This window comes from Eschscholzia californica, unplaced genomic scaffold (genome assembly GCF_041429995.1).
Source record: "Eschscholzia californica isolate CP2 unplaced genomic scaffold, dmEscCali1.0.p SCAF_3, whole genome shotgun sequence".
Lineage (NCBI taxonomy): Eukaryota > Viridiplantae > Streptophyta > Magnoliopsida > Ranunculales > Papaveraceae > Eschscholzia > Eschscholzia californica.
The window spans coordinates 57,892,916-58,008,263 of record NW_028238420.1 but is presented as its reverse complement, the minus strand read 5'-3'; the positions used below and the strand labels follow the sequence as shown (position 1 = coordinate 58,008,263).

Genomic DNA, 115,348 nt, shown 5'->3' with positions numbered 1-115,348 from the left:
ACATACCCGGCTTAGTTGGTTGAGTGCTCGTAGAGTGCTCGTAGAGTGCTCGTAGAGTGCTCGAGTCAAGGTCATTGACCCAACTCAAACCATACCCCACCCGCTTATGGGTTTTTTGTCGTGTGCTTTTAGCTGTGGCCCTCCAAAGTAATAGTCTAAATAAGTAAGAGTAAAAGTCGTGACTATGACTACAAATGTACAAAGAACAACTATGGGTCACTAAAACTTTTTTATTTTCAAAAATGTCACATATTTCCATCTATAAAAACCCTAACTCACCTTCACCTACAAACACAAATACTTTTCTTAGTACTACTAAGTACTAACTATCTTTCAAGATGGCTTCTTCCATGGAATTAACTTCAACTATTCTATTTCTCTCACTAAACCTTCTCTTTTTCACTTTGGTCTCTTCAACATATGTTCCATGCCCACCTTCACCACCACCAAAGACTAAACATCATACTCCCCCTAGTCCTAAACATTCTACACCAAAAACCCCACCCTCAACTCCCCCTCCTATGCATTCTACACCAAAAACTCCACCCTCAAGTCCCCCTCCTGTGCATTCTACACCAAAGACTCCACCCTCAAGTCCCCCTCCTATGCATTCTACACCAAAAACCCCACCCTCAAGTCCCCCTCCTGTGCATTCTACACCAAAAACTCCACCCTCAAGTCCCCCTCCTATGCATTCTACACCAAAAACCCCACCCTCATGTCCCCCTCCTATGCCTTCTACACCACCAACCCCACCCTCAACTCCACCTCCTATGAGTTCTCCACCACCAACCCCACCCTCAACTCCACCTCCTATGAGTTCTCCACCTTCATCCAATTCTTGCCCTAGGGATACCCTAAAATTAGGTGCTTGTGCTAGTCTATTAAGTGATTTAGTACATCTAGTTATAGGAACACAATCTAATAGTCCTTGTTGTAGTCTCCTTAATGGTCTAACTGATCTTGATGCTGCTCTTTGTTTATGTACTGCTGTAAAAGCTAATGTACTTGGAATCAATCTCAATGTCCCAATTACCCTCAGTGTGATTCTTAATGCTTGTGACAAGAACACTCCATCTGGTTTCCAATGCACATAAGAGGTCATATAAGTGTATGATTTGGTTCTTTCGATCGATAAGTTTTTACTTTGAAGACTTTAGATATCATTAATTATGTGCGTAATATAATTATGTTCGTTCATGCTTTATATTTCTTATTTGATAGTAGTTTGATTTTTGTGTGTGTGTGTGTGGTTGGTTAAGGTTAGTTTGAGTACCATCTCAACAATATTCCTTAGTAATTGTTGTATTTTAAGCTTTCATTTTCCATTTTAAACGAAATAAGGAAATGTACTATGGAGGCTAAAGTAATGAATAAAATAAAGTTCCCATTTTGTTATTAAATATTGTAGTATTAGTTTGTATTCATGTATTTTTTTTTCTTTAGTAAATTTTGTGTCGGTCGGATTGAATATCTTTGAGAGAGAGAGAGAAGAAGAAGAGATTAGCCAACTAATATTATTTGATAAAGCATTTTGAGATTTTGAGATACTACTTTTGTGAGAATAGTCCCACATGGAGAATGGGTAACTAGCAACCAAGAATATAAAGTATAGGTCCTCTCCACTCATTGCCAATTGGTTTTGAGTTGGATGGTCACAAACTTAACATGGTATCAGAGCTAGGCCCACACGTGATAGGCTTAAAAGCCACACGTGCTCCACGTCACCCATAAAGAAAAAAAAACACGTGTTAGGCTCAAAAAACCCCACACATGAGGGGGCGTGTGAGAATAGTCTCACATGGGAGAATGGGTAACTAGCAACCAAGAACCTAAAGTATAGGTCCTCTCCATTCCAAACCAATTGGTTTTGAGTTGGATATCACAAACTTAACACTTTTCTCAAGCTAGCTTATTTTTTTTATTTTCCTTCATGTTATTCGTTCTTATTAACTTTAATTCTACGATACCTATTTTTAGATACACTTAGTTTTAGAAGATATCGAGGAAAATTTTGGTCAAAATACGAAGAAAAAAAAAGCAGACAATTAGAGGTCTTCAAGAGGATACTACCATAAATGAATTATCATCTTGAGGACCTCTAAACTAACTACCTTAATGTCATCGATCATTATAGTTCATATGGAGTCTCCATTAGAGATGGACTTTTAACAAAAACTCTTCATAATGTAACGAGCCACACAATATTCCTAAGATTGTGTCTACTATTGGAGATTCATTTGAGTTGTAGGAATCCATCCTTAACATTCATATAAAATTTCCGAAGTTGTATTGAAATACGAAACGGAGTTAGTGTGTATTTTCTTTTCTGAAAATACAAAATTGTATTAATAAATGGTGCCAAAATAGTAGTATGTAATATCGTGTTACAATATGCTCGCATAAAATTAAGAAACGAAATTACATGAAAAGTAAGGCATCCCAATTAAGAATGAAGTCGAAACTCCAGTGTTTCTCTTCCAATCTTTCATTTGTTGTTCATCCAAAGACGATAGTTTTGGTGAACTTATCAATTGGTGGGGCACTCCTGTTCGAAATCGAGTGAGACAATTATTCATTCCCGACCATACCGTCCAACTAACCGTTGTCAGGTCAACACTTGGTTGCTCAAGTGATTGATAGCGTCGACATAAACTCCAAACCCCTAGAGGTCCCAGATTCGATTTTTAGAGGAGGTGGAATTCATGGTTATTGAATTTGAGTTATTAAAGGTATAAATAACATAATAAGTTTGTCGAGCTTTAGGCTCTATGTTGTTCGGCTTTAGGTCTCTAACATTATTGGTTTAGCTTAGGCAGTTATCCTGCTTATCACATCTTGATTATGTATCAATTCCTTGTAATGACGTAGGTCGTAGTCGATTTCTAAAAAAAAGAAACTAGTCGTTGTCAAAGTACACAGTCGAGTAATATGTCTTTTAACTTCTTCACGGAGACCGTGACCCATATTCTAAAAAGTTGACCATTGATCGGTTAAAAGTTTGATATTATTTCAAGTGAAGTGAATATATTTCGAGAATATTATTTAGTCTAATCTTGACTAGAAATTACATTATATACATTGAAACATCTAAGTTTAAAGATCATGACTAGATATGTAAACACTAGTTTCCACATTTGTTTTTTTTTTTTTAATTCTAAAATAAAACTAAAATGGACTAAAAATTAAACTAGCACCAACACTCACATTATGAGACCTAATGCTGTAAACAATTACATGCACCATTGGTTATATACAATAACTAATGAACTCACTTTCTCTCTTAATCTCTTTAAATATATATTACCCATTTCTCTTCCTTTTGATGAGTTCCTTTCTAGTTCTTCAAGTAGTACAACTTAGGTTAAAACACCAACAAAGAATTCTTGACATCATAATTCATCTTCTCTAAGTTTGGTGTAACTGCAAATTGAATCATAGGTGGTGGTCCACAAGCCAACACCAATGAGTCGTCCGATGATGAGGGAATATGTTCTCTAAGAATCTCTTCTGTTATGAAACCAACACTATATTTCCATCCTTCTCTCAATGGTTTTTCGACGACATACCAAACCTTTAACCTATCTCCATACTTCTCAGCCCATGCATCAAGTTCTTCTCTTAATAAAATATCATCTTCGGTTCGGTTAGCATATACAACGTACATGTCGGTATCATCTTCGGGATCTTTCAATATTGCTTGCATTACTTGGTACATTGGGGTAATACCCGTTCCACCAGCGAGCATTCCGAGTCTTTTCGCAAACTTGTGTTTCCCTTGAACGGTGAAATTCCCTCGGCCCGTATATTCAATGTGCCCTAATGGACCTTTAACATCAAGAGATGAACCTAGAGTTAGAGACTCCAAGTATTGAGACATGATACCTCCATTGGGAAACCTAGGGTGCACTCCATTGAAGTAAATTTTGACTACTAGATCAAAATACCCAACTTCATCAATAGTACTAGTTGGAGTGTATGCCCTCATACAAAGCTTGTCATTGATAGTAGCACAGAGGAAGATATGTTTTCCAACAGGTAACCCAAGAACTTGTTCTGAAGAAGGTAACGCGAATCTGAATAGGCGAACGTCATGAGAAATCGAGGTTTTCATGATAAGTTTGCATTGAATTTTCTCGCGAGGGACTAAAGCTATAGGTCTAGAAATTGTTTCTTTGATTGGAGCAAGGTGGGTAAGGTTAGAAGAGCCATGAACCGAGTTATTTGGCGATGAAGATGAGTCAGATGTGTAACCAGTTGAGATAAGTTCACCTATCCTATAATCTTCAAGTAGATTCTTAGCTTTATCGGAATGAATTGCATCGAATTCTTCAGTACAATCTGTACCTGCATTGATGAGGATACTATCTGAACCACCAGGATGATCCTTCAAGAACCTAGTACAATCATAGACATGACCATGAACAACGATCCAAGCTGAGTCGGCCGAGCTGTGCTTTCTCACCTCAGATATGGAGTACATTTTTGAAGTTGTGATCATGAATGGTGTGGAGAGACTCTTCTTAAGTGTATTCGAAGTTTCGGCAGATTCAAGATGTTTTTGCTTAACCATCCATCCACCAGGTTGGTTTCCTGCTTGAGTTGGGTGTTCGAAAACGAGTCCTATTTCTCCTTTGTGTGGTTTGCATATGTTCGTTTTAACTCGGAACCAACAATTATTCATCATGCCCTGTCCATATACAATCTGTATATTAAGATTCATCCTCACAAAAAATTACATATTAAATTGAGATCATCTAGACCTTATTCATATGTACTTGGATAAGGGTGCAACTTGTATAAAAAAACCTAAAAAAAGACCATTTCGACTTTTAACTAATTAGACTAGTCGGATTCAGACGTGTCAGACTCAGACGAATAAGATTCAAACAATATTAAAAAAAAATAACTAAATATAAGAAAATCTTACCATGACATTCCAAATAAGTTTTTCAGGTTGAGTGCTGAGAGATTCATCCCAAGCTCTAACAGCAATCTCCTTGGCACCAAGCAAATCAAGGACTTCAACTTCAAGAGACCAGAAGCACCAACACCAGTATTTCCCATACTTGTTTGGCTTCTCTGGATGATCCAAGGTGCCTACTAGCCATGTCTCTCCACCATCTAAAGTCACTTCCACACGTGTCACCTTCTTACCTCCTCCTACAGAATAAAAAATTAGAAATTATTATTATTTTACCAATCTTTTCATTACATTACAGTTCATCAAAAAAAAAAAATCTTTTCATTACTATAAAAAGTTCTGCATTATGTCTAATTTGACCCTCAATCTGACCAACTCGAAACTTAAACCCCTATATTGGGCAGTCATAAACCGATATTTGTTCCATTATTAAACCCATATGTTAAGAGAGGTAGTATATAATTACTTATATGCGTTGAATAATGAAAATTCTATCACTCTGGACTGATTACTTATAATTACTAACATTGTCTACATGGTGCAGATTATGTTGGACATAAAGAGTCTGTAGGTGGTTTTTCAAGTCTACTGTCAAATTTCAGGACTCAACCCTGGACAGGCGGTGGAAACCAATTTTTCGTAGTCTTATAATACGCTCACATAACTAAATCTTCCATGACGTGATGGAAAGAACTACCTACTAAGTAATAAATAACAAACTAAGTACCTAAAAGAGAGTAATATATATTAAGGGGGGATGAAACCAATTTGAATAAAAAATAGTAGCATGTGATAGATTCAAGAAACTGAAATTGCAAGAGCCAATAGAAGGCAGTGGAGGACAAAGAAAGAAGGGGCAGTGTGGAAGAAAGAGACATATAACAACAAGTCTTTCTTCTTCTTGACCTTTGGGGTTGGTGGAGGTAAACTACACTACTTCCTAGAAATGAACAAAGGGTACCACCCTTGATTTCAGTTTTTTCTTATCTCTGTCAGAGAAAACGTTCATACTCCTTTTTTTCCTCAATTCTTTTTTCTGTTTTCATTATTAGAAACTGTCTCCTACCTTCCAACCACCACATAAACCCACTTTTTATCATATTTATCCTCCCTAGACATTTAAAATATGGGAAAAATATTTGTTGCATGCAGATTATTTTGCATATAATTTTATTTTTCTTGAATATTTATTATAAACTTATTAGTAAAAACTAAAATAACTTTTTTTTAAAAAAAATTGTATTAATAAGTACTATTAAAGACGGTATTTCAACAAAAAAAAAGAAAGAAAAAAAATGTACTATTAAAGATGGTATTATTTTTTAAATAAATTATTCGTAAAATTCGATTATCGTTATCTAATTTTTACTGAAATTTTAATACCACAACTAAAAATTAAAATATAATATCTTTTATCAACTACGTAAAAAGTTTATATGTTTGTTTTATAAATTGCTTCTCTTGTACCAAGTATTTGAATTATATTCAAATCTAATTGTCTACCAGCTTACCCACTAAAGTGATTCTTTTCTGTTGTCGAATTCCTAATCATCTATTTAATATTAATCTATTTAATATTACGAATGAATCTGTGGACGAAAAATTGAAATTTAAAAGTAAGTAAAAGATATGAGGGTCCACATTGGCCTTTTGTCTCCTTTGAAGTCTAATTCAAACCCACTAGTTAAAAAAGTTAGTGGTTTACCTATAACACACTTGGATCTAATGTGAAATATAATTTATTAAAATTATATTTTATTCTATTAAATACACAAAGTAAGAAAAGGTATTGTTTGATTAAGTATTGTTTTGAATGAAAAACAAAACTTTTTAGCTTGATTTAAAGCAATTTGTCTAAATACTTTCCTTAAACTCAAACGCTTTTACTTTGAAGACAAAGAAATGTTTCTTTTGACATATTAAAGAAACCGATTATTCAAGTTTTCGTTTTGAAATGGTACACTGAAAGGGACCCAAACCCTAAAAGAAAATCATTAGTTAACTTCTTACGTAATAATGCCTACCACACCTATCTTCTTCAACGATATTAAATATCTTCGTCAAAATATTAGTATTTGCTTTAAGTAGTGAAGTGTCAAGTGTGCAATTTATCGTTGTGTTTTTGTAGATAATCTTGCTTAAGTAGAATAGTTCTTTGAAAACTAAATTTCTCAAATACAGAACTATTTTAGCAAGAAAATTTGAGCACCACTAAATTTTGTAAATAACTAACAGTAATAATTGTAAAATTTTAATGAAGAAGGTGAAAATACAAGAAATGCCAAAAAGATTAATATATAATTTCAACAAAAAAAGAAAGCAACTTGCATAAACAGAATTGACTATTCCTGGAAAGATGTCAAAAGTAAACAAGAGTAAGGTCCACCAAAATTAATATACCTAAACTTTGTAATATATCATGTAATGTTCTTTGTATAATTGTGTGAAAAAACTAAAGATTATGGATCGAAAATACTCACCCGAATATGCATATCCTCTTAACGTGTACGGCCTTGTTGTAGTTGCACCATTGATAGGAAGAATCTCTTCATGACAAGGAGTTGTAATCACCGAGTTTATATTCAATTCGTTAATTACGTATTCTGGTTTATACCACCAACCTGTTCATACAATCCAACAAAAAAATAAATAAGATAATGGATAATAGATAGATACACAAAGTCAACATGTCATTTTATAAATCTTGTTATAACAATAAAATGACAATACGCAATCTGCAAATATGTACCTTCTGAGTTTGCTAGTTCAGCGTCTACATGAGAAGGTAAAACACGATTATCCATAAAATGGTAATGACATTGAGATTCTTGTGTAGTCACGAAGATTCTCTTCAACCATTTAACCATTCGACCACCAATAAAACCAGGAATAATCATTCGTACAGGATAACCATGATCTGGCGATAAAAGCTCGCCGTTTTGCATATAAGCTAATATAATGTCTCTTGATGGATCCATAGCTATCTCCTTCCTAATACTAGTACCATATTTAGATCCACCACCACCAGCCAAATCCTCAGCTCCTTCGAAACAAACGTTAAGGGCACCCTTATTTTTACTCATTACACCACAACGTTTAAGAATGTCACATAATTTAACACCCCTCCAAACTGAAGTTGATACACCACCACCCCCCCAATTAAACCCAATTGTCTGTTTAACCATATTTTGTTCTTTACGTCGGTTACCAGCACAAACAAGAGTAACAGGAAACTCACGAATCGGGAAATCGTTAACGAGTTGATCCATACTGAGTTTTAAAGGCCTTTTCACAAGTCCAGAAATCTCAACCGTCCAATCTTCCCATTTGCATTTAGGAACTGATCCATGGTTACGAACGTAGTGAAGTGGGACAGGTGTAATGAATCCATGGTGCATGAGTCGAGTCAGTGGTGCTTCCGAGTTGAATGGGTGTTTACCTGTTAAACGAATCATTGATGGATTTCTTTCTATCCAATTATCAGCCGTTAATTCATCTCTTGGATCCAAAATCGACGGTTCAATTTCGTTGTTGAGTTTAGCGAGTTGTTGTTTACTACACTGAGTTGACTCGTCATCACTCGACGAGTCATCATCATCTTCTTCTTCTTCTTTCTTTGTAGGATCAGGAGGAGGAGGAGGAGGAAGAGGGGTACGTTGTTGGTGGTTTAGTACTTCCAATGGGTGGTAAGTAAAACCACGACGAACAGGTGAGTCGGATCGGTGGTTCGTTTTTTTATAACCACGAACCACCGATGTTAGACTACCATTACCCGATTCCATTCGACTAAACTGCATTTTTTCAACAGATGCTGCCATTGAAATATCTACTTTGGAGGAGAGATTGGTTTGAGTTTCTCTCTCTCTCTCTCTCTCTCTACTTTCTCGGTTGAGAGAAATGGAAGGCCTGACTTCCGCTCTATATATAACCGTTATTAGTCATGAAAAAAGTGATAAAGATAGGTTTGATGGGTCCCGTTTTAACGGCTTACGTCATCCGTTACATATAAAATGTGAGGCCAAGTTGAGCCGGATGAGGCCACACAAAATATGATACAAATGGTTTTAATTTGGCTGTTTCATATTATTTGTTGGTCTTACGACACGAGTTGGTTGTCCCATTGAAGTTACAATATTTCATCAAGGAGTCGGATAATTAATTTTGACGGTTATAATAGTCTCCTGCAACATGTGTTATGTTGTTCACTACCCTTTGGTGCAGTGGTTGGATACTCCTCTTAAGTCCGTGAAGTCGTGCGATCGAGTCTCGGTGGAAGCGGGTTGTCATCAAAGGATTTATCCCGTGGTAACAAGATTTATCTCATGTAACAAGATTTATATAGTAAATATAATCTAATGAAATTTATCTTCATATGCATGTAACACTTTGGTTTGTACTGCTAGTAGACACTTGAAACTTGATTCGGGTGTATCAGAACCACTATGCTATATGCCATGTAGGTAGGACTTCGAATCTAAGTCTCAAGCGAGTTCTTGCTATATGCTTAACAATGAAAGTTAATGTCACTGTAGCCTTGCAGAGTATGTAGTTGCCGCTTTTTCTGTAAAATATTTAGGATTTTATGTAACACTATATTTTACTACGCAACTGTCAACAACATTATGATTTTTTTTAGTTTATTACTTCTTCCAAAGAGGTACATATATCTCCAATCATATCATCATGCTTTAGCCCTATATTTAGTTCGCTTCATGGCTTGTTAGCCGAAGAAATGATGATATTCATGAATGGGCTGTTAGTGAAAAACTGACTTTAGCGTTTACTGTAAGTCAATTACATTTTAATAGTGGAACAACAGTTAAAATACTGCTTTTTTTTTTTTTTGTTGAAAGAGTTAAAATACTGCTTTCTAAGTGAATGTCGAGCGATCAACAAAAAAAAAAGTGAATGTCGAGCTAAAATAACCTCTCTCCTATTAAGAAATTCCTGCATCATTAGGTGTTACATGATTAATTACATTTTATCGTAGCTTTTATGAGGATTCTCGATTTTGTTTTACTTATATAAAATGTGAAACTGGTATAAAATGTGATATTGGTACCCCATCAGAAGCTACAAACCAACTTCGACCCACTCGTTTCATAAAAATGATATCTGTGAGGCCCATCAATAAGTTGGTAGCTCATCAAGAAGGTAACGTCCATCGTAGGGCTGAATTATTTTCTTTATGTACAGTCCGAACTCTAAGGCCTGTGTTGAAGTCAGATTTGGAGGGGTATTTTCGTCAAAAATTACGCACGTGACCTACACGGTCCTCATATAACAGGTGTTTGACGAAAAAATAATCGATTCAAGAGTATAATTCTAATATCGCTAAATAAACTGGATGATGAATAACTAAATCTCCCTAAAATGTATCACCAAAAACCAATGCCTAATTACTTGGCAAAGAAGCTAACTTGTCTCCCAACCCATGTGAGATTGGGCATTGGTTTACAACAATTATAAGTTATAACCAATCTCTGTTGTTGAGAAAACAAACACAAAAAGGTCCAAGTGGTCCCATTTTTGGTGCAGTAAGTAAAAAAAAATTTGGAACCAATCTCTCTTCTTCTTCTCACTTTTCACTCTGGTGATGATACATTGGATCTAATCATTTAAATAAGGTTTTAAGTTTGCCAATCAAATTCAACAAAAGCTTTTGTTTTGTAAAACTAGGAACCACATAACCCTACCCTGTGTACTTTCTCATTGTCTGGCACGTGACTTAAATCAAACATTGATTCTTGACCATTGAATTCAAATATTATTTGTCCAAAATAATATCATATAATATCATAGGACAAAACCACCATCATTTCCAAAAAGTATGATGAGTGACCCGAAAACCTTGGCTACCCACAGTCTAACATGTCAAATGGAGAAGGTGTTTCGAAAATATGGACTGACCAATATATATAATCAATTTGAGCTAAAGTCGACTCGATATTCAAACCACATATCATTGTTATGCATAATATAACTTAAAACTAAATTTCATTTGGTTTTTCTGTCTGAAAAATAAAGCGTGATACTGAATAGCATTCAAATAAAACTAAACATTCATAGATTTAAACTTGTAAGTGGTGGTGTTAAAAGAATTGATTTATAAACCAAGTCTGTGGGTGAATATGATTTATAAACTACTCAATTCTTTTGTAAATTTTTAACTGTTTTACAAACATTATCTTGTCAAATAGATCCTTAACACCAAAGGATTAGGCTAATCGCCCTAATGACTTAGATAATATTAAGATAACATAAGGTGTAGATTGATTAAGGCAAAGTGATCATGAATGTAGCATTAGTTAAACCAAATGATATAGATTGTAGAAAGACCCTGATTTAGACATTTTTGGGGAGTTTGACAGAATTGACTAACCAAATAATGAAATGGTATTTAATGTTAACAAATACTAACAAACAACAATTTTTTGCACTAATAAAAACTAAGGCATTGTTAATGATCACCAAAATTATATAGGTAGAGTTTTAATTAGTTGTTAAAGACCCGAATAATATCTTTGTTTTCGTCACACAACTTTTATAACCGTTATAAGATATAAACAAATTTATTGTTTCAACTCGACTAGTATGTGTTTCTTGAAAAATAGGTGGTTGCTATATTTCTCGGCCATCATTTTGTCTAATCGAAACTTTTTGGTGAAAAGTGTCGTAGTTCTCTACCTTTTTTATTCTTTTTTTTTTTATATTTGGATCATTAAATTAAACTCACCAAGTTTTGTTTGGTCTATTTTTGTATTTTTGATGCGGTAATTGATGCAAATTTGTTAAAACAATTATAGTCCCCAAACTTTTTCACACTATACTCTATTATTTTTAGCACTGATTTCAATGGATTAGATCGTGCAAAGGTTTAGTTTAAAAACATTCAAATCGAGATCAGATCAATTCGAAAAAGAAACTCGAATCTTGGGTTTTGTATATTAAATTGATCGAACAAAACCAAACTCGAATCTTGAGGTTCAACAATGTATATTTTGCACCAGATGAGGATAAGAATTCACAAATATATTTAGGTTGATAATAATCTATTTAACAGAGAACACTTCAAAAGTGAAGATTCCTTACAATATTCGAATTTAATTAACTTAATTAAGAGATTATTGTAGTATTATTTAGAGTAATTAATATAAATTAATCAAGGAGAAACAATATCTAGAGAGAGAAAGGGAGGTTGGATGTGAGGAAGGGTTCAATCGTTGGGAAGGGGCGAATTGGAAGTTGGAATGGCCAATAAAAAGGCAAGAAAGGTGAGAAGAGAAGGGCAAAGGGAGGTGTTTCAATGAAATTTCCATAAAACAAGGGTGGCTCAATCTATCAATAAAAGGCCAAGTTCTATTATTGTACACCCCTTACCTCCTAACACACTGTCTTCTTTCTTCCCCATTACCCTTCTAGTCACGTGACCCTCTCACACCGAGGTCATTTATTTCTCTCTAGATCCATTCTATATTTGACTCTTTTCCAATTATATTTGCATGGTCAATGATATCCTCAAAATTAGGTTTATGGTATACATGGTAAATTATTTCTTCGGTATTTTCCTTCGCCAGTAGTGAGAGAGAGAAAAAGGAGTGAGAGCATGAGATAGAGCGATCTAAAGAGAATGGATGGAGAGAGAGACTGGGAGAACGAGCGAGCATGAGAGAGAGAAAAGTGATGGCAATTGTCAGTGGTCGGAACGATGGTGGTCGGAAGTTGTGGTGGTGGAAGAAATGGGAAGATGAGAAGTACAAAATAAAATAAAACTTAATAAACTTTAGACTAAAATAAGTCAATCTTGGTTGACAAATTCTTTATTTTCACATGCTCTGTAATGTGAAAATCAATAAATAAAACAAAAGTGTACATCAATAAGTGTGAACTTTTCGATCATTATGAATTGGAGAACATTTACTGATGTATATAACTTTGATTATATGCAAAAAAAAAACCAAGAAAATGTCAGCTGCAAATTAAAATTTTTAATCTACAAATTATAAAGCAAAACAGAATGAACAGACAAAGAAGAATGAAGAAGAAATCAGATTACTTCACTTAACTTGTTTGACTTACACTACAAACGTTGACCTATTTATGGACTAAAATAGAGAAAAAAAATCCACTAAAAAAATTAATATAAAAAACCTCTTTTTTTAACACTTTTAAAGCTTTCGACGACATATATAATTATGTTGTTAACAAAACAGTCATATTTTTCTCATAATCTCCTTTTTACCCTTTATGTTGACAACATATATAGATATGTTGTTATAAACTGTGGATAACATACATAAATGTGTTGTTACGAATTGTTGACAACATATGTAATAACGTCTTGACTTGTTATAAAATGTCGATAACATATGTAATTGTCATGACTTGTTATAAAATGTTGACAACATGTAAATAACAACATATATAATGCTCTAGCCAATATTATTTGTCTGTTAACGAGTTTATCAAATACAAAGGATAATATGCATAACATTTTAATTTTTACAAAATAAAACTTATAAAATGTATTAGTCTAAATGTTTCTGTCCAAAACAAAAAAAAAATGCGGAAATCATTTATTTCTTCACAAGACAAAGTGCAGAATCTGGGTTTGTCAAATGCAAAATATTTTTGCAAAAGAATTTTTGAGCAAAACAAAATTTGTTCAGAAATGCACAAAATTGTTGAGAGCAAATTAAGATTTCTTCAGACATTTCAAAAATGTTTTTCACGTTGATTTCGGTGTAAATTTGTACTTTTATAAAATGGTTTTTTTTCAAATATCATTTGAAATTGGGTATTGTTTCCTATTGTCCCAAATTTTAGATTTTTAAAGGCCAGCGCTATGGGGAAAGCAAAATAGTTTCCGGGGTGTGAAGACTTGGTCAAAAATTGGTCAATTTTGTTTGACAATTTTATTTAGGGGAAAGCAAAATAGCTTCTCCACCTCAGCTCTCTCTCTCTCTCCACCTTACTTCTCTCTCTCTGCCACCTCATGTATTCGCCACCTCATCGTCTTCACCGGTGAAGGTCGCCGGCCGGCCAATTTCCGGCCGGCGACCTTCAACCATAAAAAAAAAAAAAAAAATTTCCTTCTCCTCTCTCTCTAGATCTGATCTAGAGAGAGGAGACCTCCATTGGAGGTCCGATCAGACCTTTGGAGGTCTGCTCGGACCTTCATTGGAGGTCCGAACAGACCCATTGAAGGTCTGATCGGACTTCCAATGGAGGTTTCCTCTCTCTTTAGATCAGATCTAGAGAGAGAGAAGGAAAAAAGAAAAAAAAAATTATGGTTGAAGGTCGCCGGCCGGCGACCTTCACCGGTGAAGACGATGAGGTGGCGAATACATGAGGTGTTAGAAAATATTCCCCATAAAATATGTTTCCCCGGAAAATTTTCAAAATTCTACATATTCCCTTTAAAATTTCACACTCCGAAAACTATTTAGCTTTCCCCAAAGCGCTAGCCTTTTTAAATTATCCTCCCAAATTTTAACCACCTAGCTATTTACCACTACTAACATAATCTCACTAACTTAGTTATTAACTCCATTGAATAAAATAACTTACCACTAATTACTTAATTAATCCACCAATTGTCCACCATCTTTTGGTGTATGGTTGGACACCCCTCTTAAGCCAATGAGGTCGCGAGATCGAGTTTCGGTGGAAGCAGTTGCAATCATGATTTATCCTATGTAATTTAGGCTATAACTAATGTAATAGTTTGTAGGATTTTAGGTCTCTTTGTTATCGGGCTTTAGGCCTCTTTCCTTCTTGGTTTAATTTAGGCAGTTATCGTGCTTATTTACATCTTCATGGTGCATCAATGTCTTGTAACGACTAACGTAGATCGTAGTCGAATTCTCAAAATATAAATAAAAAATAATCCACCTATTAAATTTGAGTTTACACAAAATTAACAATGTCTACATTTACCATTGACAACTTAGTTGACTAATAATGTCTTACGAATAAATTTTCATTTTCAATCCAAACATTATATAAAACCAACCAACCATCTGATAGCATCGACACTTACATATTTTGACGCAAGGGCCGTAAATACATTAAAACAGAGACTCCTAAATGTCTTAAAGGAATTATCTAAACATTATATAAAACCAACCAACCATCTGATAGCATCGACACTTACATATAGATAATTCCTTTAAGACATTTAAGAGTCTCTGTTTTAATGTATTTACCGGCCTTGCGTCAAAATATTCTTCACAAACAGTACGCGGATAAAGTTCTTTTCTATTCCAACTAATGCTTCATTGGAAAAATACTTCAAAGGAAGATTATGAATGTTTCTATACTTTCAAAGTCTTGATGTGACTATAGACAATAGGAATGAGAAGACAAGTTTCCTGTTGCATAAGCCAAATTATATTATGATTAAACAATGCAATCATTGAAAATATGTTTTGGTTTCCACTGAGTTCTTTAATTTTCTTTTCTTAAACAATAGCAAAAAAAAAGTACCCAATATTGCTCTAATCATTTAAACATATTGGTGGAAGTCTTGGCAGATGTTTTAAGATTTTTGAAATAATAAATTACGATGTGGATTCAAGGAGTAATATTTTGACAAAATTTAAGTAGTGTAGATGTTCTTTCAAAATTCAAACAAAAAACAAAAGTATAACCTTTCTTCATAGATGTGGGACACAAACATACAATAAAATTACCATGATGCTCCTTACTAGTGTTTGGCACATAGGAATTCATCAAAAATTTAATCCGAAAAATCCAATCCCCAAGAGGGAATCTCAAACCAGGGGTATCTGGGCATTTTATTCCCTTTTCCTTGAATTGTTATGTCATTGTGACTCCTGTGTGAGGAGTTACCCCTTCGAAGTTACGTGGCGATTTACGAGTTTTTATCAGCAAGATATGGTTAAATTTGGTAGAATGAATATAAATTTAACACTCAATTTATTTATTTTCTTTCCTCAACAAAAAAAAAAAAAAAATTTATTTATTTTCTTTCAATTCCAAAGTCAAAGCATAACTTCAAGAAAACAGAATTTAGATCAAAGACTATTCTTTAGTATACAAGATGATCTTTGCCGATCAACACGAAATTAAAACCAATTCGTGTTTCAAGCTTACATATAACAAAAATATATGAAAAAGAAAAGAAATAAATAATCTCCTTTGCCCTGAATTATTGAGTATACTACTAAGTGAGACTACTCGTCATTCCTCCGAAGTGCTTATCTGTTTCGTCGATTAACCGAAGTATCATACTCCCTGCTTAGTTACTAGTCGGAAATTGAAGCGCAATCATGCACACGAAAGCCCCCCTTACTCAATTTCTTCGATCTTGTACTATAGTAGTTGTGTTGAGTTAAACAAGAACCTCACCTGATGCAAACACAAGTATTTGGAAAGACGACTAAGTATTGTTCTACCTACCAACCTAATCTTTCACCAGTTGTGCAGTTGAGAAGTAATGCTTTTCACCATGGGGTGATATTCCGTGTGCATGTGATTCTTAGCTTTTACTGAACCAGGTTCCTCCAACCATTCATCATATAATCTCCTAACAATAGGATTCTCGAAAGGGTTAGCCACCAAAACCTGCAAACATAATATTAAGTTTGTTAGTAGAGAGACACTAATTTCATTAAGCATCTTCAAAGAACTAGTAAGCTTCCTGATGAACATCAGACCACAATTACTTACATCTTCCATGTACACGGTTTCTAATGACTGAATCAAATCCTTCCCAGACTGTCCTTCCTTCGGTTTGAGTTGACCTCCCCCGTTCAAGCAACCTATACAAGAACAATCACAGGTTAAACCCCTGACGATCCTCGACTAGTAACAAAATGGAAGGTCTCGAAATTTGCTCAACTAGAAGAGTTTTAGCATGGAATCTGCTAGAAAACTACCTGAAGGGCAAGCCATCACTTCTAGAAAATGATATTCGCACTTCCCAGTTTTAATTTTCCTCACAATGTTCTGCAGATTTCGAAAACCATAACAAAGCGCAAACTTCAATACTGGCTTTCCGTCTACCTGCGCATTCAAAGCCGGTATGAGAAGTTAGATTTTGGCTACATAAAAATATAAGGAAGGCCTTTATCTCTCCGCCTAAGTAGGTAATTTATCCATGAAACAATGACTAAGTTACCGCACATACTTCTAGATTCACTTCACGGAAATCTGAGTTCCGTATTACTTTGAAATCAAGAGGTCCTTCAACTACTTTTCCAAATAATTCTTTAGCAGAATGCCGAAAAATTGTCTCTGCATAACCCCCTGAGCTTCCGGTTACACCATATAGGCGTCCTTCCTCGTCAACATTTGTTAGCCTGCATGTAATATTTATCCGCACGTTAAGAAGCACGAACTGTTTTTCTTTTCAAACACAAATTTCATTTACTAAGCATACTTTTAGATGTGCATAGCATAGATAATTTACACAAAAACAGAAACTGCCATATCAAATCTGAGATTTTAAGAGTGCTGTGGATTTTGCAAAATCATTCCCCTCCCACTCCGCAAAAAATGTGGTTTGAGCCTTTGAGGCTCTCTTGCAGCTCCCACCAGCTGTACATAGCTTATGTAATTTGGCGCCTTTTAATTGACTATAAGAAACTTTCGTGTTTCGTGAACTTAATTAACTAAATTATTAATACATTACTATATAATTCTATGTAGTTTTAATAAGAGGTAATGAAGGTAGTCCATTTAACTAAAGATAATATCAGTACTCATTCTAACTGTAAAATTAGAATTTGGTCCACTGAAGTTTAACCAACTAAAACAGGCAACATAGTAGGGTCTGTCGCTTCGACTGTCAAACCTTTACACGTCTCCTAAAGCCCTACGACACACTAAGGATATCATAGACTAGTTAGTAGTTACAGAAATCTTCAACGAAAGGTACTTACAGTGTATCCAATGGAGACTCTTCCAAGGCCTTAAGATCCACGGAATTTAACTGCACAATAATAGAAGAGCTACTTGTAGTGTCATGAAAATAAATAACTGAAGAGGTAAATAAGAATGCATAACAAAACAAACACTAGTACTATCAGGACCTGCATTAATTCCAAGACCTCTCCAGATGTTAAAACTGAGTCCACCTCAGCAATCATTGGGTCTTCAGATTCATTCCTGGTTTCTCCCTCGGGGTCCAGATGGAACGAGAAATCGTCCCTTACAGCTTCCAGCTTCTTATCGTAGCAGGGCATTACTGTCACGTGATAGATTTTGTCCGGCCTACAACAGTCAAAATCGAATTAAAGAAGAACACAAAAAAGGAAAATGGAAGATTGTAGATAGCTCTTTCTCCTGAGGTATGACTAAATTGACATTAGTTCAAGGGGAGGAATGCTTAGTGGTAGAACATGAAACAACACAGGGTATTCAAATAAAAAAGAAAATCCCAGAGGGTATGCACTAACGCCTATACCACGTGGCGTAAAGGGCTTTCGCGCCTTTCAGAATAATCAGACTAAAAGGTACAGAAATAACTACCGAACTACCCCACGCAAATCTAAGGTGCATAGTACGTTAAAGCTAACCACTTCAGGTGAGGCATCTAGAAACAACAAAAAAAGCCCAATACTAATCAAGCAACCAACCAAAATTTTAAGGAATATATTGATATCTTTCAGCTTATTATATTTATTAGTGGTGACTTTTTCCACGTTGCTAAAAAACAAACCTTCTATTCATTTAGCAACAAGGCTTGTTGTTTAACTTTAACTCTTGGTATTTAGTAATGCATTAAACGATGAGAACTTAGTCATTTACGCATCTATATTTTTGCACCACGCAAGAACCATGTCAATGGCTAGGTGACTCGAGTACGATCCACTAAGTGTTGACATAGTGATTATCTCACTTGGCAACCATACAGGGGCAAGAACAAGGAGCTAGAGGGATTCTACATCAAATATGCTCACCCTTTGTTTATACTCTGCTGATGAGTATATAGCCATCCAGATGAAGAACTTGATCTTGAAGCCGAAGGAGCAGAGTATTTTTATTCTGGCATATGCTGAGCACTTATAGTTTGCTGATCTATTTTTGCATTCAATGACTTAAGAATCTTGTTGTCAGGTAGAAAATATATAGTGGCTAATATGCAACAGTAACACACTCAGACTACGGATCATTCATATTGTGTTGTTTGGTTACGATACGCTTTTGTGTTAAGCACAACCGAATGCAATTTGGTAAGTAAATTATGCAATTAAATATATAGAATTAACATTTTTGCTCTACATAGAGAACAGAAATAGGTACTTCTCTTACTTCCAAGAAACTTGGGTTATGCACTTCGAATATTTAATTTTTGAACGAACGTCATTGGCTGATTTACCTAGTCTTCGGATATTTAATTATTAGATTTAACATTTAAACTGCATTTTCTATATGTATAAAAAAAAGAAAAAAAAAATAAGAGAGGAAATAATTCTAGAAGAGAAATCAAGTTCTGAGGAACCTACGCAAGCCCCAGCTTTTGACAAATGTGATGCTTGATGATAGCTCCAATTGTTTGTTGGGGGCTCTTCACCGATGAAATGTAAGGCAGAATGTAAGATCCTAGGGTTTTCTCAGCGTAGCATATCCAACCTAAAGTCACAGAGATTATTAAACAACATATCATACAGAGGCTCAAGTAGCATAATGTAGTGAGCCTACCAACAATCTGTATTACACAAGGTAAAGGGACTTCTTCAACTTTTTCAAATCAAAATATAGTAGCCGAGATGGAGTGAGTTTCAGTGAAATATTTACATTTTGTAAAAAAATTCTTAAAATTTTGGGCTGAAATAAAACAGTGATTCCCAGTTTCCACATCTTGGTGATATTGAATTTCTAGGATTTAGGGCTTCGATAGTAGTATACCTGGACATGCGGATGAAATCATAGGAAGCGCTGTCTCACGATCAGCGGAATACTTATTCTTATATCGAGAAACAAATTCATTACAAGATTCAATTAGTGATAAATCTCTACTGCAGCTAGTATCAAATATTGCTTTTACACCCAACGACTTGAAGAAAGTTGTGAGTTTTCTGAGAACCTGCATACAAAACAAAACATGTTCAATATGTACTACGATGGAAATCTTTATAACTTATATCATACGTAATTTCTTCATACATTCGTCAATTTATTAACATGTGAATAAGAGTGCAACAAGTTTTTCTAAGATACAAGAAAATCACCAAGTTAAGTTTGTAATGTATCAACTACGGATTTGAAGACTAAAATAAGAAACAAAAGTAGTTCTATTACATATGAAAAATTTGCAAAACTTGGTGGAAGATGAAGAACCATGTGATCAAATAATTATCGCATTTGAAAATATTCATGATTTAGATTTGAACAATAGGATGAAGTGTTTTAAAACAAAGAAAAATCACTAAATTCCTCATGTTTCTTTAAAGCCCTGACTTCCTCTTTCTTGTATCGATCAATAAGCAACTTACTACATTGCGACTAATTCAACTGTATCTCAAACTGCACCACTTTGACCAGTGTTCAAGCGAAGCTTGAAAGACGTCAAAGAGAAACTATGCATCCACTTCACTATTTTCACTCTTTAAGATAATTTGTTTCTAAAGGTTTAATGAAGACAAAGGAGTGGGACGAGAAGAATAAATTCTCATTTTCTGTTGCACTTTTTCTCTTTTTCTTCGAAATCGTTCAATTTGGCTTCAACTCAGATGAGTTACTGTGTATACCGACTTACTTGGCGAGTTAACAAGAGCTCGACAGCTTAGTTTGTAAGTCTCCCTTTTTAGGAATCTTTAAGCATTTGGCAAGATAAAAACATTTTTTTCTCTATGACATTATCTGTTAACTACTTATTATGTACATCATTTTCTTTTTCTTCTCGTTCCATTTTATTGCTTGTGCTGTTAGTTAGTAAGTAATGAACTACCGGACAGGAAGACTTTTTTACGAATATTGGAAATGAAATGCATTAAAAAACTAGGAGTCTCATTATACTTCGCATGGAAATGCATATCTTCTCTAAATATTTGCCCCCTTCCAACTTCATTCTGATTTGATAAGTTTGAAATAAACTTCAAGATCTTTGATAAACAAAGGTAAAACTAAACGGTATAACTATACACTACTTGGTTGTGTTACCTGAGATGGAGAAAGACCAAAATGAGCAGCTAAGGAAGCCCTTGACTGGGGGGAGACAGAAACAATAACATCCCTTCCACCTTTTAAATTAGAAAGGAATTCATCCAGACTTTGCTTTTCAAGCATAACGGTTTCGGCAGATGTTACGCAGCCACTGCATGTACAACAATGATCACTTTAAAAGGTGGGAGAACTACATCAGAGCATATACAGCCAATTTTAAGACATAAGCTGACAGAAAATACAGGTGTGGAACTAGTTAACTTATCAAAGACGTTTTCCCAGCTTTATTGAACCAAACAAGGAATTATTGCAGGAAATAAGCACCCGTTTCCTAATCCAAGGAATATTGGGATTCACGGCTCCCTTTTCCTTGGTCGGTTTCAAATGTCATTTACTAAGCTCGCGAGGAGGCTAGAAGTCATCTATTCCTTCATTTTCATCTTGCTTGGAAATTTTGGAGTTTATTTTCAATTGAAGTAGAATAGTACGAATCAATCAGAAATATTTGAGTTCTCCCATTACTTCTTGCCTCTTGGGGTATGGTACTTAAATCCTAAAGAATGTGACAAGCTTTGAAGTCGTGTATAATGTCAATTTCTTACCAAAAGCAAGTAAATTAAAAATCTGACCTGCAAGCTAAGCAATCCTTCAGTGAAATTTTAACTGGTTCTGTATTTAATGATTTGCTCGGAGGTGCAACCTGAACTTGGTTCTGTAAAAATAGATCAAATTCCTATAAGAGGTGAGGTAGTCAAAACGATTGTGATTTGATACAACCTATAAGCTTTAAAACAATAATACCATACAACATTGAATTTCACAAACAACAATTGATTACTTCACATCATTTACATAACTATTTTTTTGAAAATTTTGAATGCCATCATTTACATATAAGATGGCCTAACTAGCATGCTTCCAATGAAAATTATTGTTCCTATTTATACAACAAACAGTCGACTAGCACCCTTTTCACAAGTATATTCACATTGTTGTGAGATACAAACCATATTGTAAAATGAAATTTGCAAAAACTTTGGCATGTTTCAAAATTAATTGCGTTGAGCATCCAGAGAAGCCCTCTATTGTACTTAAATTTTTATCAACAAGATATTGTATATTGTTAGGACAGTTTATCTGAATGTTGAGTAGCCTAATGGATATAGTCACCTCTGCTCTATCCAGTTTAACGGTCGGCGTTGACGCCTTCAGAGAAACAATGCAGGCCTGTGATGGTGCAATAAAATCATTGAGATCCGTGATCTGTAGAGTTGCCGAAAATTTGTTCGACATCTCCTCCAACCTGCCAATAGAATAATTTCAAGGAAAAGAAAAAAATATGAAACTTCAAAAGTATGAGCTTGATGAAGATCTTTATGTGAAGGGAAAATGGTTTTCTTCCTTTGGCATATACAGTTATTCAGATTCAAAGAAATTGAGAAAATGACATAAAAACAAATTAGATTATGAATTGATTTGTACTCAACCAAAACCCTAACAGTTAATCAAAAAAATTAAGTAAAGCAATTAAGAGATTATCCAAAAATCAGAATACCCAAGTATCTAAAGTAAGGGTGAAGCCGGGTTTCGAAACTATACAACACTAGACTAAAATTTCTTCTTACAGTAAATATATATTCGCCAAAAGTAACATGTAATGGTAAAAAATTCAAAAATCCTACTCTCTGAAGTTACAAAAAAATTCAAAACTAGGTATCCATACTAATAAATGGGGAGGAGGCCTAACTTAATTACCTTGACGATACCTAATACTTAAAAAGAACGCTACTATTAACTATCAAGTATCAACTCAAAATGGCTGAAATCGGGGGCAGCCAATACAGACTATTGATATCAAATTTAAGAACTAGGGAATTCTCTCTAGTATTAGGGGATTTTGCTTTGCCCAATTCCAGAAATCAAATTTTATTTTGAGGGATTTTGCTTTGCCCAATTCCACAAAAACACTTAAGAATAAGAACAACTTGTACACAATTATTAGGGCAAAATGAAAATTATAGGCATAATAATGCTTAAAGAAACATTACTTACCTAACAGTAGATAATCCGTTGATTAGTTGATTACTTGACTTTGTTTTATGAAGAACCCTAGATTTCTCACTTTGAATATTCAATTTATGTAAGTATTAGAGATAGATGATGACGTCAGGGAAGCTGAGAAGGAGAAACTGATGAACACCTCTGGGCTCTCGATTAGATTCACGGTTTGATCTCTCTTTGTCGGTCTCGAATTCCTGTCGGTTTATCAGAGTTTAGGACTCACCGCCCTTTCTCTTTCTACTTCCTTATTGAATTTATGGGACTCAAGGCTTGTTTAATGTGGTGTTGGGGTTTAAACCTCCATCATTAATAGTTAGAACTTGAACTCGAACGAACTTATCACATCTATATAATAATCTATATAATAAAACAGAAGGAAAAACTATGACTGGGACAAACATCTTTTTTTTAATAAAGGATATTGTCTAGAAGCCCTTCTCAAAATTTAAAATATAGTTCTTCGTAGAAATAAAGTTACCTATTTAAAAAATAATAATCTCTAACTAATTTAAGAAAAAAAGAAAGAAAATAAATTTAAAGGGTTAAAAAAGAAATTATAATCTCTCTCTCAACAAAATAATTAATAATTTAAGAGAAAAGAAACAAAAAAAATAATACCAAAAAATTAGAGTATCCAGAATATATCAACATTAAATATGGAAAATCGGGTGAAATTAGGGTTAACATTTCGTCATATTTGTGCCTGTTCCCAGAGGCACGAGATATGTCCTAGTCTATCAATATTTTGTAACGACTAACGTAGATAATAGTCAATGTCTCAAAAAAAAAAACCCCCATGACTGCTTTTACTGAACTAACTTTACTCATTTGACAAATTAACAGAACTACCTCTGATTGCGACCAAAATGCCCTTTCGGGTCCCTATCTGCTTCGAAGCGGAAAAGCTCATCCGGTTCCCTATCTGCTTGAAGTGTACGATGACTCTCCTCTCTACCTAATCGAATATAACTACATAACACTTGCACCCGATAAGCTACTTGATATTCGAACTTGATACCATAGCATATAATAGAGTCTCTTATCCAACTTTGAATCTAATAGTGATTAGAAAAACTCGTCTATAAATTATTCTAATCTCCATCATCGATTCAACCGAACTAATTATTTCAACATTTGATTTGTCTAAATATATAACAAGGCCCGTAACTCTAAGGCCCAAAATTTGGAAATAATAAGAAACCAGACCCAATTTGAAATAGTATTTGAAAAGAAACTCATTTTGAAAAAGTATAATTTTGCCCCAGAATCAACGATAAAAACATTTTTGAAAATTTCAGAACAAATCTTTGTTTGCTCTCAATAATTTTGTACATTTGTGAACAAATTCGTACACTTCTGAACAAATTTGTTTTTGCTCAAAAATTGGTTTGCATAAATGTTTTGCATTTTGTCTTTTGCATTTGACAAACACAGACTGACACTAACATTTTGGCTAAAGAATATTTCGATTTATCTTGTGAAGAAATAAACGGTTTCGCATTTTTTGTTTTGCTTCCAACATAAACATTTAGACTAATGCATTTTTTAGTTTGTCTTTTGCAAAAATTAAAATGTTATACATATTATCTTTTTTATTTGACGTTAATATAACTTGTTAACGGACAAATAATATTTTTGTTAATGCACTATATAGTTGTTAACAACATTATTATACTATATGTTATCAGCATTTTGTAACAAGTCACAACAATTATATATGTCGTTAACATTTTATAATAAGTCGGAACGTTATTACATATGTTGTCAACAGTTTGTAACAACAAAATTATATGTCGTCAACAGTATATAATTTATATATGTTATCAACATAGAAGGGTAAAAAAGAGATTAGGAGAAAAATAAGACAGTCACAAAATGAGTTTTTTTACAATATTATTTTTTAGTGGGCCTATTTTTCTATTTGGGCCCATTTTATGGGTTTTTCACTAAAAATTCTATATAACATTATTAAAAATGATATCGAATAATATTGGCCCAGATATTTTCCTATTCTGAGTTCAAACATATACTCAAAACAAGATTATTCTAAGTTTAGGTCTCCTCTTCCACCAGAAGTAGATTATGATCATACCCAGATACAACTTGCAAAACCTTTAACCCTTGCAGATCCTCTATCGGAAAAGGTTCAGGTTCATCAATAGAGCTTCCTAGTCCAAGTCTTCCATTTTTCCCACACCCCCAAACCCAGACTTCTCCCTTAGAGGTGAGAGCTATGGAATGTGCACGCCCACCTGATGCCGATAGAACTGTCTGATCTTCTTCTGGTAGCCCGTCCACTAGACCTGGAGTGTTCTCCGACCCTTTTCTCCCCAACTGATTATTCGCATTCCAACCCCATGTAGCAATACCATTATTCACCGCAAAAGAATGGCCTAGCCCTGAGGATATTGACAGTGGCTCGAAACTCATGCTCTCAACTGGCAACAGCCCCAGGTCCTGCCGACGTCGCCCCAACTGACCGTAATCATTGCTCCCCCCACTCAATAGCACACCATTACCTGCCAACACAAATAATAATATTGTCAAACTTGCTTATACACTTCATCTTTCTGGCATTTTGATTATTAATACTCACGACAAAGAATCATTGAGTGATCATGCCCACAAGCCACATCTGAGACTTCAACACCACTTAATTCTCCGAGAAGACACGGTTCCCAGATTATCGGCATATCCTCCTCCTTTTCCATCTGCTCCGATACCAACTTCTCTGCAGCCTCAAGAAATGATGTTGAAGTTTCTGTGGTTTTCGTTGTCATGGATGCATCAAGAACTGAGGGATATGTGGATGTTTCTAGAGCGGCCCCAATCTGTCCTAACCTACCACAGGCTGAGTAACCCCATCCAAATACCTTTCCATCTTCTGTAAGTGCAAGAGCGTGCCCCCACCCGAGAGCCACCTGTGCAAAAGAGACAGTCCATAAATGAAATTACTCTGTAGGTAGTGATAGAGTGAACATAAAAGTACTATCAGTGTATCCAGCTAGAGTTATCAAAATGCTCTATTTGGTATTGAAGAAGACAAGAAAACCAACGTCAACCGTATAATGAGCAACAAGGCAACAGCAACAACAATAAAACTAGAGGTATGTACCTTAACAATGTGTTCTGTAACAAGAGTGTTCACTCTGGAAGGTAAGGGAGCCTCAATGACTCCTTTGCCAAGGCCGAGCTGGCCGCGCTTGGATTTGCCCCACACCCACAAGGACCCGTCCTCTCCGATGGCTGTTGAAACAACACCAGATGCATATACAGCTTTCACTCTCACTTGATTCAACCCTCGTACCTTCTCCGGTACGTGCCAAGAATCTCTATTTTTATTTTATTTGATGTTATGGTTATCTTATCTAAATAAAGTAGAATTAAATGGATTACAACATGATGAAAGAAAATTAGAGAGATGAAATGGGCGTGTCGGAAGAAAAAGGTTTGTGTCACGGTGTCAGATAATATAATTGTCATAAGAAAACACAGGCGCCAGTTTATTATTGCGCTACCTGGTGGACCTAGAAATTGTTGTACGCAGCGAAATTACTACACTTGATATCAGAATTTTTTTAATGTGTTGGATAAAATCGTACTCTCATGATGTAAGAATATCCTATGATATTTTACTTTATTGCCTCTCTCGCATTTGACTTGCCTTGTTGTTAGACTGGTTTACTGAAACTTCAGGTAATTGAAAATCCAGTTAATCGGGGTCTGACTAACCCATTACCTTTTAGGACAACAAGAACAAGAAATGTCATCTGCTTGATTTATGTTGGAACTTTTCATAGTTTTCTCTCTACCTACGATGCAGTTGTTTAGAGTCTCAACTCCTAATGATCTTATGTCAGCTATTTAATTTCTCTAACCTATGTATCAATGTTACTAGAAACTTTTAATTTTTAGACATGACACAATAACTAATAATTAGTTTGATTTCTTAAAATTTGTGAGTTGCTGTTGTCTGTTGTGTTTTCGTGTTTACAGCTTTACACCAACTGCAATTCTGATTTCGTAATAAAAGTATCTTAAATCTAGATATGTCTGATGACAACGTGAAAATCTAACGTCTGGGCATTACAGATAATACTAACATCATCATTGTCTCTTTAAGATGTTTATTTTCTGGTGCAAAAGAAAGAATTGACATTTTTCAATCTCTAATATAGAGTGCACCCTTAATTGGGAGGCCTCAGTTGGAACATTGTCTATCTTTCATGTTTTGGTAGCTTTTGTGATAATTCCTAGTTCAATATATTGATTCAAAAGAAATAAGGAATTAGAGAGGAGAATATGTATACCTAGGAGGGAGGGGGAGTTCCCTGCCGAGCTGGTATTCGTTGTTACGTCCCCACGACCAAACATCGCCGAGAGAGGTTACGGCGAGAGAGTGATAGTGGCCAGCTCCAATTTTGGTGATGTTAGGCGGTAGTCCTTCAATTCTCGTGGGCTCGTAAGCATCACCTCCCACTCCAAGATCAGACAACCCCAGTGCCCCTTGATTCCCATCTCCAAAGCTCATTACATAACCACAACCACTGCCACTACCGTCTCCCGCAGAAGAAAAAGCAGAAGACCAACTTTTGTTGAAGGCGCATCTACCACCATCGCCACCAAAAAAGGAGAAAACACGATTTGTCTTCGAAAGCCATCGCACTCTCGACAACAACATCGTCTATCGCTCTTTCTCTAAGTTATAAATTGGAGGAGGAAAGATACGTGTAGCGCCACGAATTCCGAATCTCAAACTAGTCGCTTTGAACTAAGACCTTCAAACTACATCAACAGCAGCGCCTATCACTGACGCCTCAAAACATGGAACAGATGCGTCCTTGTACTCTAGTTCCTGAAAACATTTAAGAACTAGTTGGGTTATCCCAACAATTGATTCCTACATAGCTAAGGCCTCGACAATCAAACCAAAGTCTATCACTTGAGATACTCATATTATGAGGTATTAAATTAAAAATAAAGCATATGTGGTTTGAATCTCTATATTGAACGGTCCGCAAGACATCTCTCACACTCCACAAGTAGCCTTATACTACGTACTACACAACCTTATTGCGGCCGGTCTCATACTCTCATACAACCTTGACTCAAGAGATAATGAAACACTCATTCCCGAAATTCTAGTCATTTGTGCAAAAAAAAAAAACGTGAAGTAATACATTCAAGATACCCCTATCAAACGTTCACATAACAAAGGCAACACATGTAGCTAACTACCACATAAAAAAATGCTATTCAACCTCAATCCCGGGCCTTCTACTTCATCACTACTAGGGTTAACCAATACTTAACTTTCCTGCATTTAAATCACAATTTCGTTCTGTGTATAGCATTTTACACTAATAGACAATAAACCCCAAATCCTACATATATAGAGTTATTTGGGCATCAACCATGTTAAATCCAAATATTAGTCCACACTCAAATGTAGATTCTACTAATTTAATGCATAGGAAAAAAATCCCCATGATGTAATAATGTAGAGTGCAAATATTTATTCTAGTTTTGCTGCTAGCTTACTTAATGATTTTTAGATTTCAGCAAATAGGTTCACCCAAATATCCAACAAATAAACTTCAGTTTATTTCATTTTAGCAATTATGGTACATGAATTAAACTACACCTGAAAGTATTTTAGATTCAATAGAACCCTAGACAGTCAAAAAATTGAATAAAATTTCACCTGAACTTTCTGACGGAGGAAGACCAATTTCAGAAGTGCAAAAGAGGTTGAATTTCTAGGGTACAATTAGGGTTTTTTTTGCAGCGGGCAGTGAATTTCCCGGGTGCATTATAGATTGAAGAAGAATTTTGAGATAGAATGAAGAAGGAATAAAGGAAAGATTTCAACCCAGAGGAACAATTGAAGGAAGAAGGGGTGATGGAAAAACAGTACAAGTCGAGCAATAATGGGCCGGAAATCGTTTTCCAGCCCATTGACCCAGCCCGGCTGGGGATACACGTGCCCGCCTTGACCGGGGCCTGGGGTGACATGTCTTCTCAGGGGTGGGAATCGGGCGGGTGGGTGACCACAAGCTTACTCCCTCATTATATCGAGTTAGTCGGGCTCTAAAATTTTATATCCTGGTTTCTTGTATCAGAACCAAATTTGTGTTTTCTATCAGATTCTCTGTTTAATTCTTGATATGCTTTTAGGGTTTTGAAGAGGGTAGTAGTAGAGGAAAAACTTAAGAAGAAAAGATTGGAAATGGGGTTGGAAACAGCTAGGGTTTATAGGAACTTACTGAAAGCTGTGAAGAAACACATTGGAAGTGAAGACAGTAAGAAACATTTCACAGATTATATAAGCCATGAGTTCAGGAAAACATCACAAGACCCATCCTCTCTTCAATCAAAACTCACCCTTGCTTCCAATTACACTTACATGATCAATAGCATTCACCATCACAAGGTACTTTTCTTTTCTATCCAAGTTACTAAAAGATTTCATCTTGATCTTATCAAAAGTTTATTAGATGTTTTTTTTTTAATTCATATATTGACATTGACCAATCATATTAGTAGTGGTGAATTAGTAAAGTGAATACATGGACATATAAAGATCATATCAAGATTGGTTTTTTAATCAAAATCAATCTAAAGGACCTTACTGAGGTATTGAGGTAGTGGTTGTTTTTTTTCCTAAATCGGGTTCGAATTGAGTCGAGGTCTGAATTGATAGAGTAAGATTCAGACAAGTAGGGAGAAATAAACATAAGCAAATTTGTCTCATTTGGTATATAAGGTAGGGTAGGATGAAAGTAGTTGTGGAATTAGGATGAAGAGGTTTCAAGCTATTCGAATGATGTCGACTTCCATCGTCCATTTCGTGTTCTCTTATGTATAATGTTAAAATCTGAAACTAAACTCGAACTTCTATATGATGGTGTAGGAATTGCTTTTCTCTTACAACATAGCTGTGGATAGATCAGATGAAGTGACGAGGACACTAAGGAAATCTGCTGCAAGTGTTGGTCTTCAGCTTCCTGACGTTTATCAAGCTTGAGGACTATCCTTTAGTTTCTTCACATTGCAGTCCTGGTAAACCTGTGTAATCCTTTTAATGCTTAGAGTTCAATATGTGGACTAAGATACCTTACCAGTAATTTGGCCTTGAAATTCCGTGGTAATACTGTGTTTTGTTCAAAAGAGTGGAAATCAACATGCACGCATTTATAATAAGTAATTTCATTGCAATATTTGGATTGAGCAGATTTTTGGAGTTTATAACTTATAGAAATGTGAAAGCATATAAGTGTATGAGATGGTATTGGTTGTAACTTGATTCTCAATATTTGGAACGAGTAGATTCTCTTTTGATAGTGACATCCCAATAGAATGGGTCTATAAACATAACAACTTCTGTATATATACACACTTATGTTAAGAAATCCGCTTCGTTGAATTTATGACCTTTTGTGCGCCATCTCAAATCTACATATCTCGCTTAATTGATTAAATCCAACGGGTATTGGTTTGCCACATATGGTTGGAAAAATAATGTACGAATCTTAAGGTGCGTATTGTACATACAAATTTTTCAATTTCAATATAACAATATCTTGTTGGTAGCATAGGTTGAGTTCATCTGAGTTTGATCCAAGTGTTAAGCATCGTCCACTGCTACTATTAGCTGGATTCTGTATCGGACTTAACAGCTAAAAAATTACACTCTCTCACTTAGTTGACCTCTTACACTCTGTTTACATCAAATTCTTCTTTTAATACACTCTTCCTCAAACTGAAGCCTGGAGAATGCAGAAAATATCCGCCGAAGTGACAAACAAGGCAAAAGACCCTTAGTAAAATATCCACCACTTAAGAGGAGTATGAACATAGAGAAGACGAAGAACACCAGCCACCGTTTAATCTCTCACAAAGTGATAATCGACTTCAATCTACTTTGTCCGAGCGTGATAGATCGGATTTGTTGCTAACTGCTGAGCCCTCATATTGTCACAGTAGAGAGTATAGGGTTTCAGCCCTGGTATATGCAATTCCTCAAGAAAGTAAGACGGCCACAGGATATCTGTAGCAGGAACAGACAGGGTTTTATGCTCAGCCTCAGTTGTTCTCAGACGACCAGGCAAGATGTGTAGATCCGAGGAAGACACAATGCCCATTGGTCGAGTGTCTCGTATCACGACATCCAACCCACTCAGTCAAAGTAACAAGTTAAGGTAGAGATGTCACTTGAATTTATAGTGATGCCAGACCCTAGGGAAACTTTGAGATGATAGAAGAACCTTCTTAACCAGCTGCATATGAGAAGTCTTTGGTTTGTGCATAAATTGAGCAATATAATTCACCGCAAAGGAATATCAGGTCGGGTTAAGGTCAGGTACTACAAACTGCCAAGCGGGCTACGAAATTCCTCAGGAAGAAGAGGAGCAATAGGGGCTGCAGGTAGCATTAAAGGGGCAGGTTCAGTTGAAATTGCAGTAGCAACAGAAGAGCTGGACTCACCATGCTGCAAAGGGAGATGGCAGATTCCTATCACCAGGTTCAGAATCCACTGAGAAGGAGGACCCTTCTGTGTTGTCAATATCAACTTATGGCAGCAAACCAGAAGGACCAAAGATGTAGTGATAAGCAAGCACACAGTAGCAGGAGAAGTCACCTTATCATGCTCTGAGGAAGCTATTTCAGAGAAAGGAAATGGGCCTTAATCAATAGCCACATGCCTTGAGAGGTATGCCCTTTTAGTCTGAATATCACGTTATAACCCGTATTCTCGGAGTTGTATCCAATAAAGGCACACCTTTAAGATTTTGGACTTAATTTATTCCTTTCTAAACTCTAAAGCCCCCAAGTACGGATAAGAGGCTGAACCAAAGATCTGAAGGAAAGAATAGTCTGGCACCTTATGCAACAAAGGCTCATATGAAGATTTGCCATCTAAGATCTTTGTAAGTACTCTATGATCACATAAGTGGTAGTAGAAAATGGCTCAACCCCCAGAATCTTTTGGAGCTGAGGCTTGAATAGCAAATGCATTTCCCACTTCACTGATTTGTGTGTTTTTCCTCTCAGCTCTATCATTTCGCTTAGGGGTATAAGGGAAAGAGCTTCGATGATACCATTTTGATCCATTAATTTCCTGAATTCACCTTTAGACAGCTCAGGATCCCACCTTAATGGTTGAAAATAGCAACTTCTCATTCATGACCAATGCTTAAACCAGGTCAGGCAATTGGGCCTCTGTTTCATAGGGTATATATCCAAAAATACCTGCTGAAATCATCCACTAAAAGGATGTAATAACAACCCAAGAAGGTGGTCATAGGAGCAAGGCCTCTGGCATCACAATTGGGAGTGGAGTTGGAGCGCTGCTAGCTGACCTATCATGATGAAGCTGAGTAACTATCATATTGGCAGGGTGACCAAGCCTCTAATGCCAAAACCCAGGTGAAGCAAGAGTAGTGAACAAGGGAGCTTGTTGGGAGATCGAAATTAGTCGAAATTAATAGGATAAAGATCATTGATCATAGGACTAACACACCCATAGGATTCAGCCAGCCACAAAGGCCATATTGCATTCTTCATGTTCAACATATTCAGGACTGTTTTGAGTATCTGTTTGAGTTTGTAAACCAGCAAAATTTTGTGAGCAAAGTTGTCTCTTGAGGCACATATCTAAAAAAGCATCTGATGTGTGTTTGGTTTTGATTTGTGTTGCTGAACTTGAATTCGATTGATCTGGTAGTTTTGCTGTTGTTTCTCATGTTGATGTGTATTTTGGTTTTGAATTGTGTAGTTTTGAGACAAGTTTTGTTTTCATTTGTGTCGAAGCTTTTTCAAGTAGTACTCGAAAGCTAAATCTTCATCTGTATCTTGAGTTAATAACCATTGCTCATGTGAAGAAGACGAAATTCAAGTTCTGCAAACGAGTATGAAGCAGATCTTCTTTGTAAAGCAACAATGGAACGGATTATATTGTTCTCCTAAGCCTGTTAAAGTAGCTCATGAGAGTTCCTTATAAGAGACTTTAACGATGACAGCAGTGAGTAAATTAGAAATAGATTTGATCTTTCGCAAGTACTCACTAATCGTAGCAGAACCTCTTTTGATAGTTTGAAGTTATTTGCGAAGATTTTGCTTTGCATATTCCAATTCTTCAGCATAGATAATCTCCAAATAGGTCCAAGTTTCTTGAGATGTCTTCAAACCAAGATCGTCGGAACTGATTGAGTGAGCATATGTTGCTTTTAAACAAGATAAAACAAAATTATCTTCTTTTCTCCAAGTTAGGAATATAGGCTTGATTGAGTGAGCATATTTTGCATTACTAAATATCTCCAAAGTTCATTCATTAAAACTACATACAAAAAACTGCGACTTTATATTAGCATTCACTATTTAAAGAAGAAATAAAACAACTAACAGCATAACTGTATACAACATTCATATCCATGAACATCACAAACTTGATCTACATATACATATCTAGGTTACGATCACGCCTCTTTCTCAATAACTGTTGTGAGTGACGCGACCGTTACGATTCCTCCTACAAACACGTCCATTCCCGCGTCTAGCATTTGTTTCAATATTATAACCACTTGGCGGAGACTTTCTTAGTACTAACTCGTTATTTTGTTCAGCTACGAGCATACAAGAGAACAACTCTGTATATTTCTTAAACTCACAATTTCGATATTGTGTATGTAAAACCATATTCAACGGATGAAAAGTTGAATACGTTTTCTCTAACATTTGTTCGTCTGTAACAACCTCACCACAAAGTTCCATTTGTGTTGTTATTCTTAACAACGCAGAGTTATACTCTGACACTGATCTGAAATCATACAACCGCAGGTTTAACCACTTGTCACGAGCTTCCCTGAGTAAGATTATTTTCATACACTCAAATCTGTCTTTCAGACGGTTCCACAGTATTAGAGGGTCACTATCTAAGTGTTGGGATTTTAATTCCGTGTCGATATGGTTACGAATAAAGATTAAAGCGGAGGCACGTTGTTGTGTTGATGCATTATTTCCTTCTTGGATCGTTTCAATGAGTTCTTTAGCTGTGAGATGTAATTCCACATCTAAAGCCCATGACAGATAGTTTCTTCCAGAAATATCAAGAGCTGTGAACTCTAGTGCCATCTTGAATTGATAACTCCAACTTGGTACTAAAATAAGAGAGATATATTGCTAGAAACACAACTTGTTTCCTGTTTCCTTTACATTTTTTATGTATTTTCTCCTGGTGTTAGACAATATGGGACGTGTCGATTAGCGACGGCACCACGTGCTGAGATTATACACCTCATGAGCATGAGGTTTGTAGTTGACTGACATCTCATCTTTGTAGTCCACCTCTGCTTGGTCACAACATATTATATTATCTTCTCTGTTTTGCATAGTCTGTCTATTTTTTTTTTGGGAAAGATAGGATTAGGCCTTGAGGAGTGATTTATTAACATAATATGTGAGGTTCAATGCCTTACTCATTGACCTAAACATATATAAATGTGTATATTCACTATAACTCTTTGTCAGATTAGAACCACAAAAATGATATTATGGCCTAGACGGGTAAGAACGTAAGATGGTGGGGAGGATGTGACTTACCATATCAGCTAATGGTGGTGGTGGTTGTGGTGGGGGGAGAACGTTTGCTTTTGTATGATGACGCCCTAGCGCGACGTCTTTTTTGTTTGGAATTTGGATGATTGATTTTCGGTTCATTTGAGTCAAACAATTCTGACTAGACGAGTCAGATTCAAACAATGAGAAAACAAAAAAACAAACCACCTAAATGGGTGGTCTAGAAATAATTACACTTTTCATGTTTAGGAATTGATGTCATGAATTTATTTTGAATAAATAGAGAGGCAAAAGAAAAGATAGAAAGAATAACCAGAAACAAGCATCAAAACAAAGTCACCTAAATTCTTATTTTGAATAGACAGAGAGGCAAAGGCAGGATTAGCTAGACTTTGTAGCTGCCTTCACCACAATAGGACTTCTCACAAAATGCTTGCCATCACTCCATGTTAGCTTCCCAAATACATAATCAATTGCTGCACGAGCCCGGCGAGCTCGCAAAGTAATTTGGAAGGTCTTCTCTTCCCCGGTCTTTCTGAAGTCCAACGTCCTTGGCTTGACGGATACTGAAATTCCGACTGGAGCATCTATCTTGGCATAGTAGATGCTAGGAGAACCGACGTTCTTAACTGTTCGAGTTAAATTGATCGAGCCCGAAAGATTTGGGACAGTGATGGAAGGGTAGTTTAGGTTAGTTATACTGTTTGAGGTTGGGCACCGGTATGGAGTTCCTGAAAACAGTCTGATTTGGGAATCATTATATTCAAGGGCACATAGAAAGTTCAAGTAATCATTAGTAGTCAAGTCGTAGACCAAGCCAGGGTCCATGGCTGCATTTGGCCGTACGTGTCCTGCACCGTAACCGAACGGGGTTTCTTTGCCCAATGATGAGTTTCGTATCTGCTGATTCACGTTATCTTCGGTTGTCGCTATAATTGCCATAAGAAATGTATATATATTAGACCTTGATAAGATATCAAAGCAACCTTGGCAAGGTATGTACAATTTTATTACGCATCTTACCAGTAGTCATGATTGCTGATTTGATAGCGGATGGACTCCAATCGGGATGGAGAGTTTTAAGAAGACCAGCTACACCAGCAATGTGAGGGCATGACATTGAAGTTCCAGACTCCGCGTTAAAGAGAACTCGGTGTTTATCGGATTCACCTGATGGTCCTACAGCTTGGGTGAAAGCAGCTATGATATTCACTCCTGGTCCAGTAATATCAGGCTGCAACACAAGAACAGTAGATGTGAAGATTAATAAATAAAAAACTAAGAGTAGGGAAATGTTATTGATTTGATCGAATTGAAACCTTAAGGATCTCAGGCGTGACGATATTGGGTCCTTTGGATGAAAATGTAGCCATCAGAGGTGCTGGCTTAGTGCCCAATTCGGTTCTTCCCCGTGTCATGTATGCCGTTGGCAACCTGAACATGATCAACTTGTTCAAACCTTGTTCAATTGTGCGCCTATATACATATATATATATATATAAAGAGAGGGAGAGAGAAAGAGACAGTAGGTACTTGGTTGAATTGAGATAAGCGAAGAGCGAAAGACCATCAGTGTAAGTGATATGGGCAGCAGGAAGGACGTGAGGATCAGCAAGGAGTTCACCTCCAGAGGACATGTCATTAACAAGAATCATTCCTACTGCACCAACACTTCGAACAACCTTTCCCTTTTCAACTCTGCCATTGCTGCCTCGAATGCATGCCACTATTTTACCCTTCACCTTCTTAGGATCAAGTGACCCGCCTATGCAAACCTCACTGCATCCACAGACTATTAACATTAGCTCTGTGTATTCACTATTCTTCGACCCGAAGATGAAAACATGTCTTTCTAGATAAGATGAATGAAGTTTTTTTAATCTTACGCATCACTAGCAGTTGCATTGGATGCTTTTGCTTTTGCGCCGCTAATCAAAGGATAGAATTTCTCTGTTGGTAAGATCAAAGGAGACAAAGTTTGACCCTGCAACCAATAAACAAAGCGCGTTAACTAGCTAAAGTTAACTGACAGAACTGTTGGATAGAGTCTAGACCATTTGGTGTACATCTACACCAAGTCTAAGGTAGCGCTGATCTTTTTTTCTTCTCTAAGTAAGATCTGAAACCTGACTCGAGGTCTGAATTTAGTCAGGTTTGCAAATGTTTGTTTTTATATGACTTATGATGTCTGACTCATCTAAATTTCAGATTCAGGTTGATATTGGGTTCATTTGAATCAAACGAGTCAGATTCTGATGAGTCGAATTAAGGCATTTGAGTTCATTATTTGAATCTTAAGTACATGGGTTGGAGAGAATGGAACCTTGAGGTGCTTCTTGTTACCAAGTGCAACGTATATAGGGAAGTCTCGGTCAACAGTGCTTGCAGCAACGGTGAACACCCATGGAGCAAGATTTGAAACAGTGCCATCAGAAGGTCCAGAATTACCAGCAGAAGCAACAACAACAATGCCACTCTGAACAGCGTGAAATGAACCAATAGAAATGGCATCGTTAAAGTAATCACTAGGGTCGCCACCGAGGGAAACAGAAAGAACATCAACACCATCAAGTACAGCAGCATCAAACCCTGCCAGTATATCAGCATCATAGCATGATGTTTCTTCTTCAGCCCCAACCTTTGGCCAGCATACTTTGTAAGCTGCCACTCGGGCTTTGGGTGATCCGCCTTTCGCTGTTCCTGAACCGAACCCGAATACATTTGCACCCGACACAAAGTTACCTCCAGCTGTGGAGAGTGTGTGGGTTCCGTGTCCGTCCAGGTCACGTGCTGAGAAGTCTGACTTGTTTACTAAACTACCCGCAACTGAAAGGTAGCCATTACCGAAGTATCTTGCTCCAATTAGCTTCCTGTAAATTGCACCATTCATGTAGATAGTTAGTTCTATTCTACTGTTTCTGTTGGTAGAGAAGATGATCAGAAGGCAAAAAAGAAAGAAAGTGGAGGGTATAGTAGTAAGGGCAGAGAAGAGACATTACCTGTTGCAAGGAATTGAAAAGTTGGTGTCATGTTGACAAATTCCGTTCCACCTTGATGGAATTGGTCCCATTCCTTCATCGTTAAAGCTCTTCGATTCCGGCCACACTCCTGTATTTTCACACAGATTGTTGAAGGTGAGAGGGTCAGGTAGTGTTTTTTACTAATTCAGATATGAAATCTAACTTGAATTCTGAATTGACTGGAGTCAGATTTCATAATGTTTTCTTTAACTAAGTTGTGATGTCTGACTCGTCCGAATAACTGATTCAGGCTGATTTTAGATCTATATTAGTCAAATGTGTCAAATTCAGACCAGTCAGATTCAAGTGATAGAAGAAGAACAAACACAACTTTAATCAAAATAAAGTATACACTAAAGTGCAACAGCCGATAAGTGATTTAAAGCAGTACCAGTATCAAGGTTGCCGATGATGGTATCTTCGCCAAATCTAGCCTTATTCCATATCGAATCAGCTGGAACTTCACCTTTATCTGATTCTAGTCCAAGAAATTTCCATGATCGAGTTGTGTGTAATTTCCTTTCTTTGTTTAAGAACACTGACAAAACGTTCGGGTCCTCTGCAATAGTGTTTAATCACAACAACAACAAGAGAAAATTTACCCACATTACTAATCAAAACATCAAAAAGAAGAAGAAAAACATAAAGATATATGACTGTGTATATACTAGAAATTGCTTGAGCTTCTTCGTCGTCGAGGTTGGCAGCAAACCCATTAATAGATCTTGTATATGAGTAGAACATTGCTGCTTTCGCCTTCTCATTACTATAAATTGAATATCGAAAATAATTCGGTTACGTGTTTGATTCGTCTGAATAACTATTTGACAAGAAGCATGATTAATATGATAAGGGTAGGCCTAGTCTGACCTTCCTAAAAATGAACCCAAGAACTGATAATGAGATTCTGTAACTCTGTCTAAATCAGCTGATGTGACTTCTGCTCCATGTGAGTGTCCACCCAAGTACACTATATAAGACTGTACAAATGCACATAAAATTACCCACCACCATTAAACAAATTTTATCTTATAATTACATAATCTAATTAAGATTAAGAATTGCTAACCTTTTTAACAGCAAGAATGGGTCTTTGCAACAAAGAGAAGAGAAAAATCAAAACAAGGAAAAATGATAATCTCCTACTAATCTTCATTTCTTAATTTTTTTTTTAGTCCTCTTCTATGGCCAATTGCCCTGTTTTAATACCTCATCTGTTGGCTCTCATCCTTTTGAGAATCACAAACATTTACAAAAATAGAGAGATTTTAGCTTCCTTTTCTCCTTTTCTTTTCTATATTTTTTAATGGGATTTTATTTATTTTCACTTAGGAGTGTTTATGGTATAAATCATTGCTATAAATTGGTAATGTGTGAAGAGAAGAATGAATGTTAGCTAGAATGTTGTCATTAGGGGGTAGGGGATGGTGAAATATATTTCATTTCATGTTTAGAAGAGGAAAAATTCCTAAAATTGAGCCGAAAAATGAACCACAATCTAGCCGATATCCGATGTGGACGACAGGATTTCGCCAACCAACCAATCTTGTCATCTATATATGTAGTGAAGTTGGGAGCGTTGCTGTTTTAATTCATTTTTAGATACATAAAGAATGTGAATGATTTTTGGGCACTAAATGGGGAAGGTTGTGATTTTGAAGTTTAATACAATATACTCTAATTTGAAGTATATTCCAAACATCACAAGGTCGTGAATTAGCAAAGGAATCTCCAACCTCATATTTGAACTAAGAGTGTCTTCACTACCTACCATGAGTCCATGAGGTCCAACAAAGTCATCTTGGAAAAAAAGATTGGTAGTGGATTTGGAGTTCTAAACCTTTTTTAGGCTTAAAAAATAAAAACAATTCCCCTTAGATATCATTTTGTCAAAACATTTTTATTATAGAATATTCTCGGACATTAGTTAGAGTTAATCCAACATTTGTCGTGGAGGAGGTTAGTGGTCACTGACTACTTTATAAGTGTGAGGGAAATGCTGCCTCTTTGCCAATATTAGGAAAAAAGAGGGTCAAAACCACAAACTCGGATACGTCGTGTATATAAAGAGAGAGGGGAAGAGAGAGTACATTTAGTCCCCTATGTGGACCGATCCAAAAAATGATTATCCAAAAAGAGAGGGTAGAGACGAGAGAGAATGTATTAAGTCTCCAAAAATTGGAATGTTCGTGTATACGCGAGACACAATTGCTTATGCCCAATACAATATCCAAAGTACAAATAGTTGTCTAACCCCTCCCTTGTCTATATTCTGCATTTTTTACTAGTAGGGAGGGATACTCACTGAAATGGGTGGGAATGTGTATCTATTAGTGAAAGATCTACTAAAAGCACATTTACCTCCCAAAATCTCATTTTAAATCATGATTTACAAAAAGACAATCAATGGACTCTAAAAGCTAAAGTTATATCTACAAATATCTACAAAAGCTATTAAGTATCTACAAATATCTTTTAACAGGAAAAAAATCTCTAGCTTTCAACAATAAAAAAAAGAAGAAAAAAATCTCTAAATATCTCTTCTTCTCTTTGTCCACTTCCCCATATTTAGGTTTATCACCTAATTGTGCTACCCAGTATTTATTTTTTTCCTTTTAGTTGGCGGGCCTACCTTGGTCCACCATTGGGGTCCATCCTTTTATTCCATTTGAAACAATAAACCAAGAGGAGCCTAGACTATTCTTGTAGTTTGGTCCAGAAGTACGAGATTTTCTTTTGGGCAAAAACAGGTGGGAGATTCACTAACTTGAAATAATGTTTGTCTCTTTTTCTTCTCCATGATGCACGGAAAAAATGACTTAGAAACATTTAAGTAGTGTGGTAGTTCATTTTTTTTTATGTTGAACTTGGTAGTTCATCATTTGTAATTATGAAAAAATATGAGATTTCTAAAGAGCGTAAACCGTAAAAAGAAATAATGTCGTTTTTGTCCACAAAATATTGTGAATAATTACATTGTGTTGTGTTTGTTGATGACGTATTATTTCTAGTCATGACATACTATGCGATAAACAAAAATTTGTATGGAAAAAAAAGAACGATTTTGTATGTGGGTTGAAGCACAAAATAAGATACTTGTCATAATGCATAACCAACGTTCATAAAATTTATGAGGGCTCACAAAAGGAAAGCCCGAAATTAGGTAGTTCATAATACACTGTGAACAATCTAATCCGTTACGGATATTCATCAGATTTCATAGGATTTAACAATCGGAGCAGATTTTTGGCCCGAAAATATAAATTTAGACCTCCGGACAATTATGTTTTTTTTTCTCAGTAGTTTTTGTAAAACTAAGATTAGTACAAAAAAATTGGACTAATCGTCTATATTTTGTCGAACTAGGACTAATAGCCCATTTCGTGACATAAAATGGATTTTGACCATTTTTTCTTACATTAATTGGATTAAAAGATATATGGTCGTACTAATTTGATTATCTAAAATATTTGAAAAAATAATATATATATATATATATATATATATATATATATATATATATATATAAGACGAGGGATATATACTTTGTAAATGGAACAAACGTAAGTATCGGGTGATGAATTTGATGCACGAAGATGTTTTTCCTTAAATTTGTGACATCAACTAACTTTCAGGAACTTTACCATCTAAAAAATAACGACGTCTAACATCCCTTAACAAGAGTTAGTTCTTCTGCTAGTCCATGTGAGCCTAAATATTACTCCGTCCGTCCCATTATGTTTGTAGTTTTGGAGAATTCAACTTATTAAGGAATGGTACTTATTGTTGACAAATATAAAGACTTTCCCTAAACTACGCTCATTTAATATAGAGTACTAGATATAACCCGTGCCTCCGGCACTGGGGCTTCCGTTAAGCATTGCATATGTTGTAAAGTTGTTGTTCAACTGTTATCAAAATGAATGACCTTTTTCCTGCCAAGATAGACCTTTTATTATCACAATTATTTCATCTTCACTTAACATAAACAAATCAAAACAAATGTTTGTGAATGTAAATCTCTAAAAACAAACTATAGAAAAAACACACATTAAAATTCACTGAAACCTTATAATTGGTTTCGACCGTTATACAATCTTAAAAAATAATTCATAACAAAAGTCACTACCAGAGCGACACTTTTTCATCGAACTTCCTTGAATTTCTTTCTTCAACTTTTTTTGACAGTGACACTCATCTTCAAATTTTCGATAGACATAGATGAAACTGCTTCACTTATGTTGATTAATTTGATCTTTTGTTGTCTAAAACAAATAAAAAAGATTTAACGTGTTACATGTATGGAATCATATGGTAAATACAAATGAAAATGAATCTACAAAAATATTCTCAGTAGACTCGTATATGTCTTCTCCAATTTCAGTGGCAACAACAATGACAGAATGAATCTGCGAAAGTTCTCTCAATTATTCTAAGCTAGAACTACAAAATAAATATTTAGACTCAATAACCACAACAATTATCCACAACTAAATACCAAGATCCGGAACTTATATATACAAAAAGCCAAAAATCTAAAATTTAAAATAGGAGAGTGTGTGAATAACTAATCAACAAATCTTATTTATTACGACAAGAACATGAAACATTTTTTTTTTACGATAGAAATTTACGACAATTAATACAAAATTAAAAGAATATGTAACATTTTTTGTATAATAGAGATTTATGGCAATTAATACAAAATTAAATGAATACAATATTTTTTAGAGAGTTAAAAGAATAGGAAGTTTTTTTTGTATAATAGAGACTTAAGATAATTAATACACAATTTTTTATATAATAGTACCATTACCTATTAGGAGAAAAATTATATAACCATTAACCACTAAACAAATATTAAATCTTGACTATCAAATATATAGAGGACCATTATACAAATGTGAAATTATGCAACACATCAGAAGGTTAGAGAGTCAAGCACTTAACATAAACAAATCAAAACGAACGTTTAAGAATGTAAATCTCTAAAAACAAACTATAGGAAAAAAATACATTAAAATTTACTAAAAACTTATAATTGGTTTCTACCTTTATACAATCTTCAAAAATAATTCATAACAAAGTCACTACCAGGCCGACACTTTTCCATCGAACTTCTCTGAATTTCTTTCTTCAACCTTTTCGATAGATATAGATGATACGGCTTTACTTTTGTATATTTGATCTCCTGTTGTCTAAAACAAATAAAAAAGATTAACGTGTTACATATATGGAATCATATAGAAAATTAAAATGAAAATGAATCTACAAAAATACTCTTAGTAGACTCATGCATGTCTTTTCTAATTTCGGAGGCAACAACATTGACAACAATGAATCCACAAAAATTTTCTCTATTATTTCAAGCTAGTACTGCAAAATAAATATTTACAATCGATACACAAAAAAACCAAAAATCTAAAATTTAAAATAAGAGAGTGTGAAAAATAACTAATCAACAAATCTTATTTATAACCAAAAGAACATAAAACAAAATTAAAAGAATATGTAACATTTTTATGTATAATGGAAATTTATGACAATTAATACAAAACTAAATGAATACAATATTTTTTTTGGAGAGTTAAAAGAATAGGAAACGTTTTTTTTTTGTATAATTAATACACATTTAATCAATATTATCCAAACTTTTAATTTGGAGATTTAAGGTTAGAATTCAAAGATTGAGAATTGAGTGGTCAAGATTTATCATGTACATTGTTACCTTGCTATATAGATTTTATGAGGGTCAACAAATTTTGTATTTTTAAGGTAGGTAATAGATCTAACAATCAAGATTTAAGATCAAACAGAACCAACGACCAGATTTATCTCTGGGTAAGATATAATAAATAGTTTATTACTAAAACCTATTATAACCCATTAAATAGCCAATTTTATTAGCAATAAATTAGAGTTATGCACGTACTATTTGTTTTGTGAATTTTAAATAAATAGAGGGTCAAGATTTATCATAGGATAACAGACGGCTAGATTTATCTTTTGTTTGTTTTTGGTTTGTCTTTGAGTTTGTCCCAGTCAGCACTCAACATCCTATTTTATATAATAGATTTCATCAAACACAACATTGAGAGAAGCGTATAACCAATTAGAACCTTTGAATAGTACTCAAACTAAAGAGCAGGGCCGTGCCTGAGAATTTGGGGGCCCAGTGCGAAATATGAATTAGGGGCCTTGTATAAGTAAATGTAAAAACGTACTTTTGAAAACAAAATAGCAAAATTTCCAAATAATTTGACCATGAAATGATGAAAAGATAATAATTTGTTTATGTATTTCAGTCGAAATCGATGGCTATATGATAGTGAATTTATTTACTAACATAAAACTACTTTTTTCTTTGTTTTGTTCTTATGCTTTTCCAAATTTCCAGATTTATATTTTTTTGTGCCGAAGATATTAACAGTAATTAACATCTAATAGTAAATAGTTACAAAAGAATTCAAATTAGTAAATAAAGAAAACTGATTGATGTATTATAAATAGACTAACTGATTAAATGTAGTTGAAATGTCGAAGAGAAAAAATTGTAGTAAAAAGAGAGAGAGAATCCAAATGTCACACAAAAATTTTCAGAAAACGAGTACACTGAAATAATAGTTAAGTAAGAACCTATATGTTGAGCAGACGATTGCACGTGAAAAAAAAAAACTATCTTTATATAACATAAATTCTAAATCTTTTTCTATTATAGAGAAAATAAATTAGAGATTTTTAGATAGAGAAACAAATTCAATATTTAGAAAGAGAGTAGGTTGGAAGAAAGAAAGAAATGAAATGGAAAGTAAGATTCAGAGAAGAAAAAGATGTTAACATTTATTACCTAAGGAGTAAAAGTACCTAATAAGCATGGAAGAGAGAGAGAGATTGTGGCGTTAGATGCAAGAGGAAAATAGTAAACAAATTTCCACCCAATTAACAATTCACACCTATTTGAATGTTTCAAAATTCTAATTCTAAAAAAAATTGTGGGCCCCATGCAGTGGGGGGCCCAGTGCGGGCGCCCTGCCCGCACTGCCCACTGCACGGCCCTGCTAAAGAGTAATCTTAGAAGTTTCATCATTTTAATAATTAAATTAAATGGATGTTATAAAAGGAAAGTGACAAACATTTTGAGACATCCATAAAAGGAATAACAATCAAACAAAACGGGACGGAGAGAGTATTCTTTTAATTTTTGACGCCTCAAACAACATTTTTTAAAATTCAGATGACCCTAATACTAATCATGCAAAAAATCTCTGATATATTCAAAATAAAAATAACATAAGTTTGCATACCCACATAAATTCTTAAACCTCGTGTATAAACATGCCTATCACAAAAACTATAATCATAAAATTTAATTACACACATACATACATTCATTCACACAAAATATTCCTAGATAACTCAATCTTAAATTCATAAATAAAAAAAAATTTACAACGACTTTTGAATTTATGTCATATTTAAGAGATTTATGAATTTATGTGAGGAAGCAGTTTGCGTAAGTAGGTTTTATGGATGTAAATAAGTTTTTTATTTTTATTTTTAATATTTATGAATAGTATAAGAGGCATCTGATAAAATTAGTGTTTGGAACATCAAAAATTCAAGAAAAATTAGTGTTTGGGGAGTCTCGAGATTTCCGACTGACGAAAGAGTTGACTAGCGTTAAAAAAGTTATACGTCGTTACCTTTTAGATAGTAAAACTAGTCCATTCTCTAAACTAAAAAAGACATCTTCATACCCAAATTCATCACTTTCTACTTACGTCTGTTCCGGTTACAAAGTAATTCTATAAGAAAAAAAAAAGATAGAAATAGTTTGTAAAAGCTTAAAACGTCTCTCAATTGATGATTTGAATATCAATTTGTCATCCATTTATAAATAGATTCCAACATATATCTTTTTACAATTATTTTCTAAATCATACAAGGCATTTTAATTCCTTTTAAAGTAAGATCCGAGGCAAGAATTAGAGACATACTAATACTTGAGACAGATTCTAGGGTTCTTTATCATTACTTCACGGATGAAGATCCGACGGTTCCTTGGAGTCTGATCCCTCAACTCGAAGATATCAAACACTGGGCTTCATCCTTCACCGTCCATTATTCTTGCTGCCCACGTGACGCAAATAGTGTAGCCCATGATGTGGCTAAACAATCGATGGATCCACCATCCTAAGTTAGTAGTTTGTTGTTGTTGTTCATTACTGTTATTTTTCGTTTTCTTGCTCGGGGACGATTTGTAACTTACGGTTTTTAGTGTTATTTTCTCCTAAAAAAAAAAAAAAAATAAGAAAAGGCCTAAGAAAAGATTGTTCTAGTTAATTTGAGGAAAAGTGTGAGTTATGAAAGGGATAAAAACGGGTCATCAAACACTTTTCATTTATTTGGTTGTTGAGAGATATACCTACTACATATTTATTGAGTGACACAAAAAGGTAGATGCTCTCTAGCTTGATAAGTATATTTTACTAAGTCTCATTTTTTTTTTCCGATGAAGATACTAAGTCTCATTTGTAATGCTTTTCTCAATAAAATATTGGTTATTAAGTAAAACAGAGTCAAGTGTCATATGATTGAATATTTCTAGTTCGGTTCCTCAATCATCATTAAATCGTCGGCCAACTTCTATAGTCCAAACAACACTAGTGCGCATATTTTATAAAACCTAGTCATAATATGTGAAATAAAGAAAAGAGAAAGAAAGATTGCTACTTACAAATACGACACTGTTTTAGCATCACGCATAACTTGAGTATATACAGATATGCGGTATCAGCAGCCTTTCCACGGAGGTAAATCTTTGTCTGCTAGACTCCCCACGTATACAATATATTACTATCTAAACTAAGTTGATCTTTAATCGAAATTTAGGTTTGGTACCTCAATTGAAAATGATTATATTATTATAGTTTGTCGTACATAGTCCTCGTTAGCTCAATGGCATCGACAAGATATTACTTAGATATTTATACGATAAGATACCAACTAATAGTTGTGTGGGGCCAAATACTATGACACGTGGCACAAATTCATAGGATGAGCGGCAAAAGTAATTAATCTCCCAACAGTTGGGTTGCAGATTTGTCAAATCTTTTCTTAAAATATCTCTTTCTAGTATTAATTTTCTTTGTTAAGGGATATGTTTATCTAATAAAATAACAATTTCTATTTATCCCGCTTAATAATCATATTAGTACCGCATTACATGACGACTACAATATCTGGCCTTCAATATTATCATCTAATGAATGTTCGGTCACATAGCGGGCACGAAGTTAGTTCCAAAGGTGATAGTAGAAAGTGGTGGGCGATTGAGGGTAAGTGGGTGATCCGTATAAAAGAGGTTCACTTATCCGAAGGAATAAATAATACTCCTAGTAGACGAAACACCCCTCCTATAAGTGACACCTTTTGTTTCTCTTTCTCTTTTCACTCAAAAAAAGCAATTGAAAAGGTTTAATTTTGTTTTGACCCACTATTTAAGGGTGTTTGAATTAGGTCCAAAATAATTTTAAATAAGGACGTCGGATGGAAACCGTTGAAGTTGCTACAAAATCTGTTTGCCCTAATATGAAATGGTCATTCGTGATGGAAGAGAAGGGCAACTATGGTCGTTGGAAATTTGAAAAACAAACTAAAACTATGGTAGTTTCTTGAGTCCATCATGCTCGTTATTTCAAACTTCAATAGAAAAAAACGGTAAAAATAAGGAGGCAAAGACCTTTCTTCTAGGTGAATAAAAAGATTTTCAGTGAAAGGAGAAGATTTCTAGTGATTAGGAAAAATAAGATAAGAATAAAGTTTTCAAATGAACAATTCTCTTGTTCACTCTTTCCTTCACAATCCTCTCTTTCTTATCCATTTTCTCAACTGACCTTCACGAAAATAAAATTATTTTTTTACGACGAAACCAAATAGAGTCTCTCTTCCTCTTATGAACTAAACAAATTTTTTTCTCTCACTTCTGGTGAGGATCAGAGAGGGGGAGGGACTAGAGAAAGAAGGTTGATAAAGTAAAGGGACATAGTTAAAAAGACAAAATTCATAATGAAAAAGCAAAATTTGTTATAAATATTTGATTTGTGGTGGATGACCACCACACTTTGCAACTTCCACCACCGTAAGTTCTCCACCATTACTTTGTATTGAAGCAACATTATTTTGTGACTTTCTATGGTTATGTAACTCATCAAGAGACCTGTATAAAGAGGTTTCCTTGCTAATGAATAATATGTACTAATGTATCAAAGTACCAATGTAGAGAAATCCTCTACAAACATAAGAATGAAATTTTTGTTTCTTTTTGTTTGATATCTCTTGGTTTATAGCTCTATTACTTTTCTTTTTTCCCTCTTTTCTTTTTCACAACAAAATTCAGAATTAAACAAAAACACAATAAGTTGGAAGCCGAGTGTAGGGTAAAAATGGAAACGACGACTAGTCAAAGTGGTTTTGAAGCCCATACTTAACATTTGGATAAAATTTTAAATTGATCACAAGTTGGGGACCAAAATGTAATAAACCCCCATTAAATTAAATAAAAAAGAGGGACCTCCTTCTTGCACTTTTCTATCACACAATATTATTCAACTAATAAGAGACAAGGAGAAAAAGGGGTAGAGATAGATATTTATTTTTCTCTTCATTTTTAGAAGATATGTTTGGATGACTTCATGTGCTTAAGACCAAGCTTTTCTTCTTCATCTCACTTTGAAGATCCACTTTCTACATCCTTCTAAACCATAATTCATAGGTAACTTAATGTTCCCTTTTTCTTCATCACTACTCTTATTACTTATCACCTTCTTCTTTATCAGTCAGATTTTGGAAAAGTATGTTCTTTTATTTTTTATCCTTTGATTTGGGTTTGTTGTTATGTTTTTATGTGTATTTTTAGTAGCTTCATTAAGGTTGAGTAGTTGGTGTTTGGGTTATTTCTTGCTTTTATTATGTTTTAGACAAAGATCTGAAAGGATCTATTTATGTAATAATTTTGGTTGAAGTACTTTTTATTTTGTTTGGGTTTTGATTGAAATAGTTGGTTTTTGTTTTTGGGTGTGATAAATTCATCATGTTTACTTACAAAATACATAAATAATTGAGAAATTGTGTTTTTATTTCAAGTTTGTATCTTCATTCAAGTAAACTAAAGTCAAAGATGACATTAAAAATGAAAAGTTTATTTGATTTGAAGTTGTTGTTATCATTTTGAAGATTTCTATTAATCTTTCAGAAAAGGGTTTTGTTGATTTAGTCATTGAATTGATGTCTTAACCCTTATTCAATTTCTGGGTACATACCCAAAATTAGTTGCTTGTAAAAGTTAAACAGATGGTGTTCACTAAATATGAATCGAACTTTTTGGATTACTTAATTGCTTGGTAGGAAACACTGATTTGATGATTTTCCTTGTTGATTACAGAAACATTCAGTAAAACTGTGGATAATCTGAGAAGCTTAAACTCAGATAGAAGTTGCTTCGACAAAAGTCATCTGGTAACTGATACGGGTAGGAATTCGATTTCGTAGAAAGGGTACTGAAGTTAGATATGGGTCAACTTTGTGACTTTTGTGGTGAACAAAGATCTGTAGTGTACTGCCGTTCTGATGCTGCTTGTTTATGTTTATCTTGTGATCGGAATGTTCATTCTGCTAATGCCCTCTCTAGGCGTCATTCCAGGACCCTTTTGTGTGAAAGATGCAACTCCCAGCCTGCCTCAGTTAGATGTGTTGAAGAGAAGACCTCACTTTGTCAAAATTGTGATTGGAATGGGCACGGTCATCCCTCTACTTCGTCATCTTCAGGACATAAGCGGCAGCCAATTAATTGTTACTCGGGCTGTCCGTCCGCATCAGAACTTTCTAGAATTTGGTCATTTGTTATGGATTTCCCTTCTTCCATGGAGGAATCTAATTGTGAGAGAGGTATGGGTTTGATGAGCATTGATGAAAACTGTGTTAGCAATTGTTGGGAGCCTTCCGAGACGAACAACAAAGAAGAAGTCGGTGCTTCAAATGGAATTAATGATATAGATAATCTCGAGAAGTATGATATGTGGATGGAATCCTCTTCAAATGATGCTGAGAACCCAAATGTAGATCAGCCGGCTGGATCCTTGAAAACTTCTAAGGTGACTTAATGAATGCATAATATTATCATCTCAAAAGGCATTTGATAAACGGCATAGTCATTTGTGCAGGGAGGTGGAGAACATCATTTGATGGGTTCCACCATATAGGGGGTGAGTATCGTTCGTATACTTCATTTAGGCATTTCGTTGGAACTTTCTCCACTTTCGCTTCTTCATTCTCCTAATTTTAGACGACATTTCGTTACTACCGAGTTTCTTTTATGTCAAGTAGAGATCTTTTATGTGTGATTAACACATAACCCACCCACCCCTCTGCATATGTGCATTGAGTTGTGCTCCCAATTAGTATTGGTCACCATGTCGAATGCCTTATTTTTGCTTATATTCGTTGTTGGTTTTTGTTAGATGGATTAACAGGGCGACAAAGGTTTAGTTTTATTACGAGTTTGATAAGCTTTAGTTATGTTTTTTATGTATTTATATTTGAGGTAGATATGACTATTGAATCCTTGCGAGGCACTAATGAAAAGCAAATTGTTATCAAATATGCAGAGAGGAAAAGAAGACCCCGGACTCTATGATGACGATCTTTATGAAGATTATAATGTAGATGATGTTGACTTGGATTTAGAGAACTACGACGAAATATTTGGTGTCTCCCAGAGTCATTCTGAACGTCTCCTTGAGAATGGTGGGATTGATAGCTTGTTTGGAGCGAAGGATATGTCTGCTGCTGATTCCGACTGTCAGGTATGTCGTGTAGAATGATCCAAAATCACGTCTTTTTACGAGCTTACTCCCTCTATACGGAAATTGCAATCTTAGGTGGCGGTCGTCTTTTTCTCATTCTCTGAATCTGACTTGTACGAGTCAAATGGGCCCAAAATCAACCCAAATTTGTGATTTAGACGAGGCAGACATCATGAGTCAGCCAAAAACAAATATGATGAAATCCGACTCCTGTCAATTCAAACCGCGAGTCAAATTTCATATCTGACTCAGGAAAAAGACAAAAACTACTTAAGCTCCAAGTATCTTTAGTTATCCAATTTACCGGTCACGTGCTTATGAACTACATGTATGTTTCACAGGGTTCTCTCGTCGGAAAGGCTAAAGAAACGCAGCCAGCTTGCAGCAGTGGGATATCTGCTGATTCTCTAATGAGCACCAAAACTGAACCAATTATTCCTTACTCTGCAAGGCAAGCCAATTCAAGCCACTCGCTTTCATTCTCAGGGTTGACTGGGGAGACCAATGCAGCAGATTACCAAGACTGTGGTGTATCTCCTGTGCTCATGATGGGCGATCCTCCGTGGTTTCCCCCTGGAAATGAAAACCCGTTTTCCTCAGCCGGCAGAGATAGCGCTGTTTTACGTTACAGGGAAAAAAAGAAGGCACGCAAGTACGTACATATAATATGCATAATTCTTATTACCTGCTGGATTTTTTACAGCTAAATGAAGTTAGCAACTAACAATATGTTCTTAATTGGGACAGGTTTGAGAAGAAAATAAGATATGCTTCAAGGAAGGCAAGGGCAGACGTGAGGAGACGAGTAAAAGGGAGATTTGTTAAGGCTGGAGAAGCATATGATTATGACCCATTGTGCCAAACCAGAAGCTACTAATCATGTGAGTACATTTTCAAACAATATTCTCGAAACGGAAGAGATTTGCCCAAAATTGTCCGAAACTTGAATATTTTGAGAGGATATATATAGATTTGCTCGCTTCTACTTTCATTAAGAAATTATTTCTCATTTTTTTTCAGGTGTAAGCTTATCTGTAAGAAGAGACTTGTACCAGAACAACTGAAGATCCAAAATTGCTTATTGACAACCGACGAAAGTTCAGGTCGAAAATCTTTGTGCCGACAACTTACCTGCAACATTGGCAGCAACAGTCCAGAAGATTATCAGTTTCAAGTTATGTGTCAAAAACCAAATATTCCTGCTCAATCTCTGCAACTTGTGTAATAGTTGTTGGTTTTTCTCCCCATAACAATAATCATCATTATACGTGCTACCTCTTTCTCTTTACGCCTTCTGTTTGTTATTTTTCTCTGATCTTTGTTCAGGCATCTGCTACGGGTCGGAGGTGGGCAACACCTCGCAGCCACGCAGACTAAAAAACAAATGAACTTGTATTTTTTTGTTCTTGTAGTTGTTTATAGTAAGTATGATTTTCGATGTGAGATATGTACAAACAAGGATATTTATTTAATGCAATGTAGTTGAGAGGAACCAGTCAAATTGTATGAAGATTTTTAGGTAAGGGAAGAAGACATTATACTGTTGCTAGTCAGTAAGTTGTAGAAAACAATCTTTTCTTGTGCTTATATGGCAGGTTAAAAAGCTATGTGACACTTGAGTTCTCCTCTTGCAGTTACTCATTTTTGAAGAGTTAATTAAGGTGGTGTTTGTTTTTTCATCTAAATCAAACCATGAGGTTTACATATTGTTGCGTTCGTACCATTGTGCTCGGAATATAGTCTCAAAGGTTGTTCAAAACCGATCCCATATAGTATGCGACTTAAATAGTTTTATAGATAGAGAGCTTATCCGTGTTCATATTCTTCATCGGCATTTGATTAGTAATTATATGGTTAGATAACGGAAACAACAAACAAAACATCTTTAGTTGAATGTATTCTTTAGTATATTTTTTTTTTTTTGCCTTCCTTTTAACTCATTCTTTGCCTCGGATTTCTTCATTAAAATGTTGCATATCTCAAGGGAAAAAGAGCTCAACAATTTTGATATATCTTCTACAAAAGAAAAGTTACATAATATAATAATGAATACTCAGGCAGATATGAATATCTGCAGTTTTTACAGAGTAACTTCATTCATCTTCTCCTCTCGTCCTTGTAAGGTCCATCACTTTCTTTATCCTTCAAGAAACCGAGGAAGGCAAGAAAACCAAAAAAGAAGAACCCACCTGACCATCCTCCCCCACCACCTCCACCACCACCGCCACCATCCCCATCATCACCAGGTGGAAATCCAGTTCCCCCGTCGTCAAGGTCCGGCGATTTCTCCTTGCCTACAAAATAACCAACCGATGTTGAAAAAATCAGAAAGTAAAGCCGAGGAGTACAATGCAGAAACATTTTAGTGGTACATAAATTTAGTTCACTCATAAAAGTAGTCGAAAGGAGATGCTCTACACACACAACTAAGAGTTCGAACATATTTAGGAGGTAGTGTTTGTTTTTTTCTAAGTCAGATATGAAATCTGACTTAGAATTGGCTTAAGTCAGATTCATAATGTTTTTTTTTTTGTTTGATTCGTATGAATGACTGAGTTGACTAATTCTAGATCCACTTGAGTTCGACGAGTCAAATTCAGGCAATGATCTCTCAACAAAAAAAAAGTTCAGGCAATGAGAAGAGAAAATAAGAACCCCACCTTAGTTCAAGGCGACCATGCAACATAAATGCTTTGTTCCATATACAACATGATAATCTTATAACTAGGTACATTATCTTCCATGCAAAGACGTTAGAATAAAAAATAAAATAAATTTTGATACTTGATTATTACCTTGAATAGGAGCAATTGTAATAGTTGATGACTGGCGTGTAACAGTTTGGGTTTGCTCAGCTCCGCATCTTGCGTTCTGAATAAACAGTTAAGCAAGATAAAGACCTTACAACTACGTAATAACTATCGGATCATAAGGACTGACAAAAAAAAAAATTCGAGGATATAGAACAACTTCAAGTTCCATAACAAAAAAATTAAGAATCTTAATCACACGAAGACTGCAATAAAAAAGTCAAAGATATCTAGCGCCAATTTTTTAAATGTTTGGCTAATTGAGGCATATTAACCGTAGTTACTTTTGTTACAAGTCACATGCATCCAGTATGGTGCACGAAATTTATTAAGTTAGAGAAAGCAATAATGTATGCAACTAACGAGCGGAAAAGAACAAACTCACTAAAGCAGCAGAACATAATATTAAAGATCTGGCATGCACTCTAGTAGCAACTTTGATTGACTTTCTGCTTTGAAGTGGTTCTGATCGTAGACGGAGTGCTGCGAAACGAGGTCCAATAACTTCAGTCCCCCGCCCGGCTTGAGCTTCAGGTTTGCCTGTACATAAGAGAGAGTGTAATTACGGGAACAGAGAACTAATATAATACTCCTAAAATGGATATGGTGTCTAAACTCTGAAGGCCCTTTTACTTGTATCACGATGAATGGTTGTTTGTTAAAATCCATTGTGTACAAGAAGGTGACCTCCTTATTCAGATTTCACCATTGACATTTCATAACCTCTCCCATGATATCAAAATAACTTCTAATCCTTGTCAAAGAAGTGTTTTTCGCAAACAAAAAGTACTCAGAAAGGCTCGTTCCGTCGTCAATACTATATAGCCAACACCAGAATATATACCTAGAGGTCTCCGATATGAGATACTAAGCATCGGAGAAGTAGCTGTCAACGAATACATCTCTTCCAAGTTGGACAGATAACCTGAAAATTTTAGCCCATTAGGATTCAGAATCTGTGTAATGGCATGATCGGAGTTTAAATAGCTGAAGCATTATATATTTTCGTATAACTTATCTAAATTACTAAGGAGCGTTAGGGTACACCACTAATAGTCACTGTTACAAAACAAATGAGAGTGCATCTAAATCTTATAGAACAGGTCACATTAATCTTATGCCACACGATTTCCTTCAGAACATATTCTTGCCCGGTGGTGCTGGATCATCACCAAGATTCATCTCTTCACTAAACGTGAAATACATCCACAAGCTTTTCCATGAAATTAATCTTAATGTGCCAACTTTCAGCAGAATACTACTACTAAGAAGGTAATTTTCTCCCTACAGGCATACGTCTACATTGCAAGACTGAGTTCTAAGAGGACAAACAATCACCATCCAAAAGCCAATTGGAGGAATCTTTTACCATATGATGACTTATGGTGTACTAGGTCTAGACTGACCAATGTTTTAAGAAACAGTTTATAAGGCGGCTTGCTCTGAAAAGCGAGGCGTTGCCTTGAAGCGTAAAAGCTGTATATCGATTTTGTCAAGAAAATCTTACACAACATTTGTACGGAAAAAAAAAACACCATTAACTTTTTTTGTGCTTTGCTATAATAATATAAAGTTCCAAGTGTGTAAACAAACTAAAACTATCAGTGTTTTCAGTATCGCATAAACTCCAACTCATAACAAAAATAACACATTAACACTCAAAAGTAAAACCTAATGCTTCTACGGTCTAATTTTGCTTTAATGCTTTTTTTTTTAAGTTTAGATTAAGAAGGTCACTATGACCCATTTTGCATAATTTTGCCTCAGCGCCTCTTATGCCGCGACACGACACGCCTCACAACTAAAATGTGCCAGCATTATCTGAGCCTTCAGATGTGTACTCCTTTGAGGCGAAAACACACGACTCGCCTTGAGGCGTGTACGCCTCACTTTTAAACATTGGGACTGACAATAGCCCACCGTGTCAAAAATCAAACCCCGATTCTGAAGAGTTGTGGAACATAATTCTAGCTTTTAAACAGAAAATAACTTGCATATATAAACAGAAAACTCAGACAACCTCCAAAGGTCCAATCCAATAAACTAAGAACTAGTCTTGAGTTAAAAAAAATAGGCTGAATTCCATTAGAGAATCTTAAAAGTAAATCACAGACTCATTATTAAAAATGAAAAACCCAAGTTCTGAAAATCTAACTCAAGAAGCAACCTCATCTAACAGAAACTACTATCAGAATATTATATAGATTATATAGTTGAACAATATTACCAAAATGAAAACCCATGTATTTAGGGAGCTGAATTAAGATATTCTGAGACTAAAAATAAGCAGAAAAAAAGTGTTTTTTTTCCCGAGCAAACAGGAAGATACATATCAATTTCGAGAGAGAACGAGGAAAATAGAAAGAAGGAAAACATGGGTAATACAGATAGAGCTTTAATCTACCTTTTTTCGTGGAGGAGACTATGATTCTGAATCCTGGAGCGGTTGAAGATGAAATTCCTTACTCCCCCTTCACCATTAGAGAGAGAGACAGGGGGAAATCTTAGATACCGCTTATGTACCCGGAGAAGAAGAGGCGTGGGAAAGCCCCTAATAAAGCCCGGTCCCTCTCTTACTGGGCTCATAGTTCTAGCCTCCAGGATATGTTTTGACCTGATCAAACCCGGGACCGGGTGAGGGGAAGTCCATTGGTCCATCCATAACACAGTCCGAAATGCCCGAGTCTGTAATGCTCACGGTCACTCGGAATTCGACTTGGACATATTCGACCCCGCTTGGCTACTAGACATGAGCCTATCTCAGACTCGGAGCCTATCCGAGTATCGAGGGTGGTGCCTGATGAATAAGCCCCCTGATTAATCGCAATGATGTCATTGTAAGTTCGTCTGACTAGTTATTAGTGGTTTGATTTTGTGAGATGTTGTGGGTTTTCTCTTATTAATATGTCTTATCTCAACATCATTATGCCTTTTGACTTCTTTCTACAGTTTATTATAGGGGTGAGCAACGGTCGGCCAAACCGACCAGACCGAACTCGACCAAATCAAACTGAATGGTTTTTAGGTCGAACCGAACAATATTCGGCTCGGCTTGACTGGAAAAATGATCAACCGATCATTGTTTGGTTTGACTTTTTTTTTAGATGAAGAGTGTTTGATTTGACTTCGACTTGAATTTTTGAAAATCACCAAAACCGAACCGACCGAACTATACATATATGTATATATATATATAATATATATATATATATAGATTATATATTATATATTTATAATTGATCTATATCTAATTATATATACATTATATAATACTATAAAGGAATTACCATTACTTAATATGGATTGCAAACTAAGAAATAGATTTTTAGGTATTCAAATCGTTAATAATTTAAAGAGTGACATTAAATTTGAAGTTTCATTCTTCTGTTTAAGTTAAAAAAATTTCTCACATTTTATTTGGTTATGTGAGTTCGGCCGAACCGACCAACCGAACTCAGTCGAGTCGAACCGAACCGGTCGAAAGAAGTCGGTTGACGATTTGATCGGCTCGGCTTCGGCCGATGATTTGGCCAAACTGTTATTCATTGGTTCGGCTTCGGCTTGATTTTAAATGGTCGACAACCGACCACTGCTCACCCCTAGTTTATTACTTCTTGAAAAGAGATATACCTTGCTTCAAAATTTCATCTATCATATGACCCGGCCGACAACAGGTTAGCTTCATAGCCCTCCCAATAATTTTACTGGACATGAGGATTTACTACTTGGCCCGGCCTCTAAAACTAGTATCACGGGTATCACCCCGATCCATTTCCCACGGGTACGGCCCGACACAAGCCGTGCCATTCCTTCCCCGGCCCGCTAACTGTATCTCTAACTTAACAATTAACATCAAACCAGCAAAATCAGTAATCAACTCATCTTGCTTCTCCCCCCAGAGAAACCCTAGCTCCTTAAGAAATGAGAAATCCATGGCGGCTGATTCTTCTCCGGAATCTAACTAGATCATCAACCCACACTTCAAGATTCAATTCCCTTCATCCCCAGGTAAGAAATCTTCATTCCCCAAGCTCCCGCTACTTCTCTTCATTCATATCTCCAAATGATCACCTTAGAAAAAGCTTATTTGCTTTAAACTCGGGTATTAGAAATTCTCAGAATCGATTTCTCTCATCGGAAACTGTTTTAGAACCTAAAGATCTTGAGGATATAACAACCCTAACTGAGATTTTTTCCAAATCAAACAGTTCTGAGGACATTAGTGAGGAATTGAAGTCCTTTAATTCCTCACTAACCCACGAATTGATTTTAAATACTTTGCAAAATCTTGAAGAGAACCCTAAAGGTGCTAAAAATCTTTTTAATTGGGTTTTGGAAAATGATAAAGATAGATTAAGTTCAAAATCTTATAATTTGATGTTAAGGGTTTTGGGTAGGAAAGAACATATTAAGGAATTTTGGGATTTAGTTGAGATTATGAAAACAAAAGGGTATGGGGTTTCTAGGAGTGCATTCATGAAAGTTTCAGAGAATTTTGAGAAGGGTAAAATGTTAAATGATTTGGGTAGGTTGAAAGAAATTTATGCGTCGAAATGTGGGGATGATCCTATAAAGAGTTTGTGTTCTAGGGTTTGTAAGGCGATTAATGAAAAGGAGTGGGATGAAGAAGTACAGAAGAGATTGATAGATTTGAATGTTAGTTGGTCTAGTGATTTAGTTGCAATGGTATTGGAAAATCTTAGTGTGCAACCTATGAAAGCTTTGATGTTCTTCTGGTGGGTTGAGGAAAGACCATCTTTCAAACACACGAAAGAGACTTATAATTCCATGGGTAAAGTTTTGGGGCGAGACGATTGCATTGAGAAATTTTGGCGAATTGTTAATGACATGAAAGGAGCTGGATTTGCTATGGAAATGGAGACATACGCTAAAGTAATGGATCGTTTTTACAAGAGGAAAATGAACAAGGAAGCTGTGGATTTGTATGAGTTTATGATGCGTGGTTCGAACAAGCCACCTGTTCATGACGCTTTGTTTCTCTTGCGAAAAATTGTAGTCGGCAAGGAATTAGATATGGGTCTGTTTTCTAGAGTCATTGGGATATTCACCGAACATGGTAATCGCTTAACAAATGATTTCCTTCTTGGGATTCTGAAATCACTTAAAAGTGTTAGTAGATTGCAAGAGAGCGGTAAGATCTTGAAGGCGATGGAGAAAGGAGGTTTTGTTGCGAATGATGCTGTTTACAATGAGATTATCTTCCAGATTAGTCGTTACGGGAACCTGGACGAAGCTTATGATATTCTGAATGACATGGAAGCATCTGGGTGTAAACCAAATTTCAAATTGTGGGGATCTTTGATTCAAGGTCGGTGTGAAGCTAGTGATATAGATACAGCAGAATCTTGTTTCAGAAAGATGGTTGAAAAAATTGGGGCTACAAATGCTGGTTATGCTTTGGATGGGATTGTGAATGGGTTCTGTAGTAAGAACAGAGCTACAGATGCATCCAAGTTTCTTTCCGAAATGGTTAAAGAAAAAGATCTAGAGCCCTGGCATACAACTTACAAGTTGTTGATAGAGAAATTATTGGTTCGGAAAAATATGAAAGAAGCTTTAAGCCTCATTGGGTTGATGAAGAATCAAGGGTTCCCGCCTTACACAGATCCATTTGTTTCTTACATATCGAAACATGGTAATGGAGATGAGGCAATGAGTTTTCTGAAAGCGATAACTGTGAAGAGATTTCCATCTACATCTGTGTTTATTCGGGTATTTGAAGGCTTTTTCAAGGCTGGACGGTACAACGAGGCACACGATTGCCTGTCAAAATGTCCAGCTTTTATCCGCAACCATACTGATGTTTTGAATCTTTTTTTAGAAATGAAGCCTAAAGATATCGATGTTGCTGCTACTACTGCTCTTGCTGCTTAGCTTCAATGTACTCTGGCTCATAGTTTTTTGTATTTTATGAGATTGCAACTTTCGGAAAATTTTGCAAGTTCATCCGGTTATCTTCATTCCTTTTCTTGTGAACTGATTATTTAGTGGATTAGGACGAACAAGTTTATTTATTGCTAAATAAAGTTCATGTCATGGAACTCCACTTTTACTTGCTTATATGGGTATTGCAGTTACTTTTCTTCAGATGATTAACTGATTAACTTCTTCAAGTGCTGCTCAAGAAATTCATGTTATCAAACTGACAAGGTCTAAATCAAAACCCTATTTTTTTGTTCTTCACAAAGCTGCCCTCTATCATTCTGGGCAAAAATTTATTTTTCCTAATCAAGCGTGTTAACTTCATATCACGAGACTGTAACAACTTACGCACATTTGTTCCAAACAGTATCTCGAGGAGACATTGCTTTCTAGAGTCATGAGACACACTATGTAACTACAAGTGGATATCAATGCCGTGGGATGTGATGTTGATTATTTCCATCGGACTCAGCAATTCAAGGAACCCAACGCCCCATAGATATTGGATCTATAGGACCTCACTGAAAGAGACAGCAAAGCTCTCTAGTAATCATGCGATTTGCGAACTCTATAAAATATGGACTTGTGCGAGTTGACCATCTTCCACTAAACATTCAGATTATCTCGTTTACGGGCCTTTGGCTGCCGTCTTCTTTGTCATCAGGTCGTACTTATATATTCATTTTGGTAGGTATTCCATATGCAGACACTAATGTCTTAATCAACAAAACATGGGCATCATGAGCATCCTCCTCTACTAACTTTTTTTTCTTTTGGCAATTTTCCATGAACATGATTAATTTGTCTCATTTCTTAACCTACTTATGCAGAGATCTTTAAGACATTATTTGACAAGTTATTTTTGTGGTACCACGAAAAATACTAGTTTTATACAAAACAACTAAAAAGCAAAGCGGTCAGATACGGGGACACTATGTTTGTTGGATGCTCATTCTATACATGAGTTCAAGAAAACAAGATGAAATCAATAAGAAAAATGATACACTACCCAACCCTCGTTCCGGCCAGCGAGCTGAAGCGGGCAGGCAGGTCCTAGAAAAAAAAGGTGTAGATAATGTCTTTCTCTACATCATATATCCGGCAGAGTATCAAATCCACAAGAATTAGTAATTGAAAAGAGTTAAACATTAAAGGAAACCAAAATCACTCCACACATAAAAGCCATTACAAACAAAACACACATGAATAACCAAAACAGTCACACAATTGGATGGGAAGTTGGTAAATTTTGAAGCAAGTGAAGGATTTCAGGTTTTTATTGAAAACAAAAGAGAGATTGATAGAATCAGTAATTGGAGTTGTCAGCTAACTCAGAGAGTTTAGATCCAATAGAGTTGCTGTATCGATTACTGAATTCACTAATTCTATGGAGTCTGCACCTAAACGACCCCGCATGTGTAGTTGGCGAACACAAACAACTATACCTTGCACTCAATGACTTCCTACCACCATCCACTAGTTTCCTTCCTCCCATCGGCGAAATTCCCGTTGGACTAGTAGACTTTTGTTGTTCGAAATTTACGTTCACTTTTAGTTTTGGCAGAATGATCTTACTTCCTCCTGCATCTTTCTCTGCTTCCATCTGCTATCAAACAAAACAACATATAAGCATTCAAACTCTTTTTTTTTTTCTCCCAATGTATTGTTATTATACACATTTTTCAGATCAAAATACCAAAGAATTGGTGCAATTCTCTTGGCACATAATGGGTTCATTTCTATACGAGTAAGTAACCATCCATAAACAAAGTCAACTCCTCTATTCTGGTCTGATAGAAAGAAAAGAAAGAAAACAGAGGAAAAAGCAGGGGATTCCTTGAGAAACTAATCTCTAATGTGGTATAAGAAAAAGTCAATCCTGATTTTGCAGCAAAACAGATCATTTAGAATGATCAAATAAGCAGATATATATAGAAGATGAATATGATTCTAGGCAATTGGCATGGATTAATTTAATAAGTATAAGTATTCTTTCTCACCTGAAAAGCTGTCTCTTTTCCTTTCTCACCTGAAAGCCAATAGTCACAACGATGTTCAGGAAAGAAATGAATGAATGATGGAAATCCTGAAAATCCTTTTCGGTATAGAAGAAAATAAAGATAAGGGCGGTTGTGATAAAATAGGAAGTAAGGGAAGTTCAACATTTGAGACTTTGTCAAATGTCTTTAAACTCTTCCTGTTAGAGCTTAAGTCCTTGAGTCCCTCAAGACTCTTACACAAAAAGGGCAGATGATTGGGGTTCGACCAAACATGAAATCCATTTTGGAGACGGGATATCGAACAATGAACACTACTAGTAGGTGCTAAATGCTAATGTTGCTGCTATACTGCTAGAGCGTGTACTAATCCACCATTGCACGTCGAAAGAGCCTGCCATACCAAACTTAAGAAGATGAACACTATTATTAACTCGAGTCACGAATATTTAGAAAGATATTGATGGCATACGAAGCCGAGGCTAAAGAAAAACGTAAAATGAAAAGACGAAGATAAATAATGATATTGCCAGCCCAGTGGAAATGGGGAAAACAGCAGTAACACAACAATAGAATAAGTGAGAAGATTGTTTTTTCTTACACGAAAGGCAACCGAAAAATCAATTCAGAAAAAAAGAATAATAATGATAGCGATATCTAGAATTTGACTTCTATCCTCTTCTCCAATTTTTCATTTCCTTCACAATTCTTACTTTTGTCTCTTGTAAATCTTTCCCAAGAAGGACTTCAACACTGCTTGCACTGGTTTGCTTGGATGCTCTTCAATGGTGGAAATTAGCTTCTTGTAACTCTCGCTCTCGTATTCCTCAAACACACCCTATAGTATTGATTTAAGAAAGATTAGTGAATCATTCGACAATCTGAAGTTATAATTCTTGAATAGAAAGCCTTGAATATAATTAATTGTTGAAGTTTTAGATCCTCGGAAATAAAATTTAGAAAGAAGAGAGTTCAAACCTGAAGATTGAGTTCATTATAGAGTGCTTTCACTTTGGCAACAGATGTTGCATCTACCTTCCCATAGTTCTCCTGGAAGCAAACATCTTTTAACATTAGTTAAATGAATCACTGATACTAAGGTGGTGTTTGTTTTTTTCCTGAGCAGATTTGGAATCTACTCGAGGTCTGAATTGAATCGAGTCAGAATTCAAAAGGTTTGTTTCTCACTAACTCGTGATGTCTTACTCGTCTGAGTGGTTGATTTGGGCTGATTTTGAGTCAATTTGATTTAGGAGTCAGATTCAGACAAAGAGAAAAAAAAAACGCCATCTAAGAAACTAACAGAAAAGTCTGAATATAAGTTGCTCCTCTTACATATAACACTTTCTTTTGGTTCTCGTTTACTCGATCAAGTGCTTGAACAACCAACCAAGAGCACTTGAAATCTTCAATATCAGTTCCAATCTGAGAGTGATTCAGAAAACATATTCAGATCACTACTAATACTAATGAGTTAGTGATTACAGATTTCTAAAGCCATGTTACAGAAAGATAACTAGTCAGGAGCTTACCTTCCCAATTACTTCTGGAGCACCAAAACAATCAAGATAGTCATCCTACATTGAAAATTGCAGAATAGTATCAGGCTAAGATAAATGAACCCTTCGTTAATCCCTGAAAAGGCAGGCAACTTCTTAGTGAAAAAGACAACTAATTACCTGTACTTGGAAGTAAACTCCCATTTCGATAAGAACATTCTTTACAAGTACATGGTCATCTAGATTCTCACCAGCCATTAACAATGCACATGCCACCTGTGTGAATACAAGTAGCACAAACAACCGAAATGTAATCTACATTCGTTATGCTGGATAGTAATCATCATGATAAGACACAGAGACATTGCTTCAGCCATCAAGAAATTATCCAAGTTCAATATGGTTGTGGTAGACCGCCACATATGAGCTAGCATCTTTGTTGACCATATTTAAGTGTAAAAAGCTAGAACATGTGAAAATCGTAGAAACTAAGCTCAAAAATTGAACAACTAACATGAACTTCAGAACCAACGAACAGCTGCAACTGGGATTTAGCGCCTCTTAAGTCTTGACTGGTCTTAGTTTTTCAAACGAGAGACGAGAATCAACAGGAAACTAATGGTTCTTTTTATAGATACTGAAGTTGGTTCTAGGCATACGGTCTAAGTCTTGATGAAATGTTAAGAAATCAAACACAATTGACAGTCAAACAAACGTCTTGACAAGGATCTGTTTCCTCTCTTTACATCAAAGGAGGGCCATTTTTGGATTTTGGAAAAACAGAAGAAGGAACTTATTGCCATAAAGACAATTGATTGTACTCGACCAACTACTGTAAGAAATTCTTTCTATAAGATACTATGAGATGTAATGAATGTTATCATTAGAAAAAGCAGATAGGGAACTTTTCACTTACCGGAATATAAAACGAGTAATAGGCTGTTTTGTACTGAACAATGCGGCGATGACTGCATAAAACCAAACAACAATTCAGATACAGCAACCGAGATATTCGACAATTGATTTTATTAGTTGGAGAATCGGGTTCTAATGACAAAAAAAAATATTAACAACAATATCCAGCTTCAAGTATTCCGAATAATTGCTCAGTATTGTATATATTCCTCTCATGTCACAGACAGACTTCTAAATAATGTCATCCAGTAGTGACTTTATTTTTTTTTTACTTACACTGACAATGTGTACTTCGATAGATCTTTTTCTCCTTCTAATGTGGTTATTAAATCTATCATTTGTCCTGAGGCTGTCTGGAATTCAACCTGCTCAAGACATTTTTGGAAATGGTAAGATTCGAACCCTGGAATCTCTGGTGGAAAGACATACATGTTACTCAGCCAAAGTGAGCTTCAATTGAATTATAACTTGTTGAGAATGCAATGTTGAAAGACACTCACCTCATTAAATAGATCCAGTAGATCTACATAGTAAGGCTTTCCTCTGAAGTATTTTCTTAGAATTCTCGGTATATGATTACGGAGTAGAACCCCATCGTTTACCGCAATCATACCAACCTAAATAAATGTTCAGAAATGTTATATACTTTGTCTTCAAATCCAAAATGCAATGACAAAGTCTGAAGTGACTTTACATGAAAAGATACTAGTTACAACGAGAAGTATTTGTTACTAATGGCGTACCTTCTCTACTCTGAACCAACAAGGATGACCTCGCCGTGTGTGAGAATTGTCCATAATATCATCAAGAACAAGAAAATATGCCTGGAGCTGCAAGTATCATTGACTAGGTATTTTCAGATTCCTATGTTTATGATAGTTAGGGGATATAAAACAACAAGTACGAGCTAATAACAACTACAAATTTCATACCCATTCAATACACCATCCAAGGGCGGAGGCGAGAAAGACTTCATCTTCACTCAGATCTTTTCCTTCTTTCAACAATTTGTAGCTATCAATCACTGATAGTCCACGATTCAGCTTCCCTGGAATCAAGAGCTGCTAAGGTGAGAAATGATGCCTACGTGTGTCTTCCTTTCATTAAGTAGCTTAGAAACAGAGTATGAAATGACTACCCAAATTTCACGGAAACACAAAAAAGACATAAGTGGTCTATTTCTTACCTCCAGGTACATTGTAGTCAAGCATCTGCAAGAGAAACAAACATACAGAAGAAAGATCAGAGGCAAAGTAAACATCTTTTCCAAGCAAGAAGTAGAATCGAATTCAAGTAACAAATATATCTTAAACATGTGGCATTGGCCACAATTATACAAGTGACTACATCTTCAGGAAACGAGAATCAAAGCACAGAAATACTGCAGTCTCGCATATTTGGTGCTAACGCATGGGCAGCCTCGTTACAATGTCAATTACAATATATAACCTGTACATTGCCATCTCCCTTGCGCTATCGAGAATATCTTGGCCCAGGTTTTGGTACCACTAAGGGGATTTCATCATTAGAACGTTGGAGACTTCGGACCACCGGTTGGGCATCCCCTTCTATAAGCACATTGGTAAACTAAAGTTGTCAAGCTAGCAATGACCCAAGTAGGAATGCTTGCACTTCACATTACTTTAAGAATTTGAAGAAGCTCTCAGCCAGAAAAAAAAAACAGGTCTATAACTGAATTATCAAAGAAAGCAAGAAAAATGCTAAAATCAGATGCATTAACCCTTTCTACTACAAAAATCACAACCTGGATTCTCTGAGTTGTAAAGATTTCCCACTAAGAAAGCATTACTTATTTCCCTAAATGGAGATGTGGTTTCCTAAATTGAAGTCAAAATTCATCATTTGGTGAAGTAATAAAGTTCTATTACTTCAATCTTAATAGTTATCAACACTAGTTCAATTAAATCATGTTTAATTACCAAATTTCTCATGATCTTAAGCTTAAAGGTTTAACCTTTTTTTGGTTTTTTATAGTTCTTTCTTCTTCTCACCATGAGAACTCAACAAAGAGAAAGAACAAACAGCATAAATGCACAATGAAGCTCAAATCTCTAAACTAGCTAATCAAAAAATGCATAAATGATAGATACAGATCTAGCATTTCCAAGATCACCCAACCAATTATTGACTTAGAAGAATCAGAAGTTCAGATCTCAACAAACCCAAAATAGAAAAAGTAAAATGTTCTTTAAAAGAAAAAAGAAAGTGGGTATTTTGAATCTTACACGGTCAACCCATTGACGAGCATCATCAGTGAATTCAAAAGCAGGATCTTGAAGAAGATCAGACTTCAATGTAGAATAGACATTGAGAAAGGTTGATTTCAGATCGGTTGTTGTTGATCCATTCGAGGACGCCATTACAGAGCAATTTCAGATTTAGAGAGAGAAAAGATTTTAGAGAGAGAAAGAGAAAGAGGGTGGTGGAGAGTGGTGGTTTTTGTATTAATATAGGAGGAGGAGGACTGGTGGAGATTCCAAGTCGGAGAGTGAGGCGGAGGAGACAAAATTGTGGCCGCTGGCTTTAAGAGAAAGCCTTATAAATGGGTCCACCCACCCCACCAGTGAGCAGCAGTGACCTTCAAAACAGTTACCCATATTCTTGGGGGTCATATGATTGATTGTGGACTTCTATGAGGTCTTAACTCTTTCTTTCTCCATCACATAATATTCACTCCACATTCTCTCAATCTTTATCAAAATATTAATTGAAGATGCCACCTTTGTTTTGTGTCAAACATAATCAATGAAGTATAAATAATTATCATCTTAGTTGTAGAAATTGTCTCTGTTTTTGACACCCATGTTTAAGTTTAATATATAGAGAGTTTTGTTTGTGGCAAAATTTTGCGAGTGAATCAAAAGATCTTAATATTTAGTAAGTTTTAGCTAGTAATTATAATTCAAACTTCAAACGCTTTCCCAGACAATAGAATTAACACACCTCTCCACCTTTGGAAACGAAGATATAAGTTTTGGACATTGTACATTGACATATATAGAATTCGTAAAGGAGATTGGTATACAATTGGGTCATCAAGACATTCAAATTGCTAAATTTATCATTTTCTAACAACTTGTTGGAGATAGAGCATGTCCAATGCAAATCTCAAGAAAATCTTTATTTGTCCTACTTGTGGAAATTCTCACTCTGACGTGTCAAAAATAGAGATCCTCAATTCTTTTGTTTTTCCAATGCAAAATTCTAAACTGGTTTTATTTACTTATGTGGCATACTGTCATAGTCAGTTTTGTAAAGACTTGATTTCTATTAATTGAAACTCAAATATTGACGAGTTGGGTCATAAGAGATATCCCGACAAGACACTTTAAAAGTAGTGTCATGTTGAAATATTTCTCCTTAATTACCTCACTATCATCTTTGAGATCCAAATTAAATGTTGCATTGGAGTGAGTATTTAAGAAAAGTAATCTCTAAATATTATATGTGACACGTGAAGTTTATAAGATTGCATATTTCATTGGAGATGCTCTTAGATTCCTCTATATTAAAGTATAATTTAGTTGGTTCAAACCACAGAAAGTAATAGCTAAGATATATCAATGAAATAGTTATGATTTTAAAATGAAATTATAAAGTTGCTTTTATTTTTTCAATTTGTTCCAAACATGTCTAAAGGGCATCATCATTAACCTACATTCTTGTCATTCTACCCAAATAATCTTATGAACTTTAGATTACCCAAATTCATAACCAGTCAATTATATACATAGAAACCATAATTAAACATATGAAGTTCACTTCCCTTGAGTTGCAAAAATTTGCGTTATCCCACATCTCTTGGGTATTAAAGTTTACAAAGTTTATTAAGATTGGGCAAGCCTTTTCGTAAACGGGTTTCAAAAAGAACTAGGCCCAATTGGATCTAGCATAGTATCAGAGCTAGTGTGATAGATCAAGACTTAATAACTTTGGATCTCTGTGGAGGAGAAATGACTCTAACTTTAATGTTGAGTGGAGATAGTAACACGTCTCACCAAGCCCAACCATTGAAGTTGCATGGTAAATAAATCTTCGACACAAGTAAATTTTTGATGGAGAACGAGATCCGATTGACTCTAATAAAAATTTATGTCTTTGTGAGCAACCATAGTTCCAATATTACCATTGTTAAACTTGTAAGTAACATGAGTTAGGGATTTTTGTATGAACATATTTTACCTAGGGGATGTTCTTAGGGAACATTCCTAGTATATAATTGGTGCTTTTCAAGTGGTCTGATCTGGCAAGGTGGACCAGCAGGCCCAACACTTGGTTTTTTGTTTTATAAATGGATAATGATCCAAACCAGATCTAGATCTAGATCCACTTTATTGACTTTTGGTCAATTCTTATTCAGTCATATATTCTATTCTAGAGATGTTGCTTTTCTTCAGAGTGAAGCTTAATTTTGATGGCAAATATAATTAATCACGGATATTTTATAAGCACACAAATTGTTGGGCTTTGGAAGCCAAGTTGAGGCCCAATTATTTTATCTGGTGGGCCTTAGTTATGTGGGGTAATCATCTCTTATCAAAAACAATATAAGATGTATAGGCACCCTCATATCTTTCAAAATTATGGCTGATCATTTATTTTCATAATGTGAAATCCATGAATCTGTGTTGAGTTTATGGTAGATATATATTTAGGAAATAACTGGGTTCGAGCTTCACCCGCTAAGCTATTATTGTGGGTGTGATCTTAGGTCTTCTTTGCTCTCGAGTAGTCTTGGGTTCTCACCGAAAAATCTACTTTAAGAGGTGAGGCTTTCCTTCACACTTATAAAGTGACATTTGTAACGTCCCACGCCTTAATAATGATCGGTATTGTGTATCTTATTGACACTTAGGTGCAAGCACAACGGGTATGGGGTTTGGTCGTCACAAAAGCTCTACGAAGCCACACAAAAGGCAAAGACTTCGACGCTTTCTAAATTTGAGTACGGACCTATAGCCCATGGTCTATGCGTCCTTCTAAGCGACGTGAGACAATTTGAAGAGACGTCCTCGGCTCTGATATCCTTTTGAGGCCTTGTCCTCGACTCTGATATCGAGGCCTTCCTACTTAATAAGTTGTACACATTTCCTTGTTATTCTCAACCAGGTTCAAGCCTTACATTTACAAAGTTATGTTCGTAGAGAAAGCACCACAAGTCCATTCAAAAAGATTTCGATGCGTACTAAGTTTGAGCGCGCACCTATAATCTTATGTTTTGAACGCTCCAACCAATATATAACTAACTCTGACAATAATATCATTTTATGATAGAAACTACTGTGTATATATTAATAGAAGCTTATTGAAAAAAAAAATTATGAACTATATCGTTTCTAAAAAAACTCAATTACTAAAGAAAAACTCAGTTTTGTATACAATTTCACTCATTTTTCTCATGAAGTATTAATGATTACCATGAGTGAAAATTATTTGAATATATTTTCTTTCTATGAACTAAATTACATGAGTGAAATACCAACATCATTTGAGGCCTACTTTTGAGTTCTATTAGGCTTAGATAACTCTAAAGCAAATCATACACTATTTTTATTTTTTTAAATGTGGTCAACTCCAATGTACCAATCACTAATTTCTCAAAAGCAAACTCAAAATCAGAATTGATTGATTTACAACCACCTTTTTGAGGTAAAACTTTGCATTCAATACAAGTCATATTCATTCAAAAAATATCATATTCTTCCTCAAACACATGAAGTTAATACATACTACCAAACTATCCTTACAAAGAACAATCAAAATTGTCTTTTGAGATCCTCAAATCTCAATGTTATAAGGACAACCAACAATATACTTTTAACATTAAATACATATTACACATGATAATTTTAGATAGTAACTTTGATTCTAAGATTTGATTCTTTGATCTCTTTAGGGAAAACTATCACAACCTAAGTACAAGGTGATCTTATTAATATGGTTGTTTTTTTATGGATAAAGAAAATACAAGATTTTCTTATTTTTTAGTTCTCAGATAGCTTTATTCATTGATTTGGAAAATAATCACGAGGGATAGACAACGTATCACTAGATCATCTATAATGAACATCAATTGCTAGATTGTTCTAAAAATGTTAAAAAAAAGATTTTTTGAAAATGGAGAAATGATTGAATCATCTTATATTATACCAAAGCAGCTAAATGGTAGTTGTGTGTTTTAGCTCTTGGTCTCACAAGGTTTGGTGGATATGAATTTCAATTTTCAACTATGTCTAGAGTCCATCTACCTTATTTATGCTTTGGTCACCCATAAATAGGTTGAACACAAATAACACCACAAGTCAACCTATGTTATTGAAAGCCCTTGGAAAGTTTCTTCATATAAATAGAATTATAATGCTACCCGTCTTGGAGTTTTGATCAAACTTTGGTTGATATGGTTTGATGGAGCTAGTACAAAGTCTGAGTATTCAATTTTTTTTTTTCATGACATTGATTTGTCAATGTTGTAGTAGGGTTTAAATAGTAAATGTGCATCTACTTGTTCATCCAACTCCATATTCGTTAATAAATAGATTATGAAAATCATAAGCAAGAAAATGAACTACGAAAACATGATAAAAAAAAAAAAATTGAATGCTAAAACGAGATTAATAAATAAAATAAAAATCACACAAAGACGAAACAACAATACTTTCTTTAATATTAATATTATCATAAAAGATGACGATGAGCATTTCAAACTCAATATTTGGAGGGTGTTAAATTTGAGACCACTACAAACAAGAGTTGTTAGCGAGAAATAAAAACTTGCAAGCTACCCACACTCAAAACATTCGATAAAAACATTTTAATCGAAAAATTAAAATTTTCTCACGAAAAATCACCACAATTTTGAGAACATTCATAAACAACGATCGAGATATGGATATCCAAATCAGATGAAAGTCAATAACAAAAACGTTTCCTAGGGACCAAATAGTGACCTTTGGCAAATCAAAATTTTGGTAACATTTTGTCACAAAGTGTAGTCTCTCCTAAAATAAAAATTCCTCTTTTTCGTTTTTTTCTCTTCTTCCTCTTACTCTTCAATTGTAAATCAATTCAAAACCCCAATAAAATCTCCCTTTTCTTTCTTCCCCTCTCTCTCTCTCTCCCCATCTTTCTTTGCCTGTTTATTTTTCTTTTTAATATTTCCCCTTGTTTATTTTCAGCTCTTTTCCTTCTACCCCTCTCTCTCTCTCTCTACACATTTTCTTTCTGGAAACATGAGTGGCGGTTCTAGGGTTTCAATTCCCAACAGTGTCCGAAGAACGATCCAAAACATTAAGGAGATCTCAGGTAATCACACCGACGATGAGATATACGCAATGCTGAAGGAGTGTTCCATGGATCCAAACGAAACCGCTCAGAAGCTATTATTTCAAGGTTGTATTTTGTTTTATTTGGGTTTCGATCTATTTACTTCCCTTTGATTCTCCTCTTCTAGGGTTTCATTCGGTTTCCTCTTTTTAAATAATTTTTGGTAGTGAAGAAGCTCTTTAAACATAAGTTGTTGGACTACGTGGGTTTTTGTTTTCTAATTCTGATTTTATATCTTTACGATGATTTTGTTCATTAATTATCTGATTAAGAAATTTGGCTTCATACCCACTTAAATCTCGTATGGTTGAGCTTAGGTTATCTGGAAAAATTATGTATTTCAATGGGTTTGATGATTCTCTCGTGTTCTTGGAGAAAACTCGAAGCTTTATCATCACAGTGGAGCTGGGTTCTGCTCTAACTTCACTTGTACTGTTTATGATATTCGGATTTGGGTTGTGCTTTGACTTATCTGAATACTGTTTGTGTCCTTCTGATTACTTGTTTCGTCCATTTTCATGGCCAAAATGCGTATCTGTTCCTAAAGTGACAACCATAGAGATAGAATTCGATAGATTCGCCATCTACAGGAAAAAAAGGTTACCAAATCTATATTATTTTGTAGCAAAGTGAAAAAGATTGTTATCTATTCACTTTACATAAATGTAGTATCATTTTTTTCTAAAAGAATTTGTGTACGACTTTTGCACATTGAGGCATACGCCTCAAGGTGGCGCCTAGCTTTTGTGGAACAAACCACCTTGAGGCGGTACCACGGTGGAACGTTTTCTTTAGGCATTCAATATCCAATTAGGAGGGTATGTTTAAGCTGAATAATAGTAGGGTAGATGCCTTTGTACTGTCGACAATGTGAGTTCTAGTTCATTTGGTGCTCTAGCCTCGAACGAGTCCTCACTTCTTTATTATCAAAAGTCCTTAAGCTTACTAAGTGTCACCTTTCAATTCAACCCTTTTTACCATATCACACCTCTGAATGACTTGTAATAAAGTTAGTATATTTATTAGTTCAGTGATTTACTTTTTCACAGATGTGTTGGGTAACGATTTACACAGCATTCACTCACTTACTTGTAATGTCTATTTTAAGCAAGCTGCTAAGTGATTAGTCCTCAATTGCACGGCAACTAATTAGCCGCTGTATGCCTAGTGCTTCTATAAAGCTTTTAGTCATGGATTTTCTTATTTTCCAGTTAGCATGATTTTAAATATAGAATCACTGCAGGGATTTGGTATTCGTGTATTTATGTGGTTTTATGACTAGCATGGTTGTTGCGCTAGCATGTAATTATTTATTTTACCGGTTAAATACTGATTAGACATTTTTTATAATTCACAATTTGTTGTCACACCAAGTTCTCTTGAAGTTCCCTCTCTCATTCTTTGTCTATTTCTTACTCCAACAGTTCTCTGAATCCCTTTACCTAGATAATAATATGTTGTGCTAAAAACACTATTTTGTATATCAAGTTCTTGACAATTTCCGGTTTGATATGCAGATACATTTCATGAGGTCAGAAGGAAACGTGACAAGAAAAAAGAGGTAATTAACATTTTTAATATTGTTCTTGAACTCGGAAGTAACACAAAAAGCAAAATGTTTACAATCAGGTATATAGAATTTGTATTTGAAACAACCCATTTTGGTGTGTTTCAGTAGTAAGCACATTTATGTCACATCAAGGCACTTCTGTTTCATCGTCGTATGTTTTCTCCGCTTTCTTTAAATGATACTCCAATACCATTTCTTCGTTGCAGAATCTGAACAATAGAGACTCTGCTGATTCTAGGTGGAGATCTGGCACTCAGAGAAGAGGGGGCAGGGGTGGTCGGGGGGACTATCCTTCTCGCCACGTCTCTCAAGGTAAATTTAATTCTGATCAAGGTTATTTTACTGCTTTTATCAATATTTAATCTCTTATTTAGGGCTTAAAAGAACAAATATGTTTGTTATTTTGATGTATATGTAGATATCATTTTATTGGTAGTCAGTTTGTGGACATCATCTGATGCAGTATTGGAATTGCATACCTATTTCCATGTGGTCTTAGTTCTAACATAAGGGTTTTGTTCGACTGTGGGTCTCTGATTAACAAATGTCTGAATGTTTTTTTTTTTATATATAAATTTAATATATAGATATAGATAGATATGTTGCTTGCAGTTACAATATTATTTTGACGGATAAGAACCTGGATTATCTCCTCCCAAGAAGATTGGGTTAATGGAAGGTGCATTGGTTATTCATATTTCATATTATTATTGTTGTTATCATTATAAACTTATTTTCTCTCATTTCTCTCTCTCCAGATGCTGGCGGTGGGAGAGATGCTGGTTTTGGAAAGGACGGCGGAGCCAAACAAGGGTCCGAAAAGGCTGGTACACCTTCTGTTTTGGCAGTTGCCCAGGAAATGGAAAGTAAAGCAGCAACTTCGGTATCAAGGTAAATGCTTGCATATTAGACACACAAACTCTCTCTCTCTCTCTCTCTCTCTCTCTCTCTCTCTCTCTCTCTCTCTCTATATATATATATATATATATATATATATATATATTTATAATTAATGTCCGAGTCGCTGTTTCTCTACTCTTTAACTGCCTAAGTCACAGTATCTGGTGAGCACCATTTTGAGAGTGTGAAGTCCTAATTTATCACGTTTGTGTGTATATCAAACAAGGTCTGATCTTCGATTTGGTGTTATTTTACAGTTCTCTACCTGTGATGGCCAACGGCACAACCGATGTTTCTAATGGTGAACCCATGACATGCGGTGGTACCAAACCTCTTGAAGAGAAGCTGACCGACAATGTGAATAAGTTAATTAATGTATCAGAAGTACCTCTTAAAACAGGTTCATTTGGAGTCACCACCGCACGTGAGCAGACGACACCAAGTTCCGAGCGTGTGACATCCCCAGCATCTGTGCTTGGAGTTTATTCCTCAGCCTTGGACCCTGTGCTGGTACCATCTGTTGACTCATGGGTCCCTGGTGCATTAGGTACAATTAAACGTGAATCAAGGAACCTACAAGCACCCGTTGAATCCAAATCAACCATTTCTGCTAAGACCATATCGACTTCCTCTCAGGAGTTGGCAGACAGTCAAGTAAATAAAGTTGTAGATTATGGTACAAACAATTCCAAATTGCCTTCATCCATGAATGAAGGCGGAATTTCAAAAATTGAGAACTCCTTTATACATGTTAAAATGTCAAGCAACCAGCACGAGTCATCAGAGCTCTTATCTTCATCAGCTCATGGTGGGTCTTCGATTAGTAGGCCATCATCGAATTATGGCAGCCGGTCTCAACAACTGAGTGGCTCTCAAAAAGGTAATCTATGCTCAATTTTCTATATTGTATCTTAATTTGATCAGTACGAGCCTTGCTTTATCTGTACGCATTGAGTCTCAACAGAAAAATAAGATAACATATACTTATTATTGCTTGGAGATAACAGATATTGAAAGTGTTGGCCCATTGCTAATATATGCTATCACACTGGATCGTTTACATACGTTTAAGTTAGGTGAAGACCGATTCTTGTTATTCAAATGTACTGTACCTGGTAGAAAGAATGGGCTACACATCTGATGCTATAGTCTGGGTTTTCCTTTATTTGTATAGTCGTATAGACATGCAGTGGTTTTGTAATCTCTGCTTCCTTTTAGCACATATCCGATGTATTACTTCTTTTCCAAAGAAGCATCATGTGTTATTGTCCTTATGTAATTTCTATGTCATAAGTACTAGTTTTGGGTCCTTATCTTGGAGACTTATGTTATGAAATTATCTGGTGATAACCCCTTTTCTCATTTCCAGCTGTTGGCCCAAGTAAAGAGTGGAAACCAAAGCCAATTAATTCCAATCCTGCTCCAGCTGTTAGTGAAGTTCCATCAAAAGTTGTGCCCGTTACAGACCATACTGGTCCTCGGTCGCTTCCTGTGTTGAATGCCGTGCCATCTAATGAAGGAACTTCGGATCTAGAGAAAAAGCTAGAAAAGTTACATTTCTCTGACACTCAGCAAGTTATTATTCCAAGCCATCTTCAAGTTTCCGAATCTCAAAAAACTGGGTTGAGTTTTGGAAGCTTCAATGCTAGTTTTGGAATGACAAATAGCTATGCTGTTGATCCTAATGCCAAGAAGAGTTCTGCAACTCCGTCAGAATCCGAAGAAATTGTTGAGGAGCCCTCTTCAAGGTCTGTAAACAGAACAATCTCAAGATTTGTATTATTTTAGTCTTTAGTTACAGATACCTGTATGATATAAGGGCATCATTTTCATTTGCTTGCGGTTTACAGCTGGCTTTGTATGTATGGTCATGCACTTACAAGTGGTTGCAAATAAGTATTTGCGAACTAAACCAGTCAGTTGCTGAACTACCTTTCATATTTTATTTTATTGATGAGTGGAAGAATGCAAAGTTCCCATAGAATCAATGTAGATAATGAGCTGCTAATTTTGCTAAAGCTTGTCATGCACTTACAAGGCGTTTCTGTTCATATATTCTATTTTTCATTGGGTGCAGAGATCTAGATGTTTCCTCAGATGCCGAGGGAGAAGAATATTGTGATAATTTACAGTCAGCAGTGGATGTACCAGAAAATATGTCACCTGAAGAAGCTAAAGTTTCGCAATCTGCAGTGTCAGAGTACGAGCAGTCCAAACCAGAGACTTCTAGTCTTCCTCTAGGAGGTCCTCAATACTCAGTTGTTCATACTGTCCCACCCTACTCTGCTTTCGGGTTGATGCCTCCCATGGTAGGGACCCAGTTTGCACCATTCGAGAACACTGAGCCACAGCCACACGATGTCTCACGCCTTCCAGGCTTTCTTGTAAGTGTTCAAGCGTCCGTTCTTTATTATGCCAAATATGCTTTATCCACATTTTTGTCCCATTCCACAAATTTGCTTTTCATATTGGTTAAAATTTTCTTTGTTATTATTTGTATATGCTACTTCAAGATCGAGTTCCAAAAAAATGTTCATCTCCACTTTTTAATTACAGTCATTATCTCTCACTGTCAAATCTCAAAACTGACGTGATAGAATGTGGTTGCCTTTCAACTTTATAATGTTACAAAATGCGGTACATCTATTTTTGGTTACCTTTTCAGAAAAAATTCGGTAGCTATAACTTGCATCATATAATCTTCTTAACTAGTTAACTTAACTTTTTGTTTCTGTCTTCTCATTATTAGGTCCAGCAACCGTTTGATCCATCTGCAAGTTATTACGCACCGTTGTATCGACCTAGTGCTGATGGCGATGGTCGGTTCTCTCCCTTGCTACCACCTACGGCTCCAACCAAGTATAATGGAAATGGTGCACTGTTACCCTCACAGTCCACCCAGTCCACTCAAGAGGTTTGCATGCATTATCTATTATAGCACGATTAATGATCTTTTTACTTCTTTATCCGATACCAATTCAAGTCTATATTTCCAGTTGCAGAGTGGGAGCTCTTTGGTCCTTTCTACAGCAAGTCCGACTCCACATGTGACTCAAGCTGCAGGAGTTATGCATAGTTCTATTGCCGGGACCCAGCAACCAGTTCCTGTTTTCCGACAGTCTCCGGCGTTACAAATGTCCCATTTCCCTCCAAACTACATTCCATATAACTCCTACTATTCACCAGTTTTTCTCCAACCTCCGGCCGTTCACCATTTCTTGAGCAACACCACATTTCCTCAGCAACCTCCGACTGGCAACATATATCCACCTCCAACAGCAGCAGCTGCTGGGGGTATCAAATATCCACAATTCAAATCTGGAACTAATACAGGTAACACAAACCACATTGGAATGCAACCTGGGTATGGACAATTCAGCACCTCCTCAGCTGGTTACAGTCCAAGTCCAGCTGCAACCACTGGAAACTCAACCAGGAACGAGGATCTTGCGCAAGCTCAGTTCAAGGAGAACAATGCATACATAGCTGGGCAGCAGGTTTGTTTATCAATCCTCTTTTCTGGATTTGCTTTTAATTTATCTTATGATTTTACTTCTCTTAGGCGCTGTTCTGTCTGAACAAGACTCATCTGAATCTGAGTCATCTCACTCAAATGGACTGAATATCTCAGCCCAAAGCAGCCATTCAAATGAGTCAGACATCACAAGCCAGACAAGAACAAACATTTTTGAAATCTGTCTCTAGTCAATTCGGACCCTCCTTATTCAGATCTCAAATGTTACTTAGCCACTTAATATATTTGTAGAGTGTAACTTACTAAGCGAGTTTTGGAATATGAAAATATGATGAATCAAATAAGAACTTTGACTATTCTTGCAGAATGAGGGATCGACTGTCTGGGTTCATGCTCCAGGGCGGGATATTCCTGGAATGCAAGCTAGTTCTTTCTATAACCTTTCCCCACAGGGGCAGCATGTAACATTTGCCCCGACCCAAGCTGGGCACGCTGCCTTTCCTGGAATATATCATCCCACACCGACGATGACTGCAGCAACAGTTCACCCTATGCTCCAACAATCTCAAGGCATGGCCGGAGCTGTCGAAATGGTTGGACCTCAAGCAGCTGTTTATCAGCAACCTCCTCAACGCCCACAACCCAACTGGACCAATAATTACTGAAAAAGGTAAACTATATCTGGGGACTCCCAAGACAACGACAAAATAACAGTAAGTTGATCTTCTGAATATTTTTTTTTGGAAATCCGACGAGTTTGGGTTAGGAGAAGCACCAGGGAGAATAGCAATCAGCAGCCTGATTTGAGAGTGTAAATATTATTTTGGCTAGGGAATTGCGGAAAGTGTTGGGTTTCGGTAGGGGGTGGGTGGAAGGTGAAATTCACCTGTTACTGATAAATGACCATTTTAAGTTTGAGATAGATAGAGAGAGAGAATGTCAGGCTTTTTCTTGCTTGCTGGCTTCTGGTTTTCTATTTTTCCCTTTTTCTTCTTCTTCCTCCATCCTTCTTGTTAATGTTGTAGGATGATAAAAAAGATTAATTATGTTCATCTGTTTTCCTTAAATGATGAGTGTGTCTGGTGGCTACAAGTACTTTTTTTTTTTGGGTACAAGGGTAAAGATACAAGTTTGGTGCTAATTACTTTTGTCTCCATTTTCATCAAGTCTTACTGTAAATTGAATTTTGTTAGTGCTTTTTGTTTCTGAAAAAAATAAAGTATTTATTAGACTAGAATGTTGTTTTTGGTGGTATAAGAAAATCAGCACTTTTATTTGTTCCCTATTCATTACTTAGAGAAAATCATTCACATAAGGTGTGCTTGTTATTCCCCCACAAGTAGTATGAATTTGGCTTGTGGTATGAATTAATTCCAGTCAAATCATAGAATGGTTCTCTTTGTCTGATTCGTTTTAGTGACTGATTTGGTTGATTTTAGATCTGTTTGGATCAGGTTCAGTTAGATTATGTTTTTCTTCGAATTATCAGTGTGCCTCGAAACCCGTGACTTCTAAAGTGAAAGACTAGACCTCTTATCACTCCAAGTGTGTTGGTGGTTCAGTTAGATTCAATCAATGAGAAAAAAAAATAAACACGATGTAGTTGTTTCAAAGATGTATTGGAGTTTCGTGGTTTCTTCTCAAATTTTGGGTTTCTCTGTTTGTATTTTGAACCCAACAAGAAGGCTATTGACATAGAAAGGGCTATTGTTGTTCATCTCCCACCTTAATGTGGATCTAAATGGGAACTCTCTTGAACCCCCAACAAGAAGGCTATTGACATAGAAAGGGCTATATCAGCTCAGCTCCCACCTTATTGTGGATCTAAAAGGGAAATCTCTTGTTGCCAAATACTTAAACATATTACAAGTAAATACACAACCCTGTATATTTAGAAAAGTTTTGTGAAAACGAATAAAACCAAAGCGATGGAATATCGTGAATTGAGTGAAGAGTTAAAAAAATCTTTCACGTAATGTCACGTCTGTACATAAATCTCCTCTTTGAGATACCATTTAAATCAATCTAATCAAAATTTAACATTAAGGTTCACATGGGCTCACTCTACTTCTCTCATGAGATGGTTGATGAGTTCAAACAGCAATTTCTGTGGCAGCATTCTTCAGTTCTGGCTTTTCTGGGTTGCTTCCAGCACTAGCTTTGTTTTTCAAAGAGAATGAGTTTTGCTTTGGCAACAGTTTACTTGATTCCTTCAATTCTTGCACATTAAGAGTAGTATAAACTGACATTCCACATAGAGCAGTAACAGCTCCACATACACTTAGTACTCCCGGATCTGAATCGAAAATTATATACCCTCCTAGCAAGATCACGCATGTCTTAAACTGACCCAAAACTACATGAGACGTTGCCGAAGTTGCACTGCTCAGGATACATTCAAAAGTTCAGAACACAAGGAGAAAACCTTAACATGTAACAATGGAGTTCGAAGATTCATCGCATTGAAATAAAACGAGTTCGAAATGAAATGGGGTAAAAGAATATTTATTACCCCAGTGCTAAAGCTCCAGACCATTGAAGAAGAAACCCAAGAGCAGCCGATATAGCGATAGCCGACGTGTTATTTACATTCCAATCGAAAGATAAAACTCCCGGCGGATCTAACCATGGCATCAAAGCCAACAAGAAGAAAATGGTAACAGGGGTTGTCTTCCACATCAACCTACAACCAAATATTTCACTTCTAATGTTAGGCATAGCAAAACGAGATATCTATCTGCTATTAGAAAAGTAGAACGAGTTTTCGACTTACGCGAGAGCGGTCCAATTGCCCTTTTGTTGCAGATTAGACCAAAGAATCTTGTTTATAGCACTAGGGACAATCCATAGTAATGCAATACAAGCACCAAATAAATTGAATTCTAGATCTGTGACTGTTGCTACTGCCACACCTACTGAGACTACTGTAAGAGATAGAGCCTGCAAATCAAAATATAGAGTTTGAAAATTTCAAAATCTAATTCTATATTCAAAACATTTCTTTAAGTGATCGAGAAAGGATGTTTGTTTTATACCCACCCTATTGAATGAAACCCTTTTGCCCGAAAGAATGAACTCTGCAAGAACAATTGTTGGAGTAACGGCGATTTTGGCCATCTGATAGAACCCAACGCTGTCAAATACCAAAAGATGGATGTCTTTTTTTAGAGGAGAAACATTAAACAATTTCCGCATTAGGTGAAATCACGGGTGTTTCTGTTCTTACCTATTGTGCTTTAAACTGATATTGGCGAGGCCAGTGGAGAAAGCCATAACGGCACCTAAAGCAAAGAGAGAAGAAAAAGGCGTAGATTTTGAAGGAGGAGCAACGGGTAGTAATGACAATGCCTTGAAGATGGCGAGTAAAATCCAAGCAGATGTGTAATGGACTAATGTTAAGAAGATTGGGAAGTTAAAACCAACCTTCCCCATGACCTATCAAACACATTCTAAGCAAAATTAGGTCATTAAAATAGACAATTGTATATCTTCTTGAACAGAAAGTGGAAAAAATGTACAAACCAATTTGTTAGCCATGATTATTGCAACGGAAACTATGAAATTGAAGGTTAGTGCCACGGAAGGTCCACATAGTCGTTGTTGTTGACGTTTGGCTCCTTCTGAAGTTCGAAGATCATTGTATAAAGACGATCGTAGCTCCTCCAATGCCCGACCTAGTAATTCATAATGAGAAAACCAAATTTATATTGTACTAAGCGAAAGATTAAAATTCTAAATTTTCATTATCTAAAAGAATATTACACTATACATATCTTGTAACTCATGAACTCATTAAGGAAGGTGTGCTAATTAAGCAAAAGGAAAATAAGAGGTAAAAGCAATCGAATTAATCGAAAACTATATGGAGAAACGATAAATCCTATAAGAACCCATATAATATGAAAGTTTTTATCAGAATTAGTAAGATTCGAACCCTAGTCTCCCGTACCACCTACCAAAGTGGGGTTCACATATTAAAGGAAATGCAAAACTAGCAAAAACTTATGTGGTTGGATGAATCAAAGATCAAAACAACATCTTATAATGTCCAATATTAATAATAACCCAATAATCACTAAGAAGAGAAAATCCCAACCAATCCATAGAACCCAAAAAAAAAAACCTAAAAAACACAAGAAATCTGTTTTGAAGAGAAACCCCATAATATATAAATGGAACAGAGAAAAACTGAATAACACAATAATGCAGATGAAGAGATAGAATACCAGCTTCCCCAGCATCGCTATCTTTCCTCTTGATGAACTTTCTCCCATCTTTCCCTAACAAGAAATCAAATAAACCCATTTTTTCACAAATTAAAAGCATCCATCAGCTTTTAATCATAAATAGTAAAATCCAACAAGTTCTTCTTCATACCCCATAAAATCTACAACTTCATATTCATTAAATTACTAAGATACAGAAACAGATTTTAGAGAGAGAAGGAGATTTAGAGAGAGAAAGAGAGGGTGGGTAGTGGTTTTTTATTTATTTTTTGTTTGATTGATGAATGAAAAAAAAAGGAATTTTGGAAACAAAAAACAGAGGTTCCTTTCTAAACAGAAACAAAATTAGCCCAGATCCTGGGATTCTAATCTACAAATTTGAACCGTTGGATTTTCAGGAGGTAGTTAACGTTAAACCCTTGAAGTTAGCTTAAGATGTAATCATTAACATGGAATTCGTCAAAACATCGATAAAGAATCCCGATGTTAAGATTTCATTAATGAGGAGGAAGGGGAGACGGAGTAATTAATAAGTTACTTAATAAATACTAAACAAACTCTTAGTCCTTGTTTTTTGTGCCTAATGTCTATCTCAACATTTCCACAAATCTGCCATAGTCTATGACTCTATGGAAGTAAAGGGTAGGAAGTTAGAGTGTCCCATATCTCATCCGGAAGGCCTAAAAAGCATTAGGGCAGGGCAAAGTCCCCCTATCGACCTGCCAAATTAGTTCGGTAGACATAAAAAAAATGTTTATTTGAATATGTAATCGAACATAAAGTTCAGTCACTCGAAAGAGTGTCTAAATCTTGAATGATACATTTAAATCAGATCTAATATAGCAAATTGGTTACGGCCTTACTGATATTTGATTTTAGATATATTAGTCATTAATGTGGACATAAGCGTTTTAATAAATTTTAATTTGTTTATCTATATTAGTTTTACAACCCCCCACAAGACCTTTACCATCCATAGGGATTTGGAGACATAAGCTTTGTAATAACTTTTAATTTGTTCATCTAATCACAAGTTAGCAATAATTATATTGCTCTGTAAGTCATTTTACAATAGTGCCCCCACTCGTTAGCTTTCTACAAAATATTTTCGATCCCTCTTTGACACAACTCAAAACCCTAGCATTCTTAAGATGCTGTGCTCGATCTACATTAGTCATTAAAAGAAATTGATACATCATCAAAATGTGATAAGCACGATAACCGTTTAAATTAAACTTATAAATAAAGGGACCTAAATTTCAAAAAACACAAAACTTAAAGTCTGACAAACTCATTATTATTTATATCTTTAATAATCTAAATTTAACAACTATAGATTCCTAAGTCTCCTGAAAATCCAATATGAGACTTCAAGTTTATGTCAACCCTATCAACCACTTGGATGTGTAATGTGTGATCCAATCATTTGATTGGGAGAGTTGGGGCATGGGTTTGTTTGAAGTCCATCTCAATACCGAAGGTAAGAAAAGTTATGTAGGCACCCTCTAGTCATTCCACACGTGACACATAAGGAGGATATTTTAGTCATTAATAGATTTCGTTGACTGTTGACTTTGAAAGACATTTAATACTCTCCGTCTCCTTCTGTTACTCTTTGATAGTATCCTTTCTGTTTTAGAGAGAGAAAGTGGTGAAGATCACTCCTTCCTTGTTTCTTCAATGGAGCTTGTACCTTATTCCAAAGAAAACCCTATTCCTAATAATTCATCTTCTTCTAATCTCCCCTGGCAAGATATGTTTCGATCAGCCTCAGTTCGAAAATCTGACCCAATCCCACAAACCATTCCATCTTCTTCACTACAAAATCATACTCCATCAATGGAAAATTTAGCTTCTGAAACCCAAAATTCCAACCAGAATACCCTTTTGGGTGATGATGATCATAAGGTACGTCTTGCTGTTTACATAGCCATGGCTCATGCTGGTCTTGCTTTTGCTCTCTTCTTACTTTTTGGTGTTTATAAATTACTTGAACAATATCTTCGTCCAATTCAATGGGCTATTTTATGTTCAATTCCTCTCAGACGGATTCAAGATGCTTTTGTTGAATTTTGGTCTGAACCCTTAAAGCTTGGCCTCACCCAAACTGTTTTAGCCATTCCTATTGCTGTTTTTAGGGTTTATTTAGGTACCCTTATTGATTTAAAGAATGCCCTTTTTCGGATAACTCGTATTCGAAAAGAAGTACAACTTTCAGGGAAAAGTAGAACTGGTTTTGCTAAAGTTGTTAGATGGTTAGTTGCATTTGGGGCATTTGTGATTGTTTATGAACAATTTGGTGGTTATGGGTCTCTTTCGCTTATACTTTTAGGGGTTTTATTTGCTAATAGTAATGCTGGTTCGAGAAGCACTAGTTTTCGCCGTTACAGGTTGAGTTCTTACTTGACTAGTGGGATTCTTAAAAGGTTGAAAACCATTGTGGCCATTGGGTTGATTGTTTGGATGATCGTTGGATCTTTGGTTGGTGGGATTTTCTTCTCTTATAAGATAGCAGTTGAGGGTAAAGATTCTATAGTTACACTAAAATCTCACATGAAGAGTAGTAACTATGCAGATAGTATGGGTTTTATGAAATGGATGGAAGCAAACGATGTTCCTAGATTAATGGACAAGTATAGTGCACAAGTGTATGAAACCGTGACAGAAAAAATTGATGGTTTGGCAATGCAGTATAACTTGACTGAATTCGTTACTGGGGTTAAGCATTTTGTGAGAACTCCGCCTCCCGTGAACTCATCAGAACCTTCGGCCGTTCCGATGAGCCAGTCCCTGTATGTTGTAAAGCTTGTGAGTCTTAGAAAGCTTATTAGCAGCCGAGAATGGGGGCAAATTTATACAGAGTTAAATGTCATTTTCAGTGAACTACTTATTAGCAGGGAAGATCTAGTTGAGAAGGCAAAAGGGTTTGCTGTTCAAGGGATGAATCTTTCGAAACGTGTATTTGCTAGTAGTAAATCGCTTTTTAGTGGGAGTACGAGCTTAATGTTCTCGATTGGCAAATCAATTGTCTCAAAAGCTGCAGGTCTTCTAAATTTTGTCTCTCAGTTGATGGTTTTCTTATCGGTTTTGTATTATCTTGTTACTTCAGAGTCAGGAGGGGTGACAGAACAAGTACTGGGTATGCTTCCGATCTCAAAACCAGCCAGAAATCGTTGTGTCGTCGTTCTTGATCGTGCCATTGGAAGTGTACTTCTGTCTACCGCAGAGATTTCTCTGTTTCAAGGGTGTCTCACATGGCTCTTATTTAGATTTTACACAATACATTTCTTATACACGTCAACCGCTCTTGCGTTCCTCAATCCTCTATTGCCCATCTTCCCATCCTGGCTTTCAACAGTTCCAGCCGCGGTTCAATTGGTGATCGAAGGTAGATACGTAATGGCGGGTTTCATATCAATGGTTCACATTTTGCTCATGGGGTATGGGGCATCTGAAATAGAGCAGGATGTACCACTTCATAGTGGGTATCTGACCGGGTTAAGCATTATCGGTGGGATGGCCTTATTCCCATCTCGACTAGAGGTAACAACCTTACTCTTTTCATTTACTTTCTTAGGTGGTGTTTGTTTGTTTCTTCATTGTCTGGATCTGACTCGTCTCTGAATTTGAATCTACTCTAGTGAACTCAAAATCAGCTATATAGACAAGTCAAACATCATGACTCTTGACAAAAAATAACCAATATGAAATCCATCTCGAGTCAATTCAGAGATCGAATCAGATGTCATATCTGACTTGGAAAAAACAAACATTACCTTATATGACACTTAGTACCCGAATTGTAATTGTTGTTGATTCATATGTATCGTTACGCAGGGAGCTATAATGGGTCCAGTGATGACAACAATAGTGATTGCTTTGAAGAATTTGTATGGGGAATTTGTTCTTGCACAACCTGATAAGAAAAGTGATTAGTGGTTCCAAAAGATGTATGCCGTGTAAAGAATTTATAGGATTTCTTTGTTTAATCAGATCAGACAGGGGATAGAAAGAGTGAAGCAAACAATGACAGCAGGGCGGCCATTAATGGCCGTATTATTCAGAAGTCGCCCGTGGCCGTATTATTCCGACGTCGCCCGTGGCCGTATTATTCACACGTGGCCCGTGACTATGCTCCCATTCGTCCGAGTAATTTACTTGTACATATACCATCTCTGTTTTTGTTGTCGGTCATAGTTTTTTTTTAGTGAAAGGAGATGGACATTTTTTTATAGATGTTTAGATATGTTATTCAAATAATATATTATGTGTTTATATGGGATGATTTTCTGAACCGTAGAAAATCCTAATATCTTCGGTCCTTTAGTTTGGCCAGCTTTTTGGGGAAAGCAAAATAGTTTCCGGGGTGTGAAGACTTGGTCAAAAGTTGGTCAATTTTGTTTGACAATTTTATTTTGTAAGTTGTTAGAGGGAAAAATAAAAAACCCTACCTCACCTCTCTCTCTCTCCACTTCATCTTCTCTCTCCCTACCATTCTCTCTCTCTCTTCTCCGATTAGGTCGCCGGACGGAAAAAATTTCCGACCGGCGACCGTGCAAAAAAAAAAAAATATTTTCACTCACTCTCTCTCTCTAGAAACTCCGGCAAAGGGGTTTCCCTTCGTCGGAGTTCCGGTCTGTTGAAGAACATACCAGATCTGTTCTGTTCTTCAACAGACCAGTTCCGTTCTGTTGAAGAACAGAACGGAACTCCGGCGAAGGGAAACCCCTTCGCCGGAGTTTCTAGAGAGAGAGAGAATGAGTAAAAATTTTTTTTCATGGTCGTCGGGCGGACGGCGACCTTATCGGAGAAGAGAGAGAGAGAGAATGGTAGGGAGAGAGAAGATGAGGTGGAGAGAGAGAGAGGTGAGGTGGAGGGAGGTAAGGTGAGGTGGAGAGTTTTTTATTTTGAACCATATTCCCCATAAAATATGTTTCCCCGGAAAATTTTTAAAATTTTGCATTTTCCCTTTAAAATTTCATACTCTGGAAACTATTTAGCTTTCCCCAAAGCGCTGGTGTTTAGTTTTTCATGTGATGGTAGGTACCAAAGGTTCCAATTCCAAAAGCCAAGCTTCTAGTGTGGCCGACAAGAACAATGCTCTTGAGGATTTTAAGGGCTCGTTTAATGTGCTGGTCCAAACTCCCAAGTGAAGTTTGAATGATTTATTCATGTTATCACCCAAGCCAGGTTCCAGAGTTTTAGGGTAATTTTTTTGGTGTTCTCATTTGTGTCATTAGCGGCTACCTCTACCCTCGTTGCCAACAACTTTTTGGCTGGAGTAGTCTTCAAAGGTCGGGTTCGAGGCACGCAAAAATGAGATTAGGGATTTTAAAATTTCAAGATCAGATTTTCCGGTGTGTTTGGTGACGAGTTAGATTGAAAAATATGTTTCAAAAGTATCCCAACTTCTGAGGCTTCAAAGATGACTCTGGCATTTTCAAAGCACGAAAAGCTCTTTACAGAGCCATTTTTTTTCATTTTTTGTTTTGTTTCTCCAAAATTTCGTAAGGTGATGATCCACACACACACACACGTGGGGAGTAGGATGTTTAATTTTAATCCCTCACATCTAGTTCCATATTGAAGATACTCCACGAACACCTTTAGTAATTTGAGAGATTTTATAAACTGTATTTTTTTGTCAAAAGCAAACTCGCTAAAAGAAATTTCAGAAAGACCAGCGCTTTGGGTAATCCAAATAGTTTTCGGGGTGTAAAGACTTTGTCAAAAACAAAGTTGACCAGTATATTTTCTAAATGTTAGGGGGAAAGCAAATTTTTTCGGAATCCGGCCACCACCATTATCACCAAATCCGACCACTACCATCATCACTAAAATCCGGTCACCACCATCATCACCAAAATTCGGCCACCGGAATCATCACCAAAATCCGACCACCACCATCTTTACCAAACCCTAATATTCAGTTTCGCTCTCATTCACCCTAAACTTTCTCTCTAACCCTCAACCCCGTTCTCTCTTACCATCTCTATCACTCTCTCTCATACACAGTTCCGACGAAGGAAGAGAGAGATGGTAAGAGAGAGGGGTCGAGAGAGATCCCTTTAGAACTAAGAGAGAGAGAGAGAGAGAGAGAGAGAGAGAGATATTTAAGGGTAGGGTTTGTATTTGAAGGTCTTAGAGAGAGAGATGGTAAGAGAGAGAGGGCAGAGATAGAGAGACAAACTATAAGAGAGAGAGAGTGGGGAGATGAAGAAAATGGTGGTGGTGGTGGTTGTGGCTGGAAATGGTGGCCGGAGTTGAAGATGATGAAGAAGAGGAAGAAGCAATGTTTGATTTCTCCTTAAAATTTGTTTCCTCGGAAAATTTCTAAAATTTCACATATTCCCTTTAAAATTTCACACCCCGGAAACTATTTTGCTTTTCCCAAAGCGCTATCTTTTCAGAAATAGTTAGGGGCAATGTGGTCAACATAAGATAATTTCTTCTTTTTATCCTCTTCTCTTGTCTTCTCTTCTCTCTTTATACCATTGCCGACAACCATTGTTGGCGAAGGGAGTTGGGAATAAGTTCTTATGTCATTGAAGGGGATGTTAGGGTTCTTACGAAGTTAATCTCGTCTGTAGAGCAAGATATTCCGTGGCGTGTCCACCGAGATCAATGGCTTGCCTTTATGCACAAATGGTCGGACCATTACCATCTCTCCCTGTCCTCGTATTTGTAATCAGGAAGCACATTATTTGGCGGCTTTGGTTTTAGGACCAACTTTGACTCCTTAGTTTAATTGGTCCCTCTTGCTGTTAACTTCAGTTACCTTCTATGGATGTGTAATTTTATTTGCTACCGAACAAGGTACTAACTGTGTAACTTTACGGACGTTTGCGATAAAAAAAAGCATTATAATTTACTACCACTTGATGTAGTGGTTGGACGCTCACAATCCACTAAAAGTCGCAGAGATTCAATTTTCATTAGAAGTAAAAATTCACAATAGTAGATGTTTGGATAAATTAATTTAGTAGTCTGACTCTCTCCCACGTAACATTCTGAAAAACAAAAAGTTTTGCCCAAGAGAGCTCCAACCAAAGGAGTCTAGCTAGACTCACCTTCCCAATATAATTTGAGGAAGTTTTAAAGGTGCTTCCTGAGAATGTTAATGGCATCTCCCTCGATGCAAATTTGACGCGGGGAAAGGAGGCAGCTCTGACACTTACGGGAAGCGTCTATAAAGTTTCCCTAATTTGGGTCAGCTCAGTGTTTTAAAGGTGAGTCTAGCTAGACTCCATTAACATTCTCAAATCTCAGGAAGCGTTTCACCTTTAAAACACTGAGCTGACCCAAATTAGGGAAACTTTATTGATTCAGTGTTTCACCTTAAATAATGAGAGGGGCATTAACCTAACTTATTATTACAAAATAAAATCTAAAAGCTCAAAATCAGTGTCGGTGTTATTAATTATAATCAAAAGCAAATAACTCCCCCCACCCTTGCTTTCTTCCCTATATTGACTTATGAAATCTCTAGTGGTCCCTATCTGAATCATCTCAAATCCAATCCCATATCATGACGTGTAAACAGGGTCTCACCTCCAACACGAATCCCGAAGAAGAAAAGAAAAAAAAAAAACAGAAAAAAAAATAGAGAAGAGAGATTTTTAGCTTGATAGTCTCAGACTGAGAGAAAGAAATCCGAAATGCGAAACCTCTGAGCTGAGCTGACCTTAGCTTAGGTTTTAATATTCTCATCACCCGAATTCAGGTAACCAAATTCCTTCTTCTGTAAACCCTAGTTTCTTTTCGATCTATTTGAATCTCATTTTAGTTCCAAAGCTTTAACTTTTCTTAGATCGATTTCTTATACTAGTAATTTATTTTACATGCATTAATCGTTTTCAAAAACCTCCAGTTTTCCCCTTTGAATAACCTTGAAATGAGTTTGATTTGTGCTTATTGTTGTTGTTGTTGATGATGATGGTGTAGGAGAGGAGTAAATCTAGTGTCTGTGTGTGTGTGTGAAGATGTTAGGTCGTTCTCTATACAGATCTGGAAGTTTCAGAGCAGAAAACCTAGGTCAAAATGCACTTGCTATGGTTGGAAATTTATGTTTTGCCTTTTTTGTACTTGGTGTTTTGATATTTACTATTATAGCTGCTACTTACCAACCAGAAGATCCCCTTTTTCATCCATCAACTAAAATGACTAATTTCCTTGTTTCTACATCTAATGCTACCTTCCAATCTGATAATACTGTTACTAGAACTGGTGAAGATTTCATGACTTCAAATCAGACTGTTTTTGCTGATTTCATTAATGTCACTGATGTTTCGGTAACGACTTCTGAGGATTCGGGGGGAGTCGTTTGTGAAGATGATTCAGATAAACCCATTGATTGCAAGGATCCAGAGATCTTTCATCTAATGATGACTTACGCGATTGAAAAGTTTAAGGATATTCATTTCTATCGGTTTGGTAAACCCGTTCGTGGATCGAATGATACTACTTGTGATATGGCGTGGAGGTTTAGACCCAAGGAAGGAAAAGCTGCCGCGTTTTATAAGGATTATCGAAGGTTTGTGATTCAGAAGAATGGGAATTGTAATTATACTGTGGCTGGTGTTGGAGATTACCATACTGGTATGAATGCGAGGAAGAGGAAGAAGAATCAGAAAGGATTCGAAAAGAACCGTAAGAAGCGAGAGAGTGTTGCTGCCGCTGCTCTACCTGTGGTCGGAGAAGATGTGAATGATACTCTTCCTGTCGTTGAATCAGAAGGTTCGTTTAGTCATGGGAAGTACTTGATTTACTCTGGTGGTGGAGATAGGTGTAAGAGTATGAACCATTATCTTTGGAGTTTCTTGTGTGCTTTGGGTGAAGCTCAATATTTGAATCGAACTTTAGTTATGGATTTGACTCTCTGTTTGTCTTCGATATATACCACATCGAATCAGGATGAGGAAGGGAAGGATTTCAGATTTTACTTTGATTTTGAGCATTTGAAGGAGTCAGCTTCTGTATTGGATCAAACTCAGTTTTGGGATGACTGGGCTAAGTGGCAGAAGAGAGACAATTTGAATCTTCATCTCGTGGAAGATTTTAGGGTTACCCCAATGAAGCTTTCTGAAGTGAAGGACTCCTTGATAATGAGAAAGTTTGGGTCGGTCGAGCCAGATAATTATTGGTACAGGGTATGCGAAGGGGAGACTGAATCTGCCATCCAAAGACCGTGGCATATGCTATGGAAATCTAGACGGTTGATGGACATAGTGTCGGGTATCACTTCAAAAATGAATTGGGATTTCGATGCTGTACATGTAGAGAGAGGAGAGAAAGCGAAGAACACACAGTTATGGCCGAACTTGGCAACCGATACTTCACCCGAGTCACTCATATCGTCTTTAAGAGACAAGATTGAAGATGGAAGGAACCTCTATATAGCAACAAATGAACCAGATACTTCCTTCTTTGACCCGTTGAAGGACAAGTACACTACTCATTTCCTTGATGACAATAAGGAGCTTTGGGATGAGAACAGCGAGTGGTATTCTGAAACCACAAAACTTAACAGCGGGAACCCAGTCGAGTTTGATGGTTACATGAGGGTATCGGTTGACACAGAGGTTTTCTTGAGGGGGAAAAAGCAGATCGAAACTTTCAATGACCTTACTTCAGATTGCAAGGATGGTATTAACACCTGCAGGACATCTTCATGATTCTGAAAATGCGGAAATGAGCTTTACAATGCTTAAGCTGAAGTAGCAAGTGCAGAAATTCCTCAAATTGGAATTTCAATGTTCATCTTAAGCTATTAGTATTGTTGAAATTTTCAGATGTTCATTGATGAATTAGGGTTTCTTATAAATTTTTTTGTAACTTGTAGCATTCCATGGATGTTGAGTTCTTGTATTCTTGAGTATGTCAGGTCTGTTCTTGTGCTGTTGATGTGTTTCAACTTTCAAATGGATAATGTAATTCTAAGCCAGGATTAGTATTCAACTATTCATTCTTGTATTGCCTGCTGCTGCTTCTTTGGCTAGTTTTCAGCCCAAACCCAACCACTAATTTGGCTCGCAAAGCCCACGGCTACTCAAAATACTTCAACAGCGGAAGAAGTCATCAAACAAGAGTTGAAAGCTAACCGTGGTTGGATGGGCAAACTTTTGCAAGTTATTACTGAAAGTCTTGTAGAGAGAAGAGAAATAAGTAGATGAAGTTGTTTCAGCTTAAACCATATCATTAGTTTGCCAATGGGGTTTCCTTGCTTATTTGGTAAACAAATTAGGAAGTGAAATTAGGCCAGCTGTTTTTCAGCAAAAGCCACCTTCAGTAAATTCTTGAATCTAATTCTAAGCTCGAGTCAGATTTCATATTCACACTTTTTAGTTTTTAGCAAGATATAAGATGCCCATAGAATGCATAAGATTGATATCATTTCAATCTAGAGCTGAATCAAATGTAGAATTGAAGGACTAATGAGAAGTAATAACACCATGTGATGAACACTACAAAGGTACTAGAATAATTTAGGTAAATAAAACCTCTTATTGTAGTTTTCTCGAAAAAAAGACATTGACAAGCAAGGAAAAGCCTGTTGGTCGAAACCTATATATGCTCTCTGACTACAAAATAGAAAAAGGGTGAGTCTGAACTACCTAACAAGAATCGCTTCAATGCCACCACTGAACGGGAAGTCGTCGCTGAAAGAAGGCAGACCTGTACAACAACAAATAAGGTGAGCTGATCCATGCACTTCATTTTCGACCTGACTTCCACTTTTTGATTGGAAATAAAGTAAGTTTTGTGCTTGGCTGTAATCTCGGAATGGATGCACTTCATTTTCGACCTGACTTCCACTTTTTGATTGGAAATAAAGTAAGTTTTGTGCTTGGCTGTAATCTCGGAATGGCAACCCGATTTTGATCATTGTTGTCTTTGTCATCCACAAATGGTTTCACCTCAAAAGAACCTCTTGTAAACCCTCGGGCAACCTGATGTAGAACATGAAATTATCAGAATTGTCACTGGCCGAGATCAATATTCTTGGCAACCAAATATATATTAGATGGATATTTAACCAACTCAACAAGTAAGAGTAGAAAGAAAATTCTCTGACCTTTAAAAGAATCCAGACTTTGAGAGAACTACTCAAAAGCGCAAGTCTTGTTCTTTTTCCCGACGTTAAGTAGTTACACATGAAACGATCCACCATCAGAACAAATTTTGGCCAAGACTTCGGGTTTTCCAGATCTGCCTTCTCATTTGATATTGCCTATAGAGAACAACATAGCAGACCGTTACAATTTCAGAGAGGTTCTATGAGACAAGATGTTGAATATATCAAAGAAAGAAAAGCATAATTTCCAGATTAACTACTCACCAGTAGCCGACAAATTTCATGTTCAATTTTTGAGAAAGAAGTCTCCAATGCTTCAACTCGTCCAGTTGCATGACAGCAAGCACATGGCTCACTAATCATAAATGTTACACTAGGACGAACCTGTACACCATTAAGGCATATCATTGGATAAAAAATGTATAATTGGAGGATGTGTCTCGAGATCAATTTGAATACTCTCACAATTGGCAGATTGTGCATGACAAACACATGATATTCGAAGGCAAGATCATGGGTAGGCTATGATGACGGTGATAGTACATAAGAAAAGAAAAATACCCTCTTTCTAGTTATTTCCATCAGTCCATGCCGAGACAATTCTGATACTCTCACTATTGACCGATCCCTTTCAACAGCCTTTTTCATTTCTTCATAGACTAACCTCTTATTTGCTGTAACAGAAAATATCAAAAGAAAACACTCGACAAGTTAGCGGACATGATAAGTCATTTTAATGATGATCAATCCACTCAAGCAAGAACATTCAAGAAGACCTCATGTCTTCAATGATAGGATCATGGAGATAGTGATATTACAATAGCTTATGGAAGGAAGGAACCATTTGTTAAGTGGCTTGTAGTTTTGAGAAGGAATAATTAATTCGAAAATTATGCTTGGGTTCTTCCTAATCAAGACGATGCATGTTTCATGCATCAGATATGACACACCTACACTGAGACACACAAAGAAAGCAAGAGAAGTTGCCATTATCTGACAAGTAGCAAGTCAAAATGGAGGGATACTCAAGTATTATGAGGTAATTTCCTAGTTACCATGATTCTTCCTCATCTCCCATTTGGAATTGAGTATCCTCATCCGTGAAGATATTATTCGATAATGAAAACCAATATGTACACAAACTTGAGCAGCTTGAGGTGGTTTGTGGGTTACGTTTCACTTTGCATTAAGCAAGTCCTGTAAGGATAAAATTGGATACAAATACAAACAGAATTAAAGTTCTGATGACTTTGACGTCCAATATGGCCTAAGGGTATTCTCATTACCAACTTAAGTATGCTTACAAAAATGTTCATAACCAACAAGCGAAGAACTCTGTGGAGCATCTATTACTTACAGTCATCAACCATATCAATGAAGTCCACCACAATGATTCCTCCTATATCCCTGAGCCGCAGCTCCCTTGCTATCTGGAACAGTACTTACTATTTCAGCAATTTTTAGAAAAACCTCTAACAGAATAGCTAATCACATACAAGAAACCTTGACCATAGAGCCATCGGGAATAACTTTTTCTAAAATTCTGAAAGAAATCAGCTCATATGTCAATCTCAAGTGTAACCAGGGCTTGGCATCTTACGTACTTGTTTTGCAGCTGCAAGGTTGACATCAAGAATAGCTTGTTCTTGTGAATTCCCTTTACCAAGCATCCCATGTCCTCCGTTCACATCAATTGAGACTAAAGCCTCTGTTTGCTCAATTACTAAAGAACCCCCATTGATGATTGCGACTCTGCAGTAGGAGAGAAAACCATATTTGGCTAGCAACATTAGGCGTTTACCATTTAAAGGAAAACCTGTATTCAGAGAGCTTTGCATTTAAGACTACTCATAAGAAAACTTGATCTTAGTATTTCATTTGTTTCAAGAGTTAACTATGATTAATTTGTGAAATATGCAGAATACCCTACATTCCAAGTCAGTTTGAGGCAGTTCATTCTGACCAGATGTGCATGTTTCAGTGGATTTTGTATTATTCAATGAATAAAGAGAATCATGCATTCTATACTTTATCAGGTAAATCCATATTACAAGAGCTCATTAATGATCAGTCATAGTTTAACGAGGTAGTCTCAAGAGAACAAGTAAATGAGGTTCTACTCTATGGATTTACTGTACGAATTTAAGCAGTTAAAGACAAGTGCTTTCTTCAACAAAAAAAAAAAAGACAAGTGCTTTAAAAAACATAAACCCCATGACTACTAACCACTGTTTCTCACCTTTTACTGAGCATATTATTGATCTCGTCTTCAATGCCATATTCATCAAAGAGAGGAGTTCTTTTATTGTATAGCTCAACTCGATCACAGAGATCAGGTGCAATTTCCTGAAGGTAGCTAGTAACCTGAAATAGAATATGAAAGTAAGTAAAGTCTTAAAATTGTACTTCACACAAAGGTATCCATAACTTAAACAGGCATTAAAAAGTTAGAAGGTCGTCCATGCACAACTTAAGAGAAGAACAACTATATAACCGTACTCAATTAAAGTGTTCGGCTCGTAAAATTTCTGCTCAACATGTCATGTCATACCTCATGATACGTCCTTGGAGAATCCACCACCATATTCTTAACCTGAAAAAAAAAAGTTATGAAGTAAGAATATCAAAAGGCACCAAAAAAGGTGAAAAACTGAAGATGGTAAAGGTTTGTGAGTGAAATAATGAATATTTATCCACCTTCTCATTGAAATAGTCCTGTGCAACTGAGAGAGTTTGACCCATAGCTCTATGCAAAATAACAGGAACTGCCCCTTCCACTCCTTCATCAGCAGCAAGAGCTGCAGATTTTGCATGCTCCATTATATCTTTCCAAGTTGAGAGTAAGCCTTCCAAGTCCTTCTGCAATTCCTCCAACGAATGACCAGCAGCAACAGTTCTTACAGTAACACCAAAACCCGGAGGTTGCAAAGTCTTAGCAATGACTCTCAAACGTGTACGTTCAACACCTGAAATTTTCTTCGAGACTCCGATTCTATCACAACGAGCAATTAATATCTGCAAGCAAGGGGAACAGAAACAAGAGACACCGAACTGAATAAGGGAAATAACAAGTAATTGGACAGATGAAGTACTAAGAAGATGAAGATATAACATACCCAGAATCTGCTCCTTAGATTAGGATAAGCTGTGAGAGCTGGACCTTTTGTGCCTAGACCCTCCTTAACTACTTGCACAATCACTTTGGTTCCTTTACGAACATTGGTCCATTTATTAACACTGTGATGTTTATCAGTAAACTCCTCCATATCTTGGAAAGCATAACGTGAAAGTTGAGAAGCATGGGAGCCTTTACCAAGAGCAAGTAATTCATTAACAGTTTCATTTTCACCTTCTAGATGGTGCCCATTTTCATCATAGTCGTCTTCAAAATCAGCGTCTCCATCACCATAATCAACTGCACCACCATTGTCACTTCCCCTAACGTCTGGAACATCAAAGTCATCCTCCGTTTCATGTTCCTCAAAATCTTCATGCATAAATTGAACTTGATCATCCTTAAAATCGTCAACCGCTAGGTCACCAATTACTTCAACATCACCATGTGAACCAGGTTCATTATCACAAGTATACGGGAGCTCTTTTTGCTTGTTTACAGCAGAACCATTTACCACTTTTCCCTTAGTTTTACGACAAAATGGAGGAAATACAAATGGTTCTCTATTCTGCTTGATGTCCAGTAGTGATGGTCTAGAAATTCCAATATTTACAAATGCACCACCCATGTGGGGAACCAATCTTGTGATTATCCCAAGATAAACACTATCACACTGGACATTATTTTTTACAGGTTCTAAAAGTAACTCAACCAAATTCTCATCTTCCAGGACAGCAATTCTTTGCATTGTACAAATAGATGAGTTAATTAGTATAACGGTGGAAACAGACTCCTCAACAGAAGATAATTTACTCTCGTCTTCCGAATTTTCTGTATCCTGGTTACTATTATCAGGGAATTCCAGTAGATTCGACACATCTACGTCAGGCTCTCGTTTAAAAACAGAGTCGAGCTTATCTTTAGATTGGATAAAGTGAAGGGTAGATTGCAGTAACCAGGGCTCTTCAACTGGCTGGTCTCTCTCAAGGAAATTCCCATTAGAAACCAACCCATTATTATAAATGGTAGATGAGTCATCCTCCAGTGAAAAGTCAATTAACGGCGACAGCACATCTAGAGAATCCCTTTTTTGACATCTTAAAATCCCTTGCAAATCTGTCAGACACTGGAAACACTTGAGTTTTCAACAACAAAGAAAAAGAAAAAATTCCATAGTGAAGCTAAAGTTTTGGAAGTTTTACCTGCATTTGGGATTGTATTAACGTGTTTTGTGGTAAGGTACGTCTCTTCTATCCATGAACTCCATGAATAAACTGGAAGACATTGAGTCTTAACTTCCATCCACAAGTCTCTTACCACAATCTTTTCATTTTGCATGCTCGGTAAAGGTACAGAAACAGAAAATTCAGGTCCTGGCCTCCAAATCAGATCAGAGGATGGCCATTTATCTCCTTTTATGAAATAATTGTACTTAAAATTAGTCCCACGAGGCACCTGACAATGGATGGCCATTAAAAGAATAAGTCAATTTGGCCAATGGGCAAGTAGAAAATCTGCAATGTGGATAAGAGAGTTCATAAGCGTATCTATTTCTACCCAACAAGGAACAGGAAACATAGTATATCTCAATGACAGGATCACAATTTCTACAAACATATAAATCTGTAGCAAATCACAGACAATGTAAATAATGATATAGTTGCTTATAAAAAATTTATGTAAAATTGTAAAGCATTCTGTGCGTACTAGGAATACTAAGCCTTTCTATACTTAAAATGAGTAGCGCACAGTAAATTTTCTTTTTCGCCTTATATCACAGTTGGATTAGTCTACCTTTACTTCGGCTCTCCACAAGCTAGGATGGCCAAGAGAAGGTGACATCCGAACACCCATCATTGGTTCCCAGCATCCTAAGGTTACAGGATCGCCAGTTATGTACAAAAGCTGTCCATCTGCTAAATCAGCTTCTATAGTCCAAAGCACTTCGCATAAATCCGGACAGGATGTATCTGTAAGGACAAATATAAAACATTTTACTAGTATATTCATATACATGGTGAATGGAATATGAACTGAGCAGTCACAAGTTCAGATCATGAATTTGGGCAAGCACTATGAATCCTAGTTGATGTTAAAAGCATGTCAAGTAAACATTCACCACATCAAAAATCTATGAAATGGAAGAATGTAAAAAAGTTACCTTTCCTGGCAGAAACTATGGGTGTTTTGAGAAGAAAATTATGAACACCAAGACGAAGATTATTAGGCTTGAACGAATTCTGGCTCTTTAGAGTCATCATATGGCTTAAAAACCTGTAATTTAAAGCAAATACCAGAAACTTAACTTTGACGAATCAACAAAATGCCTAAATTCAGAGTAAGTCATCATGTGTTTGTTCTTATTTCCGTGAGAATTACATCAGTTTCATACAAATTGGGGATAAAGGAATCAACTTTTGAAATGGTAAAATCAACTTACGGTGAGAGAGTTCTTTCAGAGCAAAATAGAGATGGACGGAGTCCCTTACGGCGGCCCACCACCATGGGCGGTGGTCTAGGCCGAGCTTCGCAAACCTCCATTAGTGTCTAAAAACAAACTTTTTCAACTCCGTGGAGAGTTCATTGAAGTACAGGAGAAGCCATTGAAACAGGTCTTCTGGTTAAGCTTCATGATAAACAAGCTGAAATTAAGTATAGAGTGATTGATAGTTTAGTGTTTTACCAGTGACGAATATGAAGTTGAGGAAGAGGAAGAAAGTAGAGAGAGAAAGAGCAGAGGAAGGATAGAAAGATTGCGAGAGAGAGAGAGAGAGAGAGAGAGATGGATTAGATAGGAGAACTAAAACAAAGTGTTGCTTTGGCGCGCGTGTGGTGAGTCGACTCGCTCTACCACAACTCCCGTCTTACACTTAGTTTACACTCCATTGTCTAGCTTTTAACGCTATACTTCTCGCCCTACTGTCGCAGTAGATCCACTTAGGCTAACGTTGTTGTTGTGGTGGATCGCGTCTAATTTTTATATATAATGTTAAAACTAAAAGTCGCGGAAGCTATCGAACCTATCCTAGAAATTGATCCGATTATGAAGATTAATCGAAAAGCTAAGTCAAAATCAAATATGCGAACAGAATTTAACGAGGTTCGGCTTTAAAGCCTACGTCCTCGGGCGAACAAGAAATCTTTATTGAAGGATAGATGAAGACGACTAACACAACCCGCAAGTTCGTCCCAAGATGGTACCGTATAGAATTTAACCTTCTATACTAGATCTTCGACGACCGAGAAATTTAACACCGCTCAAAAACTATGAAAAATTTCTCCCACTCTTGCTCTCTCTCTAGCTCTCTAAAGAAGAGTTGTTGTTGCTTGTGTTGGTGTGTTGATTACAAAGCACTCAACCCCTATTTATATATATTATAAGCCAAAAAATTGGAAACTGCCTATTGAGCCAAAAAATTGGAAACCATCCCAATTTTTGGAAACTGCCCAATTTTTGGAAACTGCCTATTGCTGCCTCTTAAACCTCCTCTTCAATTTTTAGAAACTGCCTCTTACATATAAGTTTCAGAAATTTTCTAGTGTGTATCGTGGTGTCTTTGCTTACGTTGTTTCATGTCGCGTTAAGTCGAGCTTACACGCAGATTTACATGCACGGTAGTGCTCATTTTTATACCATGTGAGATTATGTGTTTACCTGTCATCCGAAATCAGTACGTGATTTCTTTCTGAAACAGTACATGATTTCCGACGAATAGCACTCGCGTGGCCCCACATTGTGTAAAAATGAACACAACCATACTTGCACATTTGGGTGTGGGTTCGACCCAACGGACGCTAGACGACGTGAGCATAGAAAAGTACACACTTGGGAGATTTTTTGGAAAACTGCTTACCCTTAAAACTAGGATGTGATATAAACAACAGGGTTGGCCAAAATGTAAAGGTTGAATTTTTTTTTTTTTGTTGAAAATGTAAAGGTTGAATTTGATGGAGGAAGGTTGTAAAGGATTTTGCATTGGAAATTCCTAACAAAAAGAGAGGCCAAGAAGGTGATAATGTGCCTCAGCTTTTATTACTGAATTTATTTGTAGTTATCTTGCATTATAAACCCAAGTAGGTAACTTTGGTTGGTGAGGGCTGGGGGTGTTTTGATATGATATGGACCGTCGATCTCATTCAGTAGAACGGTCTACATGTCACACCACGTAGGCTCAAGTCTGGTGTAGGTCTGAAAATTTCGCCTATTCTAGCATTTCTCATGTAACATTACAAACTTTAAGAAAAACATTGACCAAATCCATTATCCATAAATGGTTGTGGCACGAGTTTATTAGTGTAACAGTCGTGATGTTGGTTAAAACATCGTTCTACATTTCCCATCGTATATAGAAGGTAAATTCCGTACAGATAAGAAGTTTCATTCTTCGCTAATTTCTAAACAAATACTAACAACATTTATAGTTCAAGTCTCAAAACAGAGAGCATCTCTACTACCTAGCCCACTGTAATTGTGTTACTATATGAACTTAATTATACCGAAACCAGCTTTCCTACTTAATTAACCCTGCATCGAGCTGATGTCGAGATATTAATACTAAGGAATACATCTAGGATGCAACCTCTGGTGTTCCGTAGTGTTGTAGTTATAGAAACAGACACCTGTTGGATTCTGTAAACAAAGAGCTAGTAAGATAATCCCACCTAGAAAATTCTCTCTTTTCAATCACTGTCGACTTTGAGCTCATCCAGTGAACGTGTGAGGCCATTTGTGTCCCCAAGCTTGTGGAACTCGGATTCTATGGTTTGAGCAATCTTAGTTCCTTCTATACCAGTCTCCGGAAAAGCTACATGGAAGGATCCTTGTTTGAGAAGAGCAATGGGTTCGCCATTCATGGATTGTTGTTTTGTGTAGTTGTAGAGCTCTTGATGGAATGGATGATCCAGCGAGAAACAATTACTATTTCTGTTGCTCGAATTCCTTGATGAACCGGAGCCTTCTTTCGTACAGAAATGTGGAAGAGATGCGAAATCCATTACCTACATGCAAACAAATGCTTATAAACAAAAGCTAGCTTTTGATTGTAAAGGGGGAGGAAAGAAGCAAAAGAATCGAAATTTATGCACAAAGTACGCTAGTAAACGGATGAGCAAAATAGAACTCCAAAATACAGATATTTATCGCATAACAGATAATTCAAAATGACATGATTAACCTTATCATGGTTGGTTTTCTAAATATGTTTACACTGTTTTACCTTCAACAACTCATCTCTTCCACATCCCTGGAGAACCTTAATTTTCTTCCTCGTCCTCTCTTGCAATAGAGGCTTTACAACCTGCCAACAAGTGTTGAACCACAGGACGATGTAAGGTGAAAAAGCATCGGGACCTTTAGAAATGTACGTAAAATTGTGGTTCTCCCTCCTTCAAACGTAAAATTAATTACAATGATATACGTAGTTTCCGACATGATTAAGTTCTTTGAGAATATTATAATTGGGTAGAACTTGGAGATGTAAGTAGTGTTTATATTTTACTATGTCAGATATGAAATCTGACTCAAGGTCTGAATTGACTCGAGTCTGATTTCAAAATGTTTGTTTTTGTCTGACTCGTCCGCATGGTTGATTTGGGCTGATCCTGGGTTTCAAACAAACAATTCAAATTCAAAGGATGAAAGAAAAAAACAAACACCAGTGAAGTGTGTTGAGTTCTTCCTTCAGGGAGGATACAAGTGTCGTGTGGTCCATGGGCCTTACTTGTCCCCAAGTGGTCATCTCACTCGGAAAGCTAGCTCAAGAGGTGAGGTTTCCTTCACTTATAAAGTGATCACCACCCCAACCCACAACCAATTGTGGGACTAAACAACAATAACAAGGATATTAAATCCCAAAGAGAGAACCTAACCTTCCAGCATGCTGAAAAAATGTAAGGGACATTTACAATATAATAAGCTTCTGTCTTCTCGGGATAGTTTAGATCATCTATGGTAGATATCAAGGTCAGTAGCTGCATTCACGTAAAAATGGAAGAAAACTTAGAAGATGTCTCCACACAAAAGAGATGGAAAACGTTTTGGATGGAACAAACCATTTAAGCAAAAATAACTAGGATCCTTTAAGCATGAGGATATCAACATCATTAGAGCCCATTTTTGCATAAACCCATTGACTCCATTTCTTAATATACTAGTATACTCTGACAAAATAATATAAAAAACAAGGTTATTCTAAGACCGTGCTTAATGTGGTACCTTTATTTGGCTTAATGCTGAAAGCTTCAAGCCTGTCATGTCCAAAACTTTCAGGCAAGTGCCAATATGTTGTCCATGCTTTTTCGTTGCGTTAGGCTACAAAATTAGCAGAGTTAACAAATGACAATATCATAAGATTAAAGAGTTTTTGTATCATCAACTATTGGACTCACCAAAACAATACGATCTCGATATTCATTGACTTGGATATGTGACTGGACGTAATAATGGACCTAACATCAAAGAAAAAGATCAAGTTAACTATTACAAGTTACACATGATAACAAACTGAACAGATGATGACTATATCTTAATCCTTACAGAAGCTTTATCAAATGTACTTTGCCCAACACCAATTGCAAATACAGGATGCCCCTGACAAAAATGGAATTCGATAAGTTGCGAAATACGTACGTTAGTTCATACATCAATGAAATGTGTACCTAATAACAGGAAACAAACAGGATAACTAATAGCAGGAAAATGAGAGTAAAGATCAAAGGCTATATGAAGATGATCATAATTTCCGTAATTAAACCGCAGGTTGGTCCATAAGGACATATATACGCACGCACACGCATATTGTCCATCTGATAAACATCCAAGGGACAGAATGTGTCAACTGAAAGTACTGAGTTTTGTAACAGATGGAAGTTTTTGCTTGTGCCTACAACTATAAGAGACTCAGAATAAAATGCAACACAAAATCAGGAAACAGATTGCTGGTTCATGATGTTGGAGTAATGAGTTGTGTATATTTATGTAAATATGTAGTTAATGTAAGGAAACATAGTCTTTTTAGATTCTCTGTATTTATCTAGGGTATTTCCTGGTAAGAAACCAGTTAGAAGATAATTAGTGAAGAAGTTCAGCTAAATTCAACTTTTTTTCACTATCTTGTTAACTCTAAATGTACAATAATTTCATCACCATACCTAAAAAGCAAGAACAACTTGAATAACATACAAGCCATGGAGACAGTAAAGAAAAAGAGAAAAGGTTGAGAAGCAATACAATGCTTACACGTTATAAATTTTGACGAAAAGATCAACAACGTAAAATAGAACAATAAGATATGCTGTAATTTGCTGCAGTTAAAAAGTTAGTTAATTTAGAACAGAAAAGAAAAAAAAAAGTTGAGCAATACCTCTTTCGAGTACCCTGATAATCCTACGAGATGAGAATCACGAATTCCTCTGAATAAATCAGTTGGAACTATCGGTTTCTGAATACAAAATCAAACACATTACCACCATGATCAAAAATTGTTTTGTGGCAGATTTACTGTTAATACATCCTAAAACAAGACGACTGATTACTTTCATGTTTGACAATAAATTCACAAGAAAAATAATGAAGTGCAGAACAACGAATATTGTCGGCTTGACCCAAATTTTTGTACACTTTATCACTTTTTATAACTTTTGACCACATGGTTACAAACTTAGGTTAACATTAAGAATAGAAATGTCATATAAATCTCAGACATAAATATGTAAGTTTTATGCGATCAGATGATCCTAAATCTGCTCACTATATAAGTTGAAAGTTTGACGTTATATCATCAAAGAATGCTGGAGGAGAGAGAAGAAATAAATCGTGCAAAATAGGATTTCCACCATAAATACGTACTCCCAATATGTTGTCGATTTCGTTACTTATTCTCCACTTCAAGCAATCGACCAACTGGAAGAAGATAAAATGGAAACGTGGCATAGAAGTAAGTAAATATTAAATGTTTATTTGCGTAAAACAAAACGAGTAAACAATAATATCCTGGTGCAACAACTTTATCTTACCATTTTATGTGCTTTAACAACATTAAAATCTCTTGCTTTGAGAAACCTCACTAGAGTTTCGTCTGGATATCCCTGATGTACATTCTGAAGAAAACAGAGAAATCAGTTCGTCGGGCGAATATTCACACACAAAATACATAACATCAAATACTTATCTTAACTCAAGAGTATGAATAGCAAATTTGAAATTAACCCTCTAGAATAGAGTCATACAGAAATACTGACTTGAAGACTCAACACAAAACAATCCAACTCTTCTTTCTCCGATAAAACAACGAAAAGGGCGACATCGAAAACCGAAATTTGGGTTTATCCTCTAACACTAATTACGAGGAAATGTCTTAAAAGCAATCAAAAGTCTTACACAAATCCACCACCAATTCCATATTCGTAGATGAGTTCCATCAACGAATTCGTGATCTTACCTAATCAGTCCAAACCTTTCCCTACTTTTTCATCTCTCTCGGATCAAAACTTTTGATTAATTACGTCCACTGTTGGGTTCAAAATTATTCACTCTTTATAAAGAATTTAAGACATTGTTTGACGCGCATGATAGGAATGTGATTACAAGGAACAGCAAACCCTTAACCAGATTCACTCTATCCAGTCAAAAAAATGGAAAGCTACAGATACTAGACAAAAGAGAAAAATGCAGAGTCAAAAACACCCAAATCTGAATATACATGTCGGTTTAAACCAAAATTTATAGAGCCAACAATGTGATAGAACACTTCCAAGATTCAACAATATTGTTGAGACACACTATACTATATTAGGAAGAACAACTCAAATAAAAGTTGCCCATATGAGTAATACCCCAAAAAAAAAAACATACAGATTTGGAAAAACACAATAAAATGACAGATCAAAATCAAAGAAATCAGCAGCAGCAAAGAAACAACTCAAAGTGGGTATGAAGTTATACTAAAATTAGTACAAATTCCTACAGAAACATCCAATTTTTAATTGATGAATCTAGTAAAAGGATCTAACATTTTGAGAAGTTAATAAGGCAAAGAGGGAGAAATGCTAACCTGAAATGAATATTTTAACCTATCATCAACTGAAATAAGAAAACCAGGAGAAAAAAATAGTAAGGGGGGGTTATAAGATTTAGATTATAAATAATCTTACCATTTCTAGCTAAAGAAAGGTACTGAGAGAAATGGGTAGCTAAAAAGTTCAAAGAATAGAGAGAGAAAGAAACTTACTGTCCTCCATTAAAGCTTGAAACTGCTTGATCGCATCTTGAGAAACAATTCCCATTTTTTTTTTGTTTTCTGTGGAGATCTCTAACAACAACAACAAAAACAACAAAAAGTGGAAGGAGAAATCTAACAAGTTAGTCCCTTAAATTTATAAATAAATGAGGTTGGTCCTCTTTACTTTAGCTGTCGGAAAGGGGATAACGATGTAGATGGTAGATCAGACTCTCTCACTCACTCACTCCTTTACATATAGAGAGAGAGAGAGAGAGAGCGAGAAAGAAGGGCTTCTTTTTTGTACCCTCAAAGGCTCCAAGTTCACTCTCTAGTCTAGCCCCTTCTCATCTTTTATTTGAGAAAATAGAAATTAGGGATGACAAGTTATCTTTTATTTGAAAAGTGCATTGACATTCTAATTAGGAATGTGTTAATTAGCATCTAAATTATGAAAATGGTAAAAATGTTGTCTTTTGTAGATGCTAACTAACACTCTTCCTCTTTCAACAAAAAAAAAAAAAACTAACACTCTTCCTAATTAGGGATGACAAGTTACCTTTTTTTTTTTTTTTTTTTTGCGAACATAACAAGTTACCCTAAGAGCTGAAAATGTGATTCGGGATACTCCAAACATTAAACAAAATAAAATATCTTACATGGTGCTTGAAATAGAGTTCGTAAATCATTTAATCAATTTTTTCGAGTTTAAACCAGCCCAAGACCCTCAATTCCCTTATGTATCCCCGAATACATAAGTCTGACCTGATTTCCACTCAATAACGCCAAATCAACTTTACCTTGAATACTCTATTGGTGTGATCAACTTTTTTTACCTTAATTAAACTTTTTTTCTGTGGTGGGAGGAAGTCAAACTTTTAGTAATCTTAATGTCATGATTAAAAAATATAAAAAGATCTCGCCCTTTACTTCCCAATCTAGGGTCCCAAACAAAGTGTTGATGATGATGACATCGAACTCGTTGTTTTGTCAAAAAAAAAAGGGACCCATCGTTCACGTTGGGAGCATTTCGTGATAGCTCCTTCCACCGTCCACCGCTTTAAATCTATCCTTAGATGAGTTTAGGTGAGTCTCCTGTTATATGGGTCCACACTCATGTGGGTAAGAGCATCTCCAATGCAACACTCAAACTCTAAATCTTAGAGTGTCACATAGAATTTTTTAGAATTTTTCTTTAAAATCCATCTCCAATGCAAAATTCAACATGAATCTCTAAAATGATGTGTCAAGATTTATTTTAGAGATCCTTAAGAGGACACTCTAAATTTAGAGTGTCCTATTGAGATTCTCTAAGTGCCACATACGCAAATCTATAAGTTTTAAATCAAAATATAGATTTTTAGAGTTTCTCTTAAGTTTTGCATTGGAGAAGGTTTGACAATAGAGTGTCTCTAAATGGCCAAATAGGAAAGAGGCTATTTAGAGATCCATTTTTCACACTTACCACATAGGATTTTTAGAGTTTTTCTTGAGTCTTGCATTGGAGATGCTCTAAACTAAGATTTCCCTCAAGATTTTCCTCTTTCACCAAAGTACCCACTTGTTATGAATTATTTTCATATAAACAAGAGCTTATTGTGTTGATTATATATAAATTTTGCATAGTGCCGTTATGTAGCTGCACTGAATAAAACGTAAATAATTTTGAAAAAACAAACATGTTTCGCATATTGAAATTTTGAGTAATGGTGGTATGTCTTTGTATAAGAGTAACACAGAGATTAAGGGTAACGAGTATTTGTGATAAAGTGAGGGAATTAAACCCATTATGGTTTTTATATTGAGCCTATGGCCTAATCGAGTCATGGTTTTAAGACCAAATTGAAATACAAATATAGGGGTCAAATCTTCCAATGGGTTTCAACTGAGGGCCAAATTGGAACCAAGCCCAGAATAATTCTTAGAAAAAAAAATGGAATATCCTTTAGCAGCCAGCTAGCATTTCTATAAGGTCCAGCTGATAAACATCTCTGTATACTTTTCAACAAATGCTATGTTGTCAACAAAAAAAAGAACAAATGCTATGAAATGGCAATATCTTGGGTCATGTTCAATGTCAAATATGTATACATGATAAAAGATATTGAGCTGTGGAATTGAATCATTTCTCAACTATGAGTAAAAGGAGATACTTACTCGATATAAAACGTATATCCGATGAATTCAACCATTCCAACATAAATGAAAGATATATATAAGATATTGTAGTCTAAAACAAAGTATAGTATCCCCAAATTGGTAGATGCTATACACTTGGTTGGGTTGAGTCTTGGTACGAGACTTTTAAGTTAAATGTCCGCAAATTTACCAACTAATTGCAATATCAGAATTTGAGTGTCGTTCGAATCTAATTTCCCATTGCTTTTGTTAAAATTTATATTTAGCTCGTCGAATTAAATGTCTATATAAAAGAACATTGTTGGTTGCTTGTCTTCTAGATAACTAAATACATGCATACATACAAGATGATGTTCTCTAATCACTTGTCTGCCTCAAGCAGACAACACTAGTGAAAAACAAAAATTGCATTTTAAGTAACATGTTTATATAATGTAATTAACTCACATGAATTTTAATAGCATTTGATTATCATAGACAAGGGTGCATCATAATTCCAACCTTAATTTGCTTCATACTACTCCGTCACGGGACAGAAATTAATATCATTGTGATAAAAACCATAATGGGTTTAATTAATGTAATTGCGGGGAATAATCTATCTTTCAGAAGTAACAAAATGTACATCAAAATTACTGATAGGCGTTTTATGGGTTAAAAGTGCATTAGTGACATTCTAATAGATCACTCATATACTAATGTCACTTGCGCCTATGGTCCTTTTCAGAGGGGACGTAAATGAGTTTAGGAACAAAAGTTAAAAAAGAATAAGATTAAGTGGCAGACTAACGGTTGTTGGTATTAGGGTTAATGAAAAAGTACTGACATTAACATTTGAGTCACAAACTAACAGTTGTTAACGAATGTCTCTAGTCAACCTGGTCAACGGTAAGTTTGTGATCCAGAACTTATAACGCACAAACTCTCTATCCAAATGCTAATGTGTTCTGTGACTCTAATACTAAATATGTCACATTTTTTTTTTACTTAAACACCAAAATTTCTATCTTATTTTGCCCATTTCTTATAAATAAAACTTAAACATCATGTGATTGTAATACTTCTCCATTCCACTTAATTTTCAACACCTGTTGCACTCAATATATATATATATATATATATATAATTAGATCTGAAAAGGGGCATTATCTGAGACAGTCTTGAATTCTTGATTATCATAACTAAAATCACCAAAAAAGAATATCATGGTTGAGCATAACTAAATATCAATGTCCTTTTTATAGGAAAACAGTTCCCTAAGTCCATAGAGTCTTCTTATTGAGATAAAAACACAACCAAAAAAAATTATAGATGTAAAGTTAAGAGTGTAAATGTTACTATGTTAGACTATTAAATCGAAAATGTTCATATCCGTTATATTGCATCTGAATACGATACAATATTATATTATCGATGATAAAGTGACCTCATAGTCAACTAGGCATGGAAAGTTAATGTGGTTGCCTTCCTGTTTGTTGTAGTTATTGTATTTGAATTGAATTTGCTTACGAGAGAGATGAAAGTATTACTAGTTAGTTTATATTTTGAGTTTAGCTGTCCTGGCATTCCAGCTAAGGGTTAGAGCTTCCATCCACCGATAGCTCCAGGCAGGCCCCATTAGTGACAGATACTAGCTAAGTCAATGGGGGGGGGGGGGGGGGGGGGGGGGGGGGGGGCAAAAATGGACGGACCCATCAAATTAGAAAGACACGCCAAAAGCTTGCCATTGGCTTCCTTGTACATTGACTACATTTTTTTTTTATTACTTGCATAATCAAGAGATTTCTTAATTAACAAAAGAATAGAAGGGGATGATGGCAATGCTCTTTACTTCTCTCAGCATGTGTTTTTCGAAAAAATTTGCCCCTCAAATTTTTTCCCGACCCTTGTAATTCGGCTTTGCCAATTCAGTTGGTACATTCAGAAATTTCTAAAATCCGTGTCTAAAGTCTAAAACTACTGATTCATGGATATGATATTTGTCTTTATATTTACGTAAAAAAATCAAAAGTTGGATAATAATGGCTTATATAGATAAAAATGAAAAGGAGTTGGATTGTAAAAAGTAGTTTGATGAGTACTTAAAGAGAAAAACACCCAATATAAAATATAAACATTGTCATAATGTCATATCCAGCTCTCTAGACCTCACCCATGACCCAACTCACCCACCTTTTGATAAGTCATACCACCCTTTACCGCATGCCACATTTCCTTTTCATTAACTTGGATTTGGTCTTTTCACTTCAATAATCTTAAAAAACAAATATTTCAACAGAAAACAAATACATCACAATAATTTAGTTTTTTTGTTAAGATCACAATAATTTTGGTTAGTTAATTACTCTGTTATTTATAAATATAATAATCACCCTTATAATTTAAATAAACAAACCAACCGTCAAATACCCCCACATTCTTGCATCAATTGATCAAGAAAAAAAATGATGGGGAGATTCTTGCTTAGAGATGACGATAATCCGATTATTGATAATCGAAATCGAGAAGACGACAAACGATTCACGAGGGGATTGTTCGGGGACACCATGATGATTAGTCATAGTAGTATTAGTAGCAACGGGGATGATGAGATCATTGAAGAAGAAGATGAAGAGATGATTTGTTTGAGTAGTGGTTGGGATAGGTTAAGAGTAAGGCTCCGGATACCCGCAACCATCAAAGAGGAATTACACGAAGGAAGTAGTATTTGTTCTTCCTCTGATCATGGAATTGGTGGCGCTGGTGGTGGTGGTGGTGGCGGTGGAAACCATATATATGTGGCAGTAGGGAAAAGGAGTTCCAGCATGGATGCTCTCAAATGGACTTTGAAAAATCTTTCTAACTCATCCTCTACCGTTCTCTATCTTATTCATGTCTTCCCAGAGCTTCATTTCATCCCCTCCCCATGTGAGCTTCTGAATTATCTAGTTAGATTTCAAATTCTTTTTTGTTGTCTGACTCGTGATGTGTTGTACTTTTAGTCTGTTTTTATTCAGACCGAGTCAGATTTCAGAGAAACAAAAAAGAAACCCACCACATGAATCTAGTTTCTAGTAAATACAACCTAAGTGGAGAAATGAGTCAGATGACTAACTCCTATATGATATGTGTGTGTGTTTTTTTTGTATGGTAGTGGGGATGCTACCCAAGGAGCAGGTGAGGCCAGAGCAAGTGAACAACCACATAGCCCTAGAGAGTGAGAAGAGAAGTCTATTCATTCAAAAATTCATTAGACTCTGCAATGCTTACAAGGTTAAAGTAGCCAATCCCCTTCTCATCGAGAGCGACGATGTTGCTAGAGCCATAATCGACCTTGTCCTCATCCTCAACGTTAAGCAGTTAGTCGTCGGCACCACCAAGTCTAGTTTAAGGTACCAATTTGAAACTTAGCTATATCTATTATACCTTTACACGATTCACATATATAATTGATCCGAATATTTACTCTTTTTATGTCTGTGGCACGTAGAAAGGTGAGTAAGGCAAACAGGAAAGTTGGTCAAATAGTAAAGAGTGTATCTGATACCTGCGATATTAGGATAATACACGACGGGGAGGAACTGGTGGATGATGATCCCACATCTATCAGTGGCAGGGGATCATCGTTTTCTAAAAGTAGTGGGGGAGGATCCTCATCTTCACAACGGAGTAGCATGAGCACGAACACTAGTAGCAATACCATAGAGGATGTCTTGACACACAAGGAAGGCAACAGAGGTGTTCTTGCTTCTCTTCTTCATCCATCATTCACCTGTTTCACAATTGTAAACAAGTTTGTATATCATTAATTACTTAATTAATGAACAAAAGTAAAGTAAGCAACTTGCGGGGATAGCTCAGTTGGGAGAGCGTCAGACTGAAGATCTGAAGGTCACGTGTTCGATCCACGTTCACCGCAAATAAATCTTGTTTTTTTTTATATATATATAGTTTGTTTTTTGTCTGGATATAAGCTGGGTAGAGCTTTGTGATTGTGAATTATAGAGGTAATGGTTTTGCTATTATGTCTGTCTTGTTTCCTTCTCCAACTATACTTATTATAGGTCACATTGGTCAAAATCTAATGGCTTTTAAAATTTGATATAAGAATAGTAGCTAGAAGAAATCAAATTCAAATAAACAAAAAACTTTTCGGATGCCTTCATACAAACTAACAACAGTATATGTAGGAATTCTCTAACAACAATTCAGGAACAAGTTTGAAACGTTAGTAAGGATCGATCTTTAAAGCTCTTCTCTCTCCCACTCCAATACAAGTAAATAGAATATCAGTCTGAAATTGCTAGAAGAAATCAAATTCAAGATAATTATCGGAACTTTTGTCAGATGGAGTCGTTACTATGGGAGTTTTGTTGCTTGTTGGTGCCGCTGGGACTGGGACCCTCTCGAGCTCAACAGGTTTTGGGATGTCAGGCGGACTGGCACATCGGATTAAAGCCCAATTCACACCTTCGAAAAACGGGTGTTGCTTGATTTCTGTTGCACCTCGCTTATATGCTAGACGATGCTGAGGTTCCTTCACGAGAAGCCCTCTTATCAAATCTCTTGCTTGGAAACTGACCCCCGGTGATTCTGGGAAACGAAGTGGTTGACCCACGACATTAAACAGTGTCGCCCGATTCCCCGATCCCTTAAATGGAGTTTTACCAAATAATAGCTCGTAAATAAATATACCGAGAGTCCACCAATCTACTGCACTCCCATGACCTTCACCTTTGATGATTTCTGGTGCTAAGTATTCATGGGTGCCCACGAATGACATCGACCTAGCCCCTGTTGGCTCTGCCATGAGCTCAGGCAATGGACTTACTTGGTTACCAACATCGTTTTTGGCTTTTCGATCTTTCTTCGACTTGCTAGAGAAGAAGCGGGGCCCAAAGCATGTCGTGGGAGCTACACAGGACGGTTGGATACATGATGATGGCTCAATACAAGCTGGTTGAACGCAATAAACAGGGTTCTTGCGGAATGGATCAGACTCAAGCAATCCAGTTTTCACAAGAGTCGGGCTCACTGTACATCTAAGAGAGAGGTCAAAATCTGATAGCATTATGTGCCCATCGTCTCTCACGAGAACATTTTCTGGTTTGAGATCGCGGTATATAATCCCTAGCATGTGGAGATACTCCATAGCAAGAAGAATCTCTGCTACATAAAACCTGCAAATAGAACCGAAGAATCAGTCACAAACATTTCCATTAAACAGTCGAGTAAAGAACAGTTTAGAGACATACTTAACGGCATGTTCTGAAAAATGTTTCCCTGGTTGCCTCTGCCTAAGGGTATGCAAGTCACCACCAGGGCAGAACTCCATAACCAAACACGAGAACTTATCAGTCTCAAAATGAGTGTATAATGTCGGAAGGAATGGATGATCTAGGCATTGTAGTATCTCTCTTTCTGTTTGTGCTCGAAGAAGTTTCTTACGACTTGCTAAGGACCCTTTATCCATAACCTTCATCGCAAAATAACTTTTCGTTCCATTCAATTCCGATAGATAAACACTTCCTATATCCCCACAACCTAGCCTTTTTAGCAACCTAAAATGGCTTAAACCCAAGGCTCCGTCTCTTGCTCGGACAACTTGGATTGCTTCCCATCTCGAATCATTTGCTTTATGAGGTTTGCTAATACTACTGCTTAAGCTACTACAGCTACTTTCTTCACTCACATCACTACATGTGCTTCCTCTACACATACTACTCTTCCCACTCTCTACACAATCAGCTCGCACACTGATCTTCGCACTTCCACTTGTCTCACCAAGACTACTCGCCCCGTCGTTCATTTTTGCAGAAGCTGAGCTATTCTTCACACTACTAAACTCTAATATTTTCTTATCTCGAACCCCATTACCACTTTTCGGTAAGTCTCTAGTGTCTTCTACTGCAAGATCTACTTGGTTTAACGATCGTTTCAGACCTTCCAGGGAAGAATTTAAACCTAACTTGTCAGGCAAAGAATCACAAACCTCCTTTTTTTGAGGATTCAACTTGTTTTGGCTCACTAATCCCTCTACACTAACTTCTTTTGCCACAGACTTTGGTATCTCTTTCGGGGTAGCTGATTCAGATTTGCTCATCGTTTTTGAAATCTGCAAAGACGAAGGCATCCGAGAATGTGGTTTCGGCGTGATTGTTTGCTTAGTAACTGGCTTTTGTTGTAGTTCCGAGTGAGCTCGACCACCAAATTTTGAAGCCATCAAATGAAAACAAAAAAGAAGAATTTTAAGTAAGTGCTAAACAAGTCCGTTGGCTTTGCTCTCCACGAAGGGTTTCGGACGATTTTTCGACTATAACCATAGAGTAAGACAACATCTGCAATCAAAATCAAGATCTATGAGAAGAAAATCCTTTCAAACTTATGTCAATCAAAAATAATAAAACAACTAATCCCTAAACCTTTATTGACCTAAATAGAGGTGGGTATGAACACCAAAGAGTGTACAAATAGAACAATATATGAGTTCATAAAATTTGTCCATCACAAGTGAGCAAGATGCAAACTTTCATGAACAATCAGAATCAGAAATCAAGGTCATAACCCAAGAGAGAGAATTGATAACACATAACAGTAAGCAAACCCAATTCTGAAGAGTTTCTCACTAAATATGCAAGAGACCCCCACCAAGAGAAAAATACAAAACCTACCTCCCAAAATAGCTACATTTACAGCAGAACTATGAGGTTTCAGGACCATTAGAGGGAGAGAGAGAGAGGGGATATGGATTACTAAGAAGATAAGATAGATTTCAAACATAAAGACCCACAATTAGTTGAAGCCCTACCAGCCCAAAATCCAAAATCAACAACAAAACTGAAAATGAAAAAACTAGAAAAAGAAAAAAACCATAATCTAAAAGCTAGATACAAAACCCAGAACTTAAAAGATAAAAGAAAAATGCCCAAATCATTACCTGGACTTCAAAGATTGAAACTTTAGGACCAGAACTCAGTGAGAGGAAGAGAGAGTTGTCTATTAACTACTCTAGCTTATTTCAACAAAAAAAAAAATACTCGAGCTTGAGAGAGAGAGAGAGGGGTGAAGAGGATGAAAGGAAAGTCTGAAGCTTTTGTAAATTGTAGTACTAATTGAATAATTTGGTTGTGTTTTGTCCTTAAGCAGAGACCAGAAAGGTCCGAATCAAGCAAATGGAGGAACATTTCCAAATGACATTAAAACCCTTGCCCCCCATTAAAAGCCCACTTACCAATGGCACAATGTTTCAACAAAGAAAAGTTAATTCTGTTTTGAACCCTAATTTGTGGTTAACTCACCGTTTTGGCTCCCATAAGTGTCTGATAGTTCGATCTGGTCCCCAAGAGTAAAAAAGATTCAACTTTTTCGGGAATTACTTTTGGGGCCAGAATAAAATTAACCCAATTTTTCAAAAAAACATAAACTCCCTCTCTCCTCAATTTCATCACCTCTCTCATCCACTTCATCACTCTCGATACCTCATCCTTCTCCAGTGAAGGTTGTCGGACGACTAAATTTTTCAATGACCTTCAGACTTAAAAAATCATTTCTTCTTCCTTCTTCTTTTTAATACACCTAGAAATGTTAGAATAAATTTATTGAGGATTGGATTTCCTGACCTTTAAGTAGACGTAAGATCCTCTCTAAGTAACATGTAAGCGAGAAGTCCACATAGTAGAAATGACATTTTTGTCCTACATGAAGCAGGGAAGAAATGTTGTACTGGTAAATAACACAGTACGAACAAATATTTAGGTAGCACGATAGTTTATAATGTGTTACGAAAAATATGAGATTTCTGTAAGAGAAAGATAACCATAAAAACGATAAAAACGAATACGGTTGTTTCGATTAGGAGAGTCTATGACACTATATATCACAAGAGCCTTCAAAAATGGTTTATACAATACTATTAATGTATGAACGAATTCGTAAAAAAAAATATATATTCTATTCATCCCTCCATTTTGGTCCCTCCCCCAGTCCTCCGTCGAAGTGGCAACATATCACTTGAGTATATTTTCTCACCATTCTCTCTCCAATTGCTCCACACTCAAGTGATATGTTGCCACATCGGCGAAGGGTCGGGGGAGGGATCAAAATAGAAGGATGAATATAATTTCTCAAAAAATAAATAGGTTTGCTACATATAGCAATTCTTGTTCAAAAGAGAGAAACTAATGAGAAAGCTTAATCAAAATAACGATGTTATGCTCGATTTCTTTCTTGCTTCGATCTCTTTATTGATAGAAATTGAAATTAATGATGACCTAAGGATAAAATCTTACATCAATGAGGTGATGGAAGCATTGAAACCAAAGATGGTTTAGAAAGAAAAATAATAAGTTAGACAATTAAATGTATCTTAAGAAGACATAATATGTTTAACTACCACTGCACCATCTTGCATATTCAAATCGAGTTTTGCATAGGAAAAGTTTCAAAACAAAAATATTAAAAATCCGTAACAGTACTAAGAATTTTTAAGATTGAATCTTACATTTGAGCCCCTATTCTACGTCCAGTTGGGTTAGATATTTCCCAACTTATAATTAATTGAAGTTCGAA

The 115,348-nt window shown here is 36.0% G+C and overlaps 18 protein-coding genes, 1 long non-coding RNA gene and 1 other non-coding gene across 30 annotated transcripts; 8 read left to right on the top strand and 12 right to left on the bottom strand.

The window, feature by feature from the left end:
• Positions 1–250: 250 nt before the first annotated feature.
• Positions 251–1,415, bottom strand: LOC147552414 (uncharacterized). The gene has a single exon (XM_086671238.1). It carries the CDS (start codon positions 1,103–1,105, stop codon positions 461–463), a length of 645 nt encoding a protein of 214 aa, XP_086527364.1. The 5' UTR covers positions 1,106–1,415; the 3' UTR covers positions 251–460.
• A 1,595-nt stretch (positions 1,416–3,010) lies between these two features.
• On the bottom strand, positions 3,011–8,840 carry LOC147552413 (nitrate reductase [NADH] 2-like). The gene is made up of 4 exons (XM_086672352.1): positions 7,674–8,840; positions 7,405–7,545; positions 4,931–5,163; positions 3,011–4,690 (listed from the first exon to the last, which is right to left on the bottom strand). The coding sequence occupies exons 1-4, from the start codon at positions 8,740–8,742 to the stop codon at positions 3,365–3,367; spliced, it is 2,769 nt and encodes a 922-aa protein (XP_086528478.1). The 5' UTR covers positions 8,743–8,840; the 3' UTR covers positions 3,011–3,364.
• A 7,008-nt stretch (positions 8,841–15,848) lies between these two features.
• Positions 15,849–23,451, bottom strand: NAR1 (ferredoxin hydrogenase). The gene is made up of 12 exons (XM_086667105.1): positions 23,111–23,451; positions 22,229–22,361; positions 21,688–21,770; positions 21,056–21,209; positions 19,802–19,979; positions 19,399–19,525; positions 17,983–18,163; positions 17,833–17,882; positions 17,079–17,250; positions 16,828–16,954; positions 16,619–16,710; positions 15,849–16,513 (listed from the first exon to the last, which is right to left on the bottom strand). The coding sequence occupies exons 2-12, from the start codon at positions 22,349–22,351 to the stop codon at positions 16,361–16,363; spliced, it is 1,440 nt and encodes a 479-aa protein (XP_086523231.1). The 5' UTR covers positions 22,352–22,361; positions 23,111–23,451; the 3' UTR covers positions 15,849–16,360.
• A 1,499-nt stretch (positions 23,452–24,950) lies between these two features.
• RUG2 (Regulator of chromosome condensation (RCC1) family protein) lies at positions 24,951–29,020 on the bottom strand. 2 transcript variants are annotated; one of them, XM_086671155.1, is made up of 5 exons: positions 28,824–29,020; positions 27,430–27,974; positions 26,235–26,451; positions 25,716–26,040; positions 24,951–25,638 (listed from the first exon to the last, which is right to left on the bottom strand). In XM_086671155.1, exons 2-5 carry the CDS (start codon positions 27,798–27,800, stop codon positions 25,172–25,174), a joined length of 1,380 nt encoding a protein of 459 aa, XP_086527281.1. In that variant the 5' UTR covers positions 27,801–27,974; positions 28,824–29,020; the 3' UTR covers positions 24,951–25,171. The 2 variants fall into 2 exon arrangements, with proteins under 2 accessions (XP_086527281.1, XP_086527282.1); XM_086671156.1 differs by having other exon boundaries at positions 26,235–26,365.
• A 139-nt stretch (positions 29,021–29,159) lies between these two features.
• Positions 29,160–30,352, top strand: LOC147552410 (uncharacterized). Its single transcript, XM_086669970.1, has 2 exons — positions 29,160–29,552; positions 30,033–30,352. Exons 1-2 carry the CDS (start codon positions 29,349–29,351, stop codon positions 30,144–30,146), a joined length of 318 nt encoding a protein of 105 aa, XP_086526096.1. The 5' UTR covers positions 29,160–29,348; the 3' UTR covers positions 30,147–30,352.
• A 4,588-nt stretch (positions 30,353–34,940) lies between these two features.
• On the bottom strand, positions 34,941–39,258 carry AIR3 (Subtilisin-like serine endopeptidase family protein). Its single transcript, XM_086669969.1, has 11 exons — positions 38,786–39,258; positions 38,587–38,696; positions 38,385–38,482; positions 38,108–38,275; positions 37,696–37,804; positions 37,020–37,566; positions 36,583–36,680; positions 36,230–36,475; positions 36,016–36,130; positions 35,720–35,930; positions 34,941–35,625 (listed from the first exon to the last, which is right to left on the bottom strand). The coding sequence occupies exons 1-11, from the start codon at positions 38,870–38,872 to the stop codon at positions 35,078–35,080; spliced, it is 2,337 nt and encodes a 778-aa protein (XP_086526095.1). The 5' UTR covers positions 38,873–39,258; the 3' UTR covers positions 34,941–35,077.
• Positions 39,259–48,295: 9,037 nt separating this feature from the next.
• On the top strand, positions 48,296–52,074 carry BBX8 (B-box type zinc finger protein with CCT domain-containing protein). Its single transcript, XM_086672350.1, has 6 exons — positions 48,296–48,490; positions 49,160–49,868; positions 50,382–50,579; positions 50,921–51,231; positions 51,327–51,460; positions 51,600–52,074. Exons 2-5 carry the CDS (start codon positions 49,287–49,289, stop codon positions 51,454–51,456), a joined length of 1,221 nt encoding a protein of 406 aa, XP_086528476.1. The 5' UTR covers positions 48,296–48,490; positions 49,160–49,286; the 3' UTR covers positions 51,457–51,460; positions 51,600–52,074.
• Positions 52,075–52,463: 389 nt separating this feature from the next.
• Positions 52,464–55,973, bottom strand: LOC147552407 (uncharacterized). The gene is made up of 5 exons (XM_086672351.1): positions 55,794–55,973; positions 54,234–54,314; positions 53,775–53,929; positions 53,375–53,450; positions 52,464–52,873 (listed from the first exon to the last, which is right to left on the bottom strand). Exons 2-5 carry the CDS (start codon positions 54,289–54,291, stop codon positions 52,677–52,679), a joined length of 486 nt encoding a protein of 161 aa, XP_086528477.1. The 5' UTR covers positions 54,292–54,314; positions 55,794–55,973; the 3' UTR covers positions 52,464–52,676.
• A 1,258-nt stretch (positions 55,974–57,231) lies between these two features.
• Positions 57,232–59,456, top strand: LOC147552406 (pentatricopeptide repeat-containing protein At3g02490, mitochondrial-like). The gene has a single exon (XM_086667722.1). It carries the CDS (start codon positions 57,311–57,313, stop codon positions 59,282–59,284), a length of 1,974 nt encoding a protein of 657 aa, XP_086523848.1. The 5' UTR covers positions 57,232–57,310; the 3' UTR covers positions 59,285–59,456.
• Positions 59,457–60,386: 930 nt separating this feature from the next.
• Positions 60,387–61,438, bottom strand: LOC147552405 (uncharacterized). The gene is made up of 2 exons (XR_015237259.1): positions 61,333–61,438; positions 60,387–60,938 (listed from the first exon to the last, which is right to left on the bottom strand). It is a non-coding gene; the product is annotated as an uncharacterized LOC147552405 (long non-coding RNA).
• Positions 61,439–61,829: 391 nt separating this feature from the next.
• On the bottom strand, positions 61,830–66,376 carry LOC147552404 (farnesyl pyrophosphate synthase 1). Of its 2 annotated transcripts, none has more exons than XM_086667723.1 (12): positions 65,990–66,376; positions 64,930–64,954; positions 64,676–64,791; positions 64,487–64,573; positions 64,244–64,360; positions 64,020–64,108; positions 63,745–63,796; positions 63,009–63,104; positions 62,862–62,906; positions 62,665–62,754; positions 62,308–62,379; positions 61,830–62,167 (listed from the first exon to the last, which is right to left on the bottom strand). In XM_086667723.1, the coding sequence occupies exons 1-12, from the start codon at positions 66,122–66,124 to the stop codon at positions 62,039–62,041; spliced, it is 1,053 nt and encodes a 350-aa protein (XP_086523849.1). In that variant the 5' UTR covers positions 66,125–66,376; the 3' UTR covers positions 61,830–62,038. The 2 variants fall into 2 exon arrangements, with proteins under 2 accessions (XP_086523849.1, XP_086523850.1); XM_086667724.1 differs by having other exon boundaries at positions 65,193–66,261.
• Positions 66,377–70,687: 4,311 nt separating this feature from the next.
• LOC147552403 (flocculation protein (DUF1296)) lies at positions 70,688–78,099 on the top strand. Its single transcript, XM_086664798.1, has 10 exons — positions 70,688–71,153; positions 72,605–72,648; positions 72,864–72,969; positions 73,416–73,548; positions 73,815–74,437; positions 74,927–75,305; positions 75,635–75,941; positions 76,307–76,471; positions 76,554–77,054; positions 77,398–78,099. The coding sequence occupies exons 1-10, from the start codon at positions 70,994–70,996 to the stop codon at positions 77,695–77,697; spliced, it is 2,718 nt and encodes a 905-aa protein (XP_086520924.1). The 5' UTR covers positions 70,688–70,993; the 3' UTR covers positions 77,698–78,099.
• Positions 78,100–78,851: 752 nt separating this feature from the next.
• On the bottom strand, positions 78,852–81,864 carry LOC147552402 (Nucleotide/sugar transporter family protein). Of its 2 annotated transcripts, XM_086664799.1 has the most exons (7): positions 81,259–81,864; positions 80,555–80,706; positions 80,259–80,467; positions 80,072–80,165; positions 79,806–79,972; positions 79,545–79,715; positions 78,852–79,414 (listed from the first exon to the last, which is right to left on the bottom strand). In XM_086664799.1, the coding sequence occupies exons 1-7, from the start codon at positions 81,356–81,358 to the stop codon at positions 79,126–79,128; spliced, it is 1,182 nt and encodes a 393-aa protein (XP_086520925.1). In that variant the 5' UTR covers positions 81,359–81,864; the 3' UTR covers positions 78,852–79,125. The 2 variants fall into 2 exon arrangements, with proteins under 2 accessions (XP_086520925.1, XP_086520926.1); XM_086664800.1 differs by lacking the exon at positions 78,852–79,414 and having other exon boundaries at positions 79,541–79,715; positions 81,259–81,533.
• Positions 81,865–82,871: 1,007 nt separating this feature from the next.
• LOC147552401 (uncharacterized) lies at positions 82,872–85,540 on the top strand. Its single transcript, XM_086666917.1, has 2 exons — positions 82,872–84,801; positions 85,096–85,540. The coding sequence occupies exons 1-2, from the start codon at positions 82,939–82,941 to the stop codon at positions 85,192–85,194; spliced, it is 1,962 nt and encodes a 653-aa protein (XP_086523043.1). The 5' UTR covers positions 82,872–82,938; the 3' UTR covers positions 85,195–85,540.
• Positions 85,541–86,572: 1,032 nt separating this feature from the next.
• Positions 86,573–91,230, top strand: LOC147552400 (calcium ion-binding protein). 2 transcript variants are annotated; one of them, XM_086666918.1, is made up of 4 exons: positions 86,573–86,712; positions 88,217–88,491; positions 88,588–88,981; positions 89,203–91,230. In XM_086666918.1, the coding sequence occupies exon 4, from the start codon at positions 89,241–89,243 to the stop codon at positions 90,930–90,932; it is 1,692 nt and encodes a 563-aa protein (XP_086523044.1). In that variant the 5' UTR covers positions 86,573–86,712; positions 88,217–88,491; positions 88,588–88,981; positions 89,203–89,240; the 3' UTR covers positions 90,933–91,230. The 2 variants fall into 2 exon arrangements, with proteins under 2 accessions (XP_086523044.1, XP_086523045.1); XM_086666919.1 differs by lacking the exon at positions 86,573–86,712 and having other exon boundaries at positions 88,248–88,487; positions 88,569–88,981.
• Positions 91,231–91,658: 428 nt separating this feature from the next.
• On the bottom strand, positions 91,659–98,419 carry RNEE/G (RNAse E/G-like protein). Of its 6 annotated transcripts, none has more exons than XR_015237137.1 (15): positions 97,888–98,267; positions 97,609–97,721; positions 97,242–97,417; positions 96,650–96,902; positions 95,449–96,563; positions 95,030–95,347; positions 94,884–94,925; positions 94,572–94,696; positions 93,933–94,084; positions 93,690–93,762; positions 92,894–93,006; positions 92,597–92,716; positions 92,333–92,488; positions 92,063–92,207; positions 91,659–91,981 (listed from the first exon to the last, which is right to left on the bottom strand). XR_015237137.1 is itself a non-coding variant. In XM_086666913.1 (15 exons), exons 1-15 carry the CDS (start codon positions 97,986–97,988, stop codon positions 91,822–91,824), a joined length of 3,162 nt encoding a protein of 1,053 aa, XP_086523039.1. In that variant the 5' UTR covers positions 97,989–98,419; the 3' UTR covers positions 91,659–91,821. The 6 variants fall into 6 exon arrangements, 4 of the variants coding, with proteins under 4 accessions (XP_086523039.1, XP_086523041.1, XP_086523042.1 ...); XR_015237138.1 differs by having other exon boundaries at positions 91,659–92,049; positions 92,127–92,207; XM_086666913.1 differs by having other exon boundaries at positions 91,659–92,049; positions 92,127–92,207; positions 93,937–94,084; positions 97,888–98,419.
• A 1,263-nt stretch (positions 98,420–99,682) lies between these two features.
• On the bottom strand, positions 99,683–105,197 carry LOC147552398 (phosphatidylinositol/phosphatidylcholine transfer protein SFH1-like). Its single transcript, XM_086666921.1, has 11 exons — positions 104,675–105,197; positions 104,498–104,526; positions 103,461–103,544; positions 103,294–103,347; positions 102,809–102,886; positions 101,983–102,036; positions 101,835–101,894; positions 101,662–101,757; positions 101,316–101,417; positions 100,664–100,744; positions 99,683–100,445 (listed from the first exon to the last, which is right to left on the bottom strand). The coding sequence occupies exons 1-11, from the start codon at positions 104,727–104,729 to the stop codon at positions 100,128–100,130; spliced, it is 1,011 nt and encodes a 336-aa protein (XP_086523047.1). The 5' UTR covers positions 104,730–105,197; the 3' UTR covers positions 99,683–100,127.
• Positions 105,198–109,210: 4,013 nt separating this feature from the next.
• LOC147552396 (U-box domain-containing protein 33-like) lies at positions 109,211–110,877 on the top strand. Its single transcript, XM_086666912.1, has 3 exons — positions 109,211–109,708; positions 109,935–110,172; positions 110,271–110,877. The coding sequence occupies exons 1-3, from the start codon at positions 109,246–109,248 to the stop codon at positions 110,587–110,589; spliced, it is 1,020 nt and encodes a 339-aa protein (XP_086523038.1). The 5' UTR covers positions 109,211–109,245; the 3' UTR covers positions 110,590–110,877.
• TRNAF-GAA (transfer RNA phenylalanine (anticodon GAA)) lies at positions 110,627–110,699 on the top strand. The gene has a single exon. It is a non-coding gene; the product is annotated as a tRNA-Phe (tRNA).
• Positions 110,878–110,897: 20 nt separating the features above from the next.
• On the bottom strand, positions 110,898–114,029 carry LOC147552395 (serine/threonine-protein kinase D6PK-like). 2 transcript variants are annotated; one of them, XM_086666910.1, is made up of 3 exons: positions 113,718–114,029; positions 112,036–113,118; positions 110,898–111,960 (listed from the first exon to the last, which is right to left on the bottom strand). In XM_086666910.1, the coding sequence occupies exons 2-3, from the start codon at positions 113,001–113,003 to the stop codon at positions 111,084–111,086; spliced, it is 1,845 nt and encodes a 614-aa protein (XP_086523036.1). In that variant the 5' UTR covers positions 113,004–113,118; positions 113,718–114,029; the 3' UTR covers positions 110,898–111,083. The 2 variants fall into 2 exon arrangements, with proteins under 2 accessions (XP_086523036.1, XP_086523037.1); XM_086666911.1 differs by lacking the exon at positions 113,718–114,029 and adding an exon at positions 113,452–113,658.
• Positions 114,030–115,348: the final 1,319 nt, after the last annotated feature.

Excerpts from the sequence above, each read along its gene's own strand:
- RUG2 (XM_086671155.1), bottom strand. The coding sequence starts at position 27,800 with ATGTTGTTGTCGAGAGTGCGATGGCTTTCGAAGACAAATCGTGTTTTC. Across the intron at positions 26,041-26,234 it reads TTACAGAACACATTGTTAAG|GTGGCTCTCGGGTGGGGGCA; the intron begins GTACATACCTCT and ends TCTTTTGCACAG. Across the intron at positions 25,639-25,715 it reads TCACTCAATGATTCTTTGTC|GTAATGGTGTGCTATTGAGT; the intron begins GTGAGTATTAAT and ends TTGTGTTGGCAG.
- LOC147552414 (XM_086671238.1), bottom strand. The coding sequence starts at position 1,105 with ATGACCTCTTATGTGCATTGGAAACCAGATGGAGTGTTCTTGTCACAA.
- LOC147552402 (XM_086664799.1), bottom strand. The coding sequence starts at position 81,358 with ATGCTTTTAATTTGTGAAAAAATGGGTTTATTTGATTTCTTGTTAGGG. Across the intron at positions 80,707-81,258 it reads TAGCGATGCTGGGGAAGCTG|GTCGGGCATTGGAGGAGCTA; the intron begins GTATTCTATCTC and ends ATGAATTACTAG. Across the intron at positions 80,166-80,258 it reads ATCAGTTTAAAGCACAATAG|CGTTGGGTTCTATCAGATGG; the intron begins GTAAGAACAGAA and ends GGTATTTGACAG.
- LOC147552410 (XM_086669970.1), top strand. The coding sequence starts at position 29,349 with ATGGGGTTGGAAACAGCTAGGGTTTATAGGAACTTACTGAAAGCTGTG. Across the intron at positions 29,553-30,032 it reads ATAGCATTCACCATCACAAG|GAATTGCTTTTCTCTTACAA; the intron begins GTACTTTTCTTT and ends ATGATGGTGTAG.
- LOC147552401 (XM_086666917.1), top strand. The coding sequence starts at position 82,939 with ATGGAGCTTGTACCTTATTCCAAAGAAAACCCTATTCCTAATAATTCA. Across the intron at positions 84,802-85,095 it reads TATTCCCATCTCGACTAGAG|GGAGCTATAATGGGTCCAGT; the intron begins GTAACAACCTTA and ends ATCGTTACGCAG.
- NAR1 (XM_086667105.1), bottom strand. The coding sequence starts at position 22,351 with ATGTCGAACAAATTTTCGGCAACTCTACAGATCACGGATCTCAATGAT. Across the intron at positions 21,771-22,228 it reads TTAAACTGGATAGAGCAGAG|AACCAAGTTCAGGTTGCACC; the intron begins GTGACTATATCC and ends CTATTTTTACAG. Across the intron at positions 17,883-17,982 it reads AGGTCTTGGAATTAATGCAG|TTAAATTCCGTGGATCTTAA; the intron begins GTCCTGATAGTA and ends ATTATTGTGCAG.
- LOC147552404 (XM_086667723.1), bottom strand. The coding sequence starts at position 66,124 with ATGGCGTCCTCGAATGGATCAACAACAACCGATCTGAAATCAACCTTT. Across the intron at positions 64,792-64,929 it reads TGACTACAATGTACCTGGAG|GGAAGCTGAATCGTGGACTA; the intron begins GTAAGAAATAGA and ends TCTTGATTCCAG. Across the intron at positions 62,907-63,008 it reads GAGTTTACTTCCAAGTACAG|GATGACTATCTTGATTGTTT; the intron begins GTAATTAGTTGT and ends TTTTCAATGTAG.
- LOC147552398 (XM_086666921.1), bottom strand. The coding sequence starts at position 104,729 with ATGGGAATTGTTTCTCAAGATGCGATCAAGCAGTTTCAAGCTTTAATG. Across the intron at positions 103,545-104,497 it reads GGTTAAAATATTCATTTCAG|AATGTACATCAGGGATATCC; the intron begins GTTAGCATTTCT and ends TGTTTTCTTCAG. Across the intron at positions 101,418-101,661 it reads CAGCATTAAGCCAAATAAAG|CTACTGACCTTGATATCTAC; the intron begins GTACCACATTAA and ends ACGTGAATGCAG.
- RNEE/G (XM_086666913.1), bottom strand. The coding sequence starts at position 97,988 with ATGGAGGTTTGCGAAGCTCGGCCTAGACCACCGCCCATGGTGGTGGGC. Across the intron at positions 97,418-97,608 it reads CATAGTTTCTGCCAGGAAAG|ATACATCCTGTCCGGATTTA; the intron begins GTAACTTTTTTA and ends TTGTCCTTACAG. Across the intron at positions 95,348-95,448 it reads ATCTAAGGAGCAGATTCTGG|ATATTAATTGCTCGTTGTGA; the intron begins GTATGTTATATC and ends CCTTGCTTGCAG.
- AIR3 (XM_086669969.1), bottom strand. The coding sequence starts at position 38,872 with ATGAAGATTAGTAGGAGATTATCATTTTTCCTTGTTTTGATTTTTCTC. Across the intron at positions 37,567-37,695 it reads TTTTCAATTCCTTGCAACAG|GAAGCTAATTGGAGCAAGAT; the intron begins GTAATGTCTCTT and ends TGCAATTTACAG. Across the intron at positions 35,931-36,015 it reads TCACGCCTGAGATCCTTAAG|CCTGATATTACTGGACCAGG; the intron begins GTTTCAATTCGA and ends CTTGTGTTGCAG.
- LOC147552396 (XM_086666912.1), top strand. The coding sequence starts at position 109,246 with ATGATGGGGAGATTCTTGCTTAGAGATGACGATAATCCGATTATTGAT. Across the intron at positions 109,709-109,934 it reads TCATTTCATCCCCTCCCCAT|TGGGGATGCTACCCAAGGAG; the intron begins GTGAGCTTCTGA and ends TTTGTATGGTAG. Across the intron at positions 110,173-110,270 it reads ACCACCAAGTCTAGTTTAAG|AAAGGTGAGTAAGGCAAACA; the intron begins GTACCAATTTGA and ends TGTGGCACGTAG.
- LOC147552395 (XM_086666910.1), bottom strand. The coding sequence starts at position 113,003 with ATGGCTTCAAAATTTGGTGGTCGAGCTCACTCGGAACTACAACAAAAG. Across the intron at positions 111,961-112,035 it reads TTTTCAGAACATGCCGTTAA|GTTTTATGTAGCAGAGATTC; the intron begins GTATGTCTCTAA and ends TTCTATTTGCAG.
- LOC147552406 (XM_086667722.1), top strand. The coding sequence starts at position 57,311 with ATGAGAAATCCATGGCGGCTGATTCTTCTCCGGAATCTAACTAGATCA.
- LOC147552400 (XM_086666918.1), top strand. The coding sequence starts at position 89,241 with ATGTTAGGTCGTTCTCTATACAGATCTGGAAGTTTCAGAGCAGAAAAC.
- BBX8 (XM_086672350.1), top strand. The coding sequence starts at position 49,287 with ATGGGTCAACTTTGTGACTTTTGTGGTGAACAAAGATCTGTAGTGTAC. Across the intron at positions 50,580-50,920 it reads CTGCTGATTCCGACTGTCAG|GGTTCTCTCGTCGGAAAGGC; the intron begins GTATGTCGTGTA and ends TATGTTTCACAG. Across the intron at positions 51,232-51,326 it reads GAAAAAAAGAAGGCACGCAA|GTTTGAGAAGAAAATAAGAT; the intron begins GTACGTACATAT and ends TAATTGGGACAG.
- LOC147552407 (XM_086672351.1), bottom strand. The coding sequence starts at position 54,291 with ATGTATTCGTTGACAGCTACTTCTCCGATGCTTAGTATCTCATATCGG. Across the intron at positions 53,451-53,774 it reads TATTATGTTCTGCTGCTTTA|AACGCAAGATGCGGAGCTGA; the intron begins GTGAGTTTGTTC and ends CTGTTTATTCAG. Across the intron at positions 52,874-53,374 it reads TACAATTGCTCCTATTCAAG|GCAAGGAGAAATCGCCGGAC; the intron begins GTAATAATCAAG and ends GTTATTTTGTAG.
- LOC147552413 (XM_086672352.1), bottom strand. The coding sequence starts at position 8,742 with ATGGCAGCATCTGTTGAAAAAATGCAGTTTAGTCGAATGGAATCGGGT. Across the intron at positions 5,164-7,404 it reads AAGAGGATATGCATATTCGG|GAGGAGGTAAGAAGGTGACA; the intron begins GTGAGTATTTTC and ends TTTATTCTGTAG. Across the intron at positions 4,691-4,930 it reads AACTTATTTGGAATGTCATG|GGCATGATGAATAATTGTTG; the intron begins GTAAGATTTTCT and ends GTATATGGACAG.
- LOC147552403 (XM_086664798.1), top strand. The coding sequence starts at position 70,994 with ATGAGTGGCGGTTCTAGGGTTTCAATTCCCAACAGTGTCCGAAGAACG. Across the intron at positions 72,649-72,863 it reads AACGTGACAAGAAAAAAGAG|AATCTGAACAATAGAGACTC; the intron begins GTAATTAACATT and ends TCTTCGTTGCAG. Across the intron at positions 74,438-74,926 it reads ACTGAGTGGCTCTCAAAAAG|CTGTTGGCCCAAGTAAAGAG; the intron begins GTAATCTATGCT and ends TCTCATTTCCAG.